Genomic DNA, 144,179 nt, shown 5'->3' on the forward strand with positions numbered 1-144,179 from the left:
TAAAAAATGGCAGCTGGGTAACAAATCATTTTTGGAAAACATTTTATTTTTATTTTCTCCATATGATGACCCTTATAACCATTCCCCGGAGTTAGACGTTTCAAATAGTCTAATAGTTCATTTTATCAAAACCCTTTAAGCGAAATGCTTTAGTCAAGCTAGAATTTTGCCGCCGAAATGAGCTTCAAGCGGCGGGCCGCACTGCTCTCTCTCTCTCTCTCTCTCTCTCTCTCTCTCTCTCTCTCTCTCTCTCTCTCTCTCTCTCTCCCTCTCTAGCAGATTCTTTGTCTCATTCTCTCTCATCATTGAATATATAACACTCTGAGAGAGTGTTATATATTCAATGCTCTCATTCAGTCAGCACTCAACAAAAAGGCATTGCGCTTCTTAAAGAGTTTGTTTTCATTGTATTGTGAGACTAATCATATATTTAGCAGATACAGGCTTATTTGACGTTAGCAACATAGTTTAACAGGACTTCTGAGTTTGTAACAAATTATGAAAGTGCATTGGATATTTATTACTATTTTTAAAATACAAAATAGGCAAGGAACTATTTACATTAGCTAAAACAAACATCACATTTTGCTTGAACCCAACTATACCCTAAAACACAAAAACTAAACTAATTGTAGATGAGGTAATGACAAAATAAAATAATTAAGAATTCTAGCTCTACAGAACATTCTAACTAGTGAATTCTAAGAATATTTTACAATATAAATTGTAAAAATAAATTGAAAAAAGTTTTAATTTAGAGAATTACATAGTAACTTTAATTCTTAGTAAGATTTACTATGGTGTAAAATCAAGACCCAAATTTTTTTAGAATTTGACAAATATTTCAATTTGTTAACGAGAGATGAGAACGCCACCGCCAATAAGGTCTTGTTGAGGACCGACTCAGAAGGGAAACTCAGATGGAAGGATGTACACCAGGACCTAAGGAGGCTGGGAAGAAATGAAGAATCGGTCCAGGACAGAAAATGCTGTAGGGGGAGGCAGTGTGTTGGCAAGGCTAAAGTACCGTGGGGTACCAGTGGCCAACACTAGTAAGTAAGTGTATTCAAATTTACTGCAGTATAATTTAGCAAACAAAATACTAACATTTCTATATTCAACAGTGATTTTACATACGTTTGCTTACACAATTTAAACTTAGCCTTAGGCCTACACAAACTTTAAAACTCAAATATCTACAAAATACATCAATAATTAAAACACAAGTAGTACATTAACTATTTAAATGTATAGTGTGCATATTTAAATGCTTGTAAAATTGCTATTAAGGACAAATTATCTTTCTTGTACTATGTTTTTTTGTCTTTTTTCAAGTACGCTTTCCTGTAGAAATCAGCGAAGAGGATGAAAATGAAAATGTTCTGAGGGATGAGCATGCTGCTGACGAACCAGGGGAAGTCACAGTCAGGGTTGACAATCACGGCAATATGATGAAGAGCAATCAAGAAGAACTGTACCTATAAAGCGATAAATAAATTGTTAATAAGGGGTTTTGAACCTTTGCATTTAACTGTGCTCTAAAACGCTATGTTAAAAATTTTACCATTTGAAGCTGGGTGAGTGATCTTTTCCAGAAGATGTGCTGACTGTCCAGGTATTTGAGAGCTGAGAGGAGGTAGTATAAATACATCACACAATGGACAAACCCATTTATTGACCCGAAGAACACCGCTTGGCCTCCTGAAATAAAATAAATGGTATCAGCAATCTGACACATAATTTCTCCCATTAGCTTGTCAACAAACTTATCATGGGTGGTGGGAGTAACTATGATATTTCATAGGGAGAATCACAAGATTTGCAATAACTTTTGAACCCTAATTTTTACAGCAATGGGGGTTGCACTATTTTGTTTAGAATTATAAGGACCATAGCATATTTATTTTAATCAAACCCGCCTTTTTTCAGAAATCTGATTTTCCATTATTTTTCGTTTTTTTCATGGGAAAATAACAAAAGCTGCAATAACTTTTCAACCATAATAATAATAATAATAATAATAATAATAATAATAATAATAATAATAATAATAATAATATAATAATAGATCTTTATTGTCATTTGGTAATATATAAATTAAAATATACGAGGTCACATTTGTTACATGTTTTGTTACATAAATGTTATATAAAATATTAAATAGGCTACAGAAAATTTTAAATAAAATAAAGTTTAATGAATCTTAAAAGGATAAAGCTTAAGAAGAAACCCCATAACGAGAACAAAGAATCATCAAGATTGCTTGGCCTCACATTCTATGAGTTGAAAAATCTACATTCTGCAAAAACGCACGACTTGTAAGCCAATCTGATAATTTTGACCTATACAATTGAATCCTTTCCTAATTTCTAAAATATATTAGAAGTTTATTAAATAGTTTTATTTAAGTGTGAGAGAAATAAACTGTGGTAAACAATTAAAGGTGTTGGTTTAGAAACACAATTTTTACCAAATGTTTACAGCAATGGGAGTTATACAATTTTTGTTCAGAATTTAAAGGCCTATAACGTACTAAACATTAACCAAAACCGTTTGGGCCATTTTTAAAAATCGGTCTCAACACAGCTGTCAATGCTGTCCAAGAATTAACCAAGACTAACCATAGTATCAGGACATTTGCAGTTTGACTGAAACAAGGCTGTTGAGAGTTTGCGTGTTTTTAAGGGAGGGGTTTTGTATGTATACTTTAATTTTTACTAAAAAAATTGGGTTTTAAATTTTTTTAAGTGTTCCCTGCTATTTTTTTAATGAAATAAGCTTAGAACCAACATAGATTTATTATCTTACAACTTTTGATCAGTGAAGAATTTGTATGAAAGATGGTTTTGTCTAGTATATAATATTTATGTTTCCTACTACTACCACCGTATAGATAGATATGCCTGGCCAAGTTTTGGTCAAAGATTTTCAAGTTTGCTGTGATTACACAACACCGAGGTCGAATTTTTTCCACATTTTCCGGCGAATCTAGCTTGCAATTCAAGCTGTCAGGAAAATGGCGCCCAGCGACCTATACTCGCCATTCGACCAAAAAAATAAACTTTTTTGTTTTTTGAATTTATTTTTTATTTTATTATTTTTTTTTTGGTCCTTGTAGTTCGCTATTTTTGAGCAGTCGGCAAAATGGCGGGCGGCGACCTATACTCGCCATTCGACCACAAAGGGTTAAGATATTCTTTGTGCTAGCGAAGCATACCTGTATGAATGAATTGCTAAAAGTATATATCTTTATGAATTTATGTTTATAAAATAAAATGTTAAAATCCCATAAATGTCTGAATTACAGGTTATCTACAAATAAATTTATTTTGTATGAGGAACCAATCAGTAATTCAATAAAATGACCAATTTATTTACCTGGTACAAATTTGACTCCAATCCAGCCACAGGCAATCATCCCACTGTGATGGTAGAGGTGAAGAAAACTGAGATGGCTAGACTTTTTGGTCAAAATGAAGAACACCTGAGAAGAACAAAAATATTACAAGTGTTTGATTTGTATGTTTATGTTTAGTTGAAAATATATGTACAGGTAAATAGGGTTTTATAAACAACAAAATTTGTACATTCATGAAATTTCACCTGTGAGTTACTAATAATATGAGAAATGAAGATCCGATGAGTCCCCAAAATTTTGGGCGTCCTAAGGCCCTTTTTGGGGCCCTTTTTGTTCCGAAGGGCCCTTGTTCCTGAATAATTTTGTTTTTACGTTTAAGGTCGAGTGAGGCGTGGTTTTCGATGGTTTTAGTTATTTTAAATCGATTGGGACTAGTTTTAAGTGTATTAAACCACCCCATACAGGGTGTTTCAAAATATTATTACTTTTTACGATACATAAACATTTATTCATAAAGTAATAAAATTAGTTACCTCCATGCTCTATATAAAAGAGGATTATTGAAAATAATTGTAATTCCTTACTACGTAAGGGAAATGATCACAAGGAGTAAGAGAAAATATTAAATACCCCCGTCACAGCAAACCTGCAGACCTAGCGAATTTCCGTTTTACTTACTTGATTTTCAATTAATTCTAAAATAGCATTGCGTTTAACGATTACCTAGGTTTACTGCTACTAGGAGGCTAAAAGTGTGTTTATAGTAAAATATTAATAGCCTAGTATAAAACAAATACATTTTACAAGTTTTATTAAGACGTATCTATAAACAAACAAACAAAATCATTTTACACTATTCTACATAAGAATAACATGGGAATTTTAAATTTACAATTTTAGTATTTTTATCCGTAACTAATAACCATACAAAAACATAACCATACAAAAACATGTTACTAAATTATTTGTTTTCAAGCTATTTAAAATGTTCTAGAGAAAAATTGGAAAACTTTGTGTTTTGAGGGTAAAGTAAATGAGAAAACTCAATTTTTACCCCAAAAACCTCGTTCCCATTGTTCAGGACAAAAATGCTTGTACGGACAATGCTGCTCTGATGTGTTAGTGCTGTTGTCATAACCACGAAAGACAACCGTACTTGTATTGATTGGAAAAAATTTTGATGCACTTGAGATACAAGTTGCAAACGTCAGTATATATGAAAGGTGTTTTTGCACCACATTGCTCGTGCTTTAAGATTGGTATTGCCTGTCCTGCAATATGCAAGGTTTGTAAAGGGGAATCCCGCTTGAACACCAACTTGGACAAAATCAGTAAAGATGGACAAGTTGCTTAGAATAATAAAATTGTTAATGAGTCGTCTGAGAATAATTATTGTCATGATGAAATTGTAAAGAGAGATACTACGAAAATTTTAGAAAAATAGCTTTAGTTAAGTAAATTTTTAGTTTAAGTCATTTTAATATGTAATGTAAGGTTTTATACAAATACAATTGTTTTAATTTTTAATACATGTTAAAAAAATAACTTAAATGACTACCTAAGAAAAATAAATATCAATTTGAAATTGGTCTTAATAGATTTGCATAAAAACACATTGAAAGATTAATCACATCACCTTAAAAGTTGAAATTTTTGCGTAGTAACCTATGTTATTATGTTATAGTGTAAAAACTTAATCCATATCCTTTTACCCACCATATAACCTAACCCCCCCCTTAAGGGGGATAACTTATCCCCCTTTAACTTCCCATATAGGAAATAAGCTATTACCGAAGGTCTTATGGTAAAACATAAACCCGAAACCGATTTACGTTTTCATTTCGATGCCCCCAGAAGCCTAAAGCACCATCCACTCAAAATATTATATATGTGTGTGTATACATATATATAATATAATATATCCTTGTTATATACGTGTCCGTATACAGGGTAACTCGAGTAATTTTGGTTCAATTTTAACAAAACCGGCATAATCGGTCCATAGAACAGGGTTTTATGTGGTAAAAATTTGTAATCTTTGACCCTCAAAACACAAAGTTTCTCAATTTTTCTCTAGAGCATTTTAAAGAGCTTAAAGAAAACAAATAATTTAGTATATTAACGTGTTTTGTAAGTGTATTAGTTACGAATGAAATTCAAAAAAATTTAATTTAAAATTCCATGTTATTCTTAAGGAGAATAGTGTAAAATGATTTTGTTTGTTTGTTTATAGATACGTCTTTCCTTGTAGAAGCAAACCTAGGTAATCGTTAAACGCAATGCTATTTTAGATTTAATTGAAAATCAAGTAAGTGAAACGGAAATTCGCTAGGTCTGCAGGTTTGCTGTGACGGGGGTATTTAATATTTTCTCTTACTCCTTGTGATCCTTCTCTCTTATATAGTAAAGAATTACAATTATTTTCAATAATCCCCTTTTATATAGAGCATGGAGGTAACTAATTTTATTACTTTATTAATAAATGTTTATATATCGTAAAAAGTAATAATATTTCGAAACACCCTGTATTGGGTGGTTTAATACACTTAAAACTAGTCCCAATCGATTTAAAATAACTAAAACCATCGAAAACCACACCTCACTCGGCCTTTAAACATAAAAACAAAATTATTCAGGAACAAGGGCCCTTCGGAACAAAAAGGGCCCCAAAAAGGGCCTTAGGACGCCCAAAATTTTGGGGACTCATCGGATCTTCATTTCTCATATTATTAGTAACTTACGGGTGAAATTTCATGAATGTACAAATTTTGTTGTTTATATGGAGTGTTTTTGTATTATTTTACGTGTACTATAGGGGTGCAATTTAAATTCTCCATCACAAAAATCGGTACAATTTGTTATACATTCCTCCTATTTGACCAGCATGATGTCTTCAGAGAAATATTTAATTAAATACTGAATCATTTTTTTAACTATTCATATCTTTGCTATGAAACTATTCATTCTATTCCAATGTTAAAGCTAGTTTAGCAAGTTTTTTTTCAAATGTTGCTTAAAATTACCTATTTTGTAGTAGAATTGAGCTACCAACAAAATTGGTGTAAATTAATAACTGTTTACTGTTGAAACCCCATAATTTTAATAGTCAAACTAAAGGAATGACTTATTCTGAATTATAGCATATTTTAATGCATTTTACACACAGTAAAAAAACTAATAGAGAATATAAAATATTAGACTATTACATAAATTACTCTTTTTGTGTGTTGGAAAACAATCAACTATGATTTTTTTATTTTTATAAATGGCAGAGCTGTTCCCAAAATACAACAATAGTAATTAAAAGTTAAGTAACTAAATGCAAAATTGGGTTGCCTAATTAATAAGGAGATGTTTTGTTAAATTATAAAGCTAAACATTGAATCTTAATTTTGCTGTTGATGCAATGATTTGAATCTTTCAACTCAGAAACATCTTTATCTAACAGCTTTAAGGGTGTTTGGTCGAAAATGTTCATGTCTGATTTTCTGTTATTGTTAAATTATTGTACAAAAAATGAGAGATACAAATATATAAGAAAAATTTGTTTATTATGAATATTAAGCGAGATATGGAGCTTGAAAGTATTACATTTTTCATCTTTGGTACCAATTCACAGGGAGAATGGGTAATGCGATTCTCACCAAAATTGGCATTCAGGTGTGGAAAATAAGATAATAATCACTAGCTATTTAAAATTATAAACTTTGAAAAAATTTTTAATTTTTTTTTATAAAAAAAATTAAATTAAAAAAAAAAAAAAAAAATAGCTGTTTGTTTTTGGGGAAAACATATCTGTATGTTGGAATTTTAAATATGTCATATGTCAACTCGTTTGGGCTGTGAATTCGTACCTTTGATGTCGTGCGCTATCGGAGCACTACTTGTTGAGAGTGTGTACACTAAAACCGGGGCTGTAGAATACTCTAACATCACGTAATAATTATTAACATCTTTTAACATTGAAAGAATATGTTTATCGCTGTATTCTAATGTATACACCCCGGTTTTAGTGTATACACTCTAAACGAGTAGTGCTCCAACAGCACAAAGCATCAAAGGTACGAATTCACAGCCCAAATGAGTTAACATATCACATTTTTTTAAATTTCAACATACAGATAAGTTTTCCCCCCAAAAAATATCAATTTTTTAATAAAAAAAATTAATAAAAAAAATTAATTTTTTAAAAAATGTATAAAAAACAAAATTTTTTATTTTAAATAGCTAGTGATTATTATCTTATTTTTCCGTACCTGAATGGCAATATTGGTGAGAATCGCATTACCCTTTCTCCCTGTGAATTGGTACCAAAGATGAAAAATTTACTACTTTCAAGCTCCATATCTCGTTTAGTATTCAAAATAGAAAATTTTGTCTCACCTATATATTTGTATCTCTAATTTTTAGCACAATTGAACAATAACAAAAAATAAGACATCACATTTTTGACCAAACACCCTTAACACACACAACAGGGAATAACTTGTTTCCCTTATCTGTGCTTTAGCTTGTTTAGCTTATTAGAAATAAAATAAACATTATAAACTAATTTTACTACTCACAGTGTCAAGAAGGTCAAGAATTTTTGTCAAGAAGTAAAAGTAAGTAGTTTCTACAACCTGAAAGATATTGCAGAGTTATTACATTGTGTTGTAATAGCTGTGCAGATGTTGTATTGAAATAGCTGTGCAGATGTTGTATTGTAATAGCTGTGCAGATGTTGTATTGTAACAGCTGTGCAGATGTTGTATTGTAACAGCTGTGCAGATGTTGTATTGTAATAGCTGTGCAGATGTTGTATTGTAATAGCTGTGCAGATGTTGTATTGAAATAGCTGTGCAGATGTTGTATTGTAATAGCTGTGCAGATGTTGTATTGTAACAGCTGTGCAGATGTTGTATTGTAACAGCTGTGCAGATGTTGTATTGAAGTAGCTGTGCAGATGTTGTATTGTAATAGCTGTGCAGATGTTGTATTGTAACAGCTGTGCAGATGTTGTATTGTAATAGCTGTGCAGATGTTGTATTGTAACAGCTGTGCAGATGTTGTATTGTAACAGCTGTGCAGATGTTGTATTGTAATAGCTGTGCAGATGTTGTGAAAGCTGTTCAGATGTTAAGAGAGCTGGATTTGCAGTTTGTTAATAACTTATTGCAATACTATAAATGGCACAATCTAAAAACATCGATAAAACATACACCCTAATAGATTAATTTGTTCATGCATTAGCTGAGGACTAAAAACTTGTTTCTGTTCAGTACAGTTTGTACAAACAACCTACCTTAGTACTACTCTAGTTTAAATGTTCATAGAAAAAATAATCATTTTCAACATTTGCACTTCCAATTTTTACACATATAATTGTCAATTAAAAAGGTTAAAAACCGAGTATGATAACTTCTAAACTCATTAATAGCTCTCTAAGGAAAAAAAACTTTTTTAAGCAATTGTAAAGAATATGTCAAGAATATTGACAAATTCTAATATTTCTGAGATCAATCACAAATAACCAAAGGTTATTTTATTCTTATCCAAACAATGACTGGAAAATACATTTAATAATCTTTAATACTTTAATGACAAAATTTGGTAGGTTTAGGGGAAGTGATTCCACCCCCTCCACCTCACCCTATCTTTGAAACAGAAGCCAACAGCTGATCAAGATATTAAGCTAAAAAGATTTGTGGGGAACCCAGGAAACACACCTTCCCCTAAATTTTGTGAACAGAGTAATAAATACTTTAATAATTTAATATAATACTTTTCATTGAAATGGGGTAGTTGTTGAAGGATGAGCTTACCAGCAACTCATCAGGTGATGTTCCAGTTCCTACTGGTTCACAGAGTAGGTTGTAGTTGCCTGAGAAGTAAGTCACTCTTAAAACCTGAGAATCAAAAGGGTTGATTAGTTAAATGAATAATTGACAACTGGTTTAACTGGAATGTTATTTCTCAAATGTTCCAAGGTGTATTTCATATGGTAAACTTCCAGGTGTATTTATTTTACTATACAAATATTCATTCAAAAGCATTACTTTTAGCTGAGAACTACACCACATAGGGGAGTATTTTAAGCTGAATATTAATGCACAATCAGTGGTCATTAAAATTTGGAGTGAGATGATCTGGAAAAAATCTTCAATTCTTCATTTGCCGCACTTATAATAACTGACCATAACTAAACAAATTTTTACAAACCTAAAAGGTTTCACTATTGTAAAAAAGGAAGATTTATACAATTAAAGAACACAAATTTACCGATCGTAAAAAAATAGCCCACAACATCTGCTCAAGGACAATGACAAGTTATCTACCTATTCAATAAAATTTAATTTACAACACCACAATAGATATAATAGGAAATGAGAAATGATAATAGAAAAAAAAAGAACGGAACATAGACTGTGACTCAGTGTCATGACTGATCTTCTGCCAGGTACAGCACACATACTCCAAACTTGTTTTTTAATTTAGGCAAGCTATCTTTTAAATGTTTTTCAATGTTTTTGTGTGTTTGTATTTAGTGTTTTTTAAGAGGAATCTTCACACCGTCCAGGTTGAAGAGGATTAATCACACTTAATATCCATGTGCGTACTGTATTTGACAATGAAGGCATGAAGTCTTCAAAACCAGTAGGTGATCTAACTAAGAACAGGACTACTGGTTGATGCATATGGTAATAACCTAATTTATTGCAATAATTATGATCATATTCCAGTCCAGAGGCTACGCCACAAACTGTGTTGTGCTTGAATCACTATAGAAATTTTTAAATATTGGCAAACAATAGCCTTCTGTTCATGTAACAATAAAAATCTACAGATATGTTAAAATATTCTTTTGTTACCTTAGAGGTACGCACTTTACTATTCTGAGAGGGTACACTGAGTGCACTGTGGATTTAAAAACAGTGACATTGCACTCTATTTGATAAGTAAGCGCTACTACCTACCTAGCATAGATAGCAAACTAGGAATAGGAAAACTTTGCTTTTTTGGTTAACCAAATTAATTGATTGGAGTTACTCACTCGCCACATCATCCAAAAATTGAGAACAACTTGAAGAGCATCATAGACTACTATGACAGGTTTTAGATTGTATGGTTTCCTGTCCTTCATAAAATTAGGTCCAATCCATTGCACAAACAAGTTGTATACGACGATGATCACGACGATACCGAAGGGATTTGACATCAACGGATAATGAATACCTCTTGGATCTGTAACAAATGATACAAGCATATTATAACTTATCACAAACTTTACAGTTTGTAACAGAGGAACAAATTTATCTCTTTGAAGAGGAACAATTTCAATCAGCTTTTATAAACTACTAAATTTACTTTTGTTGTTGCCTGATTTCTTGTAGGTAAGATGTTTGTCACCCTATGGATTTCACCATCCTTTGTGTCATCTTCGGCAGTCTTCTTGTGATTTCATCTTCTTATCACTAACACTATATGGTCTATATTTTTTACACTTACCCGGTCATAGTATAGCGGTCAATCTGATTGGACAACAGACGATAGACACACAGCGGACAAGAGGTCATGACAAGAGGTTTTTCTTCCTCCATTTCATTTCTTGGACTGGGGTGTAGGCATTAGAAATTTTGGCCGATCAATGGTTGAGGGTGGTTTGGACTTTCCTGGTTTATAGTAGGGCGGATGCTATGATCTCTGTAGTGTAGCCGGTTTATAGCTGACTTTCCTGGTTTATAGTAGGGCGGATGCTATGACCTCTGTAGTGTAGCCGGTTTATAGCTGAGTTTCCTGTTTTTTCCGTTTAATGTCGTATATTAATTTAAGAATTGTATAGCTCGTGTAGTCTTTTTTTGTTTAGGAGGGTGTTCGATCCATTCATATTTACATTTGTATTTTTAGTACCTCTTGCACTTTTGCTAATAATTGAGTGGATTTGAGTGGTGTTGGAATCGTGAGGAAATCAGGAAAAGTTATTGGGTAAGTTTTATTTTGTTTTAGGCGTTTGTCACTTAAGAAGATCACTGGAAGATGCCACACAAGATGGTGAAATGCATAGGGAGACAAAGACATCTTACCTAAAAGAACTCAGGCAATAACAACATGGGAAATTGATTATAATTAAGTTCTGAAACTGACATAAAAAAAGGAAACTACATGTTTTTATACATGTGTTTGGTTGCCACTTACTTCTATTGTGCGCTGTCTACAAATACCTCATGTTTCATTCTGTCTGATGCTATTTGAAGTTGAAAGAACAATGACGACTTAAACTAATTAACACGTTCGCGGCGGCATGGGAGCGATCGCTCCCATACGGAACCCTAATGCCATCCTGGAGGGTACGATCGCTCCCAAGCTGCAATGCAGTACGAAATGATTTATTTTGAAGCCAGGATTAGAGCTAGAAACTTGAAACCTCGCACAGAACTGCTCAATAGTATACTGTATTTTGTTGTGGTGTAGGTTGGTAGTAAATTTCCCCGTAAAATCCCCGTCTGGCAATCTCAAAATTCTACTTTTGTCCCGTCTTTTTCCCTCCATTTGGCAATACTATTCCAATGGGACTGGCTACGTTACAAGCAGTGCTGCTATCTGTTGGTGTTTAGCGAACTACGTCGACTCTCGTTGTAAAGCGGGACATCCTCGCACGTTATTTGCTATTCGTCAGACCAAAATTGGAAAGCCAATCACACGCGGCAATCAGGTTTGTTCGATGCTGAGGGCTGCGCCGCACCTGGGATACGCCCGCCATTTGACGTGCCGCCGCAAACGTGTTAATTGCTTGTGCTATGAAAACAGTTTATGGAAATATATAATCGTGAATTATATAATCAAATAGAACAAGTTTAAGGCTTGAGGTACATTAAAAGATTAAACACAATCAAACTGGTCAAACCTCAAGCCTTAAACTTGTTCTATTTGATTATATAATTCCAATTATAATATTCGTGATATTATCTATACACCATTATGTCTATACATAGGGTGATAAATAAAGATTATTTCAAGTTAATTACCATACAATACAGTGTAGTAATAATAAAAATAATAAAGACAGACTCAATATCAATATCAATTGAGATGGGGACGCCACTCACCCGCTAGATCCTCGTTAAAATATGTGTAGCCATCAATGAGTTTTCTGATGATGGCTGCCATCCTTGAGAGTGTTTCTTGTAACTGAAAAAATATTTTTTATTTATTTGTTCTCAAGTTTTGTTTGGATAGGTGTAAATGTTTTATCTGAATATAACCTGAATTTTGTATTGTTTTTCTTCAGCCATGACCTATAGTGGTTGAAACCCCAGTCTCTTTACTAACTATATTGTTAGCATTGGCAATCCCAAGGAGGGGCTGCAGGAGATAAAGCTCCCCCCCCCCCTTAATGGACCCAGGAAAAATTAATAGAAACATACATTCTGTCCTAAAAACGTAACAGAGGTTTTTGGTTACAATTCTAGATGTTAAAAATGGCTTTAAAATGTCACCAAATGGAGTTAAAAAGGACCCCCGGACCCCCCCCCCCACCTTTATTATGAGGGGCTTTCACACCCCCAGAACACTATGGTAGCCACCCCCCAAGCCCTGCAAGGACTTTACAAATTAGTATAAGGCTTTCACATGTTAGGATGGATTCAGTTCGATGAGTCAATCTATATCAGTGTGTGGGTTTGAATGAATTATAGCTTTATTACACTAAGTAAAATCAGCTGATTATTTTTTCAGCACCATTTACTAAAATTTCAATGAACAAGGACACGAAAATCTTTAATGTTTAAATTTATATTCTCAGGGTCAAGGGGGGGGGCTATAGCCCCTATAGCTTCCCCTTGGAACCGCCACTGAAAGATATTCATTGAACACTCATCCTTTATGCAACTTTGCTTAAAAAAAAATACACATCCGGATATGCTATGTGTGGTAAAATCAGGTCTTTCCAATCATTAAAGTTTAGATATACAGTAGCCTATTTTATTAAAATAAAAAATATTATGTTTAAAAATGTATAATCATTCAATGCAACCTTGGATGGAGTCTTTACCATTAGCATTCAAAATCAGTTTCATACTTTCAAGATTGTGTTTTAGATATAGTATCCAAGAAGCAGTTTGGTTTTAAATTATAGTTTCTCAAATAAAGAAAATGTGATACAAAAAGATATTTTAGACTGCCAAAATGAATTATGAAGTTATTCTTTGAATTATTAATGCTGATATCACAAAATAATTTAAGTTTGCATGGAATAATAATAGGTTCAAATAATAGGTACAATAGGTCAAATAATAGGTTTTGGTGTAAATATTAAAAATGTATATTTTGTTTAAAGTTTAATACTAAAAGTTGTACTATGTTCAAAACTAAAGTGGTCAAAATAGCATATCGTAAGAAATATTTTTCTAAAATAAATTAATAGATTTAAGTAAATACAGTCTATATATTAATTCAAAGTAAAAAATGTATCAGTAACATATACATACCTGTATAATATATAGGAAGTCACACCTAACACATTAAAGTCAGCACATGTCACAATGATGGGCAGTGGAATGCGATCAATGAGCTAAAAGTAGAATATCATCCTACTCTTACATATTCATAAGTATTCAAATTCACAGTACTTGACTTACAATAAAACTCATCTTTTCCTAGTGGCCCACTTACTAAACATTTAACGGTGGGCAAAACGGTTCCTCATCTTGCTGGAACTAAAAATAAAGAGAGATCATTCAGTGAATCATTATTTAAATACTGTAATTAGATATTTCAACATTACTCTACGATCCTGAAAACACTATTTAAGAAATCTAATGACTTTTAGCAATGCAAATTACTTACATTCATGGCTAAATTCTCATTCATGGCTTGCCTCACTTCATATTCTTCTACGGAATGTGGAGAAAATGAAAACATGTATGATAAATTGTCTGTTTTATAAAGAACCTTCTGAAAAAAGTTACAACACAAATTAGAATTAGTCTACTGACTGCTTATAACTTAAATTATAAAACTGGTTAACCATATATTAAGTGTATTATACATTAAATGGTTTTTTTAAACGTGTACTAGCATGATTTCATGGTAAATTAACATTTTTAGTATGTATTTTCATTATTGGCAAATTAACATTTTTAGTACCGGTATGTATTTTCATTATTGGCAAATTAACATTTTTTGTATGTATTTTCATTATTGTAAACTATCTCTCCGATGTCTAGAACTGTGTCCGAAAATCCCCATTAAGTTTTATGATGAAAGATGAAATGTGAAATTATTTTTTCAGGGTCCCATGGGGAGGTTTTAACCCATGTAGCAAATTGCTTTAAATTACCTTATACTACAGTAACAATAAAGCAAATTATTGTATTGCTTTTGGTGGAGCAAGCTCTTTAATATAGAAACAGTTCTCCATGATTTGAAGGATAGAAACAAATCCTTTATTTTATTTCTATATTGATGTATTTAACAGTTTGAGTCAGACTTTAAAATAACCTAGTCATATATGAGCACATAGCAAAAAAAATCATTGATGTTTGACAAGATTCAAATCTCAGCCTCCAGGACAGAGACCATGCACTCTGATGAATATAAAGTGTTATGGTGAATATGTAAAGATAACTTAATTTGTACAGTACAAAATCATAATTTATTTTTTATCTGTAATGGTAAGTGGGCTGAGAATGGTCTATAATCTGGCACTAAAACTGGTATAAATTAATAACACATAACAAAAAGTGTATAAAATCACTTTCATTGAGCAATAAAAATAGATAACATAAAACTGGAGTTTTATAACAAGAAACCAACAGCTGCAGGTATTAAGTTTTTGTACCATCTACCAAAAGAAATATTTGATATAAAAAACATTAGGTCTTTTAAAAAAAAACTTAAACTGTTACTAATTGATAGAGCATTTTACTCATTTGAAGAGTTTTACAACATGTAATTACATTAATTAAATTTTCCTGTTTTATTTAGTTTAACCAAGTATTTTTAATTAGTAATAAGCTGTTTTGACGCCATTCTGTATTTATGCATATATTTCATGTAGGTATATAATGTATAAATCTTGAATAAAGCTTTTCTGATTCTGATTCTGATTCTGATATCATGAAAACCATCCTAGTTTGGGTTTTTTATATACTGGCTTGGTATTAGGGTATTCTTTAACTAAGTAATAATCCTTCCACAAGGGACAAATTTCCCTAGAGGGAAGAAGCTATTATCATAGGAGGCATGCAAAGATCTAGACCTGGGACCTATTTACTTTTTCAATTTAACCAGAGGCCAAAAACTCTACTTGTTCAAATTTGTATGTATGTTATAAACAGGAGTTCAACTTTGAGGTTATGTGAAGAAATATTTAGAGGAATCAGTAAAAATAATAATAAATAGTTTCTAAGCAGTGGTGACAATCAAACAAATCTATTACAATGCATATGGATACAACTTGTGTATTAAATTTTTCCAACAGTTACCTGACAAAGTGGTTTTTCTTGCACTGATTATAGCATGCAAAGTAGGATAGCTAATTGCTGCATTTACTTACTTTTGAGTTTTGACTGCATTCCAGTATTCTAACCAAACAACACAAAACAGTATGCCTGTTTGAGAATAAGTTGGCAACACTTAAAGATACTACAACTACGGTCAGCTGGTGCAGTGTTTCCCATTTCGTTCAAGGCTTGGATCCTAAAGAATTCTTGAATAGTGTTTGAAAGACTAATTATTTATATGCTTTATAGGTAGTAACTCTAGGGAAATATAATGTGTAAAGCGAGTGCCAAGTGTCTTTGCTGCACTCAAGAAACTTTCCACACTTGCCTGCAGTTCGTACATTTCTCTCATGTGCAGCAAAGTGCCACTTCGCACACTAGTTACACAAATAACTATTACATTTAGTATACTTTAATTTTATTATTTAATTAAATAAACTAACATATTCAGGCCATTTTCATAGTTTAGGTAAGAAAATTGAGGATATAATAATTTTTTAATAATCATTTTATAGGTTTGTACCAACATGTGAAATAATTAGGACTAACACACGTTTGGGTAAAAGTAGTGAACTAGTGGCATTGACAGAGAATTTGACAATAGATCTGTATTGAAGGTTACAAATTTCAATGGCATGTCATTTCCAAACAGGAAAATATGTCTGTGCGCATTTTAAAGGAAAATTTCAGGCAAAGAAGTATTGTTAGTATTTATTATTATAATAGACTAACCAACACAAGTAGACTTCTCATTCCATTGAAAATGTTGAGGCTTGTTTATCGTGTCTAGTTCATGTTGGTGAAACTGAAAGCTAGTGTCGACAAAATTTTGATTCCATTATTTTAGGGTTAATTTCTAGATTTTTGCTTTACCTGTTTCCTTAAATTACCTTTGTACTTGTTATTGTTACCTTAAAGCCAGGTTTACACGATGCCAGTTGGTGAGACAGGTTGTCTTTGCCAGTTGTCATTCATGTCGTCACTGCAGGATTCTTGGAGGCCAGTTGTTCTTAGTCTACTCCTGGAGACAACTAAATTTCAGGGCAATTTTAAGGGCAGTTGTCAAAGCAATCGGCCTAAAATCCAGTTCTCCAGGAGTAGACTGAGGAGAGTGAGGACAACTGGCCTCCGACAATCCCGCATTCACGTAATAAATGACAACTGGCAAAGACAACCGTCTCACCAACTGGCATCAAGTAAACCCGGCTTTAGACAAACTATTGGGACAATAGTTCGATCATTAAGTGGAATTATTTCCAGCAATAAATTGGGGATTTATTTTTTTTATTTTTGTGGTTTAGATCATCCACGAAAGTTAATTGCTTGGTGAGTCCGTGGCTCAGTTGGTAGCGTCACGGACTTCGAGCCCAAGGCTGATTGTGGGTTCAGAACCTGGTAGCTGCTGCAAACATTTTATTAGTACTTTTGTACTTTACCGGCTCACCCCTTACCTTGCTGGATACGTTCCACAGGTTCCACGCACAGATCTGTAGGAGACGTAGGAATTGGCTAACTCAGGAACTCGCTAACTCGGTCGTGTGTCGGAACTGGCTAACTCCGGAACTGGCTAACCGTCTCAGTCAGGAATTGGCTAACTCCGGAACCCGCTAACTCGATTTTGTCTCGCGGCGGAATTCGCTAACTCTGGAAGTCGCTAACCCGGCCGCGCCCACTGCACGGAGCGTTGCCAACCTTGTACGACAAAATAATCGTACACTGCCGTATTTTCAAAATGTCAGTGTCAATAAAGATACAGTAAATGTTATTTTTTTTTGTTATCAATTCCACTTTTAACAGATAACTAGCCCAAAGTAATTCAAAAGACAATTAAAAAATCATGACAATTTTTTTTTTTTTATTAAACTGTACAATGGCCAGTTAAATGTTTATGATTTCGATCTTAAATATAAATGCCATCAGTATAAAAGAAAATAATAGGATATGAAAAATATTGAAATTTCAGTTTAATTGGTACTAAATAATCCTCTACGAAACTAAGCTAAAATACACGCAAGTTCTTAAACACGGAAACAGATGTATGTTACATGTTATAAAACCGTTTTTAGATTGTACACCTAAGCACCACTAGTAAAAAATAGTAGAAGATATAATATTCATATAATAAAACGTTACACGGTAATTTTAATTCACGATTCTTAATAAACAAATTGACGGATTTTCCTGATTTGAGTGTTGGGTTTCCTTTATATTGCTTTCACAATCGATATAAACTATACCAAGCCATTGCTTGGTTCACCATTCCCCAGTACTGAGCTTCACAATAGACAATAGCTTTGTTTTTGGATAACATTAAGTAATTTTAGCTATGACCACCAATTCATAGAATAGAATTGTAACAAACAAGAACGCCTGCGTCCATTTAGAATCAGCCTAGAGACAAACTCCAGACTTTTAAAAAGTAGGCCTACTGAAAGACGTAATTCAACAAAATTAAGAGGATGACCCCGGGTCTACACTAATAGCCTACGATAAAAAAAAATTTACAAGTTGTATTTATGCATAGACTAACTTTTAATGCAATCCATGAATACATTAGGCCTACCACTTTATAATGTATTGATAAATATTTATTTAAATTCAATAGCTCTATTTAAAAATACATTATCACTACAATGTAATTCTTTAGTGACGTTTAACGTGTAAATTTTATTATGATTTATGATTCAAGGTTACAAGCCTAGTATATAAAATACGAACTCAATAATTTTATTTGCAGAAATTTACAAAATGGTATTTATTCGAATAAAAGAAACAAATGGTGGACTACGAAAATAGATATTTCATAACATGTAATAGATCCAAATTAAATGTGCATTTTTATCTTTTTGCATACCAATAAGCTACTATTTAAGTAAGAAACCCACATATAAAACATACTCCCTTATATTAGTACATTTCTCATCCTTATGGATCAGCTGAGGACACTTTTATTGTTAGTTCTGTCCGGTGCACTGTCTTTAGAGGTCGTGTTTTGTTTACAATTGTTTCTTGTTTTCAGTAATTTAAAACCTCGTTTAACCAAATAAAACGTTCTAATCACAACCAATAACACGTCCCCTAGTTATATAACCAAACAGTAATGAACAAATCATGAAGTTAACCATAAAATAATAGAAACACAATTTTGTCGACACTAGCGATCAGTGTCACCGGACATGAACTAGACACGAAAAACGAGCTTCAAAGTTTACAATGGGATGTCAAGTTTACTTGTGTTGGTTAGTCTATGGTAAGACTATAATGCATTTTCCACAATAATAATCATAGGAATAATGTTAAAAATACTTCTAAATATATTTATTTTATCGACTACGTTGCTCTTACTCCTAATTAATCGTAGGATACGACATTATGGTACCGATACGATATAGGTACTACACTTTCGGCAACACTGGCCAAAAATATTCGTGCTTGGCTCCCATTGGACGGCTCGCGAGGCTTCTGATTGGGAGTTAGCGAGTTCCGCCGAGGGACCGAGTTAGCGACTTCCGTGCGAGGACGGAATTCGCTAACCCGGCTCTAGAGCGGGTTAGCGGGTTCCGGAGTTAGCCAATTCCGAAACCGAACAAGTTAGCGAGTTCCTCTCATCGACCAAATTTGAAGATAGGGCATTTAACATGGGGTTAGCGAGTTCCAGAGTTAGCCAATTCCGCGGACCCATCTGTAGTCTATGTGGATGGGCAAATGCAAGGTTAAAAAAGGCCTCCAACCTCTTTAAAAAAAAGATTGTGTTAATTAGAGTGACTAGCGGGATATGGGTGCGCACGAGAACCCTTTCCCCCACAAAAGTAGTTTTTGTTACTTGTACTGCCATCTGAATAGTTTATTTGCTGTTGGATTAGTTTAATACCACCTAGGGGTGTAACACTTAGTGTTGTTGGTATTTTTTAGTGTTGGTAGCTCTATACATGCTTGCCATCATGATTGACATGATCTATAACATAGATAAAACATACTCCCTTAGTAGATTTGTCATCCTTATGGAACAGCTGAAGCCAATTTTATTGTTAGTTCTGTACGTCCAACTGTAGAGGTTGTGTTTTGTTTACAATTTGTTTCTTGTTATTTCAGTCATTTAAAACCTCATTTAACCAAATAAAACGATATAATCATAAACAATAACTAGTCTCCTAAGTTAGTTATATAACCAAATAGTAAAGCACAAATCATGACAAAAACAAGCTTCAACATTTACAATGGGGATGAGGAGGCTACTTGTGTTGGTTAGTCTATGTCAATAACCAAGTCCATGTCTGTACTCAATGAATCTTTAGTGCTCTTGGCTACAGGCTTTATCCACCAGCAAGCATCATACCAGACAATTTATCTACTGATGAAACAGCTGATCTTAGTCAGAAACAAAGCTACATAGATCATTTCACACCATTTTGATTCTACACACATCCTTCGCTTATATTTGGGTTAAAATACGCACAAAAGTGGTGACTTAAAAATTAATTGATTGATGATACATCTCTGCAACCTGTCTTAGTCACATTCAAACGGATATCTGTGGTTGAGTGAATGATTATTTCTCTACCATATTTTTTACTGTAGCACTTAATAGTAAAGATTTTTTTACTATGTTGGTTATTGTAATTTTTGATTGCTTAAAAACCACAAAGATAGTCTCGTTTTACTGAAAAACAAATTTGCCTTAGATAAAAAGGACTGACATGAGAGAATCTTAAACAGTTTAATATTTACCATGTTTACGATGATTTTTATGTTCCATTAAGTTCATAGATTCAAAACCGTTTGCAAAATTAGTTCAAGGATCAACTATGAATTGAAATCAACTATGTTATAGTTTTTTTATTGAGATAAGCTTTTCTATAAAAATCGTAAAAAAGGATAAGCATAAAAGTATTTTGTGGGATGAAGACAGCAGCAGTAAACTTGGGATATCCACAGTCAGGACTTGCCAACAATGCTACTGAGTGGAGGATGAGGATGAAGAACTGCAACTGAAATTATAATAAAACACTATTTTAGTATGCATCAAACTTGGATATTATCATTATTCAAAATGCACACAGTTTTTTATGAGCTACTAGCCGAGTACCTGTCCTTCGTACGGGGCTGGCGTATGAGTAATAAATTTATTGCTTATCGCAGTCATACTCCTGCTTTGCATTTGCAATGGAAGAGGACATGTTTTAAGAAAATATGGTTTACTATAATTTACGGTATACTACAGTAACATCTACCATAGCCATAATGTTTTACCACTTCACCAACACAATAAAGAAAGATTGATTATTAAAAATTCACAAAATATCACAAATTATTCATGAAATTAAAAACATTAACATAACTGTAAACAATCCTACTTAGACAGTTCTCATTGCGTATTACAGTTTTTTGTTGCCGCTTAATTCAAATTAGCTGTTTTCATATAATGAAAAAAAATAATAGTGCTGTACCCTGTTGGTAAATCGTATAAATTTTTAATGCTTTTGCATATCATAGAACCAACTCTTTTAGTTGAAACAGCTGGCTAAATTCTTTATTTCCCTTTAAATATGAATACTCATAAGGTTAACATGGGGAACTGCAGAGCCACTGGGGCGGAGCCCGAAAGGATTTTTGAAATAGGAATATGCCTATATGTTAATCGGGAATGTGAGCTATCATCATGCCAAATTTCTTCCCAATCCGGACAGTATTTTTCGTGTTTACTTGTCACAAACATACATCCATACATCCAAACTTTCTCATTTATAATATTAGTAGAATAGTAGAATAAACTAGACAAACCTCTATTGGTATAAGAAAAAGTAGCAGTTGTAAATAAATTTAATTTTTCATTTTATGTTTGTTTATTACTAATTAACTATTTATAGATCATGGACTGTAGACAAAGGTGCTGAAAAAAGGCAGTGAGATTTGAAAAGAAAGTATTCAAAAAGATCTGTGGACCAAAGAAAGAAATACAGTCTGGTGAATCAAGCCTAAAGCAGAATTAATTCAATTGTTAGCAATTGTTTCTGAAAACCTCTGAAAGACGATTTTCATTTATTGATTTATAAATGAAATCAAAAGGGGACCTCAGGGACTGAAGTCCCGCGCTCTAACCACTACGCCAGCTCGCTCCCCATTGTACATGGAGTGTTGTTACGTCATGCATTAAACAGGCAAACCTATGGGTAAAAACCAATCTTAAAATTTTCTTGACTGAAAAACTGAAGAATCAACTCCAACACTGTTTTCCCTACAAAGTCTACTAAAACTAAATTCCACTCACCATCTGCAGTTGGGTGATATGTTTCTTCCACCAAATATCTTTCTTGTACTCTGGCCATACGTTGGTGATGAGGTAGTAACTATACATCACTATATGTACCACAGAATTCACCCAACCCACAAATGTGTCATGGCCACCTGTAAACAACAAATTCAATCAAGGAACATTCACAGAATAATAGTTAAACAGTTTACAAATAAGTTGAACAAAGCAAAAAATTGAGTTTTAGAATTTAAATAGTCAAACTAGACCCGGGTTGTTTTACAAAACCATTTCTAGGGCAGATCCCATTTAAAAACAGGATAAAAGTCCAATCTAAATTGCAAAATATTTTTGTACTAGGCCATGTGTTGTTAACAACAATTTCTTATATAACATGATGAAGAATCAGGTTGTTATGATAGGCCTACATTGTAAAAGTGAAACAGTTTGTCGCTTATGTAAATGTGGAAATACAATATTATTTTAGCATACTTTTGTAACAGAGCTTTAAGGAAAAATATGTGGGTTTAGATTATGTTACTCTTGTGTCCGATATATCGCCATTTTGAAAAAAGGGAGAAAAAGGGTGCGTGAGGCATTTAAAGAAAAAGAAAAGCTTTTTTCACAGCTGTGTCTAAGGAACATGTCGGCCTTAGTCACTAACAAGACTACAAGATCGCGCAGGACCGTCCGAAGGGGGGGGGGGGGCAACCGGGGCAAGCTGCCGCTAACCCTAGGGACGTCCCTGGGGTCGCGCCACTCATCCTACACTCATCCTTCACTCATATTTGGGTTAAAATACGCACATAGTGGCGTCCTCATTTTAAATAATTGATAATTGATAATTGTAATTAACGTGTGAAAAGAAAAAAAAACAGAAGGAATTCAATCTCAATAGGAATACTCAGTATGCAATAAGCCCTTGTCAGTATGGCTTCACCGAGGGGCAGTCAACAGTTGACATTATTGAAGAGGTGAAGGAAGCAGCGATGAGAAGGATTTCAACCACTACTGTGACACTCAATGTTCGAAACACACTTAATTCCAAAATCCCCCCAGGTACTGGACACTCTAGAGAACACCAGCATGTCCTTGAACACTCACTACACCACGACTTACATTTAACAGAAAATATCTAACCTACAGTGACAAGGTAAAAAATTTTGTTGTCATGATGAACAAAAACTTGAATTGGTCTGACCCCTATTAAACTCATTAATGCCAGTAACTTTCACCCAAGCCATACTGGGTTCATTGTTTATTTGTGGTAGGTCCTCCCAGGGTTAGCCACCTGTTAGTATAACCTTGTTATGGAATTGCACATGTACGGGTATTGAACCCACACATAAGAGCTACACTTGTCAAAGCAGCTTGTAAGTCTACTCTGCCACTATGGCACTGTGACACCCTTAGCCCGTTAGGCTGTAGTGCAATAGTGCTCACATGTAAGATTTGACATAATAACGCGCTGCAAAATGCCATGACAAGCTACACTCGTTAGGCCAGTGACACACTATCCCGTTTTGCTGGTCCGGTTAAACGGGACCCGTTTGGCGGGATGATTCAAACTCATGGGTTTTAATGGGAGCTGTCACATTGATGCGGTTGCGGCGCGTCGACGGGATGCACTGCAAGGTGCTGCAGTAGAACAGGACGACCGGACGACGGGATGAAAAGATAAATACATGCAGTTAAATGAGAGCTGTCACACTGTGCTGTTTTGCCGCGCACGTTTAGCATGTTCAACATGGACACGTTTTATGCAATTAAAATTAATTTACCAATTGTTATACAAGCTTTTTTATTTACTGTTCGTTTGACTTGAACGCACTTCTTCAAACAGAAAAAAAATAATAAATGGGTAGTCTCAAATAAATACAAATTTAACAAAATCTTAAAAGAATAAAACTATTAATTGTCCTAACCTTATTGTTATCGTTAATCTTTCTTCAGCACTGATTGAATTCCTGAATTGTGTACTGATCTTCGTTAAATGTGGCCTCAAAACGCGCAGCAGCTCATCAAAAGATTTTATGGACATTCTGCAATAATTACAAAAACTTGCGAGGATATTGCCTTATACTTTGATAAACTCTTAAACTGTTCATCTCTATCATTTTCGCAATGAAAATGGTGTACGCCTACGTAAGGTTTAGGCAACAAACAACTTGCTTCAAGAGCACAGACAAATTTCACTTTAGACAACATCGTAATGTTGTCGCTATCAAAAGTGCACTGCATGTGATGCTAGCGCTCTTCACTCAAAATTTGTTGCGTTGCGGTAGAACGGGAAAAGTGTGACAGGGCAATGTCAATGCGGTAAAAACGCATCCCGCTAAACCGCATCCTGCTAAACCGGATAGTGTGTCACCGGCCTTAAAGGGTTAAGGATGCTACATAAAATACTGGGATGTGGGAATAGTAGTAATATTACCTTCGTAGATCATTGTTAAGGGTAAGGACTTTGATTACCATGGAGAGTAATTCAAAGGTATATTATAAACAAAAAAAAGAAATTTGATAAAAGTAGACATACCTGGCAACCATTTAGCTCCACTCCAGGACAAAGCCACCATCCCAGTGTGGTGGTATATGTGCAGGAATGTCACCTGGCTATACTTCTTTCTTAGAACAAAAAATACCTGCAAAACAACACACAGTATAATTAGTAAATTAATTAGCAAAACAATAGAATAGTTTGAGTGTTAGGTTCAATCAATGGCCATCAAATCCCTTTAGAAGGAGGGTTGAATTTTGTCACGGTTAGGTATGGTGCATGACTATGCAAAGCTTGTTTTGAAATGCAACTCACAAAAAATGTATCCATCCTTTTAAACTTCCACCTGTACCGTTGAGTGTGTATTCAGCTGAACCTCTCCCACAAGCTCTAACACAGATATGCAAAGCGAACTCCTCATGAGTTGCACCACACCAGTTGTGACTGGGACGGGATTCGAACCATACAACTTGTGGCCGGAGAGGCGACACCGTAGCCAGCTCAGCTATTTATCAGATCAAAGGTCTGCATTAGCAACACCAGTCAACCCAAAGCCCAAGCTGGTCAATGTTGTTGTTATAAACGTTACTCATAGGTTGCAGCACATGTCAGATAATTTACAGCTGTTTTTATTAAGTTATACTGTATTCACGTATACAGGGTGTTTTTTTTTTAACTTGCTTCTTTATTTATGTAAAAACTGCAATAGATAGAAATATGCAGTTTGCGGGAATCGTCTATTGACGTAGGGGCAACACTTATTGTGAATTTAATGTGAAGTTCTCATTCACTCCCTTTCTCCCCCTACCCTTTACTTAAAATTTTTAAATTACAAGGTACCCCTTTTGAAAAAAAAAGATTGGCGCAAACTAGAGATCTCTACGTCAATCCTATCAAAAGTTGTGGCAGTTCAAAATTTGAATTCTTTGCCCCCTTTATTAAGAAAAACTAGTTTTTTAAAACTGCTGTAGCTCGAAAACGCTAAGAGCTAGCAAAAATTAGAAAGAATTTTCATGGTTAGGAAATAGGGAATTAAATTTACTACAAATCTTAAGCGTTTTCTGAAAATCGCACTCCTTCGCCTTAAAAAATCGTCCTACTTCTAAAATTTGTACATTTCTCTGAATTTTTACGGTTTTTAATTTAACAAGAATTTTTTAAACAAGCATACCAGCTAGTCACACCAGCTAGGGACAACAAGTTAACAAAGAGGGACAACAAGTTGTCATCCTTTTTTGACAACCAAAAAAGACTTACAGCTGTATTGCTCTTTCCTTTCAAACCTTCTAAACTGTCTGTCTTGCTTTTACAAGATTTGTTACTGTATCTACTTCTACCAACCCAAAAAGGTTAGCTTGGAATTAATTTAGTTGTGAATCGCAACAAGAATGGTTTACATTAAGTTTAATAATTAATTGCTAAAATGTTACTCACTGTGTCTAGTAAATCAGTCACCTTCAGCAGGTAGTATAAGTAAACTATAAATGCAATCTGAAAAAATCAACATCAATGGATTAAATATACAAGTCTATTTTTATATGAATCAACATTAATTTCACGGAAGAAAATTCCCCCTACTCCTGCAATAAACCTAGGAAATCTGTGAATTTCCACTATAAGTAACACATATTGCCTGGACAAACGTTGTTAACCGATATTAACATGAAACAAACTCACTTTTACCTCATAAATTTTCATGTCTAGTACTTCAGAAATCATTGTAACTGTCTCTTCAATAGTTGTCAATAGTCTCTATAGCAGTAAAAACTTAAATAAAATCATTGTAAAATCGTTATTTGGCTTTTTGTGTAGAGAAGAGTCTGATACAAAGATACAGTAGTAGCGAAAGATGTTGAGTTTTAAAAATTGAGAACTGGAATTACACATGAAAATGCACTCTGAAACATTTGGCGATTTGCAGGATTTGAACATGGGCTCCTAAAAAGTCCCATGCTAGCTATCACCAGTTTCCTGGTCTACTGAAACCTCAGTTTGAATTCAACTATAAGAACAGTTGTTCAGTTGTAAGTTGCTTATTTAGGCTACCATTGATAAAACCAAAAATATTTTTTTACATTTGGTAAAATAATGAAATAGAAATGGTAGCCTAAATGTTGTAAATTTCATGATAGTTTTATATTTGCCCCTGGATCATCAGAATAGACAAGATAAGTGTTACTGATACAACCATAAGGGATTTTTTAATAGCTATCATTCTGAACTGATCAGAAAATGTGCTCTAATTTCTGTTCTAAACCCTTTATATGGGACTATTAGTCTTGACACCGTACACAAAAACGTTGTGAAAAAAATGTACACTCCCGCCAAGAATGAATTGAATTTCGTGATTAGATTTCTTTGGTCTCAGTCGCCATTGGCTGTTGACGTGAAAGAAGTCGAGAGTTTGGATGTAAAAATGTTTGTAAAAAGTAGATGCAGTGTGGAGGTGGTCGTAAACATGTGCACGATGTCTTGTAAAATGTAGGCTGGCTGCAGTCATTGATCAGTCTTGTTTGAGGCACTGACTAAACTTAGGGAGATTTTGTCTCAAAATGACACAGCGAATTGCGAACAAATGACTGAGCGATTGCTGAACTGATAGGGGACATCTCTATAAGGCTGTCAAGAGTTATGGTAAACCCTTAATAGTCTTAAATCCGCCAGAGATTATTTGAATTTTATTACTTTCTCAGTGGAAACTGACGATTACCCACTGCTCGCCTCTTTGTACAAAAATGGGCGGTCTTATGTAAACTCTGTAAGCCACTTATGCACATTTTATACGTTGAAAGTAATTCATTTTATACAAATTCAAACAAAGGTTGAACTCCTACAGAAACTTAATGGCAAAAAGTGGTTCATACTTGGTAGAAGAGTCAACTATTCACAATGTTTCATGCACTATGACAAAACTAATAGTCCCCTAGGGGTGGAAACCGACTAGAATAGAAGGAATGAAGTAAAGAATACAGTAGTGGTCTCAGATTTGAAGCAGCTTGCTTAAGGACACCTAAATCTACAGACAACCCTGGTACACAATAAATCATTCTGACAGCAACACAAGAGCGTAAACCTTTATTTTTAAATGTCATAGTGAAAGAACCTACGTTTCACCATAAGTACAGTAACTGAAAGAAATGTTGCAGTTATATTGCCAACAGAGATACTAAATTGATAACAACAACTAGAAAATAAGTAAGGTGAGGCATTAAAGTGCCTACTGTAGCAAGATTTCAGAAAGACTAAAATAAATCATTGAATTAGTCATGTTTTAGGGAATTTAGAAAACCTGATTGGATATACTTAATAAAAAATGTTATCTCTTTTCAACTAAAAAGGTACTCACACTCCTTGTGTGTGGAGTGATTTCTTTGTCCACAGGTTCACAAAAGTAGTTGTAATCTCGCCCCCAACCTAGTATAAAACCCTGAAACAAACATAAATATACAGATACTTTAAGCTTACAAAATGAAAGTTAAATGACATAAAATCCTGCTAAATCATAATTTTCTGTAAGAAAATACATAGAAAATATTGTCAAAATGTCTCTCATCAGTTTCCTTTATACTTTGTGCAAAATTAAAATTACTATAACCTATAACTTTTTTTTCAAATTTAGATCTTCACCCACGCTTGGCCATTGAAGAAAAACCTGAAATTTAATATGATAATAAAAAACTTAAACACCAACTTTAAGAGACAGTTTGAACACAGAATAGTCTTTAAACTGCTAATTGGTATTTGATAGATGAAGTAAAACATGAGGGGAAAATTACTTATTGAAAAACGAATCACAAACTAAAATAGCTTCCTAAACCATAGGAAGCTCAATTAGCTACAACGCTACAACATAGAATAGGCAAAACTTTACCCCTATAAACATGTAGGTGCTGGCAACAACTTGAAATACATTATAGACTAAGAGTATCTTGTCCAGGTTGAAAGGTTTGCGGTTCGCCATCAGTCTCGGGCCCCAACACTGTACGAACATGTTGTACGCCACTAGGAGGGCCAGGGTGGGGAACGGACTGCCCATCATGGGCAGGTCCGCCGTGCGGCTATCTGGAAACAACGACAAAATGTAAAAACAGTGAGTGATGATTTTTGTAACAAGTTGTTGGCCTATTTGTAACCTTGCATGTGTGTCCACATAGGCCTTGAGTCTGTGTATACTTATCCAGTAAACCAAGCGGTGAGCCAGTACTTGAGTGAACTGTTCTGGCACTAACCTACAATATTACTGCAAATGGAGCCGTAGTATCTCATACTATCAACTGAGCCATCAACTCACAAAGGTGTACTATAGCACCAATGTATAAATACATTATATTCATTCTTTACATACAGACAGGGACACAAGTTACTTTTCCTACAGTTACCTAATAATGTACATGTTCTCTCACTGATTTGAGAAAGCAAAGTGGCCAATTCGCTCATCTGTGAGACAACATTGTCTCACTCCAGATTTTCAACGCGAAGGCACGAAATAGTGAGCGCGTAACATGCAGACAAGGTCTTATGCGCGCGAAATAAGTTGGCAGCACTGGCTGTAAATCAGCTGGTCAGCTGTTGTACTGTTGTATCATTAAATGTCATATTAAAATTTCACTTCTGTGTAAAAATATGTTACGTTTCTTTACCAATTTATTTGTTTTATGGTAACTGTAGGAAAAATATAATGTGCAACTCAAGTGCAAAGTGCAATTGCCTCACTCGAGAAACCATTCCTCACTCGCCTACGGCTCGTGAGTAAGTATTTCTCTCAAGTGGGTCAATTGCTCACTTTGCTCACTAGTTGCACAATTAACTATTTTACCTGAACATAAGTTAACATTAATGGGTATAAAATGGAGAGAGTTGCCATGTGTAGCTATTATTGATTAACCCTTCATGGGTGTCTTTGATTTACAAGCACGATTGTCACTAAGGAGTTTTTCCGTGTATTGAAACATTAGACAAACAATGCTATTTACACATATCTTAATATAAAAGGTATAAATACCATGTTTTATTAATAAAATTGTCCGCCCAATCAATAAAAACTTTTACTTGAGATATTTAAACATCTAACAACATAGGTGACACACAGAACTACACTTTGGGAACCCTCCGTGCGATTGGTGACACATGGAAGCTGGCTCCGTGCTACTCAACTCTTCAGGCTTCAGCTGATTAATAGGGTTAGTGTGGAGGAGGGGTGAGTGCAAAATAATGTTAAATTGGTTCCTCAAGGTGAGGTACAGATACTCTTGAAACTGGTGGCCGGTGATATAATATATATTTTGCTATAAAAAGCAAATGTGCCCAAAAGACTTATTAACAAAACTATCAACACTAATATATATTTTAACTTCAATAAACCAAAAATATTTTTTTGTATCTGAAATGTTGTCTTTTAAGTAATGTGTAGCACTAATTAATCCTGTTCCACATATCTCTTTACTCATCCAATTTAAGTACAGTGGTCCAGTATTTTTCTATGGGAAACGATAATATAGTAGAAAAGCTAGACACAGACAACAATCAAAAACTTGAATCATCCATCTCTAAAACAAAGTAAATAAAAATACTGTGGGTAGTTAAACAATTCATTATCTGGACCTTCAATGGAACAAAGATTAATCAAAAATGTTGGGTTGTTGGACAAAATAATCAAAATTTTACATAGATTACTGTCTAAATGTGTCTAAAATTACAATAAATTAACATACAACAAGTATTTTTGAGAAAACTAACTAAACTAATTTGTTATTTTATTTGAATTAGATTGCAATTGCTAGTTCTGTAATAGTACACTTAACTGTCCAACAAATTGTATTTTGAATGTTAAACAATATTCCAATTTACAATAACTTTTACAGATTCTTTTAACCAAAAGCAGTATTTATATTAGTGATGCTAGTTAACATAATAACATACAACATTTACATTTATAACAAAGATTTGAACACAATCTTGTATTTTTATTCTTCTAGTTGGGAGAAAATGACTAATTGACATTTCAAAAGCAACGTGGTGTTGTTATTGTTGAGTGCATTGACCCCAAAAATTAAAACAGTGTAAGGCTTGATTATTCAAAAATGTCCGGCTATTCTCCCTAGGGTCAATGACCTCTCAAAGTTACCTTACACTTTGACTGACATTGAATGGCCAGTGTCATTGTGTGTGACCAATGCCACAAATCTGATCTTTACATCAGAATTACAATTTGAAACTTACTGATACTGATAAGTGACTGGTTTTGATATTTTAATCGGAGCAAGATTTACCATAGCGTTTTTGGTTCACCAATATTACTTAGTTAAAAATGAGATTTTCAAAATAAGTTGTTGATATTTTAAACAATAAAATTATTTTAATGGTTCCACAATTTTATGGAACAGGTTGAAAGGAGAATGTTACTTCATTTGAGAAAATTTGTGGAAAACGAAAGTAGTTGTCTTTAAAGGTGTTCTATTTTGAATTTCTTTTATAACATATTTTATATATCATAGGGCATGGTGACAATTTTACTTTGTGTAAAATCTCATCATACTAATATTATAAATGTGAAAATTTGTGTGTTTGTTTGTTTGTTTGTATGTTTGTTTGTTTGAAGTTCAATCGGATTGGGTTAAAATTTGGTAAGATGATAGCTTACATTCCCGATTAGCATATAGACATATTCTTATCTCAAAAATCCTTTCGGGCTCCCCCCCAGTTGCTTTAGAGTTTCCCATGTTAACCTTATGGAGTACCGGTATTCATATTTAAAAGGAATTAAAGAATTTTGCCAGCTATTTCAATTTGGTTCTATGATATTCAATAGTATTTAAAGGGTATAAGGTTTACCAACAGTGTGCAGCACTATTAATTCTTTTTGCATTTATGATAACAGCTAATTTGAACCAAGCAGCAACAAAAAGCTGTGAGACCTTTACTTTTTTCTATTGTTTAAGTGCAGTGGTAGAACATTATGGCCATGGCAGATGTGCTACTATAGTATACCGTAAATTATAATAAACCAAATTTTCTTAAAATGTGTCCTCTCCCATTGCAAACGCAAAGCACGAGTATAACCGCAATGAGCATTTTATATTTATGAACCAATCCCATACGAAGGACGGGTACCCTCTAGATTAATAATAAATATCTCTTGATTTGCAACGAGCTCACTTCTTAAGCATCCAAATGTTCTAAAAATTAAAAATTACATTCTATTTACAGTTGAAAAAAACAATAATCATTAAAGAATTGTTTGTAAATGAAACATTGCAAGTAAAATTGTAGGTTAAAATATGTATCAAGAACTTAATGTCAGAGTAGATTTTTTTGCTCTTTTTGAATGTATAATTTACTCATGACATGTTTAAACTAAACCATATTATTAAAACCCATACTAAAACTAAGGGATAGTTGCCTACCATTCCCAGAGATAATGCAGCCACTGTGATTTATTTATAACAATTAATTTACAGAACAGTAACTAGAACGAACAATTTCTGAGGTTGTTGGTTAGGTCAAAACCTTCATATAAATTTGTAACAATATTGTAAAACTAGTTTGTAACCACAGGTTCTCCTGCCAGGATGACCATGGACTACAACATTAGAATTAAACAGTTTATTATTATAATGTAAACCAAAACAAATCACACAACTTGATGCTTGGCAGTTTCCTAATTTTTAACTTTAACTTTTAAGTATGATCTTTGACTATTGAAACAACTAGAAATTCTATCGATATGTTAAAGTTGTCGTCAGTTCATCAAAATTGTCTTGGTTGATGTGAGCCACCGACAGATTGTGCTGATCTAAATTACTTATTTCTGTCTATATAAATTTTTGCACCAAATAAAACTGATGTAACGACTTATTGTGAGCAATAGCAACTGTTATGACCATTAACTATATCAGCAACAAAAAGTAAGGTAGAAAATAGAATTGTAGACACAAGCGCATTCTCTGTGACTGGCTCACACAATTAAGTTAATTTAAAAAAATTGGCAACAGCCGATCCATATGGATGGTATGTCATCTTCCAGGGCCCTGTTTCATAAAAATACTAGTCTAGTAATTACTAGTCTAGTAAATACCAGTCCCGTATTTACCTGTCCTACTAATTTGTGTTTCATAAACGTTTTTATACCGCTAGTAAATACTAGTGTATTTTACTAGTCACGTGACCAAAACTACTAGTCACATGACCAACTTTACAAGGTAAACTTTGTAAACAAATTTCTAACCTCAATCACGGGTTTTCAAACCCTTTATAAAGGATTTTAATTTTGTTTTCATTTGATACAAAAAGTAAATAGTTGTAGAAACGCAGTGTTTTCTTTTAATAATAACTATATAGACACATAAGTAAAACAATCACACATTATTTATCAAACCGCTATTATTTTATGTTCATCAATGAGCCCGCCGACGGCGCCGCGCGCTGCAATCAACACGGTGATTGCAGTAGCCGGTTGTAGGCCTAGTTGCGGCGCTCAACAGTTGGGTGGAAGTTGATCTGTTGCTGCCGCATTCGCTGTGATTTGTATAGTTTTTGTTTTATTCCAACATATAAAATTAAGCTTGCTATGAGTAAAGAAAAGAAGGCTCAAATTTTGAATGTAATTAAATCGTCTAAGGACATTTTGTTTATTTGAACGGTTTCAAGTACCCTTACCTATGTTTTCAAATATTCGAATGCATAAGGATATTTGGGTTGAAAACCATTTGGTGATATTCTAATTTTGAGTCTACAAACCACGAATAATAAGCCTAAACGTTTATTGATGTAACAAATAATTGCAACGCCGTTACAAGCAATGGAGAAGTAGGTTTTCAAGTATAGTAAAACATGACATAGCTGTTAAGGCATGTTAAGGCTTGTTAAGGCTAGGGCGTAGCTCAGAGGTAGAGTTCTCGCTAGTCATATAGCGGGTCCCTGGCTCAAATCCACGCCACTCACTATACTTTTTATTCCATAAATTAAACTTTTACATTTTTTTACATTAAAATAAGAGCTCTAAACAACATATAATTTTTTTTTTACTTTGAATAACAAATTCAGAATACCAAAATGGATTAAAAGTAATGTTTTTATGATGAGCAGTTCAGTTCAACGCCCAAAAATCAAATATAGGCCTACAAAATTGTTAGTACATCACAGGGTTTTAGCTATTTAAGGAAGCAAATAATAAGCACCTCAAAAAATACAATGCAACTCCTCTTTAAAATTGTCTTACTATTATTAAAATGTAGAGCCTATTAAAATACCTATATTAACAGTACCTATTAAAATGTCTTTAAATAAAACCGAGAGCCTTTGGGTGTAAAATAATCTGATTAATGTTGCAATGTTGGATACATTTGTTACATATTTGCATGCAATACGTTATGCGGTTTTAATTTGGTTTCTCTCAAAGCTTATACAATTTTTCTATTTAACTCAAGTAAAATTAGACTAAAATTTCACAGAAATTGATAACTTATAATTAATTCTAATAGGGCGATTGTACATACATTATAAAATTCTATTTCTCTCATTGTGTACTACGCCACATTTATTGATTGTAATTTATATCTAATAATTATCATTTTAGCACTCACAGATCTATTTTTATCTTAAATTGCAAACGTGAGCCAATTCGTACTTGCAAAAAGAACTTAATGATTATTTTTTTTTATGATGTGAGTAATGAAATAACTCTCTTTCCAAAAATACTAGTCTACTTCAAATAATACGGGTGTAGAGAGGTTGGTAGAAAATGGCAAGTATTTACCAGTGTAATTTACAAGAGTAAAACTTTATGAAACCCATTGCTGTCTACATTAGTAAAAACCACTAGTAATACTAGTCCCTACACTAGTAACTAGTATTTTACACTAGTAGGTTTTTGAAACGTAGACTTGTAAAATACACTAGTATTACTAGTCCATGGACTAGTAAATACTAGACTAGTAGTTTTATGAAACAGGGCCCAGTAGACAATCCAATAGTCAATGGTACAATCTATGTCTTTAGTTCTGTTATGGTATTGCTAACAGTTATTTACAGTCCAGAAGTTCCCGACGATGGGAATAACAGGAGCAAGTCTCAGAAAATCACTTTCGGTACAAGCTATGAATGATGCTTTTCATCACGACGCAAAAATTCTCACATATGGAATGACAGACCTCAGTAAAATTAAAACTGTTATATTTCCTATTTAAAATTGATTTAATCTAGAAATAAAACAATTATGTTGGATAACAAGGTGACAATCCGAAATTCAAGTTCAATGTCATGTTCTATGTGCAGTAAATACACAATTGCGACAATTCATAACAAGACATGACAGTTTTATAATGAGTTAAAAATTAACATTTATTTCAAATCTCACTTACCTCCCAGATCTTCATTTACATAGCGGTAGGTTTCATACAACTTTCTCAATAATAATGCCATGTTCCTTTACCTGTGTAAACAAACACAATTTTAGTTTTCATGCTTCAGGGTGATCAGCCACTGACTGTAAATACTTTTATAAATAGTCAAAGGTAAAGGTAATTACTATCTTTTTTAACTCAAAGTATGTTATTGGGTACTTGGAAAAAAATTTTAAACTACAAACTAATATATACCCATACAAAAAGTTATAACTTTCAGACGAGTTTTAGGGAAAAAGTTAATACAACTTATTTTAAAAGCTGTTTAAACTTGTTGAGTACTTCATGTATTTTGACATAACTGAGTCTTGATGAAAGTCAACTTTCAACACTACCCGTTTATTTTAGGTTTGGCATTGATTGATTGAGTTGAGACAGCCCTTGTCTCTAGTCATGTTGGCCACATGTGGAACCTTATTTGGTACCACTGAGCTTGTCTGGAAGTAAGTGGTGAACTGCAGCATCCTGTCTACGAGTTAGTTCTTTTTGAAGCAAGTCTCTGCCACTTCCCATAGTTCCAAAGAGTGCTTGCTTTCTCTTACCTCATTCATACATGAGCAGTTGGGAAGAACAGCTTGCGGTGGACTCATCGTGGATTCTAAGCCCATATAAATTCAGGAAGCCACAACTTGTGATCTGTATGAGTTGCCTCATGTTGAGTTGTACAGCGTTGGAGGCAACTGTAGGGAAGGGAGGAGTGAGCTTGCTTACCCTGTGATGCTGAAGCCTAACCCATCTTCACTTGAACCCAGACATACTGACTGACATGCGTACCAACAAGAAAATCTACAGATTGGCTGTGGTACTAGAAGGTCGGAGGCATTAACCAGATTTTCCGCGTCCTATATCCTACTCCTGTGTCCAGGGATCCATAAGTGTGTCACCTTGTTGCTCCTACCCAGAGATGTTGCGAGGAAGTCCCAGACCACCTTGGAGTTTAACTTGCAGGAGTTAAGTGCCATAAATACTGTTTATGAAAATGGATATGGAAAGTCCCTGAAGCCCTGCCTCAGATTCTCTCTAGCAAACGCATGATCACAGTGATCTCATACTGGAACAATTTTGAAGGTACCCCCATAGGGAGACAAAAATCCACCTCTGCTCACCAACTCTAACCCCTAACAAATATTTTACATCGGAACTATTGGTTTACCATTCCAGTTCATCATGTAAAAGGGGATTCCCTTTGGACACCCACTTCTTCCTAAATGGAAGAAGGATGGTAAAAGGCTTGGCAAAGGGGGATCTGACCCGCATGTGGTCTGAGGGCATGTCCAAAACCTCCCTTCTTAGCAACTGAGGGATCAGAGAATGAATGTCACAGCATCCTTCTGTGCCCAGAACTGAATCACTGAATCTTTGATTGGCATTTTAGCTGCCCCCTCCCTTCCAAAAACTCTGCCAAATACAGGTTAACTCCTTATGAGTTTCACACTGTTCTTGACCAAAGTTCAAGGTGATCCCTCGATTCATGGTGCTGTCTCCTTGGGAGACTACCTCTCTGACCACTCGGCTATTGACCAGAGTTAATGATCTACTGCAATAACAATAATTAAAGGTGAACCCATACAATCAAAACAATTTTCCTGAAGAGCGTTTAGTGGAAACGCTAAATTAAGAATGAAAAAATTAAATATTTTACTATTAAAACAAAATGTATCTAATTAAATAGTATGCGTACGAGCAAAATCTGAATCAGAATCTGAAACCAGAATGAAGTATTCATTTCGGTAAGCAGGTGCCTGCGCGTGGGCTCGGAAACCGGCAGCCACTACGGCCACTTCCATTTGAAAGCAAGGGCCATTCCTGCCGCCGAAAATCTGAATCGGCGTGCATTCTGGACGTACAATAGGCCAGAGCTTAGTGGTAGAGCCCCTTCTAAAATAAATGGTAGTCAGCTTTGTTGAAGTTTGACATAATGGTTGGATTACATCTCTGTCAGGCATTCTGCTACTTTTGACATATTATTACTGTACTTTGTGTGTTTCAAAATAAATAAATCTTTGAATTTGAAGATTTTTGTGACCATTAAGTGTTTAAAAAATGTTAACGTAGGATGGATATAGTAAAAATTTGTTTGGTATAATTCATTTAAATTTCATGGGAAGTGTCAGTCACATAATATTATTTCTTAAAACAGACTTGAAAATCTGTTAACCTAAACTGACTTAAATATCTAATGTCATGTAAGTGTGCTTAAAATGTTACTACCACTACTAAATAAAAATAATATTATTTTTTGGTGGGTCCCCATAAACAAATATTTTTATGTAACTTTACATACAATCAAAACACAAAACAATAACAATTGAGGGACCACTCTGGTAGTCCATTAATTTAAAGTTTTGAAATTTAAATAAAACAGTGAGAACCAATGCAATTTACCAAAATGTATGAGTTTGAATTTCATTTGTATGTTGTTGTTGGTAACTAAAACCGTCTAATATTACATCTCTAACAGACAGTCTTTAAAAGGCAGCCACACTGGTAATAAAACTATCAGTAAAATTTGAACTAAAACTAAAACTTATTAAAACATTTTAACAACAAAGCCAATTTAAAGAACTTAAAAGTTAATGTAAAATCTAGCAAACATTCCTACCCAGTGTTAAATAAATCAGTAAACTTGAACTTACAAAAACTAAAATTGAAAGTTGACTTACACTCAACACAGTCGGAGATACACTGACGTTAACTACATGGGACGACGGTGACCAATCACTACGGGGGAGTTAAGGAGACAGACCTATTGCACTAACTGACTCTCTCGCTTAGAATCAAGACCTCAACAGGAAGCCATTTGGAATGCTAATTGTCAACTTTGACCCCCAAATATATTGTCTAGCCAGTCCAGTAAAACAAATACGTGTCCCAGATATCACTTAGTTGCGTTATATAATTGCAACATGTAAACGCACAGCAACAATAGCGGAATTTGCATGTGTGAATATGCAAAAAACATTTCAACTGCAATCAATTGTAGGGAAACTTCCTTGGTTTTAATTAAGTGAATGCTAGCAAAACGGCTGATTGCTTAGTGTAGTAATTTTAGGTGTAGTAAAAGGCAGAAGTTTAGTTTTCAACCTATATTTACAACTCAAGTTTTAAAAATATACGTATAATACAAGCCTATATATACATTAGATAAACTAACCTTAAAGTAACCTAATGTCTCTAAGGATACCCTATGGTTAACACAATTGAACTTGTACGATTTAAACGTCTAGGTAAATGAATCAGTACAGAGAGTAAAACTTGAATATCACATTGGTGGCAGGGATTGACAATTAAACTATACTAGCGGAAACCAAAATAGGCAGGTGTCGTTAGTTTTTTGTGTAAAATTTAATAGCTGATACCTTGAAAGTTCAATACTGTTTTCTTTTTTAAATATTAATGTTGATTTTCTCCATTACCTGATGATATGGTAGCCACTAGTATAATTTTGGCAAGAAAGGAAAAATATAATATTTATTAAATATCGAAAATCATTTCTACTATCACTACTTAATTCAAGTCAATATTAAGACACACAGTAGAAATTTGGGGTTAAGCTTTGAAAGACAAATCTCGTATTTCATGCTTTTCAACAATGATAGCAAGACAAAGCACATTATTTCAATATCCACCTATAATAGATATATTGACAATTTTAGAGAGCCATGCATAAGAAAGATATTAGGAACATGACAAACATCAAGAATTGCTCGACAATAATGTCTATATAATTACGTAACATGGCTTTTTACCATATTTATCCATTTCTCTACCTTGAAAAGGCTCAAGAAGGGATCGTTTGAATTCCAAGTTTTACAAAATTCAAGGTAATAAGGCCAGTGCCTTAAGTCAAGCTTTAAAATATTTTATAGGTCAAGAATTAAATATTTGACTATTTTGCATCAATAGTATTGGACTTTTGGCCTTATGCAAAAGTCGTTTTATCTTGAAGATTTCAATAATTTCAAAATTAAAAATTTGAAAACCAAGACATAAGCTTTGTACATTTTGAAAAAAAAATGTACTTTCTAAAATGACTGACTCTCTTGGTTAGAACTGGGCACCTAAAGTCACCTAAGCAAAGTTATACAAGACCAGAATTTCACCTCCCTCTCTTTAAAAAAATTATACTATTCTCAATTAGAAAGTTTCTACTGATTGCTTAAACTACAAATATCACATTATTCAAGCTCAATAACTTTAATAGGTAGCACAATAATTAAGTTGTACGATTAAACTCTGTTTTATCAACAGCAATAATATGACATATTTTTTTTTAGCTAGAGAGTGTTGATGTGTAATATTTATTTAGAACTATTTGACAAACATATTGTGTCTACATCAACACAATTTTCAGGGTAGCTGAGTGATTATAGTGTCTTTCAGATCTGAAAGTCACTGGTTCAATTACAAGCGAGATTGTAACTAAATCCCGATGCCATTAGTTTGTGGACTATCAATTAATGATACTAACAAAACAAAGGTCAACGTTAGGTAGTAACAAGACCAAGGTTTGGCCCATTCCATTACAAAAAAGAAAAACAAAAAAAAAACACCACAGGCATTATTGGTCATAAATATTACTGAATATACCTGAAAATAGGTGTTTACCTCACGATTGTGGTCGTTCCTGTGCGAGGCGAAGTCGAGTGTGGGATAACCATCCGGTAAACACATTTTGGACGAGTGGTGTACGATATTTTACGCCGTACTACTCTAAGCTAACTTAACAATAAAAAAACCTGTACAAATGCTTCTATATTCCCACCAACTAAAGGACTAAAAATCACTACTCTAAACCTCTGAGAGAGGTTATGTTTTTTTTTTTGTTAATAGCCACTCATTGTCAAAATATAATCAGCTGGTGTCCGGTAAAAGCTCATTACAATACAGTACAGTAGAGTCCCGATAGTCCGAAATGGTTGGGACCGGACCCATTTTGGATTACCAAATACTAACTTTTTTTGTTTTTTTTAAATTTTTTTTCAAATTTTTCAAATTTTGTTTATCTAAGACGCTAGGCACGAGCCGGGATTGTTTTTCACATTACTTTAGGCTAGACCTAGGGGTTGCAACATTATCACTTAGATAAAATCCATTGGTGATTTGGCGGGATCGTAATCCGGGACGAAAATGAAAAATGTTTACTAAAAAAATGTAAAATATTTACTAAAATGAAATGAAATGAAATGAAATGAAAATCGTCTTTATTCTTGAGCGTTTTTCATATTACAACATATGTTTTTCAAAACAACTCACGTCAACATAAATAAATAATATAAAACAAAAGCAACTCTCAAATGTTAAGTTAGGCTAATTAAAAATTAAAATATGTTCTCTATTCCTAATTATTTTACCATTCTTCAAACCATTTGTTATATATTTTTTAAATGACTTTTCACTGTCCAACACCCTTGGCTCAGTCCTGGATGACAATTTATTCCAGATTTTAGGGGCAAAATAAGAAAACCCACAACGGTCGGACTCACAGCGCACACGGGGCATCTCCAGCATGTCATCCTGCCGTGTGCATCGGGATCGCATCTCAGAGCGAGCTCTCAGTCTTACCTTCAGGTACTGAGGTCTCTCCTCTGACAGTACCCTCCGGATGATGCAGGAAGTGCGTAAAAGGCACAGGTCAGCCATAGGCAATAAGCCAAGAGATGTGAGGTCTGATGAAATTCGATCAAATTTTCGCAGATCGCAGACGTACCTGACGCACATGTTTTGCACCCTCTGCATCCGACTCATGTCTCCCAGTGATATAACATTACCATACACCGGAAGACAGTAATCAAACACAGACAGTACAAGTGCCTGCACAAGCCGAAATACTATATACGCTACAGAATACTTCGACGAGGTATAGCTAACTGTCGTTACACACAGTTTCGGCTTTTCCCAATGGGTGACAGCAAGTATTGGGTCATAGCTTTTTGTGTCTACAATAAACTGCATTAACATCGTCACGCTACGGTGCTAGTAGTTTCGACCTTCCACGATAAGTGACAGCACGTACTGGTTAAAAATATTAATTAAAAACTTTTTTTTTATTAAGCGGACTTTTGGATTACCGAAGTTTGGGTTATCGGGACTACACTGTAGTGCGTAATGAAACCCCATTTGATTAAGCTGGAGTTGAACAGTTGTTTTCTGGACTAAATCCCTGTGTGGGAAGTTTGTTAAAACAGTGTAGTGGGCATAAAATCCATTTCAAAGCATGCTTCAGAGAGTTTTTTTTTAGGCTGAGAAGCCCACTTATGGCATCGCAAGTCAATAATGTACTAATGTACCTACAACACATGTTTTGAAAAATTAAAATTAATTTTTTTCTTAATTTTTAATCTAAAGACATTACTCTAAATTTAACAATGGTTTGCATCAATCATATGTTTATTTTTTACCCTAATCCTAATAGTAAAAGGTTAATACTGTAACTAGCTATTCGTTAAAATTATGGTTCTGATACACATAAAAAAGTTGAATTACTTGAGATATGAGTGCTCAAGTGATAACTGCACCTCACCTATTAATGCTTTTAGTGAAATTTAGCTATGTAGGTAGCATGGTAATTGGTATACCTGGACCCAGGACCAATTTACTTTTTTGTTCTGATGTCCATAGAGAGGTCAAAAACACTATTCATTAAAATATATATTATACAGGGTGTCCTGTAAGTAAACAGCCAAACTCGGGGGAAATGGTTCTATGGCCGAATCAAAATAAAGAGAAAATCAAGAATAATTGCTTTGTTAACTAGATATCCTCCGTTTAGCATTTTTATATAAACAATTGTATTTTTATATAGGCCTAGTTCAAACCAATCTTTATGAAACTTGGTATGTATGTTAAAGTAATGTTTAATTTTAATTTTATATATATATGGATATATATATATGTCCGAGAACGCAATAACTTGAGTAATTTTTGTCTGATTTTGATTAAATTTGGTTCAAAGGTGTAAGGCGGGATAAACTTGAATGAGTTCATTCATAGTTTTCATGTAACAGCAAACCTAGGTAGACTACTCATTAAACCTAAAGTAAAGCAATGTTCCATTGTTATTTAAATAGATTTAATTGAAAATAAATTTAGAAAAATGGAAATTCGCTTAGTCAGAAGGTTTGCTGCGGCAGGGGTATTTAGTTGTAAAATGAGATAGGAGGATTGTAAGTCAGCCAGGTTGCACCTTATTTTGCTTCTTTTTACAACCATAAATCATAATATTTCATTAAAATATCTCATGAGCTGAAATACCTCTAATATATTTCGAAGACTGAAATAAATATGTTGACAGACAAAGATTGAAGATGAATTTAACAAGTAATAGTTTACAGTAATTATTTACTGTTAAGCGAGCACCATCAAAACAGAAATATGAAGTCAGACACACTTTACAGTAGAGAAAAAACTTAAAGGTAAAGTCGTTGTATCATTCTTAAATGTATACAAATTGCAATTCTTAAACTATCTTTTAATTGAAGAATGAATTTTGGAAGCTCACATAAGAAGACTTGAGGAACTCTTCAAAAGCACAACCCTGAAAATTACAATTTGTTAGATTTAGAAAAAATTTACAATTAGCCCATTATTAAAACAGGCATGTGAAATTTCATGAAGTTATAGTCGTTCATTTTAATAAGTCACAAGGTAACTATGCACTCATTGTTTTATATAGGCTAGTTAGATCATATGGAAAGACTACTGAAGAGCTAATTTAGAAGTTATTAATCTGTTTTTTTAATACATTTAATTTGCCTCCATGATTGACTTATTTACATAAAATAATGTTACTAACCTGTTGTCAATTAATCTTATAAATGTCGTAGATGACTATAGTTTCGGGGTTAAAACCCCATTTTTAAATCTTTCTATTCAGTCGTTTTACTTCACACATGAACACATAAAGAAAGTTCTGTATGTGTTCATGTGTGAAGTAAACGGTGCGTAACCAGTAACCTAACTACTCAATTCACAACTACTCAACAAGGCAAAAAAACAACATTCATCTAAATCAAGTCAACTCAAGTTTAGTAAAGGACGGACCAAAGTTTTTATCAAGCTTAATCTACAACTTGATCCCTCTAAATATAAAAAGCATTGAAGATCAAGATGAATTCAAGAGGAAATTTAAAGAATATCTATTGAAGAGGCCATATTATTCTGTTGAAGAATATCTAAAAGAAAAATAGGCCAAAAAAAAAAAAAACTGACGACCACGGCGCAGCTGCGCTACCAGTGGGAGATCACCAAGTAAGTATCAAGTAACTTATTTTTGACAACGGTAAACGCAAGAAGATATGTTTGACATTGACCACTGAAGAGAAAGATTTGAAAATAGTCATCTACAAACTATAGTCATCTACGACAATTATAGTATTAAATGACGACAGGTTAGTAACCTTATTTTCTGTTAATAGTCTGATCATAACAGCAAAAACATTTGATCATTTCATTCATTTACCCATCCTTACTTATGTTGGCCTGGTAGTAATACAATTTACCCTACTATGATGTTTAAAATATATAGGTAGTTAGAATTTTAGGATTGATAAAAAATAAGTGAATAGGTACCCAATACCGGTAATAATATAATTTTCCAGGATTTTCTTTATTGAAAATAATACATTAATCTAAGATTCGAGAACAATTTTGAGATTCAAACTTATTGGATCTGACGATTTTGGATAACTTAATTTTAAAAATATTTGATAACTTGCAGGGTGTCCACAAAAGATTTGTCATTAATTTCCATGACTTTCCATGACTATCCATGACCATTTACCATTGATTTCCATGACTCACGAACTTTACACGCAAATTATAATATAACATACACACACAAATAATACTGCCTGGACATGTTATTTTGCAGAAAATACTGAAATATATAATAACAGATAACAATGGAGTACAATAGGTACAACAATGAACTAAAACAAACCGAAAACTCATAAAATAATACAACTGTAATAAATTGAACTGTCGAACATTTGTGAAAAATCCTGAAAAATGCTACAACAGTCCGGGTTACGGCTGACTAGAGCATTGAATGGTCCCCTCAAATCCATCCATAATTGGAAATTTCCATGACTTTCCATGACTTCTTGCCTATTTCCCTGACTTTCAATGACCAAAATTTTTTTCCATGACTTTTTATGACTATCCCTGACTTTCCAGAATGTGGACACCCTGACTTGTACACAAATAAGTCAAAGAGAATGTTAAAAGATAAGATAACTATAAAAAGTAGTCTTGATTAACTCTAACTGGCTCTCTCTTTGTATGATAAAGCTCCTTAAATCACACGTTTTTACTGTGTTAAATGACTGTACAGTATACAGTCTAAATACAACACCTTAACACTAACTGTTCAAAGGTTACCTATTAGGCCTGGTTGACAATCCAACTACAGGTGTTGAGCCTTCAACTGAGCTGCATATTCTGTCCCGACCAGACCTCGGCAGATAAGTGAGAACTCTTGAATGATTTCCTGCACCTTCCGTTTGTTGGCTCTCTCTCTGCAAGAATAAATTAACAACAATCAAGTAACAGTTATAAAATTAAGTCAGAGAGGTTTTGGGGTAAAGTATATTTTTTGTTGGCAGTTCAAGGCTAAAGATGGTAGTTTATACCAGCTTTTCTTTTCCTCGGCGCTTCTAGCAGATTTTTAAGTGCTAGACAATTTAACTGTGATAAACGTTATCCCAATATGAATTAATTTTAAATTCTTTACAACTTTAACAGCTTTTTAAGATACATGTTAGACTAATTATCTATTTCCAGTTACTAATCAATTTACAAACCTAAAATGATTTGTATGAATTTTCCTTCAAATTTTACAAAGTACCTCTCTTATATTTGTTTCTAGGTTTGGATGAGTTTTGATTTAATCTGCCAGCTCGATCAATGACCGTACATCACTGTGCGATGTGACCAATTATAATCTGATTAATTCATCTAAACCCATTGGTTGTTCCATCGCAGCACCCTTCCCAACAACCACATAACAAAATCCGTACAAAGTCAGTCATCGTCCTACCTCTGTATCAGCTTGCATCTTGAAATACAATGCAGTTTTTTTAAAATTATACAAGTGTCCATTTGTATTCCAGCACTTGCACCAGGTTTGGATGCGACATGACAGAAATGACACCATTTTTCATAAAGCTTTGTGGTCTTCATTAAAAACACTTACGACAATTTCTCCTGATAATCATCCAAGTTTTCTCATTAATTTTATATTTGTAAACCCTAGTAGTCAAATTTTACTCACTTGAGAACACTTTTGACAAAGTGTTGCTTGTTGTCTACGGAAGCCTTGGGCGACGGGAATCCGTTGATGGATATTGTCTGATAGAGCCAACGACTCAGGTTATCACAGTACTTCTTGTTGAGGATCAACAGCAGGTCTGCCAAAGGGTCTATACACCCACGGGGTGACTCTCCACCTGAAATCAACAAGGACATTACATTTTTCAGTGCATAAATGGGTAAGAAACAACAAACTCTCGTTAATTTTTTATCCCATAATATTTAAGAAACATCTGGTAAAATACTCTTAACTACAACGTACAAAAATAGCATTACATAGGTACTAACTACTAACCAATATTCCTTAGTATCCTGTGGACCAGCTGTTCCCCAGTAGACTGCACTGCTGTCAACAGCTTAGGCTGCTCTCTACTGAGACCAATCAGGTTTGTGAGGAACACCGACGCAGCTTTGACAGTTGGCAACTCTGGCTGACCCAGCACAGCGATGGCTGTGGGAACCATTCTTAATTAGCTTAATTTCTAAAGCAATGTATTTAAATTTACAGTAATCTAGGACTATTGCACAGCAAACTACGATTTAAATTACTCTTACATTTCTTGTGGATTCATCATACTTAAATGTGAATACTCATGTATGTATTCAGTTGTTAAATCTTGGTCTTAAGCTCCCATGAGTTGGTCATTGAACTAGTCAAAAGAAAATACTAGCTGAAAATTTATAAGCACTTTATCAATTCATAAAATACTGGTTGGTCAGTGTTTTTGCCAATTCAATGACACAGTCATCTTCTAAAGATCAAAATTCCACAGTTTAACCTCATGGATTATCGTTAACGTATTTTATATTCATGGGTCATTCTCCCGTTTACAAAAAATTACTTAAAATATGAGATTGCATTGAAATATACCCATAAAGAATTTAAATATTTCAATCTAAGTGGGTTTTTATTTTTTTAAATTGGAAATCTTCCCAAAATACTCCCTTTTGAGACAGTGAGAACATTTTTTGTAGCTACTGATAACAAAATGGAATTGGATATTCGGTGCACTTAGGTTTGAGTTTATTAAAATATCCAATGAAAAGTTCAATGAGCATATCTACAATTTGCCGACACAATTGGTCATGACTGTGGGAAAATACGAAATGGCTGCCATTTTTTTATGGTTAAGGATAGAATTTATTCACCTAGTTTTTAGTTTAAGAAGTTATTAGTCTATTAGTCTTTTTCTATGGTGCTTTTATACCATTAAAATGAGTTTCTTAAAGTAGGTTTATATTTTTAAATATTACACTGCACCACTTTTTAGAGTCAATGGACAGCGTTGCTATTTCTCACAGCGTTCTCTATTTATCGATGTTTATTAATCTGAAATTTTGGTATAAGTGTATATGTTTTAAAGAGGTTTTTACTTTTCAGTATTTTAACAAACTCCTTTTATCGATTCCAGTATTTTAAGACTACAAAATTACAAACTAACATCAGTCCCAATCACTTACCAAATGTGAGCAGCTCCGTCATGTCAATGTCTTGAGGACAGATGAGCAAGGAAGGATTTTTCTTTATCAGGTTGGCGCAAAGCTGCATGAACGCCTCTGCTACGTCTGTGTGTTCCGTGATAGGTAGCTCGAGTGTGTTGCGTACAGTGACGGTCAGCAGGGACTGTACCAGGGGCTGGTGCGGACTACCCTCTCGACCAAACAACAGACACAGCTGTGGGACAGTAAATGAGAGGTGATCATTCATTGCCATTTGTTAGTTTTAACATAGCAACTCACAACTAGTGCTTATTTTAAGGCATATTAATAAACTAATAAAGGGTCAGTTTAGAATGGTGTGAGTTTTTAACTATGTGGCTTTGTTATTGACTAAGCAAGAACCATTTAAAAGCAAAATAATCAACGTCAGCTGGCCTAGTTTAAAACCATCGAAAAGCTACTAACTTTTACAGACTTGGCGGGTTAAGGGGAAGGTTTCCTGGGTTGACTCACCACTTATTTATCTTAATGCATACATCAGCTGACCAGCTGTCCCTGGTGGCTGTTTTTTCTTAGTTAGGGTGAAATGGGGGGGATGAAATTGCTTCCCCTCGAACTGCCTAAATTTTGTGATTAAGGTATAGCTGGATGTCAGAATAAAAATTATTGTAAAGTAAAATTTGTAATGTAAGTGCAGCTAAAGTACGACATTATGATTTTCTACAAGTTAACATAGAGACCAATCACCTGAAAATTTTGTCCCCAGAGTGTAGCCTGAGGATGTTTAAGAACACGAACAGAGTTCATGATCTACTTTGGTGCAAATTTCAACCAAGTTGATGTATCAGTGCATGCATTCACCCAGAGATAAAAACAGATGTATATTTCAAAGAGATTCAACACTAATACTCGACCATGCACTGACCTGCCTAATGACCTCCAGAGGGGAGGAGTGAGGGTGGAGTCTGTAGCTGGCTGCTAACAGTTCAGTCACTGCAGGTACTAGGGGTGTGCAGCACTCCAATAGTGTGCTGATAGCGTGCTTCAGCACACAGCAGACAGCCTAGGGTAACAACATACACGATAACTTTCAACTAAACTGGGAGAAACCCTTGTGGTTGATTTAGGGGATGGAGACAAGTTAAGCTTCCCTAAGGAAAGTTTTGAGTCCACGAGGTTATGGTTAGTGTACGGTCTTTAACGGAAAGCCGTACGGCGGTTTGAACAACAAAATTAATTCTGGTGCTACCGTTACCTTGTCGGATGTCTTGAAGGTGGATGATGTCCGTCTCGTCCAAGGTAGTGGGTAGTCCAGGGGATGGAAGCGGTGTAGACAGCAGCGGTGTAGACCAAGGGTGCGGGGGCAACAACAAGGGAAATGACTAGCACTGGTGAAGTTAAAAATGACTGGTATATTGAAAAAAACTTAAAACTGACAGAAATGAAGTTAATTGAATTAATGAGTAAATGAAAGAGTCTATTTAAAATGATGTAGGTAGGTACGGACGTCTGCCCATGACGCCGTCGGCAATGCTAGTGAGTAGCGTTTCCAGTAGTCGGAGTGGGGACGATTCGCCGTAGATAACGTTGGGCGAGGTTAGGGTAGCACCAATCTAGGGACTTTTAATAAGTACCGAACATTCCCCCCACCCAAAAAAGCATTTTTTTAGAAAATATTAAAGAACATTAAAGAAACGGTAAATCTTTAAAATCAAAACCTTGGATAATAACCGTCATCATGAAACAAACCTGTTACCTAACTATAAAGATAATACAAAATGTTGATAATATGTACAAAAAGACAAAGGTAACACAATCTAAACCATAGGGAGATGAACTAACTTATTTACAGGGCGTGTTACAATACCTACAGGGGTTTTGACTTTAACAACTCTTACAACTTGGTCGGATCCTGGCATAACCTGAATTATCCTACCTAGGGGCCAAGTCAAAGGATCAGTATTATTAGAGTACATTAAAACTAAGTCTCCTTCCTTGGTTTTCTCAGTCCATTTGGGGCGTTGGATAAGAGTATGGAGATAATCTCTTCTCCAGCTTTTCCAGAAGTGTTGAGAGGCACGAGAAACTAGCTGCCAGCGTGAGAGTAAGTTTAAGGGTTCTTCCGAGATGTCTTCTTCCGGTCGTGATAGCAGGAGGTCTCCTGTGAGGAAGTGGCCAGGAGACAAGTAGTTAAAGTCGTCATCAGGTGACGATGAGAGTGCGCAAAGCGGTCTGGAGTTCAGTACAGCTTCAACACGGCACAGGAATGTGGTGAATTCTTCAGCCGTGAAATTATGGTTTTGCAGTATCCTTTTAAGATGGTGTTTGGTCGACTTCACTGCAGCCTCCCAGAGGCCTCCGAAGTTTGGGGCATATGGCGGAATAAAGTTCCAAATTATTTCTCGTTGAGCCAAATGTTCTGAGATCTGTGAGGTGGAGTTCTTCAGGAGAGAGTAGATTTCTTGTAGTTGGCGTGCAGCACCGACGAAGTTGCGACCTTGATCAGAGTAAATGTTTCGGCAGATTCCTCTCCGAGCGATAAATCTGTCTATAGCGGCTAAACAAGATTCAGTAGAGAGTGAATGCACTAACTCTAGATGGACGGCTTTAACTGCCATACACACAAATACGGCAATATAGCACTTTGATAGTTTTGCATTTCGTCTCGTGCTTTCTTTAACGAGAAAAGGGCCAGCAAAATCTAATCCGACATTAATAAAGCATCGGGTCTGTTGAAATCGTGAGGGTGGAAGATCTGCCATAAGAGGTTGCGTGGGTTTAGCTTTCATTTTGTAGCAAGTGATACATCGAAATAATCGTTTTCTTATAAGATTTCTTGCACCAATAATCCAGAAGCGTCTTTGAATTAATGCTTGTACTAGTTTTGGACCACCATGTAGAGAATACAAGTGATAGTAATCACATAAAAGGTTTGCCAAATGACACTGAGAGGGTATCAATACAGGGTGTTTTGATGATTCCGGCAAAGGAGCTAATTTCAATCTACCCCCCACCATGAGGGTGTCCGAGGATAGAAATGGAGAGAGTTTTCTTAGTGATGAAGAACAAGGCTTGGATAGTTTTAGAGCTTTTATTTCTTCAGAATAGTGCCTTGTTTGAACTAATTTTATACAACATTCCAGAGCGGCATCTCGTTCAGAAACTGATAACGAGCCATAGCGTTTATCACATTGATCAGATCGTGAGTTATGGATAAATCTCAGTACATAGCCCATGATGTTTTGAAGTTTAATAAGTGATGAAAACCTATTCATCCATTGATAAAGATCATTTTGCGGAACAGTGTTAGTTGTTAAGGTGTTCTTCGTGGGAGTTTTTTGAAGCTCAATAACATCCGAAGGAAAGTTTGAAGGCGGTTGAGTCCAAGATGAGATATCATTGTGGATAAAAGAGGGTCCATGCCACCAAAGAGGGTGACTCAACAGACTATTCGGCATTAAACCTCTAGTGCCACAGTCAGAAGGGTTTTCATCTCCTGATATATGACGCCAAACATCAACAGGGGTGATTTCTGTGATTTTACAGACACGGTTTGAGACAAAGGTTTCTAGTAGGTGTGGTGGTGTATTTAACCAACCAAGGACATTCATGGAGTCTGTGAATAGAAAGATGTCTGATATTTGCAGTTTGTTAATAAGCGGTTGGTTCGCTTTTACTAACTGAGAGAGGAGAAGAGCGGCACATTATTCTAAACGAGGGATCGTAAGTGTTTTCAGAGGAGCGACTTTAGTTTTGGATTGCAGGAGATTGCACTCTACACTATTATCTTCACATTCAATACGTAGATACAAGGAGGCGCACATTCCTATTTTGGAAGCATCAGAGAAACCAATCAGCTGAGCGGTTAAGTAGTTACTGAGAATGTAGCGAGGTATTTTGAACTGTGTCATAAGGGGTAGTTCTTTGATGAATTTATCCCAAACATTTTGGAGAGATTGAGGGAGAGGGTCGTCCCAGTTGAGCTTTTCAATCCAAATCTGTTGAAGTAGATGTTTTAAGGTGAAAATAATTGGACTAATAAAGCCGTTTACATCGTAAACTCGAGCAACTTGAGACAATACATTGCGTTTGGTTGGTGTACTGTTGACAGGTGAAATAGAGTAGCGGAAACAGTCAGTAGTCGGGTCCCATTCAAGTCCTAGTACTTTAATCGAGTGTGTAGATCCTAACGGATGGGGTGTTTCTCGACGATCAGCGGGGATTGTGGCGAGGACGGAGCTACTTGAACTTGACCACTTATGAAGTTCGAAACCACCTGATGAGCAAAGTTGGGTGATTTCATCGTAAAGCTTAAGAGCCAAAGTCTCGGTTGGAGCGCCAAAAACAAGATCGTCAATATAACAAGAGGAGCTTAGAATATCAGCCGCATTTGGGTACTTAGCGCCTTCATCAAGCACTAGTTGCTTTAAAGTTCGTTGTGCAATATAAGGACTGCGCGAGAGACCAAAGGTTAGTCTTTGTAATTCCCATTCCTGTACAGGGCCTGTGAGGTCAGAGCGCCAAAACAAATGATGATATTTACAATCAGCCGGTGTTATACGAATAGCTCGATACATTTGTTTGAAGTCACAAGTCATAGCAATCTGGTGCAATCTGAAGTTTGTGATAATAGTTCCAATATCAGCTTGAAGCTTAGGTCCAGTTAACAGTGATTTATTAAGAGACTGATTTGTGTCACTTAATTCAGAAGCGTTGAACACAACACGAAGCGGGGAGGATGTAGAAGATTCTTTAACGACACCGTGATGAGTAAGAATGTATGGAGAGGGCGCAGGGGCCAAACACATATGACCTAGGTCAACATAGTTCTGCATGTGAGTCATATATTGAACACGAATATCTGGTTTCTTGTGAAATCTTGTCTCTTGTTGGAGATACTTGCGGAGAGCTATTTTTCTAGTGGAGCCTAAGTCAGGTTTAACGTCTTTAAAGGGTAAGGAGGCTACGTAACGTCCGGTATTATCTCTCTGGATGGTGGACTGATAGTGGTCTTCACATGCCTGATCAGAGGGACTTAAGGGTTTTGGTAAATTTATTTCTTCCATTTCCCAGAACTTTTCTAAGAGCCTATCAGTGCTTTGAGATGAAACAAACAAAGAATTTAGTTCGTGTTGTTGCATGGGCTGTGTGGGAACATCACCCATAAGGATCCATCCAAAGATTGTGCTGAGGGCGCTTGGTTTGCCTTTAATAAGCGCGAAACCATCCGAAAGAATGTCTGTGAAAGCCTGTGCTCCGAACAAAATATCAACCTTGGCAGGGCGGTGAAAATCAGGGTCAGCCAGTTGTATAGAATTGAAACGATTTATCAATGATTCGGGAATAGGTGCAGCCGGAAGTACAGAAGAGATTTGAGGAATTATTACTGCGTCCATCTGAATGTTATCGTCTCTGTTATAGCGGGAAGCAACGTTACAAGTGACAAGTCCTTTTGCGGTTAAATCAGATTGTTGGCCAATTCCAGAAATGTTAACATTACATTTTCTGATTGGTAAACGTAATGTCTGGGCTAGAGATTGAGTAACAAAATTAATCTGACTACCTCCATCAATAACAGCCCGGCAAACTTGCCAGTGGCCTAGATCATCTTGAACCAACACTTGAGCGGTACCTAGCAGGGTAGAATTACTCATTGAATTATGCTGAAACTGACAGGATAAAGTTTGAGCAGGTGTAGTGTTAACAGAAGTAGTAGGCACGGGGTTGACGGTGGTTGAGGGCGGTGAATGCGCAGCGGAGGTTTGAGGTAGGTCAGGATTCACATTTGGTTTAGGCAGCGGTGCGGTGACTCGGCTTGGTTCATGGAGTAGAGAGTGATGTCTGTTACTTCTGCAAACCCGACAGCTCGACTTAGAAGTGCACATGGAAATTAGGTGGGAACCGAGACATGCGAAACAACGATTGAATGAACGTACTGTAGAATAACGTTTGTGCGGGGCCAAAGCGAGGAATTGATCACATCGGTACAGTTGGTGTTCACCTTTACACATAGGACAACTGATAGCGAGGCGATAAGATGACTGGGTTGCTGTGCGGTCAGGCTGAGTTGTACTGCGTTGAGTTGAGTGAGATGAGAACAATGTTTTGCGAGTATGAGGGATTTGTGACTTGGGCAAAACTAAAGTAGATTTGTGAGATTCTTTAGTGAGTTCATAGACACAGCACTGAGCACGAAGAAATTCCATAAGGTCTTCTAAGGTGGGAAATTGCTTAGATTTAAACTCTAACTCAAATGCTTTCCTTGTACTATTGTCTAAATTACGTAGCGCTAACTGTAGCAACATGAAATCTGACAAATCACCTACTTTTAGGCTTTTCAACGCTTGGACATTAATATGAAACACATCAAGAACTTGTCTTAAACTACTTAGACTAGGGGTCTTTACAGGTTGCTGATCTAGTATTTTATTGAGATAAAAACAAGCCAAGATACGGGGATTGGTGTAGCGTTCAACCAAAGAGTCATAAGCTAACTTATAGTTGTCTGGATCGAATGGTATGCCTTCAACAATAGACAAAGCGGGGCCTTCCAGTAAGCTCTTTAAATAACTAAACTTCTCCATTGGGGCCAAAGAAGTATTGTGAATCAAGTTATCATACAAAGCTTTAAACGAGTTAAATTGTTCCAACTGTCCACCAAACTTACTGATATCTATCTGGGGTAGTTTAGGTTTAGGCTGAACTGCGGGTGATGGTTCAACATTGACATTTGAAGGTGGATCAGAGGCAACAATCTTGTTGTAGGCAGCCATACATTTATAGTACATGTCATCAAACTGTTTAAAAGGCGCGCTAGTATCTACCCTAACGCTAACATCACTTATTTCAAGATTGAGGTTATCCATTTCTTCGGAAAGAGATTCAAATGATGAGTACACATTAGACAAATTAGAATACCTAGCAATAAAACTATCTTTCTGTTGTGGCAATTCTTTTACAAGATCGTAACATAATTGTAACTTATAAAAATACCTTTCTCTTTTCTTAACACACTTTTCAAGACTCTTAGCAGCCATTGTGAAATGTATACTATTAATATCTCTTTAACAAAAATAAAATAAAATACAAATTACAACTATTATAAATGCAGTATTAATAGACAAGTATTAAGTGGACATATCAATCATATCATTGTGAAAGTGAGTACAAGGAAATAAATTCAGTAAAATAAAATATAGAGGTAGAATATTTCCAGTTAGATCAGCTGACTGATAAAGCGAATATTCGGTGCGGTTACGTCAGAGCTATTTTTGGAATGGATACAATACAATGCAGAATATTGTGGTGCGTTAGTTGACCTTGAGACATAGAAACTAGGATAACGGTCAATTTATCAGCGCATAGCTACAAGCCAAAACTTTACAAAACTATTCCTGTCTGTCTGTTCACTGTACAAGGTTATTGAACTCAAACTAAACAACAATTTATAACTACATATAAAATTATTGCAAGGTTTGTTTCATGAGGAGAGAAATTATCTGAGAATAAGTTGAGATGTTTACGTGGACTGTATTTGCGGTTATTAAATTAAGGTGCATAGTACGAAATCATATCCGCGGGTAGAAGGGCCAAATTGTGTACGGTCTTTAACGGAAAGCCGTACGGCGGTTTGAACAACAAAATTAATTCTGGTGCTACCGTTACCTTGTCGGATGTCTTGAAGGTGGATGATGTCCGTCTCGTCCAAGGTAGTGGGTAGTCCAGGGGATGGAAGCGGTGTAGACAGCAGCGGTGTAGACCAAGGGTGCGGGGGCAACAACAAGGGAAATGACTAGCACTGGTGAAGTTAAAAATGACTGGTATATTGAAAAAAACTTAAAACTGACAGAAATGAAGTTAATTGAATTAATGAGTAAATGAAAGAGTCGAGTCTATTTAAAATGATGTAGGTAGGTACGGACGTCTGCCCATGACGCCGTCGGCAATGCTTGTGAGTAGCGTTTCCAGTAGTCGGAGTGGGGACGATTCGCCGTAGATAACGTTGGGCAAGGTTAGGGTAGCACCAATCTAGGGACTTTTAATAAGTACCGAACAGTTAGCCTATAGGTCAACAAAAATAATGACATAATACTGTTTTTTTATCTGTAGCAAAAAGCACTTAAGATAAGTGTCAATTAAATATTATAACTATACATTATGATAATAGTGTACAGAAACATTTGAATTTGAATTTATTTGGCTTGGGATGAAATCAATGAATAGATATTTATTGGGTACTTTGGTATTATCCGGAGGCCACCCTCATACAACGCGCTGTGGCGGTTATGTTAGGTTGGGTTATCATAAATATGTTGGTAAGACGTGGCAGCTAGCGGTAGCGACGCATTCAACTCAATCCTCAGATACTCTCACAATAGTTCTTTTATCCTCTTTAGTAGGTACTTTGATTTACCATTGCAATTATGACAAATTGGTGACCTACTATCACAATATTCGGTGATATTGTAAACTAATTCTACAATATTTTATGACATTGTGATCTACTTATCGGATTCCCAGTCATTTATTATAGACATGGTTTATTGGAAAGGGTTGGGAGAAACTGCCTGAAAATGTTCTTGACTAATCTATATATATAGAACCAATGCTACCAACCACTCTATTAGCGTTGTTACCAAATATGTTAAAAGGCTACTGACCTGTATGATACAAGGGTCCTGCTGCCACTTGTTCACTATAGCTGTCAAGGTAGGTAGTACCTTCTCCAATACCAGGTATACAGGCTGTTCCATGGGTACGATTGCAGTGTCGCCACTACCTCCACTGGCAGTGTGGCCAGCCACAGCTTGCGTGTCTAATGAGTTGCAAATCATACTCAGCATCTTCAGCCTGAGCAAGAGTGCTGCTTTAACTTCTGCACTATCCTGTGAATGGAATATTAATGTTTATTTCCGTTTGAACAGTTCAAATATTTAATTGGAAATAAAAACGTGCTGATAGTAATTCTCAAATATCCCCATCACAGCCAACCTGCAGACCAAGTTGTGAATTTCGATCTGTTGACTTGAATGGTTGTTTGTACTAGGTTATATTAGGTTATAAAACGCTTAAACACCAGGGTGAATGTTTCAAGGCTCAGATGAGTGTAAAAGGGTTGACTGGATCAGTCAGCTGTTTCCTTTAGACAGGGTTGTTTAAAAAAATTTTTAATTGATCAAAGGCCATCTGGATCGAGTTTCAAAACTGTCTACAAACAACTGATATTTCTCAGTATTAAACCAGCTATTTTTTCTCTGTGGGTAGCAAATTATTGCATTTAAAATTTATACTAGTAAACCAGCTAACATTTTAAAATCGGTTAGTAATAATTGTTACTCACCGGTTGGTTTAACAGCAGTTGCAACTCGTCCACACAGGGAAGCATGACGTTATCCAGGTACTGTATGATAGTCTGCAATGGTAGTATTGACAACACCCTTCCCACAGAGTACATCAGACGCACACTCTCATTCTGCTTCAGAGTTCCAGCTCGCAACACCTCCTGTCAACAAACATAGCTTGAGACAATGTTTACATAAGAAAGATTGTCTTGCACAGTAATAAGAGTTAAAATTATAATTCCCCAGGTCTGTCCAAGCCAACAGTTGGCCTGAGATATTGGTTTAAGCCAGAAAAGATTTTTGGGACAAGCTTGGGTTGGGTTATTTGTTATTTGTATTAGAGGTACCGTCGTATGCAACCTTTTATCCTTACAACTGCAGAATGTATCTACAAAGATTGCTCAATCAAAAATTCAAGATTTTTTTGTGATTACGAGAGACAATAATGATGATATTTATGTGAACAAGAAAGATGTTCATGATTTTGCTGTGATCACAGTAAGGATTTTAAAATACGTACAAATTTTAAAGATTTTACTGCAATTGAGGGAGAAATTTATGTACAATAGTTTAATCAACTGATATTAGGGTAAAAATAAAATAATTAATACTTTACTTTTATCTACTTCTTTGAAAAATTCTTAAAACAACCCGATTTTAGCTAAAGACCAAAAGGTCAACGTTTTACATCTGACACGATCCAATATCCAACAGAATTCTAACAAAATAATTAATCTGTCTCACAACATCTATGAATTTTCTTTACTACGAGGTCTGTCTATAAATTAAGGTCTCCATGAAACTCCCGCCATAGCCAAACACGCTAGTTTAAATTTGAGACCACTGTCATGTTCCTCACTTCATCCACTACTATCTAGTTGGTTCTCATTCCTATGAGATAATTAGTATCATCATTATTATATTAAAAAAAATAATGGAAATTGAGCTACATAGCCAAGAATGAATCCCCTTCTGTAATTCAGTTTCTGGAGGAAGGGGATCAACCCCTGTTGATTAATGTTTCAAAATTGTCATGAGTATATGAGAAAAGTGTCTCAACATATAAAATGTCCATTAGTGGGGAGTTTGTAGAATTTGTATTTGCATAACTGGGTCCGCAGCTGGTGTTCATCAGTTTCTATGGAGACAGTGATTGAATTCAAAGAAACTCAGCTCGCTTATTGGCATGTTTCAGACTTCTAGAGTCAAATAATACTTCTTACAGTCTTATAGAGTTGTCCGATATTAATTTGATAATTCCTCTTGTTCAGTGACACTGCTATCTGTATTCAAAATTACACTAAATTTGGTCCCTACTTCAATTGAGACTAACGAATAACAATAACAGCAGTCAGCTTACACCATGAAACACATTGTGCAAATGGTTAAAACCACCTCCAAACTCCCTTGCTACTCCTCGCGTACATTTTTTCTTTCAAAAACCTTACTCCATTCACGTCCGTCAACTGGCAAAGGACTTAAATGATGGTTTCCGACCAGGACCACAGACATACAATTACAGAACTCCATTTATACTTGGCAGGAGAAATTTTCTTTCACACCATATTTTAATACTGGGACTAGACTATTTGTTGGGGACAGCAGCTGAAGAGGCAGAAGATAGAGAGATGGAGAGCATTTTTTGGTGCGGCAAAATCTCGCCTTGGGCAAAAAATGGCCATGGGAGTGAGTGAGTGAGCTAGAGGTGTGCGGATAGTGAAATTTCATTTCGGATCGGATTCGGATCGGATAGTTGAGGCTCGGTTCGGATCGGATCGGATATTGGGAGGTTCGGATTTGGATATTTTCGGATTCGGATAGTTCGGCGCGGTTAAAAATAAGCTGCATATGTATTTTTAACCTATAAAACAATGTAAAGCTGTGTAAATAAACTTAAATGACGATTTTGAATGATAGAATTTCAAATTAGCCAAGTCCACAGTTTTCTCTCTCTTGAAAATCACAATTCACAACATTTATTTTCAAAAGTTGGTTGCTTGAATTAGTACACTAACAGCCGAAATCTTCACACAACACCTTAGCTCAGCAGGACTGATGTAAAACGTTTGGGCTTGTTTACTTGAGGTTATGTTTTATCTTGTTTCCTGGTTCTCACAAGCTAAGGAGTTCGATCTCAAGTTTATTTTCACATTGTAAATCCTTACGTTTTTGGAACGGATTATTGGCCTTAAGTGGCATTTTGCGGGTTTGCCAAGTTTCGAAAACATCACTAATGCACTAAGATGGGCTCTAACTCACAATTTGATGTTGGGCAATTAAATTAGACTTTATAACTGTGTAAAAGGTGTGTATCCCTGAATTTATAAATTGCATTCTACACTTATTCACTGCCAAACATAATTCAGTAGAACCTTGATGAACCGAGAATTACACTAGCCTACATAACTTCATTACCCCCCAAGTAAAATACCAAGATAATTTTTATAATTGTATTTGAATCGTATAATCTTAGTTTGTTAAAAATGGATTGTATGTTCAACAATAATTGCAGTCCATTATTGTTAAGCAGTATGGTCCCAAATTATTGTTTTTGATTTTCAAACACCACAGTTCATTTGACAAAATTATAGTTGAAGCAGCCCAATGTCAAGTCACGCTTGTGCAATAGTTTGTTTACAAGCTTTCTCCAGACCGGGGGAGGGGAGGGTCTGATAAGCCGTCTATTGTTCACCCCCAAGAAGGTCCGACCCTCATTAGTGCCGCTCGGCTGCACTCAGTGGGGAACCCAATACCACAAATCAATCTTTTAAATGAATACAAATATTTGGTAATAATTGTTTTATTAATATTCACCTTGAAATTTCAATAAATTTGGTGTAAAATTTGACAAAAATCGGCCATTTTGACCGATTATTAATACAGTACCAAATACCAATAAAGTAGTACATTCACTGGTAATTAAATAATAGGTAAAAATTAACCGATTTTTGTCAAGTTTTACCCCCCTGCTGTGCGCTATGTCACAAAAGCTGATAACGACATGGGTGATTAGTAACCATGGCAACTTGTTGAAAGCGTGATGAAGGGAAACCCAAGAAATAGAAGAACAAAGAGAAAGAATAACAACGTTGTTATCTTTATACCTTTTTTACAATTTCCGTTATTGTTATCTTTATGTAAGATTTTATGATTTTGTTTCATAGGTTTATAAAATAATTCTTTTTAACTACGGGAATATCAATTTATAATTTATCAACGTGCTTCTCTTCTGAAACAGCAATACCGGATGCATAATAAAGGTCAATGACCTAAAATATCACGATTGTGCAATATTGTATTTTGATGTTGAAATTAAAATCACGACAAAAGTTTGTATATATCCATGGTCCCTATAGTTTAATCATTTAATATGTACACAATCAATGCTAAATAATCGTGGTTAGTTCTACCTTTATTTTTTATTATTCAAAGTTTCTACACAGTAAGACAATCCAAAGTCAAACCGGGCAATGAATACCCAAAAAAAAACGTATCTTGTCCTGTGATTGGAATACCACTCGCCGGCCAGTCCTTTAGGTTTAGGGAAGTAGTGCAAGTCTATATATAGCTTCAAGGTCTTACCCACCCCTTCCCCCTACTTGACTCACTACCCGCGCTCCTTTCGAGGTCATTGCCCAACCCCTCCCACCCTTCTATTGTGTTGCCTTTCTATTGTTTCTATTCTGACTTTTTTTTGGGAAACATTAAATCTATTGTTTACGTAACATCACAGTAGTAGGCTAGATTTTTCTACTTTGAAACAGTACTGTAAAAAAAACTATTACGCAGCTCCCCTAGTATCAGGAGCGAGACAAGCACGAGTTGACTTTCATTTGACCATGGTAGTTCTTTTCTGCTTTAAGTCTGTTCGTTCCAGACGAATCTAATCGTAAAGCAAAACAGCCGATAACGACTAAACTAGTTATCAGTATTGCATCATACGGCTTCTTTGCAGTTTGATGTTAGGTCGTTGGAAACGTATTGCTGTAATTTTGTCCTGGGAAACTAATGGTGGCTATGGAGATTTAGTTTTCTGTCCAAAACGTCAAAATATATTGTCTATCCGAAAAAGTCGGATATATAACGGATAGCGTCGGATATCGAATTTGGGCCCGGTTCGGATACGGATATCCGAACCGAACCGAATCCGACCCGATTTTTCGGATATCCGCACACCTCTACTATTTAAGTCAATTTGTTCCATAAAGATAGGAACCAATAGCATAGTAAGGAACATGAGGTTGGGCTCAGATTTGAGTTAGCTCACATAGCTTACTTGGCCATAATTTACGGACAACCCTTGTACACGACACAACTGTCTGACCTACCATTGCCCTTGTCAATATGAGATGAGAGTGAGGCTCCAGCAGTAACTGACAATCTCGTGTGATATCCTTCAGACTCATGGTGGCTGAGGGAGCAGTATCACTACTCTCCAGTCCAAACATCAACAGTGGTATCACTTGTTGGAGTGTAGTAGGGTGGCAGTTCATCCATTCTGCATATGCTCCTGAAGTTTAAACAGGCAATAAAAAAATATGATTTAAATTAGCGTTAAAACATTGTACTAGTTAGTAGTTAATTATTAAGACAACGTATTTTGAGCAAATAGATTATGCTTGTTAGTATTTATTCATATGTGCAATTTGATATCAACCGTTTGAGAATAAAATTTCCCTATCATACCAAAGAATATTAATTTCTTATCATCCATTGTACCCCTGTAAATTAACTTAATTGTAGTCTCACAACTAAACTAGCAACATTCAAACATTTCCTAATCCAATCACACACCTATTACATCCAGTGTAGTAATGGCCACTCTGATGTTTAGTTTGTTGAAAGGAATGGACGGCAAGGCGGCGAAGAACTGCGGCAGATGTCGGTCCTCGGCTACACTAACTGACTCAGCCACAGACAGCACTCCGTGAAGTGTAGCCTCCAGTGGCTGCCAGCCTGCCTCTGACACCAGGCATGTCTGCAGTCTGTCTAGCAGCAACACTAGCAGCGGCTCCCTCAGCACATTGTAACAGTACATCTATACAACACAACTTGATTATGATGTATTACACCAAAATAGAAATATTTCAATCAGTTGGTTCAATAGAGCACTTGACGTAGGAATACATTAGGGAAGAAGAAACGAAATTTAAACAAAATTTCTTAATGAATATGTTACAGAAAGATAGCACACACAAGTTTACAACACAATAGGCCTTACATTTAATCCCCCATGGGCGAAATATGAAAAGATTACCAGTACAAAATCAAAGCCTCTATCAGCTTTCAACCTCTAAGCCCTAACTGCAGTAAGTAGAGAGGTAAAATGATAAAGCGTACTCTTTTGGATTATAGCTCAGCAATTAGGTGAAATCATATGGCTACTTTTCACCATTGTCTGACATTTCAGTCAGTAATAGAAGCATAGAGCCATAGACAAAAAGCATTAAATACCTATAGACTGTCAGCCGTGCTGCGGTTACCATGGATACCATATGTTCTGGTGCACACTGTTGGGAGCTTCTGGCGCTCCTAGCGGTGTGTGCCAGAACTTATGGTAACCGTAGCACGGCTGATGGTCTATATTTAAATCTTTTTGTCTATGATAGAGCATAGACTTAGTGAGTTTTAATCGAATTCTGGAATATTTCCAAGCAAGGCTGGTTTGTTGGGTAAATTGCTGAGTAAAGGCTGCCAAGGTTCACAGACTTCCAGCCTCATAACAACACAACTACATTAGAGATGAAAATTATCGTTATATTGCGGTAAAGGTTATCACTAACACGTTACTGAGCAATAAGAGGAACAGGTTATCGTAACCAGTTATTTCAATAACCTAATACGAGAACTCCAGGCCAATATCAGTCAGTCCGGAATGAAATGACGACTTAATGTTGCCGAGCTAAAATGTTATTCCTTCGCTGTTACTGAACTGACTGTTATTTTCTTAGAATTAGATCAGACAGTTATTTATCCGCATATCATCATGTACAGTCTTATTCTAATGATTTCCTTTTTTTGGATTTTCAATTTCACCCTAATAGGCCTACTTATTAATACAGTTATAGTTTTTATTTGACAAATTATGTTATCCAGGAAGGCCCAGGATAACAGGGTTACATCGGCAACCTAGCAGCTGGCGTTGGCAAACCTACTGAAAGAGTTATTCAAATAACAGGTTTCTAGCAGTAACCTAATACCACGATAACGATTATTTATTTTTTGATAACCCTGTCATTTTGACTAATACGTTAGGTAACACCCATCCCTAATGTACACTCTAGATTTATACAACACTATACTTCACAGTTAACTTTTACAAGCCTTTTGTTGTAGTAAAGAGTTCAAGATATTCTGTCCCACAATTCTCACCCCATGTTAACTTAATGCACAAGTGAGAACCACCAGGAAACAAGAAAACTACACTATGATAATAATCCTAACTATGATGAGGTGTTGGCCTTATAATGGGAAAAAGAACAATGGCCGTAATATAATCATACCATAGTATCAGCGATGTCCTGTCGATAGCAGCGGAAAGCCTCCTTGTCCTCAGTACTGATTGACATGTTGTCAGGAGGAAACTCCGCCTTATGTACCAGCACTGCGGCCAGGTTGGTGTACACTGGTACAATCAGAGGCATCAACTCCTGGTGCTTGTCCATGTCACAGGCAATCAGTTCATCCTGGAACCAAAATTAAATTTATATTGAGCCTCCTAACGTATCTGCAACCAAAGTTTCCACATTTTTTGTCACTGTCTGGATAGGAAATTATGGTTTCCCTTGTTATGGCAATGTGTAAGATTATTGAAAAACATCCAAATAAACTTTAACACATTTTTACAAATCTGTACACATTTATACAGTGTGACTGTCTTATCACATAGTTACGATCATAGAACTCAATTTTCACATGGTGGGGGTATTGAGTATCCCATTGGTTCTTAGCAGCCAATACAAGACTGTACATTACACTGGGTTGGGACTGGCTAGAATAAAGGAGGGTGAATTAAATAACTCAGTGTAGGTGATAGATTTTTACCTAGAGCTCTCTCTATTTACAACCGAAGCTTGTTACGGGCCCTCATCAAGAACAACCCTCGAATCAATTGCCAAAGTTATGTTATCTAAAAAATATCATTCACTGACATTCAATAAATTAATAGACACTGGAAAACTAGTTTAAATATTTAGTTGAGCTATGCAAAGTCAATGAATTAGATATCGGTAAAAATGTCTTTTACTGTGATTCAAATACCGTAATATTATTTATTTTGACTATGCACATTCCCACATCCTATTTCGCATAGCGGTTCATGATAACAAAAGCTATCAAGATGATGCTAGAACTAAAGTGGGATGATTCAGCTAAAGAACATTGTACGCTATGGTCACTATAATTGATGAAGTTATATCAATTGCTAAAACACCAGATTTATGTGAAAAGTCCATTACAATAAGCGACTTCTACAACCTTAGCGGAAAACATAGGGTTATTGAGCCTTACAGGTACCTATTAATTTTATGAAAAAAAAACTGTCCAAAGTAGAATGATTTTTTTTAATTTATCCCATATAACATAAGAAAATAAACATATTTTACAGATTAAAAATTTAAGATTTAAACAATTACTGATTATATTAAATTTACCATTTACCAATTATCAGATTATTAATAGATTACATTTAATTATTATTCTATGTAAGAGTAGCACCTATTTACAGACATAAGAGTGGTCCAGAGGTATAAGATGTTAAATTACCTGGAGAATATACCAGAAGCCGAACCCCAGGTAGCTGTAGGACTCGTGCGTGGGGTAGTGGCCCGCAGCATTACTGCAGGACAGGATGATGTTGATGAGTTGAAGACAGCTGTCTCTAGCCTCGGTCAACAGAGAGTGGAGAATAAGACGGGGGTGAGACTCTCCCATGCTGACAAACAACCCGTACACTGACGATATCAGGTCCTACAATCAGGATTACATTGTGGGTCTAATGAAAATCATCAATGAAATGACATGTGTTGTTTAACGCTAGGCCCTAGCCATAAGCTGTTACTCATTAGGTTAGCTTCGAGGGTCACAACATTATAAAATAGCTTATGAAGTAGGCCTAGGTGACTGGTGGGATTTGAACCCGGAATTCCAGAAGACAAAGCTTTGGACTTAGAAGCTTTAATGGAGAAGTCCTTAAGCTAAAATATGAAATATCAGTTATACTTTTTTGTTTTGTGTCATTTTATAATCATTTAATATTTTATGCAATGAGGGGAGAAGATAATGATGTCACAGTGACCGCAGGTCTTCACAATTTCCCTGCTACTGCAGAGAATCTCACACTTTCGCCTGCAGAAGACATTTGTGGTTTTGCTGCGACCATTGGAGACGTTCACTAATTCACCATTATTGCAAGAGATAGGCCTAATGTTTATATTGTGTTTTTATAGACCAATTAATATTTTTTTAATAATCAACAATAATCAAACCAAACCAATTTTGGCCTATCCCAACTTGGTCTGAAGTAAAAAAGCCTACCCCTATACCCCTAGGTAAAACAAAACCATTAATACTTACCTCAAAAGATTATTTGGGATCAAATCAATGCACTCACCGGTTTGTCAGCATGATGAACTACCAGGTCGTAAATGGGCAACACACGAGATATAAAGTTGAGCACAGCCGCCGGATACTTGTGTGATGTTGGATGGTTCACCATATGACTCAGAGCTTCCAACACCCATTCTACCAGTCTGTCAATATCATCAGAACTAATTGCTAAGTAGTCTCATAAAACGCATGACATATTTTATCCTATATTTTTGTGGTAATAAGAGATTGGTAAACAATTGTAAAATTAATAGCAAAGTACCGAAGACTTTTTTCAGTTCTCCGTATTGGTTTTCCCCAGGAACCAATTGTATTGATTTTGAATTTATTTTTGAAAAAGGTTGGTGGCCTTTGAACCACCAAGACTTACTCCAAGGAGATTTTAATTGGTCAAAGGATACTTAAATGTGGATAAAAACACAAACACAACTTACTGTGTGTTTGAATGTGAAGTAGTGACTGTCTGGACGAGTCTGGAGATAAGGTTGTCACACTCAATGATTGGAATACCCAGCTGTAGCCAGGCTGACACACAACGTACTGCCTGACTGACCAGCTGACTGTCCTTGGACTCTGACAGCACAGAGTCTATCAGGCCTACCACTACAACAAAAACACAGGAACTAGGTAACATTTTGGCATGATCTTCATACAGAATTGAACTCATTTTAGTTGTAATTTTCATGTTTAAACTAAAACAAATTTTTGACTAAGTAAATGTACACAAGTTTAAAACTAAAACGAATGCTTAATTGATGAAAACTCAACAAACATTTTATTAGAGTAAATTAAAATTACCTTGAGGAATGCTTCTTTCGAGCTCCAGTCTTGCATTCACCTTCTGATTTTGTGTCATCTGCATACTCTGAAACTGAAGATAATTCATTTGTAGACTAGTAAAAAGTTTTAGGTTTAACTGTTTTCATCTATCCACGCTTAGTGTTAAGCAGTACAACATCAATTAATGGAATCTTCAACTACTATGCTAATATTTGGCAAAATTACCATATAATTGTTAAAGTCATAGCACAAGCGAGCATAAGTAAAAGGGATGAGCTGACGTAAAGACAGTGCCTGTGTATAATGACTGTAGAAATGTCAGACAATTTTTTCCTGCAATGCCTTTATGGATGCGAAAAAATTGAGCCATTATCCCCTCAAGTCCTGGAAGTGTGTTAGCCACTGATATTTCAGTTTTGTTTGTTCACACTGCATTTATCATCATCTAACTGACGGTTAAGTTTGCAAAATGAATACAAAATAGTTTATGACAGTGTTATATTGAGCAATCGAAATACAATGTTTTTCCAGAGTATTTTTGCCTCTGTAATCCAAGGTTAAATCCAAAATAACGTCGAATACTACACTTCTTCCTCCTTTGTTACTATGATAGTTTATCTTCTATACATATAAAATCCAATGTAGGCTATGTTTGTTGTTTGGTTGTCCTTTATGCGTTACCAATCCAGCCATCCGATTGTGATGAAACTTGGGGGAATTAATTGTTCAATGTGACACCTCCAAGAAGATTTGTGTAAAATAAAATTTTGGAAAAGTCCTCAGGCCCTAGTGGTCTTTAAAGTTCCCATGTTATCCTTATTGAGAAAATATTTGTTTACATTTGAACAGATGAATACAGATGAAAATAAAATTTTGGAAAAGTCCTCAGGCCCTAGTGGTCTTTAAAGTTCCCATGTTATCCTTATTGAGAAAATATTTGTTTACATTTGAACAGATGAATACTTTTAATTTACACTATCATAAGGCAGCCAGCTGGTTAATTAAACTATACAGTAGGCCTAATATATAGTAATACCTATATAGTAGGTTAGTTTGTTTTAAGATTGTGTCATTGATTTGAGAAATAAGTAAGACAATTATGATGCTTGGTGGCAAATCTGTGCATGCAAGCCTTTAATTTTAGACCAAAACGATGCAGATCTGTTTGGTTGAACAGCCAAACGGACTTGGAAAAGTAAAACCAATACTTTTTATATATATTCTGTAACCGTAGATGTATCAACCTATGGTTGACCACAGATTTTTTAAATTAAAGAATTATCTTACCAATAGGATTTTGTGGAAACTGTAAAAGAATATATTGTTTACATATATGGAATGGTTAAATTTCTTGAAATCACAGTAACGCATGATGGGTAAGTGAGTCTGACATAAAAAATGCTAAAGCTTACGAAAAGTTGTCCTATCAGTTTAGTTTAGTTGAAAAGTTTGTGTATTTGGCAGTAATCAGTAATATACATTAACACCTACTCTGTCGTGGCTCAACCATGTTAATTTTGTTCTGACTACAGTTACAGCTTCAACAAGGATGTCACTAGTAACAACAATAGTCAAAGGTTTCACTCATTGATGGATAAGTTAAGCTACTGGTGATTGTACCCAGAAAATGAGTCCTTACCTCTTCCGGGATTACAGTGAGGACTTCCAGTAGGATCCATAGGGCCTTGTCCGGAGGTACGGAGGGGAGGTTGGTCGGCTGTAAAGTCCCAAGAAGTTCAGGGATAGCTCCAGGCCAGTACTTTGGAGTTGTGTGAAGGATAAACGCAGACAACTGAAAATTATAAAAAAATTGTAACATAGTGTTATATTCAAAGACAAAGGTAATTGTTTCATCAAAAATGTTTTGCACTGGTATTATCATTGATTACAAGGGTTTCAAAATATTACATGTTTTTAGTTTCTTTTAGCCAATTCCCCATATAGGGAGTAAAATATTACATTAGGTCTCATGGTGAGACCTACTGTAATCTCTAAAATAATTTTAACTTTTTTTACTTATAAACTAGATGTACCTAACCAGATTTTGTGAACCTGGATTTGGAGCAAAAGGGTTAAACTGGACACAAGGCTAGGTATTCGAGTACCTGGTAAGCTTATTCTAGAGTCAATTATTTTACATAAGTTAACTTAAATGATTGACATGTAAAACCGTTAGCTTTGATTTTCAGGGTGAAATGTGCATTTCCCTCAAAAGTGCCATAGAATAAAGTGCTTAAAATAAACCCAATAATGAGAAAAAAGTGTATACCAAACAAATAGGTACAGATTATTTTAATAAAGAAAGTTCTCTTTATAAGACTCTCTTTTTCAGATGTGTTTAAATTCAAAAATTGTTTGATCCTAGCAAGTAGTATACCCTCAACAAACAAATAATGTAGGCTAGGCTGTTACATGACCTGTACTTACTGCAATACAAAGCCTGTTGAGTACAATCTTAGGTCCAGTGGCATAGTTGATGATTGCCTGCAAAAGCCTCTTTTTCAAATCCTCATACTGTTCAACAGGAACTTCTGACCAATTTTTCATAACTTTCATATGTAGTGTAGTTGCAGCAAAAAACTGGACTTCTGGAGTCTGGAAACAATAATACGGTTAGAGAGGTAAGTTTCAGATACAAACAATTTGAATATTTTGCTGAAAGAAAAATAAAAATATAGAGGCTTAAGCTCTTTAATATTAGATTGTGTTAAAATAAGAGAAAAATGTTAAAATAGTATAGGCCTTATAACAAATCATCTGCCTGGATAGCTGAGTGTTATAGAGCTTGTCTTTAAATCTGATGGTTGCTATTCGATTCCAAGCGGGATAATTTCTGGACCCATGCCATTTATTTGTAATTAGGCTAAATTAATCAGCCTATGATGCTATCTAAAAAGAGGTCGATGTTAGATAGTAAATACAACAATTCTCTTTTTCTTAATATTTTCTTTACAGTACCTAGAAACACTATTTTAATAGGCCCTACTTTAATTTAATAGAGCCAAAAGTAAAGAATCACTGCAAAACCGAAATAAGGTAGAGACTTAGTGATCAATAAATCAGCAAACACAACTTAAATAGGGAATATTTAGTTAAGCCACAGAAAAGTAAGATACAGAGAATATATGCTTATGGGACTACTGACACTACTGTGCGCTTTTAGCTCTAGTTTGGTGGGGCGGAAATGTACTTGAGCCAGGAAGAGCCCAAACGGCGATGACCACATAGCGTTGTTCTACAGCAGCTGTAGTGTACAGGGTCAGGGGGGAGAGCGGAAGGGGACGACAAAGAGAATTTACTGTAGACACTCAGCGACTAGTGATATACACCACAAAAGTGTAACATTCATAAAATTAGGTAAATAACAACACCTTGTACGGCCTGAAGATGGTTCCTAGCTGAACCGACGCAAAGTTAGGTATAGTTGCAACAAGCAGCAGTTTGGATTGGTACTAAATGGAGAATATAACAATCAGCAAAAAAACTAAATTTGTGTAAAGAAAAACAAATTTCGGCCTGGCTCCTCTTAAGTTAGGTACTTTAGTACTGTAGGCCTAATCCAAAATAATTTTGTATAATTTCAAGTTGTGTTTTACCTTTGACTATTGATACAACTTCAGTATCCAATAGCCAATGGTTTTACTTATAATAGCAATAGAGAATGTAATTTAAATCTTACCTTAGTTGGCTGAAGCAATTCCCAAACAAAACACCAAGCATTTGGTGATGTTTGGGCTGCTGTTAGCCATTGGTGGGCTTGAGCTTGAGTGGATGCATCAGTATGGTAAAATCTAAGGACGGCTTGTTCCAAGTTTTCTAAAGTAAAATCCATTGTAAAAGTTAATGGTTTTTAACTAATAAAATAATGTTAGAATATTATTCTTTCTAGATTGAGGTTAAAAAAATTTGTTGTTTGATTTTAGCTTTACATATTATTTAAATCCAAGTAAGCTTGGACTCTATTATAAATATTAAATTAATTTAGCGCATATTTACGATGTTTGTCAAAACTAGTACAATTTAGTGGTTATTCGATAAGTAAACGAATGCAACTACAACAAACTCTGCAGACGCTTCTTCCATCCATCCATCACGCTCAGCTCACACATTGCTTTTGCTTTTGCTACAGGTGACAGGAGCAGGACGACAGGACAGGAGACGCGACGCAGACGAGGAGACGGGAGGACTGGACTGAGAGAGGTCTCACTCCAGTCTCCTCCTCTGAGCTGGTCTACTCATAGAGATCGATGGTCTATTTGGCTGTATTTTTATTTCAGGATTAGTTTTGCCAACAGTGTCATTTGGAGGCTTGTGATTGGCTGAGGGAACACCAATAACGATAAGATGGGACGATATCGGCCTCGGTGGTCTATTCTATTCGATAGCGTGCCGAGCTGATAATCTGAAAGTGCCGGGTTCGAATCCCTCTGGTAGAAATAACTTTTTGTCTAATTTTTACTTTCTCCCCCTATACCATAGTATATGGAGAAAGTATTGTTTTCGTAAAAATTTTTTCAACTTATTATCATAGATTAAACATACTCTTATTATTGAACTTTAATCAACCTGAAATCGAAACATCCCCTCTGCATGAGACTGTGACCCCTACAGTACATCCGTAAGGAATGACGAAGAAACAAACATGCGCCGTTCCACTAGAGTCCGAAGGTCTCCCACCTATCTAGATATTACATATTACATAAAAAAATGGGGTGAATGTTATGATTATGTTTCAATTGTACTTTGTTAAATATTTCACCAGCTGTTTTATTTAAGATTGTTTTTGTTTATGTATGTAATGTTTACAGTTTTGTGTTATTTCTCTCATCTAAAATGTAGCGGATTTTAAGTTGAATAAACCATGTAAATTTGGTTTCTAAACATTTCTTTTCATAACTTATAAATAGCAGTCCTCATAGCTTTAAATTATATTTATTTCTTTATTAAGTTGTGTCACCTGATGGGACTAAAATAACTTTTGGAACCATGGGCTAATAATCCTAAACAACAATCAGTCAACATATATATAACTTAATATCAAACTCTTCGGTTTACATATTTAGGTGCATGAAATATCTATCGGTGACCAACCTGCTTCTAACAGATGTTCTACGTCGACGATGTAGTCTGCTTTCTAACCACTCACTACTCAAATGTCACATTTGTCTGCCAGCATGGCTGACAAAATGCATACAAGAGAGATATTGACTGTGTTAGTTTTGTGTATATTATGGTACATAGTTAGTTCTAGTAACAATGTTGTTGGTAAAATGGTTCTCAATGACTTTCCTTATCCAATGACTGTAACAATGGTACAGTTACTCTCCATAACTTTGTATTCAGGGCCATTTTTCAATATGTGGGGTGTGAGGAGGTTTGTTGATATTAGTTGGTCCTACTACTTCAAATTTATAGTTCCTCTCGCTTTAGGAAAATTTATGGCATCAATATTCACTCATGTCAGCATCTGGAAGGTTCCAGTTTCATATGCACATACTGGTAAGTGTTTAATACAGAAATTCAACTTTTCAATTATCTTAACATCTGTCAGGGCAAGTTAGCCTACACATTTCTTTTTTAAGTCAACCTGGTTTATTCAGGAGTACTCACAAATTCGCTTGATGAATGAAAAAAATACCAGCAAGTAATGCTTTGAAAGTGTTTTCAGATTTCTATATTTAGGCATATTTAGTTTTCCCTTTAAGCTTGTTAGGCTATACTTAGGCCTACAGTAGGCCTAATCTAGACATTGGTTAATCCTCAAAATTCAATTTTACACACAACCATTCCTAAGGGTAGACTTCCGTATCTGTTGGCACAAACAACCGAATGAAAATATCGATCATTCAATTGTTTCATTCGATATTTTCATTCGGTTGTTTGTGCCAACAGATACGGAAGTCTACCTATTCCTGATATGGCAGTTATCTCTTGGAGTTATAAAACTGCATTTTTGTTATTTGTGTAGCTATTGTGTGAACTGGCACTTTGCTGCACATGAGAGAAATGTTTACACACCAACATGTGAGAAAAATTTCTTGGGTGCAGCATAAGGCACTTTGCACTTGCGTTACACACTTAAATAATTAGTCTTTCAAACACTATACAACACGTTTTTAGGTTGGGTTAAATCCAAGCACTGAACAAAATGGGAAACCCCGCACCAGCTGATCATAGTTGTAGTAGGCTTTACAAGCCTACTTTTGAGACTTTGCTACCTTATTTTCAAGTGTACCACGTATTACGTGCCTAATAAAAGCACAATGTTTTATGTTGTTTGGTTGGAATACTGGAGTGCGGCAAAAAAAATGAGTGCTGCAAAAGTAAGTAGGCCTAAATGCAGCTATTAGGCCTAGCTACTTGGTGTGCTATAATCAGTGCAAGGAAGCCCACTTTGTCTGGTAACTGTAGGAAAAATTAATTGTGTCGAATCAAATCCAACATTCCTTCTTTGTTTACAAGTTATCTAAATGATAATATAAGTGAACCAAGTGAAAATAAGTCATTGTGTATACATTAATAAATTGAATCTAGGTGTTTAAAAGCATGGATTTTTAATTCACCTTGTAGAGAATATTAAATTATTTCCAAATTTATTTCCTTTCAGTGAAAGCTACAATGCCTCTCTTTACTGTTGTTCTATCCCGTTTAATCATCGGAGAAAAACAGACAACGAAGGTGAGTGAAATCTAACTAGTTTCATATTCAGTCGCTAAGACCATATAGTTTTTTTATAATCATAGGAAACCTTTAAGACTGCTTGGTCTCAACTCATTAGCATGTTTGTATCATATCAGCTGATATTGCAGATATTAGCAGATGTTGTAGTGAATTAAAACCAATGTCATGTAGATTTGTGAGCAAGGGTTTAAGTATAAATACCCCTTTATAAAGCTTCAAATAAACAATGCTATTTGAATAAATAAAATTCTGGCACTCCAGCCCCATCTTCAAATTCTCGAAGGGTCCTCCACTTCTTTCTTGTTCTCCTCAGAGACATTCTGCTGGCCCTTAATGTCGCACAGATGGTTTTCACCCTTATCCAGTTCATCACCACACTGTAAGGTTTCTTACATTTTTCTGTCAGTAGTTCTGCCATTGCTCTGAGCAAGGTTTGGAACTCCTTGCCTAACATTTTGTCTACAGAAGTGACTAGTGAGGCAAAAGTGAAAGAAGTGTTTCTTGATTCTGTTAATGTCAAGTACTTTCTTTTCTTCTCTCATTCAGCATTCTCCAACTTTCCGCATGGGAGGTTCGAGTACGATGGAGTATCAGTGTCAACGACATGTACATCAAATAATGCCGCTATCTGAACCTCCCATACACCCCTGCTTTCAGTGCTGCAGCATCACATGACCCTTGATCTGAGATCAGTGGTTCTTTTACACAGTTTCCCCATGCCATCAAACCAACTTCCAAAGTGTCCCTTACTTTGTTATGGCTTCTTATGATCAACCCACCTGTGCGACAGTTAATGACAAGTTCCATACTGAAGTTTTTGCCACAGCCATCGAGGGGAGGTGTACAAGAGTTTTTCCATATCTTACGGCAAGAGCATTTCTGAATTCCAGTGGAAAATAATTAGTTTTTTTAATGGAACATCACATGTCAACCATCCACTGTGCTTCGCTATAGTATTTGCACCTCTTAAGATAATTTTTTGTTTTAAAGGAAGATTTTGAATAGTTGATTTCAAAATGTTTTCTTCTAATATTCTCTCCTCTTTCCAGTTCTTTTTATTAATAGTAAGTGTTCTTCATGTACTGGAATATCTACTTATGTTTTAGGGAGTCTATAATGAACTTACAACATTTCTTTGAAGCTTGAAACAATGCATTTCCCTGAGAGGTCATATCAACTAAACCAATTCCATATTTTTTTTACTTGCAGATGTAGTATAGTATTATATGTTCATCTTGGTTTAGATGAGAGCCAAATAAAGCAGGAAATAGGTTTTGTTCTATTGTTTTTTTATCGGATAGAAATTAAAGTCTTCACTTTCAACAACCCTTAGAAACAAAACTTGTAGGTATATACTTTGTGGCAACAGCATGTGCCGATTGTGGATATTTTACAGCTATATTCGTCAGATTAAAGCTACAATTAGGGCCTACACCTTGTATAAAGTTTTGCTGCAATGGGGGTATTTCAATTTATATTATTAAGTGTCGAATCAATTCTTTGTTATGTACTGAACAATTTTTTTGCTATAACTTTATCAATTATTGATACCCAGCAACTTTCATCACATTAGAAATCCTCACTAATGCTGTCTGTTAATTGATACCTACAAGGTTTATTTGATCTTTAGGATTTAACATGGAAACATTGAAACTCGCTTACTTAATTTGATAATATTTCCAAACAGTAAGGTTATGTTAAAGTTAAACCATTGACTGGATACTGAATTGTCAAAGTTGTACTAATAGTCAAAGGTTAAACTAAAGATTTTAATATTCCCTAATTCAATTCCAGGTATACTTATCACTAGTTCCGATCATCACAGGTGTAGCAATTGCTACAATGACTGAGCTTTCGTTTGATTTGACTGGTCTACTCAGTGCTTTGGCCGCTACCCTTCAACATTCCCTGCAAAACATATTCTCCAAAAAGGTAAGTTGACATTACACTTGGACAATTTCCAGCATGTATACCTAGCTGATGAGTATTGTTTTTAGTTGTCATGCATGATATGAAGTATAATGGAATAATCACTAATCAGCTCATTTGAAACTCGACTGAAAACTTTTGGCACCCCATGTTATATACTTAGTAAACAATTTTGTGATGAGCAAAAATATTTACAATGTAAATTTAAGCTATGGTGTTGAAAAACTCTTGTTATTGACATGTTTAATGTTTTTGTCATACTGTAGTAAAAGTTGTTCTTACTTCATGCGTTGTGGGTCTAAAATAGCTCCTTTTCTCCCTAAGTAAAAATCAGCTGTTGAAACTTCGATTGCAATTGCTTGCATCTATTGAAATTATGTGTCAATACAATCGTAATAGACGATATGATTGAATCACTTAGCTGCTTGTTTGCATTTTAGCAAAATTGAAAACAAGTTGGAGTTGTTTTGATAGGTTATCATTAAAACATGTTGATAATGCCAAATACATGAAAAGTAATTTCGTTTGTAACTTAGTTTGCATAATGGTGCAATATGACAAAAAATATACTTTATCACACAAGCAAAAGGTATCTTCCCAATTCTAGCTTGGGTTTCTTTAAACTTAAGTTTGAGTTGAAAAGAGTCACTTTACGCCCTAGTGATGAAATGTACTATTTTTCTCTTGTGGATAGATTGTTACATTTAACATTTACTGTTTTAACATTGACTATTGGAATATTGATAGCCAAAGGTTTTACTTTCAAATTGACAGATTTTTGTGTAATATGTCAATTGTTGCTCCAATGCAATGTACCTATAGACTTTTTTATCTACATGGCAGAAAGTCCAACAAATGTCATTTTATATTTTAGACATTTTCTCCTAATCCCCAATGCATAAATTGTTGTATCAGTTATATTCAGTTTCTTTAAACATTTTTCAGCCACATAAACAATATTAGCCTAAATGATATCAAATGAATAAATAAATGAAAAAATTTAATAATGGACATTTTTTTCATAAGTACTTTTTATCTAGTTGTGATTAATTTATTTTTCTACATCATTAAGTTTTAGTAATCATTGTTCAAACTAATTATTAACTACCAAAGTAACACTTTTTAAAGTCAATTACATGTACATTCCAATTTGATTTGATTTGATAATTTGAGGCCTATTTGATTTGATTCTGTCGTTTAATTTAAAGAACCAGATAATACCGGTACAATACACTTGTAATTACTATGTATTCAACCATGAACAGTTTAAAGAGTTGAACATTAAATAAACTGTTATTTGTTGATCGTTATGATAAGAAACAGTCAAACTGGCCAAATATTATTGTACTTCCTGATTTATATTAAACTATACTCCGCGCCAAAGCTGGTGGCGGACTGAGGGATTAGGACGGCCAGGTCGGTGAGCAGGTCCGGCCTATGTAGTCCTACCTGGCGGTCCTAATCCCTCAGCCGCCACCAGCTTTGGCGCGGAGTATAGCTGGCCCGACAGACGTTGTCCTGTCCTAATGTGGTTTTATGTCAAATGCTCGTTCATTTACAAGATGAGCTTGTTCGCATCGCTAAATCACGTCCTGGTTGAAGTTCGGTGGGGGCTCGTTTGCTGCGCTCTTAAATTTTAAAAAAACTTAAATTTAAGTTTATACGGGTGTCTATTTGAAACAAAACATCAGGGCTAATTCATTCGGTTTTAATTCCAGGTTTTACATGACACTGGGATTCATCATCTTCGTTTGCTGCATATTCTTGGTCGTCTTGCTTTGTTTTTGTTCTTCCCAGTCTGGCTGTTCTTTGACTTTCGAAATGTCATGAATGAAAAAATATTTGTAAGTATATTTTTTTCAAATACAATTTGTGGTAGCGTACATTGTGTTTGGGTATAACTTGAACACTTTGTATTTCACTCTATGAAAAGATCAAAAAGTTTCCATACAAAGGTTTGTCGCTCGTCACTCATAATATTTTCTTAATTGTTAATCTCTCTGACATTGCCACTTTTTCCAGTACCGTAATAAAAACAATGTAATCTCACTCACTTTACTATAATGTAGATGTAGGTACTGTTAAAACTTAAAATTACTACTCCCAAGGCACTAAACAAAGCTTATGTTACGTACTTGAGATTACTCAAGTTTAACTCGGTCATTTGAAGTGTTCTCTTATCTTGGGAAAATAGCATTCACAAAAATAGGCAATTCTAAAATATGAATGAAATTACCTAATTTAAACCATGTCTAGTCAGAGTGGACTTTTTGTACTCAGTCAAAGGAAGAAGATAACTAACAAGTGTATTGTGTTCTATTAACTTTTATGCCGTTGTTTTACATGTTTATGATTAATTTATAGAATATAAATGATTCAATATTAATTGGTCAACCAATATTAATTAACCACTTAACCAGCATAGTACGTGTTAATAATTTTACAGAGAGTAAATAAAAATACGTTGAATAACACTTGAAACATTTATTTACACTTACACACTGTTTTAAAGGGAATGTTGCTGGAAGTCAACAGTACCGGAAGATCAAATAATTTATACCTGTGCCGCTAGGTCAAAAACTACAATGTTTGCAGTGTCTGTAGATCAAAAGTCCCAGTAAGTCAAATAATACAGTCCGAGCTAAAAACGTGGTCTATGTTAAAGCAATTGACTTATTGGGAATTTGACCTAATGGAACAGCAGTTTTAATATAACGTAATACGGTAAAATACAAGTTCAGTTTCGCTGAGTCAACAGTGCCGGAAGATCAAAAGCAATAAAAGTGAACGTCGATTCAGTGTAAAGTAGACCTCCTGCAACGCTTACTACACCAACATAACTCGCTTTTAGTTACTTCGTGTTTTGTCATAATTAGAATAGAGCTAAAATTATCATATTTGGTACATAGCTTATCTATTAATGCTTCTTGCCAACTGTTTGGTCAACACTGTAAATAGGTATAGTTTATGTAATGAAAAGCCTTTCGTCAAAATTTGTGGCATAAAATACACGCAAGGACGATCTGAAAATTTCTGGTTATTATATACGTTTGTAAAAGGAGATCTATTTAATTTTAGAACTATTTTATAAGTTATAATGTAGTCTACACATAAAATGTGTAAATGTATTACGCCTCGGAAGGGTTGAAACCTGTCCAAACTATCATATATATTATTAAAACGTAAATATGGTTTTTTCACATTCTGAATCAACCAGTCGACGGATTTTCATTATTTTTGTGTTGAAAGAAAGATAATTTTGAGAACTTGGGAAAGTCAAAGCCATAATTATAATTAAGGGTCCCAGTTTTTTAGAAATTAAGTTTTAATTTTTTTAAAGTCTAGCAGCCGACGCTAACCTTCTAAGCCAGCTTTTAGTACAATATAATTTGCTTAGCATAACAGCTGTAAACATTCAGCATTTGTGACACAAATTCAGCATTTGGAAACAAATTTAAACTTAAAGACATATTTAGAGTTGACTTATTTATACTATGTGTAATGCTGACCATTGATACATTCAATTCCTAGGTATGAGGATGGCAGATTATTTAAATTTGCATAGAAAAATAGTAGGATGTTCAAATTATTTTTTAAAGGAATCTTTGTAATCATCGATTTGTTTTAGTCCCATATAATTTGTTTTAACTAACAGCTGGTTGAATGTAATATTGTTCTATATAACTATTAGGTTTTTGGCGAATTTCCTATATAGGGAATAAGCTATTACCGTAGTACTTATGGTAACACCTGGACCCGGGACCGATTTAATTTTTCGTTTTGAGGTCCCTAGAGGCCAAAAACACCATCCATTCAAATTCATGTATACAGGGTGATCAACTCAAGGAGGCCACCATTGGGAAGTCGGAAACGGTAAGAATTAGAGAAAACATTAAATGGGGGACATTCCTTTATTTTTTGTGGCAGTTAAAAATATGATTTTAGTTTTTTTATCATGTTTTCGGATAGAATATGCAATTTAAAAACTTTTTTAACCTTGACACTTTTTCGATAAACCCACTCGTTTAGGAGTACAGCCTATGGAAAAATGACTTCCGGTGTACATTTTACATCATGTAGCTCCTAAACGAGTAAGTTTAGAGCAAAATTGCAAAAAGTAAATTAGTCTTAGAATTGCATCTTCATTCCTTAAAGACTATAAAATAAAAAGTTTTCCACTTTTCAAGTTTGCCGCCATTTTTTTAAATAATATAATTTATATTTTTAATTAACTTTATGGTCTTTTTGGAATGTGGATGCAATTGTAAGACTTTTTTACTCCTCGTTTTTTTGCTTTAAACTTACTTGTTTAGGAGCTACATGATTTAATATGTACGGTACAACGGAAGTCATTTTTCCATAGGCTGTAACTCCTAAACGAGTGGGTTTATCGAAAAAATGTCACGGATAAAAAAGTTTTAAAATTGCCTATTATGTCCGAAAACATGATAAAATATAGGGTGTTCGATAAGAAATTTCAAATTTGGCCGCCATTTTGGAAAATGGCGGCTGAATTTCAAAAGACTAAAATCATATTTTAAACTGCCACAAAAAATAAAGGAATATCTTCCATTTTAAGTTTTCTCTAATTTTTACCGTTTCCGATATCACAATGGTGGCCTCCTTGAGTTGATCACCCTGTATAGCCTATATTTATTTATTTATATATTTTTCCTGGGGGGAACCCCAAGACCCCCTCCTTTTTGGAGGGTATTCCATACCCCCCAGGCCCCCGGGGACCCCCCCCCCCCAAAAAATATATGTCTAGGAGCGCCCTTGTCTTCTTTACCTATAAAACACATGGGATACAGCCTTTTCTTCACTGATCACGTAATGTGTGATTTTCTATAAAGTCTTGGAAAAATAAAAGGTAAAATAGATAGAATAAAGGTGTACTGTATGTGGTTTACACACAAATATTCATCAAACTGTGTGATATTTTGTTATTGCAATGAACAATTTGGGAGTATCGTATTGTTTAAGTCGATGGAAAATCTCTGTTGATCCTGTTTTACAAGCAAACCAAAAAGATACATTAGTCACCACTCTATGCGACATATTCTAACCAGAAAATTGTAATCGTATGGTTCTATAAGCATTGATAGGATTGCAAAGTACTTCACAAACATTATTTCAAGGGTAATAACAGTCACAATTTCCGCCGACTTTAAAAGAGTCAACTAAACTACTATACTAATGGACACACAACTAAATGAAACTAATGGAACAACTCACGATGTACATATAACAGTTCGATATAAGCATTGAGTATACACGTCAGTGTACCACAAAGGACCACAAAGGCTAAGACATACGTGTATACCGTACCCAATGACATAAGCAACGGTTCTTGCAATTTATTGCTTATTGTTTTTTAGAGTTGTTTTCGGACTTACTCTGTTTTCGGACGTACTCACACTCGTATAAGGTTGTCCACGTTTGTCATTGATAATGTAGCCATGTTACATGGTTACACCCGTTGTCAAGAATATGGTTACAAGTTTTCCGTCTGTTTTTGAATAGCGATACATTTTTTCACATACTTAAGAACCACCTGATTTCGTGCATTACATGTTCGTCTCAATTTTAATTGCTTTAGTAGGCATTATTTTGGTTGATGAGGACTTCAATCGGTCCTTTCAATGATAGCTCATGAAATATAGTACTTTGTCCATTAATTTTATTGTTTGGTAAAATGGATTAAATGCAAACCCAAATAGAAATAGTAAATATAGTATTTGAAACAAATCAGTAACATGTGTAACCTACATTATTTCCTTGAATTACATAACAGCAATTAACTGGGCTGATCCTAATATAAAAAAATCAATATGTTCTTCATAGGCATAACATGGGTTCATAGCATGAGCCGCTGGGGCTGAGCCCAAGGGATTTAAAAATGTAAGGTTGGTTTGCAAATGTACGTGACACGCTCTTTCTAATGAGACATGAATGGTCAAAATCACCTAAGAAATTCGGAGTTCAACGGAAAAATTTCGTGTTGGCGTTATACATGCAGTATGGTTGAAAAGTCCTGGATTGGCTATATTTTTTTTAACAATATAGATTAAGTAGTGAGACTTAGTATATCAATAATATATAGACATAAATATCTACTGTCTTAAGCTATTATCACTGTTTAATCCCTTAAGGGGGATGGACCACAAAGGCTAAGACAAAATTCTTATATAATTTTAATACTATTTTACCTGTTTTTGAAATGGCGACCATACAAATGTGAAATGTATGCATTTTAAGCCAAGTATGAATGGAGTTGAGTGTGTGATGAGTGGAGCGATCTTGTTGTCCTGTTAGTGACTAAGGCCGACGTAATCCTTAGACACAGCTGTTAATTAATAGTCCATACAGTCAATTAATAGCAGCAGAGGTCAAGTTTGGTAGGTATCAAATTAAAGGTTTTTATTATATAAATACATTGCCGCAAACCCAAACTCAAACGATGATGATGATAATAATGTTAATGATGTAGCTAAAACGTATCGTTTGAAATTTAACAGCTGAAAATAAGTTAAATAGAAAAGGTTTTGGTTAAATCCATCAAATTGTTATTGGACACTAGTAAGTACTAGTGCACTTTTTTATATTGATTATATTGATTTACTTTGGATTTTAAAAATGTGAACGTTTTATTTTATTAAAGATTTATGGTGATACGTAAATATTGTGGTGTAGTAAAGTATATTATATTGTAGTTAAGTGTTAAATTTTGAAATTTTAGGGTAAATCGAGATGAATCTTTTTTTATAACATGGGTCTCTCCTACCTACATACCAAGTTGGATACATACCAAGTTTCATAAACATCGGTTGGAAAAGTGTAAAGATAAATATTTGTATGTAAAAAATACAAAATGGCGGATATCTGGTTAACGAAACGATTTTGGAAAAAATGTTATCCTTAATTTTCTGTTTATTTTGACCCAAGGAATTAGGTAAAGTATCTCCCCGCTTATTTTTAACACCCTGTTTATGATGTATTCTTATAAGTGAAAAATGTAAGCTGGTAATACAGAAAGATGTTTTATAAATAATATGAATGTACTGGTGATCTGTATATTCATCTTTTTCTTGTTCTTAGAACTGTAAATTAAAAGCCCACTCAGCAGTCGCATCGTACGATGTAGTTCTTTCCATGCGTTGCGAAATGTTAAATTTGCCGTCCTCTTCAACCCAAGTTATCTATTGAACCACTGATTGTAAAAATTCAAAAAAATATATTTTACGCATCACACTTTTGGCTACAACTTTGCCACAGACAAAACCTCTCTAACCCGAAAACAAACAAAAATCTCGCATGCTAACTTTTTCATGTTAGAAATCACGATTTAAAACTATTTCACCATACATTTTAATTTTTATTAATTAGATCGGTAAATAGTTTAAAGTTCCAACAATATAGTCATCGAGTAGGACTAACCAAGAAGCTCTGTGCCAATTTTCAAAATTTTAGCACAACTTTAAGTACACCAAAACACGAAATTATTGAAGTCATGCGTCGAGAGGACTATCGTTGTTTTTAACAGATTATACTTTTGACCTTCCGGCACTGTTGACTCAGAGAAACTGAACTTATATTTTATCTTATTTCGTTATATTAAAACTGCTGTTGCATTTTAATGGGTCAAATTCCCATTAAGTCAATTGCTTTAACATGGACCACGTTTTTAGCTCGGACTGTACTATTTGACTTACTGGGATTTTTGTTCTACAGACACTGCAAACATTGTAGTTTTTGACCTAGCGGCACAGGTATAAATTATTTGACCTTCCGGGACTGTTGACTTTCTGCAACGCGTCCCAATAGATGGGGAGTATTTTACCGATGAGTGTAGAATGTTGTGACATGATTTGTGTAGCTTTGTTACTAAGATCAGCTGTTTCATAAGCTAGATTCATAACCAAACTTCGACTGAAACAGTTACCCCATAAAAATCGATTGTATTCCTGTCTTAATGTATGTAAAAATCGATGGTAAGCTTTTATTTTTTGCTTGCCTATAGTCGGTTCACAAAATTAGGCGGTTTGAGGGAAAGTTCCCCCACTACTTTTTTATGTTGCAGCTGATTGACTTTGAACTCAACAGCTGTTGAGCTATATTATTTTAAAGAGTGATCAAGTGGAGGGGATAGATTTCTTCTCCTAAAACCGAATAAATTATGTGAACAGAGTACAGTATAATCAGGTCTATAGTTGGATGATGGGTCAAAACTGGACCCAACTGTCATTGATCATTGGATTAATAAATGAATGACTCGTCTCAATCCATTCTACACTAATCCTGTCTTCATATCCAACTTTTAAAACACACCTAGGTAGCATTGCTGCCTCAAAGTAACAATAACACTATAGTATTAATGATTAACCACATACTGTTTGCAGGTATCCAAAGACAGCTATCGCATCATTGCACTGTTGCTCACCGATGGAGTGCTATCGTGGCTACAGAACATTCTGGCGTTCAGTGTCATGTCGCTGGTGACATCGCTTACATATGCAGTCGCAAGCGCCAGCAAACGCATCTTTGTCATCGGCGCATCATTGCTAGTCCTGGGCAACCCTGTGACTGGCACCAACGTGTTTGGAATGGGCCTCGCGATACTGGGTGTCTTGTGCTATAATAAGGTGGGTGTTTGTTGTTGGGACGTAGTGATCTAAGAGTGAAATAAGTATTCATGTAAGATTATAAGAGGTTTGGTTTGCTTTCAATTTTCTTTGAGGTTAAGGATCTAGAGCGTAATGATTTATTTTTAGTGCAAATTATAGGATTTTAGTTTTGATAGCAAGCTCACCTGAATGGAAGAGCCAAACAAACCCAACTCATAAACTTTTATGCTTTGATTTACAGCATTGCCAACCGAGGAAGGTGTATATTACCTACTGTATAAGGATTTTCTTGCCATCCCAAACTCGGGATTATATTAAATCGAATCGCAGTGTGGTCCTCTTAAGCTTGTTGTGTTGGCTCTTAAAATGTTTGTCTTTTTTTATCCAACCTTTGGATTTATTAATGTAGAAGACCAAAATAAACGTTTTTGCAAAAAGGGAGTAAGTAAGTAACTAGTAAGTTTTCCAAGTTATTATTGTTCTCTGTAATAATATTATGTTCAAAGAGTTGGTGTCCCAACCTTTAAAGTACTCCTTGGAAAATGCTCATTTATGCACTGTAATGTCTCTTGTTTCAGGCCAAATTTGATGCGAGGCATGAAGAAAAACAGAAAACAATCCTCCCATTTTCTCAGAAGAACAACTGGCAATCAAACGGTGTTCCTTACTCATCAGTACCCTCCTTCGACTCGTATAAACTACAAGATAACTCTCACAGCCTCAATAACAACGGGAAAAGTGTCCATTTTGTGTAGGCCAGTATTAAGCTTTACTTACTTTGACTTGTAAATATGCTATGGTTATTTAAATTTGTCTTAGAGTTTCTTTTATTATTTATCTGAAATTGTGATAAAATTCAAGAAATGAAATATATTATTTTGTATATAATTTTAACTTGGTTGCAAAGCAATCAGTTTTGTATGTGAATTGGGTAGTTTTAATTGGATTGAATAACTTATTTTTATTTGATTCAATTTTTTAGTATAAACACTACTTGGTACACTGGCATAATGTATTAAAATATTATTTGAACATTTCACGAAAACACAAAAACTCTGTATGTAAGCCCTAATGAACTATGAACCTTTTACAGGAGATAGTTGATTATGCAGTACATTGGCCTACTACTTTGATTTTCCAGCAAATATTTTAATTTTCTTGAAAATACTTAACTAATTGTTTAAAAAAGTAAGACACAAAATTTAATAAATTGTGTTTAAATTTTTCTTTTAGGTATATTTTACTTTTAAATTATTGAAGTGTCCCACCAGGTTAGCAGAAAGTTAGGAATAAGCACATTTGTTAGCAATCATCTTCATTATGGATATTAGGCCCTAACTGCTCAATTAGGCCGGTCAATCTGTATAGGAAAATGTTAAGTGAGAATCAGAAGCAAATGGTAGAGAGATTCATGTGATAATAGGAGGATATTACAGCCTAAAATAGATTTTGTAACCTTATGAAAACCAAATCACTGATCACTTACTAGTGGTTGGTTGATAATGAGGGCTGTTGTAAATTCTCATAATAATAAGATAGACTTCTCAGCCTTTTGAACAATCCGGCGCTTTTTTTTGTGTTAATTTCTGGTAACACTAAAATGTGCTGATATTATTTACAGATTCTCTTTTATTTTAGGACAAAGTTTAGTGTGTACTTTACCTGTTGGTAAATCTACTTACACGTAGCGTTTAGTTCTCATTATCCAATAGTCAATGGTTCTGTCATACTAGCTTATGGATAAGCAGTATTAATTTAATACATTGTTCTATTCTGTGTTATTTATTTTAAATAATAATTAAAGAAAAGAGATCAACATACTCAAGCATAACCAGATATCAACCAACCTTAAAATGTATTCAGTAAGGTTTCTAAAAAGGTGTATAATCTATGGTACAGTTTAGTATAAGGTTGATTTGTAGACAATTTTTTTCTGTGATGTTATTAAAGCAAAAAAAGCAATAAATTTTACTTCCTCATACAATATAAGTGCATATGAAATTTTCTGCAGTAAAATTACTTGATAATTTTTTTTACTAGCTCACTTTATCTTCTTACAAATGTTACGATCAATAAACATATTTGTATTAAGAGCTGTGGATACATTTTTTATTGAATGTATATACAAGCTCAACACTGTAAATATTGTAATATACATAGTTAAAAAAAAAAATTATACAAAGTTATATTTTTATGAATTTTGTGTGTGTTGTATTTAAAACCTTCACTCTATCAGTTTAAAAAGTGTACATAATTTTATCTCAAAAGTTTTACTTGGATCTAAGGTTTTAGGAGCTTGTTATCAGGCACTATTTTGGTTGAGGTAATAATTTGTCTAACATTTTTCAAACATTTTTTTTTGAATTTTTTGTTAAAATTATTCTTAAAGCCTGTATAATAGTTAACGTACAGTTGCCAATTTTCATCTTACCTATCCATTTCTCTTAAGTGTATCTATGTACTTTAGTACAGTACTACTAAATAAAATGATTTGCATTTACTCTAAAGTTGTATCGGCTATGTTTCTAAAATGGGTCTTGGTAGTGATGGGGGCTCTAAACCCGCAATCTAGACAATCATAATGCAAATGAAACCTCAACCTTCCAAAAGAAATTTCTAGTTCGGCTTTCTGGCCTGGACTGGCTGACAGATTGTTTAAAGGTACAAGAAACCCTGTACTTGGTTTAGTTGAGTTAGGTTGACGTTTGCGTTAATACTTTATTTACTTAAATACCTCCTATCTTCCCAATTGATGTTTTATGTGATACATGAATTAGAGAAGGAATTATTTCAACAATCAAACACTTACAAGGGTTTTACAATTTACATTATATTTGAAAAATTATGAGATACCAGCAGGACACACTTGGTAAAAAGTATCTGACTTAACCTAAAAAGGATGTGAGGATGTACACTTTTACTTCTTTGCAAATGATATTTTCATAGCGTGTGTCGGTGTGATTTTGAAACCATTCAGGGCAACTTTGGCGGCTCCTGATTGCAATTCATTTTCAAACTCAACAAACGCAATATCGTGGCGATTCGGAACCAATCGAACTTCTTTGAAACCAGGGAACCTAGAAAACAAACATCAAGGTAAATTATCAGATCAGTCCTTCAGTAACTTATTTTGTATAAATATGAGGATGACCCTATTCCTTTAAGTTTTTATAAAAACATTTCCATGGATGTAAACATAGAAAACAATGGTCTAGGATTTTCCATAAAAAATGTTTCCTTGAGGTTAGGATTACCTGAAAGACAAAGAATCCACTAAAGCACAAGGAATAGTTTGATTTTTGTGTTTCTTGTGCTAAAGTGAACACTTTTCTATAGAAGTATACCTGTTATCATGACATAGGTAAAGTGATTTACTATCTTCAGCAATTGTATAACCATTTACTAATCAAACAAATCTTTCTTAGCATAAAAAAAAACAGGGTTTTGATTCTAAAATGTATATTTGATATTTAAAACAGTTTACACCAGAACAACATTGCTGATCATCTACCCTTGATTGCAGTAATACCTATCCATATATTGTGATCTCGATGATACCATGATCACCTCCTGGTCCCATACAAAACTCAAATTCTTTCTGGTCGGTTGGTGCGATTCATTGTGGATGGATGTGTAACTATTATTGACCGTACAATCAAATAATCACATTTCCTTGTCTTCACCACAGTTGCAAAGCAACTAGTTTTGAAGAAGAACCAAGGATTAAAACCTGAATAGAATTAATAAAATTAAAAATGCTTACTGGTTGAACAGCATAGACAACATCATTTCACTGGTCTCGTCAGGAAGGTTGGTCAAGAACAGGATCTGATTGGGAGGTTGTTCCGGCACTGTTGCTGCACCTATCAAACAATCACATCAGAGTGTTATGCAGCAATTCTTTGTTTGATTCTGTGTCCAATAGATGCTCTCTTAAAACTGATCTCTAGATTCACCACCACTCAAATTAACCGATTCTGCACATTTAAAAAATAGAGGTGAGTTCTACCATAGACAAAAAGAATGAAATATAGACCGTCAGCCGTGCTGCGGTTGCCATGGTTACCATAGGTTCCGGCGCACACCGCTGTAGTTTACGTAGCGTGTACGCCGTAACTACCGTGGTGCTCCAAGCGGTGTGCGCCAGAACCTATGGTAACCGCAGCACAGCTGACGGTCTATATTTAATTCTTTTTGTCTATGGTTCTACTCTGGTATTTCAACTGGTTGGATCAATCAACCTTATTTTTAGTCAAAAGATAGCTTACTGTTATAATCAACATAGTAATGACAACACAGCAATACAAAATCATGCCCGTTTAGTTTTGATCCTGAAATTTTTAAAGACTTTAGGGTTATAAATAATATCTGTAAATAATAATGTACGTCTTCATTAAGACTATAATCAGTGTGGTTAAAATTCAGTTGTGTTTTTTTCTGGCTAAGTATACCAATTATCTGAAGTAAAATTTGCAGTACTGCAGTATAGAACAGACAGATCTCTCTTCTATCAGTTATGCAGTGAATTTTTACAGTTATCTTCAGCATTACTGCTTGAGTAAAAAGTATGCATTAAAATAAAACATTTTAAACTCGAACACGTATATTATATGCAGCAGTATTTTGTAATAATATCAATAATACTCTTATTTCTTAGGTATTCAACAGGTAGGCCTATACATAGCCTAGTTGCCTGTTAACCGGATTTTTTGGGTTCATCCTAAGCCTAGTCATAGTCCTGTCAGAGTCGGTTAGGTAAGCTGACATAACACTTATGTAGGTAAGCTGACATATAGCTGGTTGAGGTGTACTGTAAGCTGACATAATGTCATAAAGATACCCCTGCAATGCAACACGTGTTTAACTTGCAAACAGCGTATTAATAACCACTTACCAGGCTGTACCACTGGCATCTGCTGCACAGGAGCTGCAGGCGCAGGGGCCAAGGATTGCTGGTATACTCTAGCCTGCTCCTTAGCTGCCTTCCTCTTCACCTTCTTGCTGTCTGCAGCATCGTCGTGACTCACCACCTTCTTGGGACGCTTCGGCCTCTCTGAGAACGTGCCTTTCATCTTGGCTATCATGTCAGAGTCTGACTTGGAGTACTGTATCCTCTGAAACCGAACAGTATGTGGTTTCAAAATCTGTTTCACTAAGCCATTGAAACCGTCCATAAATGCAGCTGAGTATTTCAACCTCCTCCAAGAACACTTATTCAAGAAACAAACCTAGTCAATACATGGTGATAGATATAAGTGTGCCAGCTGTTTTATTTGAAAGTTATTAAAAGTCCATAAGTTAAAGTCCATAATATTTAAAGTTATTAAGTTGTTTTATTCGAGATATAAAAAAATTTTAACTGCCTTGGATCTTTTTTTTTTAAATTTTGATCAAATTAAAAAAATAAACGGTATCAGCATTCTGACACATACTTTCTCCCATAAGTTTGTCAACAACCTTTATCATGTGTAAGCGGTGAGAGTAAATATACGGAAATGGGATTTGTAAGATTTTCTTCAGAATTTAAAGGACTATAACATGCTAAATTTTTATCAAAATCTTTCGAGCCAATATTGGTAAAATATAATTTTCCGTTATTTTATGGGGTTTTTATGGGGAAATAACATAATTTACAATAACTTTTGAACCGTAATTTTTACAGAGATGGGATTTGTACCATTTTGTTCAGAATATAAAGGAATATAACATACTAAATTTTTATCGAAATCGTTCAGGTCATTTTTGGGAAAATCTTTTTTTTCCGTCATTTTATGGGGTTTTATGGGAAAATACCCATTAAAAATAAAAATTTCTAAGAAATGAGAAAAACTATCAAAATTGTAAGGATCATAACATACTATGTTAAATAAAAACGGATTTTTTGTCTAAAATCCTATTTTTCGTTATTTTATGGGATTTTTATGGGAAAATAACATAATTTACCATAACTTTTGATCCGTAATTTTTACAGAAATGGGATTTGTACCATTTTGTTCAGAATTTAAAGGGCTACAACATACTAAATTTTTATCAAAATCGTTCGGGCTATTTTTGAGAATATCAGATTTTTCCGGTTTTTTATGGGTTTTTATGGGAAAATCCCCATTAAAAATCAAAATTTCAAAAAAATGAAAAAAACGCCTGGAGATACCATGGATTAGAACCTACATACCAAATTTCATCGAAATCGGACGACAGGTGTAGTCTCTAGCTCTGTACACATCCAGACACACAGACACACAGACACACACACACACACACAGACATCACTTCGAAAACCACTTTTTTGGGTCCAGGGGGACCCAAAACGAATATATCCACTCAAAACTCAAACTCGAAAATTTTGACGAAAACAATACTTTCTCCATATACTATGGTATAGGGGGAGAAAGTAATAACTTTAGTCGCCATTTTTCTAATAAGGCCCCAACTTTGAGAAGGCAGTTACAATTTTAACATTTTTTTATATCTCTTATAACTTTAGAATAAAACAGCGCTTTCACACTTATATCAATCACCCTGTATATGAACTAACTTATACACTGGCTGCTAGAAACACCTTTTTACGGCGAAGTAGAGTTGACCCGATCATGGCTTGTGGATAAAAACTGTATGGATTTTCCAGTTTCTACAAAAGTACCGAAATACCTAAAAAAATACCCTGTAACTTACCCAGTAACTGTAAATACCAAAATACACTGTAGCCCCCGAAGGATATTGTAATATTTGTACTGTCCTCCATCTACATGAGGTATCAATAAGTGAGGTTTTTGCTCTTGCTGTAATTTTCTCTAACTATTTCTATCTTCTGCTTCATTTTTAAGCGATAACTTTTCTCCAATCTCAAGATAAATTTAATATACTAATTTAGTACCAGGAAGACTATTTATTTATGAACAAAAATATGCTAGCCTCTACACAATCATACCTCGTTAAAACATTTTCTGTAATCCAATTACCATATCTTGGTTTCCAAAATCAATACATTGAAAACTATCATTTTTAAGCAAAATGACTTTCTAAAAAATAGGCTTTACCTTCAAAAATCAGTTCAACAGTTAAAACAGTTGTTACAGGCGTTTCGGCACCACAATGCCATCATCATACACGTTAATCTCGGCTGAAGTAGCTTAGTTGAAGTTAGAACACATAACACACACGAATATTTACATTACTGGTGGCAATGTCAACCAGTCTTACCATGTGTGTACAGGCCTGTTCATTGTTACCTTTGAACTGATTGAAGAAGGAAAAACTTACTCTTTAGTTAATTACAGCTCGGGGCTAAAAACATGGATTTTAATTAAAAACTACTTTTGTTTTATCTTCAGCAGTTTTTGATGTAATTAAAGCTACAAAGAAGTAGGATTTTGATTGAGATTTATGAATCATGTCACTTGGGTCCGTAGAAATTTGGAATAACATTACAAAATTAGTAAATATAGACTACATAAGTTTTAATAATAAAAGCAAAATATCCTGTTTAATTTTTGGTAAGTTAGTTGTTAAAACCCGGCTTCACATTTATATTGAGCCTATAAAACCTTTTCTTACAATAACTTCTAACTATTCTTACAATTTCTATTTTGGTTTTATAGCATTTCAAAATATATTTGTTAATTATAAAAATGGTTTTAGAACATAATACCAATGTTACTTACCATTGGTTTGTCATAAAATGGAAACCCTTGCATGGATCTCAAGGCATTTGTCGAGCTGGAAATTTCCTTGAAGATCACAAACGCTTGACCACGCATCTTCAAAGTTTTCAAAGCTATTATATCCATTATCTGTCCAAACTGAGAGAAAATGGCGTAGAGAGATTTCTTGAGCTCTGAAACAAATATTTTAAAAAAATTGGAGAAATTTATGTGGTTAAATCACTAAAAATTTAGACTTTTGAATAAAATGAAGGTTTAGTAATTTCATTGAATGGTTAGAAGAGTAACTTAAGCATCAATTTGTTGACAACAGCCAGGCATTTGACCAATTGTTGTAGACTGTGCATGTACAGTAAACTATTATTTATTAGGACACATAGACAGCACCTAACTTAAATAGGCTAAAGAATGAATACTTATTGTATTATCATGCTGAAAACATAACTCTTCGTTCATAGTGTATTTTCTGAGAGTAAAAATTTAGAGGTAGAGCCAATTAAGTTGTATGGAAGAATGGAAATCAAAAAGCGGAACCAAATATTACGTAGGTGAGGTGTCGAATTGGTCTTACCTTCTTTTTTTATTTTCTCGTTCAGGTTGTTGATGTATATCGTGTGATTTGGTCTGATGTCCATCATTGATACCTGCTGTTAATTCAATCTGAAAGAAATATCCAAACACATGGTTAAAACGGAGACCTAGTTAGTAATAGTGGTATGTAGGAAAGGCTTAGCGTGTGTCTTGTGTTGTTTAACCTGTAGGGTAGAAATTATTTTTGCTTCAATTGGTATGGCTGATTATTTTTCTACTGAGTTATGAAAATGAGATGTACCGGTACACAATTTACGATAGATTAAAGAAAAAGCTGATTTAGAACAATGAAAGGAAATCATCAGCCAAATTTCAATAATCTCTAAATTCATCACTTAAATATCTACGAATATCAAGAATGCTTAAACATTATGAAATACCTTAATATATTACCTGCATGATTCTAAGCCCAATCCAAGTAAAAAGTTTTGAACAGCTTAATAATTTAGTAATTTAAATAAGCTTAGTAATATCCAATGACACTTTTAGGCTATACAAATACTGTGTAGTTTTATAAAATTAAGTATTATGTTAAGTATAATATTATCTTCAATTCACTTTACCAATTGCCATGCACTCGATTAAACTAATCTCCATTGTGAGAAATCACATATAGGCTATTTATGAATTAAATTTGGTATAATATTAACGTCAATGTGATTTTAAATCTGTATTTGTCTTGACAAAGTAACATTTTGAAATGTAACACATAATGTCAAGTAACTTAGGGTATGCCCTTTCACAAGAATGCTAAAAATCGTAAAAAATACCCTATACAAATCTGCAAAACACAAATTTCTTCATGTTAATTGATAAATAATTTAGCTGATTAGAAATGAATAAGTAAATTACAATTAATAAATATATTACTTGGATACAATAAGTTATTTTAGTTTAAAAGGATCTGTCAGAATGTTTTAAAAAGGCCTAGGGCATAGAAATGTACATGGCTTTATTAATTTGTAAAGGCATTTTGAAGGAACCTAAACACTACAATCTAGGCTACTGTAGGTCTTCTGGATATGACTGTGCCACAATAAAAAACTTCTTACTAGCTTAAGTTACACAGCCATCTACAGTTCTCAAGCAGCAATGGCGTAGGCTAGGCTACTTAATAAACAAATGGCCGATCGATTAGTAAAAATAAGGTGCCGGTTCACTGTCACCTATTTAATGTGATTAGTACCTATTTATGTGGGCCTACCTATTTATGATTTATGCCAATATTTTTATATCCATACAAAAGAGAAGTACTGGAACGCCGTTCCGCCACAAATTGACCACTGCAAATAGCTATTCTGTTTGTGACAGGGTTGTACCCAGAAGACCTAGTTTATAAGTTTAGTTTTAGTGTTAGTGACTATGGAAGCCACATAGAATTTAAATAGTTTTAGTCTAACAAAATCTAAGTTAAACCGTAAAAGAAATTTAGTAGACCAATCCATATACACCTCCTTCGGACAAGGTTGGAAGATTGTTGACCCTGAAGAAAGAAAACTTCATTAGATGGTAATATACAAGAAAGTAGGCCTGGCCACATTGGCTCAGGAACCCGGCTGTGCAATGGCCCCCTCCCCATCTCCGGGTGTCCCAGCCACGGAGCGGACCCTGTGGCTTTGGAGACATTTTACTGGCTAATAAATACAATAAATACTAGGCTATAAGGATAAAGTTATCTAACTTACAGCCTATGGGCTAGTTAACTTACTATTTTTTTAACTTGATAAGTTTAGATGTTTTTGTTTTTTTGTTTTAGTTAGGCTGTTTGATCGAGTCGCTAGGCTAGTTTATTATTGTTAGGTATTAAACTTACAACAAAGTAAGTTAGGCCTATGAAAAACACAAATGTTGGCGTTAACATATATTTAAGTTATTGAACTTGGTTTTCTTAACATAAAGTTAGCCAAGGCCTAAAAGTGCCGTGTATTAAAGATGAGTTCTTTTGCTAAGTTGCCTCTAGGCCTAGACTGTTGTTGTACTATTGCATTTAAAAACAAGAAACTTAAAAGTAGGACTAGCCTATTTTGCAGTGTTTTAGTTACAACAAGTTTTGAGACATAAGTAACACTAACAATTAGGCCTAACTTATTCATTCTAATCAGCTAAATTATTTATCACTAACTAACAACTAGGTTCATACAACCCTAAACTTTACCTAATTTAGGTCTGACCTAACACCCTTAACTTTTAAATACCTTTTCTGGCATCAAATAAATTCGCTAACTTAACAGTTTGATATTTGGTTAGGTTTGATCAGATTTTTGTGAGTTTTTAGTGTGAGTACACCACACATTTAAAGTTTTTTTTCTTTAACTTTATTAATTCCCCACCTAATGACCTCACCTCCCAGATTGATTTTACGTGAGCTAACTTAGGCCTATTTAAGTTGTGCATTTTAGGTGTAATTTTAAGTATGTGATTTAATATAAAGTTAATTAACCCTTTCAGTGCTAGGCCAATAATTCATATTTCGTAAGACTTTTTTGTTTGCCTTTTAATTCCAATACCTGTTGTTTAATTTTAACTGTAATGTTGTCACTATTTTATTAATTAGGCTAAGTTTGAATAATAAGGCAATATATAACAAAGATAAATCCCGGTATTTGGTAGTAAACATTAAATAAAAATTATTTTTTGTTTTAATTTTCCTGGTTTTCCTATACATTTTAATGTTCTGATAGCATTGTTTGAAACCAAAATCTCATAAAATCAAAAGACATAACTTATAGTTTACAATGTAATATTGAATTTAACTTTGATTTAGTTGGACGAGGTTATCGTAATATAGCAATTTTAGGGAAACTAATGTTTTGCATCAAAGTCTCAGGAACACATTTATGATCACTGTTGTCTTTCAACTAAAAAATATCATCTAAATAGTCCGTGACTAACTGGTGCTGCTACCTAGTAACGCATTGAACAACCATCTGTAGCGCTATCTGTTCGCAATCGGTGGCGTCAGCTTAAATACCGGTTTTTGACTCCTCAGTCTTCAAGCACAGATAGCCGAGAAGGCTAGGGTATGTGTCACTTGGCCAGTGGCATTCGTCTGCTCGGGTTCGAATCCCGTCCTGTGTGGCAAATAATTGGTGACCTGTGTGTTTGTAGTTTTATATACTACCACTGGGGCATAGTGAGGTGTTCATAATCCTTGGTTTAGACATATACCCCGAAATCATCGGATTGGGCAAATCTTTTAGCTAAGTGGTTGTTAGTGTATCCTATGAACAATGGCCGTTTTGCTACTTTTTGTTAAAATAACCTTCCTCTCCATATCCCTTAGAGATTTTTTAAAACAACGATATATCGTTTCATAGCACTGAAAGGGTTAAAAATCCCATGTGCCCCTAGACGATCATTTCAATTGTTCATGTTTGTATATTCTTATAGACAATCATGTTCTTATAGACAACGTGTTATATTATATTCTTATGGTAATATGATACTGTATTTTGTAAAAACTGTAAAAATGATTATTTTTACGAAATAAAGACATTTTGATTTGATTTGATTTGTGTTAGTCAGTCAGTTCACAGTAATGGCGACAGAGACCAGCGGACGAGAGGTATTACATTATTATAAAATTCAAAAAATCTTATTATTCAGTTTTTGTGACAACAGAAAAATTTTGGACCATTATTTTCAGGTAAAAATCTAGTTTCTAATGATAAATTTAGTATATAGTACTCTTGGTCACCCTAATCGCAATAATTTCCAAATATAACTAACTAGCGGAATACCCGTGCTTCGCTAAGGAAACTTTCAGATTGGTTGAAATTTTTAATAAATTTGTGCTTTCCAACAGCCTTCAGTCAACAATTCAGCTACAACCTGTTTTGCTCCAATCGATGTCATATTAAAGCAGCTATTTTAATGTCTCACGCGGTCAATAAAGTGTACGTATGTTCAGGGTGGTTGCCCATGACCAGACTGCATAAAGGTTTAGGTAGGTGCTGCAAAGGTAGTAGCTGCACTTTACCACCATTGCAGTACATGCCCGGTGTTTCTTCTTTCCATTTTGCTTCGCAGTACTTTGAACGTCATGGTACCTGGTACCTATCGCCACCAAACTATCTCCTTCATAGACTGTTTTTGGATGATATGTCATTGTTGATAGATGTTTCACCATCCATTGAATCTTTGGCAAATGTAACTTCAGGATGAGTTTGTTCGTCCCCTCTGCTTGCGTTCTTCACATGTTTTAGCAAATTTCCCATATAGGTAATAAGCTATTACCGTAGTACTCATGGTCATTTTGAGGTCCCTAGAGGCCAAAAACACCATCCGTTCAAATTCAGATATATGCGTCCGTTAGCACGATAACTCGAGCCAAAATGATCCGATTTCGATGAAATTTGGTACAAACGTGTAAACCTACGTCTATTCGAACGAGTTCGCGAACCAGCATGATCGGACCATGGGAAAAGAGTTTTATCCGTAAAAATTGGTTTTTCTCATTTTTGACCCTGAAATAACATAAAATTTCCCAAATTTCCTCTAAACCATTTTCAAGAGCTTAAAAAACAAATAATTCAGTATATTGAAGTGTTTTTGTATGGTTATTGGTTACGGAGAAAATTGTAGGCTAAATTAAAAATTCCCATGTTATTCTTATGGAGAATAAGTACCTGTTGTAGTTTGCTTGTTTATGCATATTTGGATCAAACATGCGCTTAATCTATTTATTTTATACTAAGCTATTAATATTTTACTAAAAACACACTATATTGCCCTGTAGGCAGCAAACCTAGGTGCTCGTTAAACCTAATGTTATTTGAATGGATTTAATTGTAATCAAATCAGGCAAATGGAAATTCGCTTAGTCTGCAGGTTTGCTGCGGCGGGGGTATTTGTAAATAGTTTGTGTCCGTTCGTGTTTATATGTAAAATGTACTAGCCTATGTGTATAATGACGACGACAAGATGTCCCAATGTTTTTAAGAGGCAAGAGGCTCGACAATGAAACCTTGATGTTTCAAAACTAGTCGCCATTTAAGAGTATTTTTAGGATTGACGACGTAAGTTATGTTAACCTAATATATTGTCAATAATCAATCCTGGAGGCATTTATGAATGATTATACCTCAGTAAACTTAATTTTTATTCTAACCGCTGATGATTAAATAAATTGCAGACGAATTCAAACAAAACACCAAAGCAAATTATTCTATACAAACTCCATGCTAACTTTTGACCTTCTGTGGGGCAGGGCCCATTGGGAATTTTATAAAATCGCTTCTTATTGTTTAGAAACTATAAGAGGAATACGTATGCAAAAACACATGCTTCTACAGTAGGTGGATATGGTTTGGCCTGTGAGTTGATCGTAATTTCGCATTTATATATAGAGATACCTTAGAAATAAGATGCTGTTGTTTCTAAAATTTTGTGGAGTTGAGGTGTAAATGTAAAAGTTTGAATTTTTTTATGAAAACATAAAGTTAAGTTAATTTGTATGACATTTTAAAAACCACATACCGTACCGTAAGTTTAGTGTTAAGTTAACATTTTTACAGCCAAATTCGGATTTGGAGATATAAATGAGAATTGTAGGGAATTTATTGTAGTATCAGAATATGTACCGGTAACTTAGCCCTCCGAGTGTTACGCGTCGCGTAATCGACGCACAACACACCCGCCGTGGTGTTATGCATCACTTTTGCGACACACAAACATTGTTTATGGGGAAGGCTCTGGGACTGACTGAATCAGATTGAACTGGATTGAGATTGGTACGGTATCGTTGTTTTCGGCAGATTCTAAGCTTTCTCCTGATGTCTGTTTCTAGACGCTTTTCATTTTTGTTCCAAAAATATTGTAGCAGACAGCTGACGTGTGTAGGCCTATTTGTAAACAACTTGGTTAAAAAACCTCGCACCGATGACTGATGTGTATTATTACATTTATCATTGTTTTAGTGTTAAAAATAAAAAGTAAAAAGTAGTGATATAGGCTACGTGGTGCATTATAAGAAGATTTAAGTGATCTTTAAGGGCTGGTTGATGATCCTGAAGAAGTAGGTAGCCCTAGTGATATTGATGTAAATTATCGGCCAGATTCGTAGCTATGGTTAGGCTATGCATTCTTACCTAGGCTACCGCTAAATGTACGAAATCTGTTTTTCACCCATAACTTACTTATATTATTATAAGGGTTAACAATATTGTAAGTTATATAGGTAACTTACAATTGTCAATTGCCAAAAACAGCTGTCAGGTGATGATCAAACTTTCTGTTGCCAAAATATATTTTAAACTCTTTATTTTTTCCAACTATGTTTCTCGCTACATAAGTTACTCGCTCGATAATGTTTTGGGCTATATGAAAATGAATCCCCAGAATGGAATCTCTCCAAGTCAATGGTTAAGTTAGCCTAAGTTTAAGATTCATTGCGCTCAAAAATGTTTTAATATTTTATGATAGAAAAACCCAACCAATGTTGTCTTGGTCGATAATCGACCAGCGCCAGATCTAGGGTTGAGTAGGCCTAGGCCCTAAGTAGGGTCTTAGAGGCTAGACCTGCTAAGACTGCCAGCAACAAATTAACTTAGCCTACCTACCTAATTCAGGCCTAACTTATGTCATTGCAGTTTGGTTGATAGAAGGCTTTCATTGCCCAAAAAATCTTCATATTTTATCCACGTTCGATGTTCCTAAGGGATTAGCCTCAAGTTAATAGTAGATTTGGCAAAGCCCTTAATAACTTAGTGGAAAGGTTAGGAATATAGGCTTTTTAAGCTATTCATGCTATTCCAGTTAGCCTATCTGAATGTAACAGTTGTTCCACTAAGTTAAACTTAATCCTTAGTTTAGGAGTAATGTTCAGACATACGTAGGGTCTTGTGTTTGACAATGACAACAATTGAAATTGCTGAAGGTCCTAACCATAGATAAAACATACTCCCTTAGTTTGTGTTGGTTTGTCTATGGTCCTAGCTAAACCAAGTTACCGTAGGCCTTTTAACGAATACTGAATTAAAAGCTTACGTACCTATTATACCTATTATAGACACAAACACTAATCAATCCAAGGAAAACTGACGGAAGTTATTCTTTCAAGAATTCTTCACTAATTCCGATTTTCGGCTTCAAGTTCAACTTGGAGTTGGAACTTAACTTTCTTTCAGTACAGTATTGCTAATAAATAATAATTAATAATAACAATAATGCTAGCTAATGGTGCCGGTGACGAACGAAAAAGAAAAAAAGGAAGCAGGAAGCCGACGACTGGACTGACTGGCACTGGAGAGTGGGAGACTGGACTGGACTGACGGACGAGACGACGACAACGAAGAATGAAGGAACGAAGACGAAGATGATGGATGGATGGTGGATTGGATTTGGATTGTGGAATGGGTGGAAAGGTAGGAGGGTTTAAAATACTTGAAGTAATATTAGATAATTAATATTTGAATAAATTATTTCAAGATGGTGTTGTAAAAGAGTCTTGTATTGAGAACAATGTTTTGATAATTACAATAGTAAAAATATCAGGAACTAGCAGAGTACCCGTCCTTCGTACGGGGTTGGAATATAAGTATAAAATGCTATTGCAGTTATACTCAAGCTTTGCGTTTGCAATAAGGGAGGAAACAGTTTGATAAAATTTGCTTTTTTAAATTTACAGTATTCTATAGTATTACACATCTACCATAGCCATAATGTTCTACCACTTCATCTAAACAATAGAGAAAAATAAATTATCAACAATTTGCAAAATATCACAAAATATTCATGAAATGAAAAACATAAACATAACTGTAAACAATCCTACTTTACAGTTCTCATTGCGAATCACAGTTTTTTGTTGCTGCTTAGTTCATATTAGCAGTTTTCATAAATGCAAAAAAAATATAGTGCTGCACCCTGTTGGTAAATCTTATAACTTTTTAATGCTTTTCTATATCATAGAACCAACTTTTTTAGTTGAAACAGCTGACTAAATTCTTTAACTCCCTTTAAATATGAATACTCATAAGGTTAACATGGGGAATTACAGAGCCACTGGGGCGGAGCCCGAAAGGATTTTTGAGATAAGAATATGCCTATATGTTAATCGGGAATGTAAATTATCATCATGCAAAATTTCAGCCCAATCCGTCCAGTGGTTTATGCGTGATTGAACTTCAAACAAACAAACAAACAAACAAACAAACAAACAAACAAACAAACACACAAACTTTCACATTTATAATATTAGTAAGATAATAAATATTTAAATTAACATATGATTGTTGAGGAATGCAAATAGAAAATATATAACAGATTCTTCCGCACTGAGGAAGTGTTCAAGTCGTGTATCGTGTCGGTCGTTTGATCTGTCTTGATGAATGTCGTCGTGAAGGTGTTGGTCGATAATATAGGGTCAACCGGGGCTAATATGAACAAAAAAAGTAAACTTTTGACGTTAACTCAAAAATGGTAAATGACAGAAGAAAAGAAAAAATAGTAGTGTATACAGCTCTTTTAGCTGAATCTATTTATTTACTAACAAAAACCATAAATGTAACCATTATTAAAAAAAAAAATTAAAAACCACTGTTCACATTAGCCCCGCTAAAAGGGGCTAATGTGAACAGCCCATGGGGCTAATGTGAACACTCTTAATAACTCTGTTATTTACAACACTAGGCATATGTGGGGGCTGTTGTGAACAAGCCTAGGGTCTAGTCTACCAGTTGCAATAAGTCTCAATATTTTATCTTAAATAGTTTTTGAGATATGAAGGTATCTTTGGAGAGCCGCGGGTCGCCCTACGGTAACCCTTTTTTTTTAAACCATTTATAAATATTATACAGGGCTAATAATAAGATATAAACAAGAAAAAAATTATCTGTCAACATACCTGAGTACCTATTTATTAAAAATTTCTTCCACATACAAATTGTTTAAAGCACTTAAAAAAACAATAATTTAAGACAATGCAAATTTTTCGTTTAGGCAAATGACAGTTTATTGCACTTTTAGGCCTATTAGGTAAATATAAAAATGTGGGCTAGGCCTGTTCAACACCTTAACTGTTGTCTTTGTAAAATTAAAACTGTTTTATCACTGTAAGGCCTTCAAAGAAGTTTATTGAGGAACTTACGCCTCAAAAACTTCGACAATTTTGTCGAAGACATACTTATGTCTATCACTGGTTCCACATACATTAGGGGCTGGAAGTTTCCCCAAAATGTCAGTGGTAGAAACAATAAATATACCATCTTCTTTTTTCAGGAATGATTTTTTTTCCTCATCACAGGATTTAAATCCCATCACTTCGATCTCCCCGTCAGCCTGAGCTTGTATATATAGTACAATATATACTGTATATATTGTTGTTCATAATAGCCCCCATTCACTGTTCACATTAGCCCCCCAACTTTGAAAGCTTATAACTTTGGCTGTTATTAATATATTTTAACTTTGGGAAAAGAAAAATAATCCCCAATTCTTATTTAACAAAATTCAGGCTTAAGATTATTCCTACAACCAATGTAAAAATTGTTATAACAAAAGTTTTCACTTTGCGCGGAAAAGTTTTTTGGGCGGAAAAAAAGTGTTTTAACAAAGTATTTTTTTAAAGTACCTAAAAGTCAAATTTGAAGTTTTCTCATTATGGACACAAAAAATACAGTAAATTTCCTTTCTAATTATATTTTTTTCATGATTAAAAATCCCAGATAAATGACTTTTTAAGTCATTGTTCATATTAGCCCCAATATTTTGGTGTGTTCATATTAGCCCCGGTTGACCCTACAGATGTACTTGTGTCTGGTTGATGACTGGTTGATGCATGACTGGTGGATGAATGACTAGTAGACGAATGATTAGTGGACGAATGGCTGGTGGATGAATAACTGGTAGCGTTTAACGGAGGGAAAAATGTCAAGTCTGCATTTTCAATGATTTCACTAAATTCCTTCTTTTTGGTGGAAGACTTTTTCCAGCTAGTTTTTTCTGACACATGTATCTTCTGTGGATGATTTAGATCATTTTCTGATTTTTTCTTACTTAGGTTGATTTGCAAGTGTCGTATCCATGTTCGACCTAAAAGAGGACTGTATCCGTCAGGAACAACAAATAACTGGTCGACGGTTGATGTCCCATTGCTTTTCACGCGTACTGAAGCAATTATCAATTATCAATTATCAATTATCAATTATTTAAGATGGGGACGCCACTATGTGCGTATTTTAACCCAAATATGAGTGAAGGGTGAGTGTGGGATGAGTGGCGCGATCTTGTCAATGCCCAGCGGAGAAAGTAGCTCCCCTGTGTAAGAGCGAAATTTGACAGATGTTGGGGTTAAAGTGTCCATTGAAATGTTTAAACGCTTTAAGTCTCCTCTAGGAAGTAGAGTGTGGGCGCATCCTGAATCAACCTCGAATTTTTGAGGCCTGTCATTAATAAGAACTGTCGTTATAAACTTATCAGTCTCTGACAGGTGTATGTCATGAATGTTTCCAACTTGACCTACGCCATATATATCATCAACATCTGACTCCACGGACTGGTTATCATTATCTAGATTTAAGTTTTTGATTGATTTTGAACCACATTTTGAACCACTTTGTTTAGATAGTAGGGACTTGATACATACCATCGAAATGTGGCCCTTTTTGTTACAGGCATTACAGAGCGGACTCGAGATCTGTGCAGTCTGCATTGATGTGACGTATGATTGTTCTTGCCACACCGAAGACAAACGCCATTCAAGCCAAGAGCAATTAAATCAACTTGTTCTTTGCGCCTATAATGTCCTTGTAGTGTAGCAGAAGAAATTGAGCTGTTGCGACTGCTGTCGGAAGAACGACTGCTGCTCTCGCCTGACGAACGATGGTTGAATCTAGCTGACGATCGGTGCCTTTTCGAATGTCCTGCCAACTTGTTGACGCCTACGTTGCTGTAAGACGGTTGTGACTGCTGCGAAAACTCGTCTATGGCATTGGAATTCAGCTTCGAAGCTTCAATCGCTAAAGCTCGTGTTACAGCAGAGTCAAAAGTTAGATCCTTCTGTTGAAGAAGGTTCTCCCTTATGGAAGAATCCCTAATTCCTCGTATGAATTGTGCCCTGAGGAATAGGTCAGAAACGGAAGCGTTACAAGTAGAACAGGCCACATTACAAGTCGAAATTTGCTTTTTGATGGACATGACATAACTGGAAATAGACTCATCAGACTTTTGTACCCGAGAAAAGAATTTGTGTTGTTCGAAAATTTCGTTTTGAGCAGGAAAGTGATTTGTCATTAAGGCAGTAAGCTCTTCGTACTTCAGCTCATTTACCTTTCTTGGCAACGATAATGTAGACAACAAGTCGTAGCCAGAAGAGCCTAGACTGTTAATAAATATCTGGGCACAGAGATCTTTGTCTGAGAAAACGTGTTTCAACTTCAAGTAGTTTTCAAATCTCTCTTTGTATTGAGAAAACGTTTCTTGTGTACAGTCAAACTGGTCAAAATTTGAAATCAGTGTTAAATTCTTTGATGGTTGTGAATCAAACATACCTTGAAGAGCTGTTGTGAGTGTTTGTAGAAATAATTGAAACTGTTCCTGGTCCATCTTGCCGTTTTCCTCGTCGCCACTTTAAAATACTTGAAGGAATATTAGATAATTAATATTTGAATAAATTATTTCAAGATGGAGTTGTAACAGAGTCTTGTATTGAGAACAATGTTTTGATAATTACAATAGTAAAAATATCAGGAATAATAAATATTTAAATTAACATATGATTGTTGAGGAATGCAAATAGAAAATATATAACAGAGGGAGAGGGCATTGAATATATAACGCTGGTAATAGCACAGGCACAGGCACGGCCGCCTTACAGGCGGCCGTGTATGTGGTTAATGCTTGGAACAGCACACCAATGTAATTTCCTAAATAGGGAATAAGCTATTACCGTAGGTCTCACGGTAAGACCTGAACCCGGGATCGATTTACTTTTTAGTTTTGAGGTCAACAGAGGCCAAAAACACCACCGTCTATATTTATACATGTGTCCGTTAGCACGATAACTCGAGGAAAAATTACCCGATTTTGATGAAATTTGGTATGATGAACGTGACCGAAATTCATTTTTTTTTCAAATGTCCGACATTTTACGCTGATTCAAAAAATGGTTGTTGTTTTTCTCGGAAACTTACTACCCGGAAAATCGGAAAGACCCCGGAATTTGTTTTGTGGAAATTGACATTGTGGGTATTCAAATTAATCGGCAGAGCAAGCTGAACAAGAACATCCAATAGGCCTACTGCTTGATTTTCTGACTTTGTGCTTGATCTCTCAAGCTTGCAGTCCAGGCTATGCTCGGCTCGAAAATCGACATTAGGCCTATTATAAAAATCAACCGTTTCCAAAGCAACCCGATCTTGAACGCACTAAAAATGTTACTAAGGGCCTCAGGCCAAATCAGATCGGTTCAAAATCGGGTTGTTGAGAGATCAAAGTTGTTGATGTTCTTTGTTAAAAAAACAAGCTTGAGAGATCAAGCACAAAGTCAGAAATCAAGCTCGAGCCGATTTTTTCAGTATTCAATACAATAATGCACAATTAAAAGTAATTAAAAGCTTTTATATCCGTAAGGATCACGCTCACAAAATTGAAAGATTAGGCCTACGCTTTTGCCGCGATCGCGGATATCGACGAGAAAATTTCCCCGCGGGTGACGATGACAGAGGCCACATCGGTTATAAATACGGCCCTATTATTATGCAACCAATTTTGACTGCGCCTTCACACAATCCACGAGGACAGTTAATGCAACCCGCATGATTGATGACAATTCTTTTACTTAGGTTGGTAGATTTATATCGATTGGTCAAGTAATAGTGTTAGTTTAGTTTTTGTAAACTACATGAACTATAGGTTTGACAAATTTTCATAATAAAAAACGTAGCCTATTTTAATTCTCATATAAATATTGTTATGATAGGGGACCCGTGTGGCTGACCCTGCCCAAGTAGCAAAAATCGTTGGCCCAACGTTTCTGTCGATCGTTGGCCAACGGTATGTTTTGGCACTCAGTCTTACGGTTGGCCAACCAACCAATTTTTGCGGAAGGGCCAACCATCCCATTGGGCATAAACATAAAAAAAAACACAAAATAATAAAGATTTTGTATGCAAAGCATAATTATGAGTTGAGTAAATTGATCAAATAGTTCATAAAAACTTATTTTGAAAATAAAACGAAATAAATTTTTTGGCCGGGACGGGTCTCGAACCTGGTACCTTCAACATGTGAGCCTCACGCCTTACCTCTGAGCTAACTGTGCTAGTTGATAATGAGTGTTTTCAAGTGGTGAAAGAGTAGCCGACAGGTGCAATTGTCACAATTAATACTTTAAATATTTTTGATGCTACAGTATAATATGATTCTATTAATCTGTTTAGGCCTCAAGTAGTTGAATTGTTTTTCTGGTAGTTGGAGAGGATACTAGTATTTGAATATAGATTATTTAATTACCATTAGATTAGTAGGCTACTGTTATAATTGATCGTTATATAATTAATTAATCTTTTCTCTATAACTATTAAAAACTTGCTTAAATAAGTAAAAGAATATAAAAAAAAAAATTATAATAATTATTATATGTTAAGCAGGTGTTCCCCACTGTATCTAGTATCACAACATCATCTGACTACATTCATTATTGATCCAAATTTTTACAATATTTGTCTTATATTCTGCTGCCATAACATTTATGTACTTTTAAATAGATCAATTTGTTAAAATTCGTTTTAGAATGTTTTATACTTAAACCCAACGAATGCCCAACGAAGGCCCAACGATTCTTTCCTTTGTAGGGCCAACGAATACCAGTTTCCGTTGGGCCAACGTTGGCAAATCGTTAAAATTTCTGCCAACCATTTCCCAACCGTGCCGACCATTTCCCAACGTTGGGCCAACGATGTGTGCTACTTGGGTGTCACATTATCGCGGGCCCGTGTGCCGGTAAAATGTACCGAAAATCCCGGTAAAGGCTCACGGGCCCCCCTAGCTCGCGGCCCCCCCCGCACTGCGCCACCACTGACTACTACAGTACTATATAAAATTAGGTACAAAGGATTGGGACTGATAACATTTTCAGATTTCCTTCTTAAATGATTCCCACTCAGTTAAAGGTTGTTCCATTGATCACTGACTTTCTACTCCTCATTCTTAGTTTCATATCATACATTTATAATAGCCTATATTACAAAATGAGTCATGTTGTATATTCCTACTAAATGTCTGGACAATATTGATAAAAACCCGTTTTCATTATCTATTCTGCCATTCCGTGGTTTTATTTGTCTGAAATCCCTCTTTAACTATATTAACCTTATTTCTGACTCAAAATCACAATTCACCAATAAATTCGATAACATCCCAGTAATCCGCCAAAAATCCTCCAACAGACACAATCCGCCAAAAAAATCCTCAAGGCTTAGAAAAATCCCCAATTTGGCGAAAAATCCCCAAAATAAGTGGCAACACTGACCGCTATCGCTTGGACAATTTTGACACAATTTTTACGCTCCTCGTGAATAAACGCAGCCTAAAAATGGGGCTATGTTTTATCTATGGTTTAATAATCAAATTTGTCTTCGTTGTGAGCCACCTAAGTTTACAGATTGCGCTGACCTAAATGACTGATTTCTCTTGAATACACGATGGTTTTTACCAAAGTTAAACTGACGGAACTACTTATTATGAGCTATAGCAACTAACTGTTATGATCCATTAACTATGTCAGGAACAATATAGATAACGTCGGAAATAGAATTTTAGACACTAGCCCATTCTTTCACTGGCTCACACAACTACATTAATTTTTAATAAAAAAAATGGCGACAGCTGATCTATATAGATGTATTAATCATAGATAAAACATTTTTTTCATTCATTTATTCATTTCTACGGCAAATGCCATTAAACAATACATATCAAAACAAGATGGTCTGCAAAAATAAATACAAGAATAGCAAATATATATGGAACAATACATTCAAGAGACTAGACAGATTGTATAGAATGATCCGACTCATAGAACAAGTAGAATAAATAGTTGCAGACTAACCTTACAAGAGACATCATATTATACTAATTGTAACGATAGAATAAATACTCAATACAAAATATTATATACATGAAGAAGCAAAATATAGTTTAAGACTGACATTACAAGAGATATTCATATCACTAGTTATATAACAGAATAAATACCACAACAAGAAAAATAAAATACAAGACAGGAACAAGGCAAATTAATCAAATTTTACATTACTCATATTCTGTAACTTCGGTAGGATTCAACCAAGGAGCTCGAGAGCACACTTACGGACCCGTTGAAGACTGTCAAAGAATAGGTCACACTCCGACGCCACTTGGTTTCCCAGTCTTACAAAGCGAGCCAGAGGTCTGTAGTAGTCGTAGTTGGTAGAGTGGTGGCGGCGACTCAGAAGTCCATGGGACCTGGTACTTGGTTCTTTGAAGAACATTTCAGACAAGAGGTCTGCACACCGTACATCACCGTTCAGGAGTTTCAGGAGATATACCACATCTGCCACGTCACGTCTCAGAGCAAGGGGATGGAGTTTTAATGTTTCAGACAGTTCATCAACATGCACATCCAAGTACACATAGCCAAGTCGAACTCCGACCAGACGAATGAAGCGCCGCTGCAGAGACCAGTCTGGTTTTGGCCAGGGCTGTGTAAGGGGACCATACAGGGCTGGCGTATTCAAGAAGTTGACGGACGAGTGCACAAATAGAGTGATCGAAGAGCAATTGGGCTGTTGATTCCTCTTGAGAAGCGTGTGATGAAGCCGATCATTTTAGTGGCCTTACTAAGATTATGTCGATGTGGCTTGAGAAGCTCATGTCACTATCGAAGTAAACACCCAAGTCCTTTATTTTCTTGACTTTTGGGATTTGAATACCCGAGATCAGGTACTGGTATATTCAGCTGGAGACTTTGATCGGCAGAATGTTATCATAGAGCATTTGCTGGGATTGACGGACATGCCATTAGCACTGCACCACTCCTCGATTGCAAAAAGACTGTGCTGCAACTTCTGATGATCTCAGTGTGATTTCACTTCTGTAAATATTTTCAGGTCATCTGCAAATTGTAGAGCGTCGACATAGATCACGTCCAGGAGGTCGTTGATAAATACATTAAAGAGACATGGGCCCAGCAATGAACCTTGTGGGACCCCAGAAGATGGAGAGAACTGGGGTGATCTATGGGCCAATTTTCACTGATAACATGCGACCTTGCAAATAGCTAGACAACCAAGATAACAGCGGGCCAACAATACCATATCCTTCAAGCTTAGATAGTAGGATGGAGTGATCTACTCTGTCAAACGCTTTGGACATATCGATATAAATAGCGTCAACTTGTTTACTCTTCCGGAAGGCAGCCAGGACATATTCTTGGAATAGCAGAAGGTTGGACACTGTAGATCTACCTCGTACAAAGCCATGCTGAGACGGGTGAATGATGCTTGAGATGTGAAAGTTGAGCTTGTCTAACACGAGGCTCTCGAAGACTTTACCCAAGACAGGCAGGATGGTTATTGGACGATAGTTCTTTGTGTCAGCAGGGTCACCAGCCTTATGTATTGGTGTGATATAACCACTCTTCAGCGCCTCAGGAAACACACCTCTCTCTAACGGTTCATTGAAAAGTGTTTTGAGGGGCCCAGCAAGAAGGGAACGGCAGTAATGAATAACTGAAGGGGGAATATTGTCATCGCCAGCTCCCTTCTTGATATCCAAGCGCTCCAACTTATAATTCAGGTTGATCTCCTCTTTGCTAAATCTTACAGTTCTGATGGAGTTCAAGACTGGATAGTCATGAGTACTAGAGGAGCGTGAAGACGGTGAGTATACTGAACTGAAGAATATGGAAAAAAGGTTACATTTCTCTTGAGGATTCTTGGCTACGATTCCATCGAGATAAATATGGGAAGGTGTATCAGATGTTTTCCTCTGTGCTTTGGCGACTCCCCAAAAAGCTCGAGGGTTCGAGGATAGGTTCGCTTTTACATTGTACATATAGCGCTTGTAGCATTCTCGGGACAGAGACCTGCAAGCACCTCTCAAATTGGCAAACTCATAGTAATGGGCAAGATTAAGGCTGCTTTTATAACGCCTGTGAGCAATCTTCTTTTGTATGATGAGGTTTTTGAGCTCTCTACTAAACCATCTTGGGAAATGCGTGATGCCGAATCTTTTAAGTAGACTCGCACAGGTGGTTGCACTGCCAAGGATGCTCTGCAAACGGCTAAACTTGTCTTCCATCGGAATTTCCTGGTCGACGAAGCTCATGTCAGTTCGTTGCAGCGTGGCAAAAACAGATTTTGTTTTAACCATGGTCATACACAACATGGTATATTCATAGACTAACCAGCACAAGGGAGTATTTTTTATCTATGGTTTAATCTAGCTGTTCCATAATAAAAATACACAATAATTACATTACTGTAACATAACGTGAAAATTGACGAAATAAAATCTTACTCTATGATCCAGACAAACTCATTTTCGCGGGTAAAGAATGAAAACGAAAACAAAAAAAATACAAAAAGAAAATTTAAATCGTACGTACGTAGGCCTACACACACTACAACTAAACTACAGTATTACAGTACCTTGACTTGATACCTTCGACCTTCTTTCGGAACCAAGAACTTAAGTTTATTTTCTTGTCCAAACAAACCATAATCATAAATTTGTGTTTTGGATTTGTAGATATGGGCTTTAAAATGTATAATTACTTTACTAGGACCTAGTTTGTTTTTATTTTTGTAGATGAAAAAGTAGTTCTGTCATAGGCTAGGGCCTAGTGCGTTTTCTTTTCTTGCTTAGTTTCACTTTTCTTTTCACTACTAGGCCTAGTCTGTTGACTGTCATTACGAAATAGTGCAGTGACGCCAGTGACATCGAAATGAATTCAGAACAACAATTATTAGAAGAACTAAAATTGTTGTTTCCTAATTTCACGATAACATTACAAGACTTGCGAACACCAACTGAAGAGTTTGTCACCTCATTTTATTCGTTTTGGCTTACTGAATTCGAAGTCAACATAGCAAGCCTTCCACAGGTAAGTAAAACAGAGAACTTAACAACCAAAATAGTTATTGTGTTGGCCTAGCCTATCTATTCCTTTTTTTCTGTCAAGCCAACCTCAATTTCTGAAAGCGTTAGCCTAAAAACTTGTAATATAATATAGGCCTAAAGGAACTTTCAACTTTCATGTTTGAACAAGCTTTCATGTCTGAACAGACTTTCATGTTAGAACAAACTTTCATGTTTATCGATTTGCATGTTAGGCAGAACATTGCAATGGTGTTTTAGTGATGTCACTTGTAGGTAATATATCTGAATTTGACGATTCTTGTGAAGAATGGGACTTGTATGTACAAAGACTGGAACAATATTTTAGAGCTAATGACATTAACTTACTGATAATGGCATGAAGGCGAGTGTCCTAAGTTACTCTCTGTTGTGGGTAGGAAGGCTTTTAGAATTTTACATGATTTATGTCAACCAGACAAGCCTGGAGACAAGAAGTACAGTGATTTGGTATCAATATTAAGTTATCACCTAACTTAACTCCTAAACCTTCTGAAATAGCGGAACGCAAGTTTCATCATATTAGACAGGTAAGTGGCCAATCAATTTCAGACTATGTGGTCTCACTTCAAAGGGCCGCTAAACACTGTAATTTTTCTCAAAGAGATGTCTCCTTACGTGATCAATTTGTTGCGGGACTCCTTAGTGATGTGGCGAAGAAGAAGTTTCACAGAGGTTGATAGTGAAAAGTTAACTCTTAAAAAAGTTGTTGAAATCGCGTTAGGCGTGGAATCTGCTGACTGCTGACTCTCTCTATATTAAATCTAGATAAGCCTACTAATTTATTGTTAAATATTCCAGATCCAGTTCAGCCAGCAGACAGCTAATATTAGTGCTTATCCAGATGCGTATTCTGCAACAATTCCAAAACTGAACTTACTGGTCGCCATCAGAGCTTACAATGTTGTGCCTGATTTTGGGATGTTGGACATAATATCACCAAGTAAGCAACTGTTCTATTTTCTTTAAAGAAATTGTATGTTGGGTAGTTTTTTTCAAGTATAGGGGGCATCATTTACCTTGCAGTTTTTCCAACATCTAGACCTCTGTCCTGTACATGGAAAGTACCAGACAAAGGAAAGGGTGAGGTGATGGAATCAAGAATCAACTAGGCTTGTGATGTGACGACTCGAGTCAGGTTTTTGTCAACTAGGCTAGAGTCGACCACGAACTCGCACGAGTAAAGCCGAAGGTAGGCTACCCGGAGTGCACTATACACTAAGTTTTACACCATCTACTTGTATTTATTGGGTCGAATCGATTAGGTCAGTGAGTGTATAGAGCGGGGTTTGATTAATTTAATAGCCTTATGAATGACCCTATGATTGGGGGAATATCATAGTTTGAGTAATACTAGTTGAACTATGAACGCGTGGGAAGATGATACCAATCTGACAAGAAACCAGCTGACTTGACTCGACTAGTAAAACTAAAACATTATTGCCTCAAAGCGAGTTTGAATCAGAAAACTAACAGGTCGAGCATGAGTCTAACTCGCGAAACTAACACTCCATTGGCCAAAGCGTCTCGGCTAACTCAATTGTCAAATCTGACAACTCGAGTTAACCACGAGTCCACACGTGGAAACCGGCTGTGATCGGTCCGAGCCGAGTCGAGATGGACTTAAATTGCAACTCAATTTGAGGGTACGAATCGAGTCAAGACAAACAAGTCAGGAAAGTATTCAACTTGTCACATAACTAGAATCAACTGACAGGGAAAAATACTTGTGGTGGCACCAGAATCCTCAACATCGCTTTGATTTTTATATATTTTTGCCACCAACTCTGTAAAGTTTGTTTACCAAGTCTCCTAATTAAGTCTAATGAAAGCTAGAGCTGTATCTGATTCTAGTATCTATCAGGTACCGGTATGTAATTTAAACAAAAAAAGTAGTTTTAACTGTTTGAACGAACAAGCATGCCGGGCTAAAGCAAGACAAATAAAATACAAAGTTGGTAGCTACGTAACACTTTTTATTAAACTTTTTAAACTTTAATGTGTCAAGTGTAATTTGAGGTACTTTTTGAGTTTTTCTTCTTGTTGTTTTAACCCCCGTTTTAAATTATTTACATGTTTTTTTTATAACATTATTATATCCAGCTATTCATTTTAATGTTGCAGCTCCTAAAAGAATACAAACCGTCATCAGAGCATTCTGTGACTTCTATCAGTGGTGTGATTGTCGTATTGAAGCCATCATTGATGTGAAAAAACATAAGAAAATCAAAGAAAAGAAGCAACTTCTTGCTAATTTGGTGAGAGAAAAACAAAACCTGCAAGAAGAGTTAAATAATATTTTTATAACCATCGGACAGCTTCAGGATTCTAAGAAGGAGGTAAAAGTTTTATTGTGTATTGAATTGATCAGTGTAGCCTTTATTTATTTTCCTGTTCATTTCTCCAACTAGATTGTTAACCGTTAACGTAATAAATTTTAGTGTCAAACTTGAACATACATTCAAACTTAATCTTCAGTTAAACTTGTTAGTTGTTAAAGAAGCATAATGTGATGGGATCGACTAATATTGACTCTGTCTGTCAAAATCCCTATTAAAAAAAATCATAGGTCCTACTACTTTTAGGCCGTTTTGGCTTGAAAATTAAGCCATTCCCACACATCTAGTAAGTTATCTAATCTTAGTTAGGAATGCGAACGAAATTCGATGTGGCCACAATTGCAGTCTTTTGGTATTGGTAACGTCTCTACTCCATTTGTGTTTAGGGTATGCTATGACACACTGCGATGCCACTGCAATTATTCTGCTTGCACCTGGTGTATTATATTAACTTAAATCCATTGTTTATTTCTCAAATTGTAGTTCTCTTGGTTACTTGTATTTTTTATCTGCTAGCTCGATCCATGTGACCGTTAGATGCGACGTAATATAGCCTGATAGAATAAACTAACCCCATTGGTTTTTCCATCACACCACCTTCCGTTCCAACTGCTACCATGGTCACTTGACACTGTACCTCTAGTCGTCGTCATACCTCACCGGCTTCCACATACCAATGCGGTTTTTCTTAAAAATTAAAAATGTGTTTTATATGAGCACCTTTTTTTTCTTTGTTCGCATCTAGGTCCGGATGTGACACCTGGCATAAGACCGTTGCTCTTATCAACATAACAAAAAATATGCAAAGTATGTCTGTGATAAACGGTAAATAAACCATGAATTTAATTTTTAAAATAGGTTGGAGTAACCTACCCATCATAAAAAAATGTCATGCTGGTTTCAAAGTACAGTAAGCTTAAGTTTGGCTACTCAAAATAGTTTTAACATAGATTTATTTGTTAATCTAACCGCAGGCCAATAGCCATTGCGGATGCAAATTTTTGCCCCTGGCCTAAACAAAACCTACGCCACATAAATCAGTGAAGTGTTTTTACAGATGGAGGAAAACATGATGAAATATCAGCAATATGCGTCTGAGTTGAGATTGCAGAAGGACATTTTGAAAACTCAATCTGAAGAAGCCAATGCCAGGATCAGAGAAAAAGAAGCTGTTCTTCATAAAATCATGAAAGAAGATTCACAGGTCAGAAATAAGTAATATTCATGGTAGACCTATATTTGGAATATAGGCAAGTCATATTTATTTATTAATTTAACTTTACATCTAGGCCTATAATTGTCTGAATAGCACTATGGACCCATGAGGTCTTAGCTTCCAGTGCATCCAGTTCTAGATCCAAGATTAATGTTGTAGGTTATGACTCTTACTCTTTCAGACACCTTGAGACCACACCCATGTACAAAAATACTCCCGCCGCAGCAAACCTGCAGACTAAGCGAATTTCAACTTGTCTGATTACATTTTTACTAAATTATTTCCATAAATAAGACATATTTATTTCCTATTTAAATAACATTAGATTTAATGAGTGCTTAGGTTTGCTGCTACGGGAAGGTAAAAAGTGTTTTTTGACCATACGTCAATAGTATAGGATGAATTAAATAAATTTGCCAAATTTTATCAATATATATCCATAAACAAGTAAACTACAACAGTTTTCATTTTCTCCATAAGAATAACATAGGAATTTTTAATTACACTATTTTTAAATTTTCTCCGTGACCGTTAGGCATGCAACAGCGCTTCAATATACTAAATTATTTCTTTTTTTAAGCTCTACAAAATGGTTTAGAAAGAAATTGCAAATTTTCTTGTTTTTAGGGTCAAAAATGGGAAAAACCCATTTTTACCCCATAAAACCCCCCATAAACCCCCGTTCCCATAGTCCGATTATGCTGGTTCGCGAACTCGTTCGAATAAACATAGGTTAACACGTTTGTACCAAATTTCATCAAAATCGGATCATTTTTGTTCGAGTTATCGCGCTAACGGACACATATATATATAATATATGTATATATAATATATGTATATATAATATATATATATAATATATATATATATATATACATATATGAATTTGAACGGATGGTATTTTTGGCCTCTAGGGACCTCAAAACGAAAAATTATTAAATCGGTCCCGGGTCCAGGTCTTACCATGAGTACTACGGTAATAGCTTATTCCCTATATGGGAAATTCGCTAAAAGGCTGAACCATATCAAAGCCAGCCCAAAAATGAAACTGAATGTATGGATTCAAAACCACAGACAAACTATGTGTGCACAGTTTGTAAAATACAGGGTGTTGAAAATGTCTGGAACCAACATTATATCTGGTGAGTGGTTAAAGAAAAACAAATGATATTTTGTGTACGAATATACTATGGTTTTACCTATCTTTTGGTTTCTTATGAAAATTTTTACCACTTATAGGGAACGTCCTGTGGAGGATGCAGTAAAAAGTTTAAATAGAAGCCTATGGTAAATGATACATCATTTTAAAGGCCATTTTTTTCTGAGTAAGGAGCCACAAGTTTCATCTCAAAAGGACCACCCTAGCAAAAATGGCGACTGTTTGAAATTTAAATAACCACTTATAGGGAACGTTCTGTGGAGGATGCAGTAAAAAAGTTTTCTTTGAAGCCTATGGTAAATGATACATCATTTTAAAGGCCATTTTTTTCTGAGTAAGGAGCCACAAGTTTCATCTCAAAAGGACCACCCTAGCGAAAATGGCGACTGTTTGAAATTTAAAAATTCCGTTCCCTATAAGTGGTTTTTTAAATTTCAAACAGTCGCCATTTTTGCTAGGGTGGTCCTTTTGAGATGAAACTTGTGGCTCCTTACTCAGAAAAAAATGGCCTTTAAAATGATGTATCATTTACCATAGGCTTCCATTAAAACTTTTTACTGCATCCTCCACAGGACGTTCCCTATAAGTGGTAAAAATTTTCATGAGGCACCAAAAGATAGGTAAAATCATAGTATATCCGTACACAAAATATCAGTTGTTTTTCTTTAACCACTCACCAGATATAATGTTGGTTCCAGACATTTTCAACACCCTGTATATTGTAATATATAAAAAATTTAAAAAAATAGTTTGGAATTACTAAACTTGATTGGGTTTAAAATTGTTAGACAAGATTTTACTGTATTTTACTTTCATTCAATTAATTCTTACAATAGATTTCAAGATAAGAGGTATTGAATTATTACAGGGTGCAAGAGAAGATATTTAGACATTAAAATTAAATTTAAAATTGTGAAATACTAAGTAACTCATGTTTTATTTTCAATGCTTTGCAGGTGTCAAACAAAATAAAAGACTACTCAAACCAAATCGTCAACTCTCCAACCAACATTCTAACTGACTTGGAGACTCTGAAGGGGAAAAACGAAGAGATGAAAGTACTGTCTGAGCAAAAGCGAGACATGGTAGAGAGCAAGATGAAGGCCCAGCAGAATCTGGAGGAGATCCTTAACTCCATGGAGGGGAAGAAGAATCAGCTGGACGAAGTGATAAAACTTGTGGACCACCAAAGGTAGGCCTACATTAACCCCACAGAGAAGTATGGTGCAGTGGAAAATTGCTTATTGGACGCTCGTGCACTTTCAGCTCTAGGATGTTACGGTCTTTTAGTATCGAAAAATAATTAACAAAAAAACCAGGTTTATTAACTTTCAATTTTAGACTCAACTAAAATTAAACAAAAACATAATAATAATAATGAACAGTCATCTGACAGATGTTATAATAAAAACACATATGGTCTTATTTCTTGATACATTATAGGTCAATATACTTGTGACAAACAAGGAGAGATTTTCCCTTTCATTATAATTTTTAACTTATCATAACACACAGATCGACTTTTTATTTGTACCTAGGCGTATATAGGCTAATATGTCAGTTTGTGTATGCTTTTTTCAGGATATGTTATTTGCTTAGGCCTACCAGTTGTTAACGTACCAGCTCCGCAGCTGTGGTTGCTGTAGAAACGCTAAATATGAAATCAGCTTAACTAGAGCGAATTTGAACTATTTTGCTTACTGTTTACAGATGGTATGTTTCCATGCAGTGGTAGGAAAAATTAATAATGTAGGTTCAAATTAGTGAATTCCCTTTGAGCAACAACTTTTTACATGGCAATTTTTACTTCTGTACCTGGAAAACCTGGAATTGTCCTTGGAATTTATTTGTACGTCTCTTATCATCTTGTCTATTCATTTCTCATATTTATTTTCCAGGGAATTTGAATTTGAATTTAATGATTGAAATATATTTTCTATTGGTCTGTACAAAGTCATTCCATCAAATGCATAACAGTTTTCAATATCTCTGATATTTAATTTATACTCACCTAGTCATGGTCTGTCCATACAGAAAGCTACTTCATATTGTATCTGTTATTGAAAAGAATGGTATCGCTCGTCAAGAGGAACTGGAAGAGTTGAAGTCTTCTCTAATGTCCATTAAGAAAAAGAAGATCACCGGCCAAGAAGAATTGCAGGCTTTGGTGTTGAAATTCAAGACCATTCAAGAACAACTTATCCAGAGCATCGAGGCTGTACAAAGGTAAATAAAATGAGGGTTTTTGCTGTATCTAAATTTCCTTGATTATATGTGAAAAGGCTATCATGGATTTTTAAAGATTTCAGGTACCTATACTTTATATCCTGTTGGATCTGAAGACTGTTTTGATGCATGATAACTTAGCGTATGTTAAAAATATGTACCATTTTAAAGTCGATTGATGATGATTTATTTTACCAATCACACCCATACCAGTCATTTGGCTCAATATGAGGCCATGGAACTTAAGTTATAACTATAACTCTGTATTCAAACAAAAGCATGATACTAATATTTTGTACCCCGAGTTGGCCAAACCCCATTTTTAGATGCTTGGCTTAAAAATAAATTTAGGATGGGCTTACATCAGATTTTGTTAGCAGCTTGTAATCTCTTTACTGAATCAGTGAGTTTGATTTCAGTGAATTGAAAAACCTAAAAATCGCAAAGAGTAAAATGATCGATGGTCTGAAGGATGATGCAGAACTCGAAGAAAAGATCAACTCAATGATGGAGAAGATAAAGGCTGATTCCAAACCCTTTTGCAATGAGTGCGAGAAGATTTTGAACCAAGTAAGCCAACCACTAATTGTAAACGTTTGATAAACATTGTGTTTGTGTGTTATATTGTGTTAAGTGTCTTGTGTAAATTAACATTTATTTTTCTTGCAGTTTTATTTAGTAGTTTTAGGATTGTATTTGAAATCAAATGTTTTCACAGAGATGTGAATCTAAAGAATACAAAGAGATGTATTTAAGATATTAAAACATAATAATTTGTCATGGTAATTCTGTAAAAAAAAATAATTACCTCAAACATTTTACCTATTTAATACAAATTGGCACATTTACATGTTTTGTTACTTAGTGTTTTTGTTATTCATTCCAAAATTAGGATTCTACTATCGTTTGTTTGTATTCTTTGCTAGGATAATTAAGTGTGTTCTTGATTTTGCTAACTATTCTTAGTAAAACCATTGATTGTTGGATACAGGAGTAATCATGTCATCTACAAGGACCAGCTCTTGTAAATCTTTTCCTAAAAAAGAATGTAGTTGTGTGAACCCCATCACAGAATGTGCTAGAGTCTAAAATTCTATTATCTAACCCTATTTTTGATGCTGACATAGTTGATGGGTAAGACATTCCATTAGTTTGACTTGGTAGAAAACATTGTGTATTAGACAGAAATTAGTAATTTAGATCAGTGCAATCTGTCGGTGGCTCACATAAACTACGACAAATTTGATTAAAAACTGGTGACAACCTTAAACATGTGGATGGAGTGTCTAGTTGTATCAATAGTCAAAGGTGAAAGACAATATATTTCGAACTACAGGAAGTTTGAAATATAGAGAGTTTGAATTATGACGGTCAGAATAAATAAAATTTGAATTATGGAGGTCCTTGTTTTAAGTGTAGAGAGTTTGAGAGAACGGAGACTAATGAACACATCGTGGGAACATCAATAAGAGCGTCAGTTCATGTTTCAACAGAAGTATTTTTTGTCCTGAATTTGAATTACAGAGGCTTACGGTAACACAGTTCAAATCGAAAAGTTTAACTTCAAATTTTGGAGGTAACTTTTTGAATTACGGCAATAAAATTTGAATTGTAGAGGCTCGAGTATGTGCAAATTCAAACTTTAGAGGCTGCATTAAGCATATAAATCACTTTAAATTGTTGGTATATTATTTTTTTTTGAATTTTAGAGGTTTTCTGAGGCGAACAGACAAACAATACCGGTATTAATTATAGAGGCTGCAATGATTGGCTCTAAATGAATGGTTCGATCATTAGAATGATTGTGTTATGGTTTGTTTTTTTCTTATTCATGCTTTCACTTTTTTGTGACAAAAAATCTTGTTTAACTAACTATTTTGTTACTAATAACTATTGCCATATTTTATTCTTTTTCATTATCATATTATCTTTTGATCTGGAAATGTATGGGTTTAGGGGACTAAGTATCTCCCATCTTCACATATCCCACCACAGTTCATTTCCTTCACCATTCTCTATCTTAATTCTCTTCTCCACATCCTTCTTTACATAAGCCTTATTCTTATTCTAGGTCTTCACAAATTATATAAACACAATTTTTATTTTTTGTTTAAAAGAGTACAATGCTTGTTTGTTTGTATATTTTAGTTTTTTGATTTGTTTCTGTTTGCTAGGTGAAAGCAATCTATTCATTTTTAGTTGTAGTCTCTAGTGTTTAAGAAACTTTTATATATAGACATTATTGGTTGGTAAACTGATTAAGTAGTGCCTTAACTTGTACAAAATTTAGTTTTTTTTCTTTGATTAGTAATTGTGATCAACTTATGAACTGTTTTCAGGAAAAAGCCTATTTAAAAAAGATAAAATCAGAAGGAGAAACACAAATGAAGACTTTGGAAGTGGTAAGTTTTTGTTTGCACAGTAGTTTAATTTTTAACTGATATTCGTGAATTGAATACTTATTGCAAAGTAAACAACATCAAAGGACATTATTGATTTTATCAAATATTTTTTCAGAAAGTGAAAGTAGAAAAGATATCGCCAAAGAAGGAGTCTAAAAAGTAGACTCTGGTATGGGGCGGATTAATTTCTACCAGAGACTTCTCACAACCTCATCTTTTGTAATTAATATTCAATACTTTAAACTGTAATTTATATACTTTCATATTCTTTTGATAAATTAATTAAACAAAACCTGTAGTATATTTTATCGCCTCTACCCTATTTCCATAACCATAGGAAATCTGTTTTGTTTTTCTGAAAGAAATAAACTTAAATTTTAAAATTAAAGTAAAATTAGGGAACCCATCTTCGAAACTCATGAAGATACTGTATTAATCATTAGGCCTATATAGTTCATAACACTAAACAACTCCCTATTAATATCTACTGTGCTGAAATAAATTTACATTTCAGTTTTGTGAAAGAATAAATTAGTTTGATGTTGTCTCAAAATTATGTGGTACCAAAGAAGGAATTTTCAAAAAATATTAAGATTAAGAAATATACTCTTTGGTTGATGGCCCTAATTGTTTTGACGGTAGAACTAATTACGGCAGATTTAGCGAAGGCACCAGAAGCCAGGTGGTGCAGTTTTTTACAACGTAATACAACACTCCCACCCTTCCCCTCCGCCACGGCCGAGTAAATCAAAGGAGTTTAATGGATCTCTTTACAGGGTCTACTGAGCTTTAATAAACAATTTATGTCTTTTCTGGCTCAAACTTTACTGCTTATTAAACTTTCTTTAAACAAGTATTTTATTTATGATAAAATAAACAAGTTCTTACCACTTTTTAAATAATCATTTAAGTTTGTCAACTTATTTTTGGATATCTTGAATATTTTCTACAATGTTTGTAATATAGCCTAGAAAAAAATGTTTCACAATTTATTTTAAAGTTTTTTATAGCAATACAACAGTAATATAAACTAATAGGCTTACCTACAAAAAACAGTAAAATGGTGTACATAATAAGCCATATTTTATTTATATATTTCAGTAAAGTTTGGGAGCAAACAAATCACGAAGTATAAGGTAATGGCCGCCATGATGGTGTGGTCTATTGTGTTTTGGGCATTGTTTATGCTCACATAATGAATGGACTGCGCCAGGAGAATGACTGAAATTCCTTTGTCTACACAAAATCAGACTATTAGTAAAACATGACTTATGAACACTTAATAAATCTATTCCAATAAAAATACAGCTTTACACTACATACAGTTAACTTATGAAGTGTTTTGTTATTTTTATGTTGCCTTAATTCTGATACCTAACAAAAATTTTTCAATTTTCTAATTTAAACCTGTTATTTTTTTTTTATAGCATATACATTTCTCATTATTTGGATGACTTTTAACCCTCTCATATACCTTATTCTTTACTTTGATTACATTTTTATGAAATTATCTTTATATGAAATTATTTATGCCCAGTAGTTTATGTTGCATATTCTTTGTAAAAACGTCAACACATGTACTATCCTAATTTCTGTCCTGTGTTTCTATTGGTAATTCTTATTTGCCTAATCCGAGAAAACTAGGACACACATTAAGATTTAAAATTTTTCTGTATTTTTACTGAATATGTGAGATTGTCTAGCTATCTAAAATTGGCCTAAATTATTTGTAAAAAACTATTGAATGTTAAGAAACTATTTTGGGCAGTATTGTACACAATTTCTCATAAGTATTCAATGTAATTTATAAATTGCATGCAATCAATTGTGAAGAGAAATATTCTTCCTGTAAACATTTGTATTCAACATTAAATACCTTTTGAACATGTTTTATATTAAAAGTTAAATCCTGAAATATTTGACTCTAGAAGAGCCTAGAATTCTTTTATAAACTTTACTCCAATGTGAAATCTCCTGCAATGTGAAAACTTTGCGTAATCCTGAAACATGGTGTGATGAAACTTTTACTTCCAGGATAAATAATCTAAATTGTATCTTTACCTGCTGTGCTTAGTACACTTTTACTTTAACACAAAATATTAAGTAGTTGTCAAATATTTAAATTAGTTGACTGGGGTTTGTAGCTTTATGGTTAAACTGTAATACATCTTTTCTTGTAAAATATGAGCCTAATTATGCTATGAATTAGTTTTCTTTTGCAAACTGTTAAGCCACGGTTACACTACACATGACTTTTCAACGCATATTGCAAACAAAAGTTTGCAATAATCCAAAGAACCTCAGTTTTTTCGTTAAAACATGTCAATGTGCTTGACATTTTTTTTTTTTTTACTACAGAAATTTTGTTTATCAATTATCAATTATTTTAGATGGGGACGCCACTATGTGCGTATTTAAACCCAAATATGAGTAAAGGATGATGAGTAGCGCGATCTTGTAGTCTTGTTAGTGACTAAGGCCGACATATTCCTTAGACATAGCTGTTAATTAATAGCTCATACAGCTAATGGCTGCTAAGGGACTTACAGTTTATAGTGGAATACGAACCACATTTATGCCTTGGTATTTACGAATTGGTCTAATTATTAGGATAGTACTGCAGATAGTCGTAGTACTCACTAGTGCGGACGTTAATCCACACCAGGGAGTAGAAGATAATCTCTTTTAGGATGTGGAGAGGTGGAGGGAAAGAAGAATTTGCTGGCGTTTAATATTCATACTTTTACTTTAATACTTTAATAATTTATTATTAAATGGCGACCATACAAAGTAGGTATTTTAAGCCAAGTCTGAATGGAGATGAGTGTAAGATGAGTGGCGCGATCTTGTAGTCTTGTTAGTGACTAAGGCCGACATTCCTTAGACACAGCTGTTAATTAATAGCCCATACAGCTAATTGCAACTAAGGGACCTACAGTTTATTGTGGAATCCGATCCACATTTTTGCCTTGGTATATTACGAATTGGTCTACTTATCAGGAAAGTACTGCGGATAGTCGTACTCACTCGTGCGGACGTTAATCCACACCAGGGAGTATCGCATCCACAGTGCATGCCTATAAATATCCACAATTCGTGACCTCCTAGTAGCTGGATTACAGGACGACGCCACCCGTCCCAGTCAAAACACAAGTAAAATTAGTTGTTGTTTGTTAGTAATCCACAAGTTTCTTTTGACTCTCTTTTTGTTTTCCCCTTAAACTTTAACGGGGTTGTTAATTTATCATTGTACACTCTTAACACGTTCGCTACTGCAATAGTACAAAATGTTCCATTCACATGGACCAGCGACGCACATATGCGACGGCCGGTTTCCACCCATAGACTGTCGTCGCATATATGCCTCGGCTAGTCACATTAAAATAGACTGCCGCTGCATATTTGCGTCGGGGTTCTAATTTTATTAAAATGCTTATATCTTTGTAGTGGTCTATATTATGAAAGCACTGAATTCCCTGCAGTGGTCTACGGAGATGTCTGACGCAGAACTGCGTTGCTTGGTCTGTGAATATGATGATTGGTGACGTCATATAATAGTTGGAAAAACTGTTCTTTACTTTTCTTTCTGCATCACTGTATGTATGTATGCAGTATGTATGCTGCATTATTCTATGTAGCTTTTATATTTTTTCAGTTATAAACTGCTCTTAAATACTCTGTTTTTTTTTTTTTTTGTTTACTTACTTTCACCTCAAAATACAAAAAATTAACTGTCGCATATATGCGACGTTTAGTCTATTTCAAGAATACTATGATAATTTTCACTACTGTCTTCGCTGTAGAAGGGGCGTCGCAAATATGCGACATTACAAAAGGTTATAAAAAATACAAAAATCAAGAATTAATTATTTACAAACATGATTGTAGCGTATTACAATACAATGTAAATGATCACTGTTTTACAGGTTTTCACCCGTGGTCTGTGTGTACTGTTATCCAAGTGTTAAGTTGTTAAGTGTGTTGTAAGTTAAGCCGGTCTATGTATAAGATTCAAACGTATACCTCAGTCTGTGGCAATGACCGCGGCGTCGCATATATGCGACGCTCACTAGCGAACGTGTTAATAGGCTAATATTTCAATTGTCTTCAAAAATTCTGTTCCACTAAATGCATTTTCCAACTAGGAAGGAACTATTACTGTAGCCTTTAAGTAAAGCATAGGTTCGAGACCACTGAGAGATTTCGTTTAAGGACACTCAGTAACAAGAACAGCGTTAGTTCAAATAGTTATGGAGGTATATTACTCGTATGTTCAATTAAATGTAGGTAGAGAACTCTCGCAAACATTTTCATATATTGAAAATATTTCAATAGAAAGTCGGAAGCGAACCTGCTGATAGAATGATGAAAAGAGTGCTACGTGTATTATGTACACAACAATTTTATTTGTTTTTCTACCCAAATATTTGTCCTGATAATTAATTGTCACATTGGGACCTACAGTTTATAGTGGAATCCGAACCACATAAGCAACCAAAGTAAATTTTCATTAAAACATCATTATCAACAATTGACTTGAGCCTTCGAACCATATGGCACACAGCTGTTAATCTGGGCGAAATTTGTTGGATATGATCCTGCCATTTAAGATTGTCACTGATGGTTAGAGTACTGCGGATATTCGTATCATTTACTAGTGTGGACGTTAATCCACACCAGGAAGTATTGCACCCACAGTGCAGCCTATAAATATACACAATTCAAAATTATAAATTTTTCACATTAAGTCAGAAACATATTGTTTTTTTAGTACTTACACTATAAAAGTTACACTATACAAAATTTTTTGTCGTGTTTACACTGTAGTATACTACAAAATGTGTAAAACAATGTAAAACCACAAACCATATGGGCTTGGACCGCTTTGACTAAAAGCTTTGTCTATACAAGTTTGAAAAATTTTTTTGTAAACTCAGGTGTACACGTGGCTTAACACTTTTAATACCGTACAGAGTCGCATTAGTATATATTTTACTAAAAGTTTTTTTGGAAGCCTCTTCAGATGTATCAACTTGAATCTGTTAATTGGACAGCAGTAAAATTTAAATTTGAAAATCTACATGTTGTAAACTTGGCTATACAATCTTGACCCTACATTAGGTAACACAAGTTCACTGGTTTTTTAGTCTATTTTTTCTAGCATTAGTCTAAACAAATATATTTTCTCCAATTGATAGGCTACCGTACTGCAGATAAATAATTAGTAAGCAGCAAACTCTGACAAACTTTGAATGCTGGAGGCACATCTCCATATAAATGAAACCACAGATCTCAGGCCTCCTCGTCTATGTTAAACTTGAGTTGAATTTTCAGTTTTAACAACAAACAACTTCGTTTCAATTCATGATTAATATTTTATTTTCCTCAGTGCTTGGCTACTCAAGAATTAAATTTCCAAGTTATGTTTTTCAGCAACAAAGTGTAGGCTACATTAATAAAATTTATAATTATTATCAGTTTTGATCCCTTATTCACTTAAGAAATTAATCACAAAGGTTAAAGGTTGTTCAAACACCAAAATGATAACTTAAACAATGTTTTTCAATAAATATACAGCTAGTGCCAATAATGAAATTGGCAAAATCCTTCTCTGAACTCAGGATACTAAACTATTTCCAATAATTTTTGGAAATACATTCATCAACAAACTTGCTCTCCCTAGAACATTAGATTGGAAACAGTATTTTTAGCTGAAATATAAAAAAAGTTGACTAATAAAAAGTAACTTATTTTTTTAATATTGAAAACGAGTATATCAACAGTAAATGGTACAAACCTTCATTACCCTTTCATGATAAAACATTTTATTGGATCAAAAGATAGCAACAAAGCCAGCACTGTAATAGTTTTTACCTAATTACAGTCATTATACATGAGGGAAGACAAAGGCAAAACATTACTAGGATAATTATTGCCTGAGGAATTAGAAGCTTTACAACCTTCAAAGATAAATTTAAAAGAGACCTCTCTACCACATTACATAAATGCACTTATTACACACATAAGTTTTAAAACAAAAATAAGAATGACAGTGAATACCCAAGGATAAGAAAAACATTGGAAAATGCCTGATTTGAGGTATGTTTGCTCAACCATTTACATATTACAATTCTGGTACCACACAAAATTTCACCCATAATTCCTGGTTGGCATAACCTCTAAAATATAAACTAGTTTTTTTTTTTATTATACACTAAAATAATTGTGGACAACATAATATAATGTTTTAGTCGCAACATTTTTCATTTGACTTGGTTTTGTATTTGCTTAAAAAACAGCAACAGCCAATATTTCTTGCCTGTAGAACTAGTCCGTACAGAAAATTAAAATTCTCACATGCACTTTTTAAATTACCTGCTCTGAATTCTTAACATTTAAATCACAAATAAATCTGTAAACCACAAAACTAGATGGATATTACCCAGCCTTATCAAAAATTGTTTCCCTGTCCATTAATATTTTAAATGATTTTTTTATTTGCAAATTATTACCTACTAACTTATAAATAATGAGTTATTTTAATAAGATCCGACCGAGAAGTGAAAATACTTTTTTGTCAATTTTTTTGTCAATTTGTCAAAAGCTACCATGACAACAAACTACGACTACAAATACCAAATCCTACAAACTATTTTTTTGTAAAGTTAAAACAGCTTATAATGGAAAAGAGTTCCACAGAAAAGGCCCGAAAATAAGTTTACAGAGAATGGGAAAAGTACAGAACAGCTAAGTAGATTTGTTGAACTTCCTTATCCGTGATTTGAATCTTGATAAGTTTAAATACAAGTTCTCTTCTCCATCTTGCATTCTCCGTCTAGTAAATGAAATGTAAAATGTTCAAGTTTTAAGGGTTTTGTGTTTAACTCATTTAATATTTTACATTTATTCGTGACGTAAAAGAAGGTAGATATGTTGATATCCACTTCAACCATACACTGAATAAAACTGTTTATAAAAACAATTGATGAATGTAATATTTTTGTATTCGAAACATCATATTTAGTTAAAGACATGGCTACAGGCGAACGATTGCTGGAACCTGTCCAACACATCTCCATATAGATGAAAACTTCATGTTTCGGGCAAGTTTTGCCAAGAGCAACTCCATCACAAATAAGTTGAATACTTTATACGTATAACAATATACCTAACATGAACAGCATTTAATAATCATGTTCACACCTAACATTAGAAACCTTAAAAACATTGCGTAGGTCTATATATAGTATATATTTTTTGTATATTGTATTAGAAACCTGGCAGTTTCAGGCCACACAGCCTAAAAAATAGTAAAACCTATTGACATATTTTTATCGGTGAGAAACATTTTGTTCCACCCGTAATTTATAAGAAAGAAGGAATCCTATTCAATATTTTATTATATATAAATATTTATTATATGGCTGCTTAGTGCTTACAGTGTAAACACGGTCCTACAAAAAAGAACCATGTTCATTGAAGTGTTTATCAAGTTGAAATAAACCGTAAAATATTAACAAATATCCAAACTATGCACTGGATGAGCTGAAACTTCATAATTGTTTCTTTAAGTACTTACAAAATCATTATGAAAATCCGTAAATTAGTCTTTTTCAAATGTGATTTCAACTTCTAAATAATAGCATTGACTATATATACCTACAGGTCCTACATATAGTCAATGATAATAGTTAAAAATTAATTTTTCCCCATCCATTACAAGCTCATATATAAGAGCGCACAATTAATTAATTAAGAGCACACAAATCACACAATCATTGGAAACATATTAGTTTTAGAATGTTGAGTATTTGCTGTTGATTTATTTGGTTTAGTTTTTAATCTCAAATATTACAAAACAAAAATAAAAAAATCCTGGTAGATACTTTTTAGCGAATTTCCCATATAGGGAATAAGCTATTACCGTAGTACTCATGGTAAGACCTGGATGCGGGACCGATTTTTTTTTTCGTTTTGAGGTCCCTAGTGGCCAAAAACACCATCCGTTCAAATTCATATATATATATATATATATATATATATATATATGTGTCCGTTAGCACGATAACTCGAGCAAAAATTATCCGATTTTGATGAAATTTGGTACAAACGTGTAAACCTACATTTATTCGAACGAGTTCGCGATCCAGCATGATCGGACCATGGAAACGGGGGTTTACAGGGGGTTTATGGGGTAAAAATAGGTTTTTCCCATTTTTGACCCAAAAAACATAAAATTTAGCAATTTATTTTCAAACCATTTTGTAGAGCTTAAAAAAACAAATAATTTAGTATATTGAAGCGTTGATATGCGCCTAATGGTTACGGAGAAAATTCCAAAAAATTGTAAATTTAAAATTCTCATGTTATTCTTATGGAGAATAAGTAAAACTGTTGTAGTTTGCTTGTTTATGAACATATTTTGATCAAATTTGGAAAATGTTTTTATTTCTTTCTAACTATTAACATTTTACAAAAAAAAAAAAAAAACAGTTTTACCCTCCCTGATGCAGCAAACCTAAGTACTTGTTAAACTAATTCTATTTAAATCGGGAATAAATGTTATATTTTTAAGTAGACATTTCAGTGTAAATCCAATCAGTCAAATGGAAATTCGCTTAGTCTGCAGGTTTGCTGCGGCGGGGGTATTTTAATATTTGAATTCAACATTAAATTAATTTACTGATATACAATACAAAATAAAGTTTCCTATTGAATAAAAACAGCATTTAGAAAACAATTAAAGATTTAATGAAATCAAATGTAACTATTTACACCTTTTTACTGTTTCCATGCAAAACTTGATTAAGTTATTCTAATGCCCCTACCATGGTTTCTTTGAAAGCCCAGCGGGACAAAGCACTAAGGGGATTTTAAGGTTGGGAATAAGACAGAAACATTCTTTGGCATGTAAGAAACATGAACAAATCCAAACAAAGTTTGACAGCTTTCAGTTGGACAGTTTGGTACAATGCATAGTGGAAAAACATTTACGTTTTGTTTTGTATGTATAGGTATAAGAATAATTTAGAATCCATATGGTAGTATATTAATTGGAATTTATTACTAATGTAGAAGACTTCACTTTTTCATAGAAATAACTTTTTATTAGATGCGAAAATATAATTTCATACCCAATGTTTGCTCCCAGGAACCTTGATCTAGTCAGATGGATTAAGTGGTCATGTCACAATCTCTGCTACAAACCACATTACATTTGCGTTTACTGTTCATCTTTGTTGACCGTGGTCTCAGTGTAAATTATACAAACCTAGTCAGATGGACTAAGTGGTCATGTCACAATCTCCGCTAGCGCTACAAACCACATTACTTTTGCGTTTACTGTTTATTTTTGTCGACCGTGGTCTCAGTGTAAATTATACAAACCTAGTCAGATGGACTAAGTGGTCATGTCACAATCTCCGCTAGCGCTACAAACCACATTACATTTGTGTTTACTGTTCATCTTTGTTGACCGTGGTCTCAGTGTAAATCATACAAACCTAGTCAGATGGACTAAGTGGTCATGTCACAATCTCCGCTAGCGCTACAAACCACATTACATTTGTGTTTACTGTTCATCTTTGTTGACCGTGGTCTCAGTGTAAATTATACAAACCTAGTCAGATGGACTAAGTGATTTTTTAAGTCTTACTTATCAGACCGCAGGCAGCAGGTTGATGTTGCGGGTATATTGTCAGATGAGAGTGAGGTTTTTTGCGGAGTGCCCCAGGGCTCGGTGTTAGGCCCTGTTCTTTTCCTTATAATGATTAATGATTTGGATAAATGTATGTCCTGTACTTCTGTGATTTATGCGGATGACTCCACTTTCTTAAATAGTCAAGGTACCTTTGGTGAACTCATGGTGCTGTCCAAACTTTCCCTCAATGAAGCTAGGAACTGGTTCAGTGTCAATGGGTTTTTTATGAATCCTGAAAAGACTCAAACTATTGTTTTTAGGTTAGGTCGCACACCTGAGGAAGAAAAGAATTTTTCATCAAGTGTAAATTTATTAGGCATAGATTTGGATAGTGATTTAAGCTGGTCAACCCATTTATATAACTTAAGTAAGAAATTGTCAAGAGTTTTATTTTTAATTAGACGTCTAAGAGATTTTGTTCCTCCTTTGTATGTTAGATCTGCGTATTTTGCTTTTTTTCAAAGTCTGTTAAAGTATGGTCTGTTACTGTGGGGTAACTCCACCCACATTCTAATAATTTTAAAGCTTCAAAAAAAAGGCTGTAAGACTGTTGACCAATTCAGGGTTGAGGGACCATTGTAAACCTCTTTTTAAAGCAACAGGTATCCTGACAACTGTAAATTTGTATATATTAGAGTGTGTTATTTTTGTAAAACAAAATTCACATTTCTTTAGCTCAAGAAATAATTTTCACTCATATTACACAAGGGGAAGATCTGCTTTGGATAGGCCCTACACCAGACTAACAACAGTACAGCAAAGTTTTGCTAGTATATCAGTGAAGATAGTGAATTGTTTTGCAAGTGAAATGCTTGACATTCCTTGTACTCGGCTGAAACAAAGGTTGATGGTTTGGCTTGCTGACCACCCTTTTTACAGTTTAGATAAATTTTTTGCAGAATACAATTGTAATGGTAAAATTGTTATCTAGTTCTTACTTAGTCCCTAGTCAACTGTTACCTAGTCTTTCAAACACTTGTTTAAGTACCTCACTTTTGTTTCATATATATAGTTCTGTGTTTTTCAAATGATTTTAGCTTTTATTTTCTTGTTGTCTTTGTTATATTTAAGTTTAGTGAAGATTCCATGTTATAGACCATGTTATACTATCTAGAATCTATGACCCTTTTTTTTTTGTTAACGAGGTCTATTGTAACATATGTTATTTAATGACCAATAAAGATTTATGATTTATGATTTAAGTGGTCATGTCACAATCTCCGCTAGCGCTACAAACCACATTACATTTGTGTTTACTGTTCATCTTTGTTGACCGTGGTCTCAGTGTAAATTATACAAACCTAGTCAGATGGACTAAGTGGTCATGTCACAATCTCCGCTAGCGCTACAAACCACATTACATTTGCGTTTGCTGTTCATCTTTGTTGACCGTGGTCTCAGTGTAAATTATACAAACCTAGTCAGATGGTCTAAGTGGTCATGTCACAATCTCCGCTACAAACCACATTACATTTGCGTTTGCTGTTCATCTTTGTTGACCGTGGTCTCAGTGTAAATTATACAAACCTAGTCAGATGGTCTAAATGGTCATGTCGAAATCTCCGCCACAAACCACATTACATTTGCGTTTACTTTTTATCTTTGTTGACCGTGGTCTCAGTGTAAATTATACAAACCTAAGCCGATGGTCTAAGTCGTCATGTCGAAATCTCCGCCACAAACCACATTACATTTGCGTTTACTTTTTATCTTTGTTGACCGTGGTCTCAGTGTAAATTATACAAACCTAAGCCGATGGTCTAAGTCGTCATGTCGCAATCTCCGCCACAAACCACATTACATTTGCGTTAACTGTTTATCTTTGTTGACCGTAGTCTCAGTGTAAATTATACAAACCTAGTCAGATGGTCTAAGTGGTCATGTCACAATCTCTGCTACAAACCACATTACATTTGCGTTTACTGTTCATCTTTGTTGACCGTGGTCTCGGTGTAAATTATACAAACCTAGTCAGATGGTCTAAGTGGTCATGTTACAATCTCTGCTACAAACCACATTACATTTGCGTTTACTGTTCATCTTTGTTGACCGTGGTCTCGGTGTAAATTATACGAACCTAGTCAGATGGACTAATCTCCACTACAAATCACATTACCTTTGCGTTTACTGTTTATCTTTGTCTCACTGACGGTGGTCTCAGTGTAAATTATACGAACCTAGTCAGATGGACTAAGTGGTCATGTCTCAACCTCCGCTACAAACCACATTACATTTACTGTTTAACTTTCTCTGACTGGCTGCGGTCTCTGTGAATATACAACCCTGATGAGTCAATCTGTGCTTAGTACTTTGTTAAATCGTTTTACCACAGTTAATTTTAGTTATACATGTGAAAGAAAAAATGTGTTACATGTGCGGTTCTAAAATGCAATTGATTATATTTTTAGTAATTAAATATGTGTAGTTGTATAATTAATAATATATAACAGTTTAATTCAATCTCTGAATAATTTATGTAGTCAAAGTTAATTTTAGTCATGTAATTACATAGACAAACTTACTATTTTCTCTGACTATTGAATTGATTTTTATTAGTTGCATCTGAACTCTTAAAGAGTCAGAGAGCCTTACAATATGAATAAACTATCCAAAGATATACGCCAATTTAATTCACTAAGAGGTCACTGGAAAAAAATCTCACCTCCTTGAACAGGATGATAGCATTGCAGATAATCTTTGACTTCTTACCCAAAATAAAGTTTATAAAATGTATTCTTCTACGCATTAGACTGCCAAGCTACAATAAGCTCAAAACCAAAGGGTACATCAGCATCAGCTGTTCTTAGTTTCCAGCCATTCTTATAAGTATATCAATGTTAAAATTGTTCAGAAATTATTATCTCAGAGAGGACAACTTGCAACCTACAACTTGATTAACAATTACAATTTTTTTAAATTGTTCTAGAAATACATTATATGAAATATCATTCAAAAAGTATAGGTGAGTGCTAGAGAACTGTCCCAAATATTAACAAAGTAGTTCCTAAAATTCTCTTATAAACTTAGCAGCACCGTGAAATCTTCAACTACTGTACTTCAAACGTTGCGCAATCTTGGAACTTTGTGATTAAATTGTCGCATCAAGGAAAATCTTTCACCTGTTTTGCTTATTTGTAACATGGTACATTTTAAACGTGGCCAAAATGTAGCATCAATTTTATTTTTCGTCGGACATGACATGAAGAACTCATACATTTAAAACTTTATTTTATTTTTGTGTGCATGTCTACTGTCTACACATTTAGAACTTTTCGTCATTTTAAAAGGTTGGAAACAATGCGTTGAAATACAATCCATAGATCACACCGGGCTATGGTGTGTTAAAGTAGATTTAAGTCTTCAGAAACCTTTTTGTAATAAGAGGTGTGCCTCAGGGATCCGTTCTTGGCCCTGTGCTATTCCTCTTCTTCATAAATGACCTCCCCTCATGCATAACCCAAGGTAAACTGTACCTTTTTGCAGATGATACTTTCCTAGCATTATCCATCCCTTCCCTAGAGTCACTTGAACAAATGGCATTCATAGAGGCAAATACCTTGCTTCGGTGGTTTGATGATAACCTTCTGAAAACTAACACTGCAAAGACCCAGCTAATCAACTTTTGAGTCTCAAACCGGTCCAACATAGGTCCGAATCTGTCACTTCTTCTTTATCAAACCTTCATTCATCCTGTACAGTCTGTTAAATTCTTAGACATCCACTTATACGAATGGTTTAAACTTCAAATCTCATGTTGATTACGTGATAAAACGTGTAAGTACAGACATTTTTGTACTACGAACATTGGCTACAACAGTCTTGTCGGAAGCTCTTCTTTCGGTTTATTACGGCTTAGTATTCCCATATTTAGTTTATGCTCTGCCTGTTTGGCGATATTAAAACAAGCGTACCTCCTTTCTTTTTAAAATGCAAAAAAAGACTATTTGTGCTATATTTTCACTTTACTGAAGACGATCTTGTAAAGGAGTCATTCTAGTCAGCTGCAATGTTGACTCTTCCCTCACTATACATCCTTGACACCCTTTTATTTGTAAAAAACAGTAGTCATTATTTCACACCAACTCATATATTGCTTACGTACATCATACAACTTAAAAATTCCCGTTCGCTCAACTTCATTTTTCAATATCACCATTTTTCCATTTTTTGTTTAAGTCTGTACAATGGAATTAAACTTTTTAACCAACTTCCTCAACATCTAAAGCTACTGATTTGCTCAGGCTTAGGACAAAACTTAAAAACATTTTGGATGAAAATGCTTACTACAGAATCCGTGATTTATCCGCTGACATGTAGTTAGTGATTTCTGTCCTAGTGTTAGATTTACTAGAAGGTCAAATTGTTTTAGTTAGTAGAGTCTTTTGTACATTTCATTGTAAAGCTTGATTATTCCAATACAATGTATTTTTGTAATTCTGGAATAAAGAACTTGTGACTTTTGACGTTGCAAAGGTTAAACCCTGGTACGTTACTGCCACAACCTTTCATCATTGATAACTAATTGTTTCATCGTAACAGTTTTCACACAGTTATACACTACCATGAAGAAATTGTAGTCAATGCATTCAAACAACACAAAACATATTCCTATTTTATATAGGAGATTTGACGCTAGTAGAATGAGTTGCAAGAACATCGTGACACAATCGTGAATTTGATACATAGAAATTACAAATGTTCTTATTTCATCACATAAAAACAAACTTTTACTTGAAGATAAAATATAACATTAAACAAATTAAATTGGTAATGCTTTTACATCAACAAAATGTTGTTAATTTTTTAAATAGCACCACGTCCTTATATTGAATTCTTGTTTAAATTTGAGAAATGTGTGAGCAAACTTTTGCAATTCACCTTGTGAACTGTAATGAATCCCTACAAAAACAGTGTTTTGGGGAAGGTTCGTATTAAAATCGAACAAGTAGAAGATTACAGAGGATGGTAAGATTAAATGAACTCTAACTGAGATGTTGGAAACTGTTCAAAGTTCAAATTGAAATCATGGACTTTCTAAGATCGAAAGTCAGTTATAAATATTTCAATAATTTTTTTAGTTTAATGTTATGTTCACGTTTTTAAACCCCCTTTTGGTTTATTTATTCAGAGACAATATTGTGCTAGTAAGTTAAATCTGTATACGATGAAACAATTTAAGACTATTAGCATGTTTCTCTTCTCTTTTACTTATCACCGAACCTCCCATCCGATCACAATGTATAACTCCTGCGTTTTCCTTAATTATACCACCAGCGTGACGAGTGCTTCTTATAGCGAGGGGGGATTAAAATTTAGAGAAATCATTGTCTACCACTTGCGTTGCACTGAATGTTTTCAGAGTATACAATTTCCATTAGTAAGGGTTATTTATTTCACCAAGTGGTCTAGAGTTTAATGTTTTTGTATTACGGTTTAAATTATAGCTTTTAATTTAAGGAGTTGTCAAAACAAGAAAAAGTAGGCCTACTCACTTAACATACCATATTTATGTATATTTTACGTATATTTTATGTTTACATTTACCCAAGCGTTTATAGACTACAATGGTATTTTAATATGTGGGGAAATCTAAGATAGCAGGGTAACGTGAGTTTAGCAGAGTTTTGGAGATCATTAAACTAATCTCCGGAAATGAGCCACGCTTGATAAGATCCACTCGAGCTCCCGTGCAGCTAAGTGTTGAAAACATTCTACCTTATAAATTACACATTATGTCCATACCTTTTACTGTAGTAGGACGAGTATTATTGAATAGTTGAAGACATTTTCAAAATGGTTTGTAATTGGCGTAAACATTATTTATATTACGTTTGACTAAACTATTATGGATAAAAACTCTCTATTAGATGAAACGTCCAATAGCCTTAGGACACATTACAGTACACTGTTTTAACGAACTTCTCACGCAAGGATGTAGTCCAGAAAACAGCTGTTTGCCGCCGCGCCCGCAAATCAAATGGGGTTTCATTACTTACTACTCTTAGACGTTATGTGTAGTGATTGTCAGTTGTCAGTCCTTTAGTTGGTGGGAATATATATGTGTATCTTTACGCTACACTACACTGTTTAAACGAACTTCCCAGGATTCAGGATTAAGGTTTAGTCCAGAAAACAGCTGTTTTCCACCGCGCCGGTAAATCAAATGGGGTTTCATTACTTACTACTCTTAGACGTTATGTGTAGTGATTGTTAGTCCTTTAGTTGGTGGGAATATATATGTGTATCTTTACGCCACACTACACTGTTTAAACGAACTTCCCAGGATTCAGGATTAAGGATTTAGTCCAGAAAACAGCTGTTTGCCACCAGCTTAATCAAATGGGGTTTCATTACGTACTACGGGGCGATGTCTACTTGTACCGGCGTCTAGTTGTACCTGCTGCATTTTGGTGACAGGCGTCTAGTTGTACCCCGTCCAAAGCTGTAGAGACAACTTGACGATGGTGCGGACGTCTAGTTGTCTCTACGTCTAGTTGTCTCTACGTCTAGTTGTACCTCTTAAAAATCTACAGGTACAACTAGTCGGGAACGTCACCGTCTACTTGTACCTCATACGTCTGCGTCTACTTGTACCTACGACTACTTGTACCTACGACTACTTGTACCTACGACTACTTGTACCTACTACTACTTGTACCTACGACTAGTTGTACCTACGCCCACTTGTACCTACGTCTAGTTGTACCTGCGGCTAGTTGTATCTCCCCTTCAACTTGTCACCGGTTTAAGAGATTTATTTTATTTCTTTAAAAATCATACAATCTTACAACAATTTATTATAAACAACTTGCTACAAAAGCCAGGAAAATTTGGCTTGTCTGCAGCTCATTGAGAAACAGTTTGTTATTAGTCTTTCTTTGCTTTTGTTGACGTTATTTTTAATAAACAATTTATATCACTCCAGAGGTTTAACTCTACTACTAAAGGCAGCAAACATGTTTGTGAATAAATATTGGTTTACTAAGGTAGCTTTGGTCTTGTGTTTGATGATAATGATAATAAAAAGGCTTCCCTGATTGAAAGATTGGAAATCGTCTTCGTCAAAAATGAAAAGGCAAATAAAGGTGCGTTGAGATAAGCTTAGTTCTTGGTCTAAACCGCTAAATTAGCATCCCTACGAAGTTATTATTTCTACGTTTATGCTCCTTTTGGAAAGGTTTAACAAAATTAGTGTAAAGTAAAAGCATCCCATTGACCAAACGTATCGCTAGATTTGTTTCTGATCAACATAAAAACTACTAGAAGCCTAGTGTAAGATTATGTGGTGGTATTCCTCCTAAAGGTGCGATTGATTTTAAATATTCTATCAAAAAGGGGTCTATTCAACGGCTGATTCCTAACTATTTTGCGACTGGTTAGGTTTCCATTACCCAGTTAAAAAACAATTAATTACTTTTCATCAGAATCTTCGACATGCATATTTTTGGTTGGTTTTAAGAAACGGAAACTACCTCTAGGTTTTATTTATGTACTGTACATTTATGTTTTATGTTTTACATTTATGTTTGTTTTGTACTGTATTTATGTTTTAGTATATATACTGTTTAAATATTTATTTATTCAATCAATGTCCTGACTAATCAATACACAACCTAAACGATATTAAATAGAGATTTGATCATATTGTCATAGCATCTCTTTATAAGAAATCTGTCCGGAGTATGTGCAATTTTGGTTTATTAAACTTATTGGTAAATTGGTGTAAGATTGTTTTAGGTTTATTCGTAATCCGGACGCATACGAAGTTGAAGCTTTTGCTTTGGTATTAACAGTCAAGTAAAATAAATAAATAATTAAAATAAATAAATAATTAAATAATCTTATAAATTTAAGAAAATGGGTTATTCGTTTGGCTCTGCTACCCGACCATTTTTATTATTGAGGTCTCAAATTAAAGGTATGCACGCACAGATTTGCCATCAAGCATCGGCGTATATTTTTCTATTATATCACTCGGCTTATACGTAAACGAAATTGCTCCCCATGTTTTTCTTATGGGAGTTAAATTTGGTTTTCATGATTTTCTTCGTTAGGCTAAACAAATCATGTTAACAATTTAATTTTTGAGTTGTTCTAATTCTTATAACGTAGTTTTCTAAAGTTATCTGTTGTGGCTGCATAGAAATAATCGGACGTTTGTTTCTCCTTTGAAAATGTATTGATAATTATAGTAGTGGTAGTTAGTTATGTTACAAGACTATGACAAATTGCCAATTATTGAGTCAACTTGGTCCCCACGCACAGGCTTCGCATATGTGGGCCCTGTCGATTTTCAGAAATTACGTTCATTCTGTATCTATTATTCTTTTGTTATGAATTGCTTTTGATTTTATTTATTTGATTTAATTTTACTATGGTATTTTTCCGGACAAACTCCATTAAACATATAGCACGGGTCGAGGTTAATTTAACAACTTAAAACTAATTCATTCAACAATAGTTTACCTGAAAACTATTTTACTAATATTTGTTTAAAGTTTTACAGAATACACTTACACATGATGCTATTGTATGTTTTTATTTATACATGATATAGGTACTTACAACAAAACTTGTGAATTTTTGTGTTTATTCATACATTTATTGTATGGCAACAACGTAAACTTAAAGATATGAGCGAGTGTATGCAATTCCAAGATAGAGTTTAGTATTCACCGATCCTACGATAGTTTAAGAGTATATTTCGTACCTAGGGCCGAAAATGACTTTTTTTCAGCTCGGGATCATTTTTAAGTTCGAGACGAAGATGAAATCGGTCCGTGGTACGATTGCTGTTTTTCACCAAACTATACAAAACTGAGAAAATATATCAATAATGTAGGCAAGCATGTTTCTTTACAACCTTTTTATCAGCTCGTGAACATCACAGAGAAAATATCCGCATATCGGTGGAAATGTATTTTCCTGTCGATCTACAGGCCTTTATAAATTAAAATAGGCTAAAAAGACATAAAAAAAAGAATTACAAATGTTTAAAACTAACATGGGTTTAACGGGTTGCTATGCTGGTGACGAAATAACAACTAATTATGAAAATAAAATCAAAACAAATGGAACATATTCCAATCACATTTATTATTTACAGTGTATGTTAATACCCCCGCCGCAGCAAACCTGCAGACTTAGCGAATTTCCATTTGCCTGATTGGATTTAAACTAAAATGTCTCCTTAAAAATATCACATTTATTCCCTATTTAAACAGAATTATAGTTTAATGAGTACTTAGGTTTGCTGCAACAGGGAGGGTAAACAAGTTTTTTTATGTAAAATGTTAAAAGGTACTGTGGTTTAGTAAGAAGTTAATGTATTTTCCAAATTTGATTAAAATATTTTCATAAACAAGCAAACTACAACAGTTGACTTCTGCTCCATTAAAATAACATGGGAATTTTAAAATTACAATTTTTTTTTAATTTTCTCCGTAACAATTAGGCGCATAATAACGCTTCAATATACTAAATTATTTGTTTTTTAAGCTCTAAAAAATGGTTTGAAAAGAAATTTAGAAATTTGGTGTTTTTAGAGTCAAAAATGGGAAAAACCTATTTTTACCCCATAAAACCCCCCATAAACCCCCGTTCGCATAGTCCGATCATGCTGGTTCGCGAACTCATTCAAGTTTATCCCGCCTTACACCTTCAAACCAAATTTCATCAAAATCGGACAAAAATTACTCAAGTTATCGTGCGGATGGACACACACACACACACACACACATATATATATATATATATATATATATATATATATATATATATACATATATAAATTTGAACGAATGGTGTTTTTGGCCTCTGGGGACATCAAAATGAAAAAGTAAATCGGACCCGGGCTTAGGTCTTACCATGAGACCTACGGTAATAGCTACTTCCCTATAGGGAAATTCGCTAAAAGGAGAAGTATGTGTAGTACATTGCATAGTTTTTGTCGAGTTTTCAACCGCTGGACCTCAACTTCATTGTACACTTCATTGTTCATTGATCACTGGGAAATCCATTGTAAACTATAAGATATGCACACTAAACAATGCAAATACTTTAAGGTTATGTGAAAAAATATTTAAAGGAATCAGCAAAAATAGTAATACATAATTGCTGGGCAGCGGTCTATTGCAATTCATTAGGGATATACTGCTTGTATATTTAATGATATATATATAAATGTTTTAATTAAATAAGCGATTTTCGGTACTAGGGCTGGAAAATTTTAATCACAACTATAGCTGCCATTTCGACCCTGGACAGCAATGCGTAGCTTTCAGCCTCCAATTAACGTCTGTAAAACTACTAAAACATCGTATTGCGGTGAAAAATATTTGCCAATCATACTCAATCGACTGCAGTTCCTGATTTAATTAAGGGTATTATTAAAAAGTACTCGTGCAGTAATCAATTAAACAGGGTAACGAATTGAAGGATGGATACAACTAGACTATAAGGACGCAAAATACGCGTAGGTACAACTAGACGTAGGGACTACTAGACGGAGGGACCACTAGTCGTAGAGACTACTAGTCGTAGAGACTACTAGTCGTAGGGACAACTGGTCGCATCCGTACAAGCTAGGTGATACTACTTGTCGGTGGGATACACGTCTAGTTGTGTACCTACGTCTACTTGTACCTACGTCTAGTTGTACCTCCTAAAAATCTGCAGGTACAACTAGTCGGGTGAGCCGCCGTCTACTTGTACCTACGTCTAGTTGTACCTACGACTAGTTGTCCCTAGGCCTCGAGGTACAAGTAGACGGAGGGACAACGAGACGGAGGGACAACGAGACGCGGTCCCCGTACTACTATACTGTAATGAGTTTTACCGGATACAACCAGCTGATTATATTTGGAGTGGTTATAATCAAAAATATAACCTCTCTTAGAGGTTATGAGTAGGGATTGTTAGTTCTTTAGTCGGTGGTAATATATAAGGATTTGTACAGATTTGTTATTGTTAAGTTAGCTTAGAAAAAATATCGTACGTCACTTGTCCAAAATGTGTCTACCGGGCTCGTATGGTAATCACGCACTCGACGACGTCTCGCACGGGAACGACCACATTCGTCAGGTAAACACAAATTTTCAGGACTAGTAACGCAATATACTATTACTGTAATATACCTATTACAATAGGTAAAACAATATCAAACACACTTCTAAAATTTTTATTTTTTCCTATGGAACAGCTGAAGGCAATTAGGCAGGCATTGACTGAAGACAATATTCAAATTCATGAACCAAAGTAGTTAAAAATATGCAGGTAATTTAAATTTGTCTTTTCTTTGCAGGATTTTAGATAGTAATTGAACACTTATTTGATTCACACAAACCATTACTAATCATAATGCAACTATAGGCTAATCATGAAATGAAATTCAAAAGATTTAAATACTTTTTAGTTTCATTTCAAACACAAACAAATCGTTAAATTGGTTAAGACTTCAAAATCCATTATAATGGCCTTTTGTAAATGTTATATTCACCAAAATAACATTTTAAAGCTCATATATATACGAAAGTAAATGGTTCGTAACAGTTAAAACTTTTGAATGTAAACTAGGGAGCCTTCAAAGGCTTCGATTTACATCAATAGATGTCAAAGCTTTGATTACTGATTTTTGGTCGATACAAATAGGAACAATTTATGTGAATATATATTTAAATCCAAACCAGGTGTTAACATCTAAAGCTATTGATTGTATACATTAGTAGGTCATCAATTATTTTAAGATTTAAAATAACTGAATGAGAATAAAGTTAAACTATATTTAATTAATTTAAAACTGCTTAATTGGTCGATATTTAAAATACACAAAATGTTTAAATTCACCTGAAATGGTTGCAAGTTTCCAGAGGTTAAGAAAAGTAGAGAACAGTTAAGTAGATTTGTTGAGCCTGCTTTTCCGTGATTTGAATCTTGATAAGTTTAAAAATACAATTTCCCTCTCTGCTGTTGAATTTTACCAACTCGAAATATATAAGCGATTTAAATAAACCCTCTTATTTTCTTAACTATATTTTTTTATGATTTATGTTAAAATAAAAAAAGTTGTCGGACCTATGTTAAAATCGTTTGGTGGTAACAATAAACTTCTCAATCCTTAAGAATAGTTGTTTGATTCTATTCAAATTATTATAATTTCCTCTAGAGTAAATAAATTCAAATTTAAACTGCTATTAGTTAAGAAATATTCTTATGTATTCAAAATCCAAGACGAAGGTGCTAAATTTAAATTTAGAATGTTCGTTTGACATACATGCCTCTAGTGGAAAGGTTTTCGAAACTATAAATTATTTATTTCACGTATGAAGACATGAAAAATGGGCGTACAAGATTGTTATGCAGCTTAATTATTTTTGCTTTTAACGAATACAACTGCTTAAGTTTGTTGGTAAAATTCTATAGTTGTATCAAAAAAGTAAAAGAAAATTAATATCTTGGCTGAAATACAAGCAAAGTGCAAATGCAAATATTGTGGACCCTCTTTTTGTCGCAACCAATCAGTATTTACTTCCAAAAGTTTAAACTCACAACTTTGGACGTCTAGGAGCCAAGGGATTTTAAAAACATGAGCAACTATAGGTTGCTCAGTTTCATGATGTTCCATCGTGTAATTTTGTTCTGTTTCGAAATTATAACCAATGATAACTGTTTGGTTACGAATTTGCAATACATTTGTATATATGTTATTAATTTCCAAATAAAACGTAATTTTATCGCAATTTGGTAAAATAATTTCAATTTTTTTTTATATAAAGGAACAAATATCAATGGGTAATTTGCTAAAAATACATATTGTATTACATCGCACAGTTATAGTTACTCCTGACGAAGTGTACGACGTCTTTCTTAACAACGGTTTGTGGAAAACATTTACAAATTTCAATATTTTATTGAAACAATTCCTTTGATACCGCGTCCAATACAAGGCTAGAGGTGACAGTAATGGAAGGATTAGATTAGTGCTAGCCTAGTATTAGGTCAGGCTTACTGCTAATACAGGCCTACACATTGTAGTAGGTCAGTACAATGTGTATTGGTTCATCAACAATGCTGTAGACCTTGCTTAGCCTATCGATGTATCCAAAGAGATCTTTGTATTGCAAAATACACCCGCCGCAACAAACCTGCTGACAAGTGAATTTCCATTTGTCTGAATTGATTTTCAACTAAATAACACTAGTTTTAACGAGTACCTAGGGGTATATTTGCTATAGGGAAGTAGCTATTATCGTTGGTCTTATGGTAACACCTATGCTCGGGACCGATTTATTTTTTAATTTTGATGTCCTCAGAGGCCAAAAACACCATTCGTTCAAAATGCTGTATATATAGTGTCAGTGAGCACGATAATCTGAGTAATTTTTTTCAAGATAAACTTGAACGAGTTCACGAACCGACGTGATCTGACCATGGCAACGGGGTTTTATGGGGGTATAAATTGGGTTTTCTCATTTTTGGCCTTTAAAACACAAAATTTCCTAATGTCTCTCTAGACCATTTTAAAGAGCTTAAAAAACTAATAATTTGTTCTGTTAAATTTTTTTAAAGGCTTATTGGTTACCTTACGATACACATATATAACACTAGGCTGGTGGGGTTTGGCCCAGCTCAGACAATCTCCATATAGATGAAAACTGCAACTCGGGAAAACTTGGCGGGAGTTTCTCGCGCGAAATTGTCGGAAATACAACCATATTTGAAATGGAAAATAACTCGTTTATAACTCTGAATACATTCCCTTTTAACATCGTTCATTGACTCTTATTTGCATTAAACCTTGTATTTTGGGTAAAAAAAAAACAGGTGTAACATAATAGATAAATTACGAAAAATTAACACAATTGAGTTAAATTTCGGATTTTATGGTATACAAAATTGTAATATCATTATAATGGTTACTGTAGGATAAATATATTGTTAGAACTATAATTTATTCAACAGCCACGCATAAGTCTAAATTAATCTGCTATTAACTGTTCGTTATTTAAGTTACGACAGGTTTTACGAAATGATCTAGTTGCCATTGAATGTTAACGATCATTTTTTATCCAAGCTAGTATTAAATAATGTAAATAAGTATACAAATAAATTCAATGTTGATATTAGAAGAATAATGAATGTGTACTTTCCTGCCTTATAGGCTTTATGCAGTGAGGAAATAAAAAAAACTTTTCCATACTGATCGTTAAAGTAGATAATCGAGACACACTTTTATTTGTATAAGTAAACTTAAAAGTTAAGTCACTTTAACTATAACTAATAAACTTAAGCATGAGAAACTAACGTCTGATCCTTAAACTTTTAAAGCAAAATTAAAATATATTTTTTATATAATTACATTATAACTTATATCCCCTTCTACGACTAAGATTACGAAATGGCAACGCCTTTGTAAAAGAAGACGTTTTGATGACATATAATATAAAATGTTTCGAAACACGTTTGTTTGATTCAACATCAACTTTTGCAGAGAATATGTATTTCCTAAAAAAAAAACAAAAAAAACTCAGTGGTGTTGTTGGATTTAATAGTGGAATATCACAAAACTTATCTGAAGTTAGAGGTGACAATAAAGGTAAAGTTGATTGTTTAGAAACGTTTCCAATGTCTCCAATAAAAGACTTAATGGACTTGGCTGCGGCGCTCCAAAGAACAATTGGCAATCAACCAACAATTGTTACCTTAAGCCTCAAAAGGTGCCTTACTTGCCATGAAGAAAACATTCAGAATTCAAAGTTTGAAAGTCATGAATATGCATGGCTAATCTGAGTATCACTGTTTCCAGCATGAATGATACGTAATTTATTCGATTAAAATGAGTCATTTGAATTTATAAAACCACACTGATATGAAATAAACAAAACTCAAAAGATACAAAAAAGCAACAATTTGGATGTGACCAACAAAATTCTTACCTGCTACTGTTAACCATCAAATATTACTTTAATATTTTTGAACTCTTAAATGTTTTTTAAAAGTATATACGGATGTTATTTATTTTAAAAGATTGTAAGATTTTAAACACCGTTCAGCTTGGAACTTTGCAAAATTCTTTCATTGTTTGAATTTTGAATAAAAAACATGCCACGCAATCTTGGTGAGTATGAGCGAAAGTGTCTATTGAATAATATAAATAAACAAAGTCTTCTGAGCACGGCTTCCTCTATCACAAGGCTTCGGAGAGAGAAAAGCGGCAACGCTGCATCCGCGGCCTTCTGAATCAGCTGTTGTATTAGAATCAGCTGTTGTATTAGTTCATAATGGAGCTTCACCACAACGTTTGTGTTTACACGTTTGTTTTACAGTTATTACCGTTATAAAAAGTCGGCCGGAGCGACGTTGGCACACACCAACGCCTTGTATTAGAGGAAGTGATTTTCTAAATAAACAAAGGCCTTACAAAAAAAAAAAAAAAAAAAAAAAAAAAAAAACAGGTGCATGCACACATGCCAAAACGATTAAATGCATGAGTTCTCGATTTTCGGGATCGGGCAATTGAAAGGTGGGGTTAGACAGAAGATGTCCTGATCTACTTTCATAACAAACAATTAGCTCATCACAAAGAAGTATAGTGTATACTTATTGACTCTATAAAAGGTAATCGTTGCAAAATTGGTTATTCAACGTGTATAAATGAAATAGTATGTTGCAGAAACTATAACAAACTTAAGTGTACGATACATTTTTACAGAAATAAGTTAGTTACTCGTTCCAACACGCGATCTGATCAAAGCTAAACCGTTAAATTGAACCAATTTTCTCTTTTCTTCGAAAAGTAAAAGCAAATCTTCTTGACATGCAAAGTTACACAATGATGAGCTTTCAGATTAACATAGAATCTTTTGTAGTCAAAGAAGAAATTTGTTCAATAACTCTTTTGCGATGCTAATCCTCACTGAAATCCGAAGATCAGAGTTTTCTTTGTTCGCTTGTAAAGAATCTGATTACAGTAAATAAAAAGGGAGTTTTTATGTAGGCACTTTTAAATAATTAGTTTTGAAGTGCGGCTAGTGTGCTATAGTGGTGAGAACTCGATACTGATATTTTAAC

At 34.6% G+C, this 144,179-nt stretch overlaps 5 protein-coding genes across 7 annotated transcripts; 2 read left to right on the plus strand and 3 right to left on the minus strand.

Moving 5' to 3' along the window:
• Positions 1-1,065: 1,065 nt before the first annotated feature.
• Positions 1,066-37,819, minus strand: LOC128995690 (uncharacterized). Its single transcript, XM_054420708.1, has 16 exons — positions 37,651-37,819; positions 34,946-35,016; positions 28,459-28,649; positions 27,934-28,014; positions 26,022-26,078; positions 24,627-24,732; positions 22,109-22,245; positions 20,662-20,828; positions 13,825-13,855; positions 12,445-12,526; positions 10,392-10,582; positions 9,163-9,246; positions 7,924-7,980; positions 3,379-3,484; positions 1,565-1,701; positions 1,066-1,478 (listed from the first exon to the last, which is right to left on the minus strand). Exons 2-16 carry the CDS (start codon positions 35,004-35,006, stop codon positions 1,311-1,313), a joined length of 1,656 nt encoding a protein of 551 aa, XP_054276683.1. The 5' UTR covers positions 35,007-35,016; positions 37,651-37,819; the 3' UTR covers positions 1,066-1,310.
• A 2,977-nt stretch (positions 37,820-40,796) lies between these two features.
• LOC128995200 (importin-13) lies at positions 40,797-69,554 on the minus strand. The gene is made up of 18 exons (XM_054420133.1): positions 69,146-69,554; positions 67,894-68,061; positions 67,106-67,258; positions 65,485-65,557; positions 65,121-65,289; positions 64,691-64,829; positions 63,844-64,047; positions 62,583-62,765; positions 60,874-61,117; positions 60,408-60,589; positions 56,079-56,240; positions 55,399-55,623; positions 47,664-47,801; positions 46,760-46,973; positions 45,594-45,749; positions 45,261-45,435; positions 44,369-44,505; positions 40,797-42,524 (listed from the first exon to the last, which is right to left on the minus strand). Exons 1-17 carry the CDS (start codon positions 69,296-69,298, stop codon positions 44,394-44,396), a joined length of 2,850 nt encoding a protein of 949 aa, XP_054276108.1. The 5' UTR covers positions 69,299-69,554; the 3' UTR covers positions 40,797-42,524; positions 44,369-44,393.
• Positions 69,555-70,593: 1,039 nt separating this feature from the next.
• LOC128995845 (solute carrier family 35 member E1 homolog) lies at positions 70,594-84,531 on the plus strand. Its single transcript, XM_054420866.1, has 6 exons — positions 70,594-70,965; positions 72,074-72,144; positions 73,942-74,079; positions 75,795-75,920; positions 82,476-82,718; positions 83,279-84,531. The coding sequence occupies exons 1-6, from the start codon at positions 70,620-70,622 to the stop codon at positions 83,453-83,455; spliced, it is 1,101 nt and encodes a 366-aa protein (XP_054276841.1). The 5' UTR covers positions 70,594-70,619; the 3' UTR covers positions 83,456-84,531.
• Positions 84,532-85,505: 974 nt separating this feature from the next.
• Positions 85,506-98,113, minus strand: LOC128994746 (U1 small nuclear ribonucleoprotein A). Of its 2 annotated transcripts, none has more exons than XM_054419501.1 (6): positions 97,953-98,113; positions 90,933-91,021; positions 90,362-90,534; positions 87,595-87,814; positions 86,464-86,563; positions 85,506-85,777 (listed from the first exon to the last, which is right to left on the minus strand). In XM_054419501.1, the coding sequence occupies exons 2-6, from the start codon at positions 90,997-90,999 to the stop codon at positions 85,618-85,620; spliced, it is 720 nt and encodes a 239-aa protein (XP_054275476.1). In that variant the 5' UTR covers positions 91,000-91,021; positions 97,953-98,113; the 3' UTR covers positions 85,506-85,617. The 2 variants fall into 2 exon arrangements, with proteins under 2 accessions (XP_054275476.1, XP_054275477.1); XM_054419502.1 differs by having other exon boundaries at positions 97,944-98,111.
• Positions 98,114-98,230: 117 nt separating this feature from the next.
• On the plus strand, positions 98,231-118,703 carry LOC128995365 (uncharacterized). 2 transcript variants are annotated; one of them, XM_054420372.1, is made up of 9 exons: positions 98,231-98,316; positions 109,871-110,012; positions 111,194-111,408; positions 112,466-112,612; positions 114,740-114,975; positions 115,818-116,009; positions 116,429-116,579; positions 118,349-118,411; positions 118,527-118,703. In XM_054420372.1, exons 1-9 carry the CDS (start codon positions 98,275-98,277, stop codon positions 118,572-118,574), a joined length of 1,236 nt encoding a protein of 411 aa, XP_054276347.1. In that variant the 5' UTR covers positions 98,231-98,274; the 3' UTR covers positions 118,575-118,703. The 2 variants fall into 2 exon arrangements, with proteins under 2 accessions (XP_054276347.1, XP_054276346.1); XM_054420371.1 differs by lacking the exon at positions 98,231-98,316 and adding an exon at positions 108,578-109,037.
• The last annotated feature ends 25,476 nt before the right edge of the window (positions 118,704-144,179 follow it).

The sequence above is a fragment of the Macrosteles quadrilineatus genome, unplaced genomic scaffold (assembly GCF_028750875.1).
Source record: "Macrosteles quadrilineatus isolate MER2022 unplaced genomic scaffold, UCM_ALF_1.0 Scaffold_5__1_contigs__length_97177068, whole genome shotgun sequence".
Taxonomy (NCBI): Eukaryota; Metazoa; Arthropoda; class Insecta; order Hemiptera; family Cicadellidae; genus Macrosteles; species Macrosteles quadrilineatus.

Bases quoted from the DNA above. Each gene is read 5' to 3' on its own strand.
- LOC128995690 (XM_054420708.1), bottom strand. From the start codon at position 35,006: ATGGCATTATTATTGAGAAAGTTGTATGAAACCTACCGCTATGTAAAT. The intron at 28,015-28,458 runs GTAAAGTTTTGC...TGTTTGTTTCAG, and splicing joins GCACCTACATGTTTATAGGG to GGTTTTATACTAGGTTGGGG. The intron at 7,981-9,162 runs GTAAGCTCATCC...AATATCTTTCAG, and splicing joins CATCACCTGATGAGTTGCTG to GTTGTAGAAACTACTTACTT.
- LOC128995200 (XM_054420133.1), bottom strand. From the start codon at position 69,298: ATGGATTTTACTTTAGAAAACTTGGAACAAGCCGTCCTTAGATTTTAC. The intron at 67,259-67,893 runs GTAAGTACAGGT...TATAATTTTCAG, and splicing joins TCAACAGGCTTTGTATTGCA to TTGTCTGCGTTTATCCTTCA. The intron at 62,766-63,843 runs GTAATTTAACAT...TTTTGGTTCCAG, and splicing joins GCTTCTGGTATATTCTCCAG to GATGAACTGATTGCCTGTGA.
- LOC128995845 (XM_054420866.1), top strand. From the start codon at position 70,620: ATGTCACATTTGTCTGCCAGCATGGCTGACAAAATGCATACAAGAGAG. The intron at 70,966-72,073 runs GTAAGTGTTTAA...ATTTCCTTTCAG, and splicing joins AGTTTCATATGCACATACTG to TGAAAGCTACAATGCCTCTC. The intron at 75,921-82,475 runs GTAAGTATATTT...TACTGTTTGCAG, and splicing joins TCATGAATGAAAAAATATTT to GTATCCAAAGACAGCTATCG.
- LOC128994746 (XM_054419501.1), bottom strand. From the start codon at position 90,999: ATGATGGACATCAGACCAAATCACACGATATACATCAACAACCTGAAC. The intron at 90,535-90,932 runs GTAAGACCAATT...TATTTGTTTCAG, and splicing joins CGAGAAAATAAAAAAAGAAG to AGCTCAAGAAATCTCTCTAC. The intron at 86,564-87,594 runs GTAAGTGGTTAT...ATTGTTTGATAG, and splicing joins GATGCCAGTGGTACAGCCTG to GTGCAGCAACAGTGCCGGAA.
- LOC128995365 (XM_054420371.1), top strand. From the start codon at position 108,879: ATGAATTCAGAACAACAATTATTAGAAGAACTAAAATTGTTGTTTCCT. The intron at 112,613-114,739 runs GTCAGAAATAAG...AATGCTTTGCAG, and splicing joins TCATGAAAGAAGATTCACAG to GTGTCAAACAAAATAAAAGA. The intron at 116,010-116,428 runs GTAAATAAAATG...GTTTGATTTCAG, and splicing joins AGCATCGAGGCTGTACAAAG to TGAATTGAAAAACCTAAAAA.